A 127,585-nucleotide genomic window follows, 5' to 3' on the forward strand; every position below is an offset into this window, starting at 1 on the left:
TCTAATAGGCTCCTTGAACTGCTCATAGCTACTGTAGGCATCTCTCTTCTTGATAACGCTGAGATAATATCATGGGAGAAGAGACATTCTTTATCTTTGTCTCCTGTACAGATCAATCCTAGTGCCTGACATTTAAGTGGAGCTCAGTATTTGTTGAGACACTCAGCAGAATTAAGAATATATCTTATTTTTAGAACTCTGACTAGTTTATTTCAATTTTGTGGACCTCGTGAAACGTGTATGCTGTATTGTTTCTATTGATGGGAAATGGATTTACTTACTCAAGAGTTTCATCAAAAAATATTCATATAGTATCTATTATGTGCTCAATACCATTCTGGGAGCTAGAAATATAGCAGTGGAGTAATCAGACAGCCTTAGCATGCATTCTCCACAGAAGCACAGCCTGAGACAAGGGCCTGCCTACAGTTACTTTGGGATGTAATCCCATGGAACAGGAGTGGGGGTAAAAAAGAGTGAAACAGGGAAGGAGGGAAAGTCAATGCAAGGGTGCAATATCAAGCAGCTTACACTATGGTCCACTGTTGTCTGGGTCCCTCTGGGCACTTTCTTAGGATCTGTGTAGAACGCATCTTAGAATCTTTCACCTGAGCAACACAAGCTCCTGTTCCCCATTGATCAAAGGTTGCCTGATGAGGTGTTGACTCCCTGTACTTCCAAGTTCACGCATGTGTATGCATGGATGAGTGGAATGAGGCCTCCACCCCCACCTATCCCCCTTCCCTTGCTGAGGGGGTGGAGATGCCCAGGTCAGAAAGTAAGAGATATTTAGGGCAGCTGAGGAGAGGTGCTTTCAGGCTTATATTTGAGCAGCCTGTTGGACCCACGACAGCTGGAATGAAAAGGTGGGTGTGATATTGTGATGTAATAAGAATTATGTATTTGGTCTCTGCCCCCAGTTCCTGGCACACAACCCCTGAAACTCTTGGAGCCTCTTAAGTGATAGATGTCTTTGTGTATGCTAGCAAGATGACTGATGACTGCGGACTCTGGGATAGCCTCAGGATGGGAGGCTGGTTACCAGGGGAACCAACCATGTGATTAGAAGGTTGAAACTTTCAGCCCCACACCCTGACCTCTGAGGAGGGGAGGGGGCCTGAAGGTTGAGTTGATCACCAATGGCCAATAATTTAATCAATCATGCCTATGTAATAAAGCCTCCATGAACACAAAAGGACTGGGCTTGGGGAGCTTCCATATTGCTGAACAGGCGGAGGTGCTGGGAGAGTAGAGCACCTGGAGACAGCGCAGAAGCCCTGCACCCTTCCACATACCTTGCCTTATGCATCTTTTCCATCTGGCTGGTCATCTGCATCCTTTATAACATTATTTACGTGGGTAAACATAAGCGAACTGTTTCCCTGAGTTCTGTGAGCCACCCTAGCAAATTAGTTGAACCTGAGAAGGGGGTCATGGGAACCCTGAATTATAGCCAGTCAATCAGGAGCACAGGTCACAAGCTGGGACTTGTAACTGACATCTGAAGTGAGAGACAGTCTTTTGGGACTAAGCCCTCAATCTGTGAGATCTGACCCTATATCTGGGTAGATATGTGTCAGAATAAAATTATAGGACATCCAGTTGGTGTCGACTAGAAAATTGAAAAACTGCTTGGTGTGTGAGGGAAAACCGCCAGACAGCTGGCGGCAGAAGTGAAGTGCTGAGTGACTTCAAGGGAGTAGGAAAACCACTTTCATCTTTTCCTATCTTTAATGGTGGGTTGCGAGAATGTTTGCTGAGTCAAGAAGTGACTAATACATAAAGCTCCTGTCCTTCCCAGGCAAACGCTCTAGTGGAAAGTGACAATATACCAAAAAAATAAATCAATCAATAAATAAATAAGCAACTTAATGTCTCATGTGAATAAGCCCTGTTAAAAAAAATACAGTTGTTGCTGTGACAGAGACCCATGGCAGGGCTCCTTTAGATAGCCATGAAATTCAGGAAAGGCCTCTTTGAGGTGATGACATCTGAACAACCACAGAATGAGAGAAAACATTCATGTATGTAGCCTGTGGAAGAGTTTTCCAAGCAGGGCAAATGCAAAGGCCCTGGGGTTGGATGGACACAGAGAGCTTGAGGGACAGAAAGGAAAGAGTAGGAGGGTTGTGATAAGTGAAGGAGCATGGGGTGAAGGAGGGAGGAGAGGTAGCCAGGGCCTCGTGGGGCCTTTAGGGCCATTAGCTGTGGTCAAGCATGCATAGGCCCTAGAGACATAAGAAAAGGGGAACTTGGACATTTACAGAGTTGATAATTGAGGTGTGCATCTCTCACAGGTAACTGTCATGGTCCTGACACATTGTTCTTTGATATTTTATTTTACCAAGTGATACATCTGAATTATGTGTGCTGTGAATCACTCTGCAGGAGAGTGAGCCTAGTTAACAGCCAACACCCAAATTTCAACCTCATTTTGTGGACTTTTACTCATGATCATGTAAGTAGTAACACTCATGATCTGATTAATGTTCATTTCTGTATGAAATAAAAGGTCAAGATAAAGCCAACCACTTCAGTATTTTAAATATACATAACTATGACTTCAGGATGCATTTCCCACCGTTGGGCACCAGGGTCTTGATTTATAAAATAGGGGAGTTGATTCTCCTGAGTTTCTATGGGTCTACATGGCTAAAATATGAAACTGATAAAATACTATTAATTCCAAGCAGATTCTAACTTTCTCTGAAGCAATAAGGCATACTATTATTTTAGAAAAAAAGAGCTTTGAGGATCTTCAGCTTGTTTAAAAGAAACCTCCACACAGAGCGTTTTCTATAGTTTATTTGTCTCCATCCTCCTCTAGCACCCCTGGAAATGTGGCCTTCCTCACTATGTGCTGGGTTATTAGAGAAGCTTCCCCATTAAGTTACAGTCATGTATATTGGAGATGGAGGAGAGGCTCAAAAGAGAAATTAGAGTTTGGAGATGGAAATATGAGACCCATAGTATCTTTCCTGAGCAAAACCAAAGGGAATAATAAATGGCTAAAGAACAGTGAAAATAAAGTAAAATTGATGCTGAGTTATATAACACTGGAATGAAGCTAATTCAATACCTTTAATTAAAAAATAGCATGCTTGGTTTCACCCAGAGTCAGTCAGAATTTCTCCAGGAAATTAAATTTAAAAGCACGCAAGAGAACAAACTACACAACAAAAACTTCTCAAAAATACATATATATAATTGTTTGAGATAAAAATCTATTTATTGTGTGTGTGTGTATAGTTGAATATATATAAATCCTTATTTTTTCCTCTGTGACATACAGGTGTAGTTTTGTCAATAGAAATGTCATGGGAATGAAAAAAATGTACGCTTTTTGGATTGCTTCTTATTTGTCAAGATATTAGAGGCAATTTGCATTTTAAATTGAAGAATAATTGGTTTTTATTATTGAATATGTTATGAAGCTCAATGTATTGTTTAATGGTGTAAAAGACTCATCGTAACTAGCACAGGATTTTTTATAAGAGACCCTTTGATCTTGGGCGGGACATTTTACCTCTTCGGGTGTCATTTTCTTCATCTGTAAAATAAAGGGCTCAGTCTATGCTAAATGACCAATGCAGTTTCTTCTAACTCCAACATTCTGTAGGTTTTGGTAGGAAATAGAAAACCTATGTGTGCAAGCATGCTCATGCCTCTGCTTTTAACACTTTCACAAAACAGGCAAATCTTTACAAAGTTAGACTTCTTTTCTGAAGGAGGGAGCATATTTTTATGCACAACTTTCTTCTTGTTTGTTGTGATTACTTTCTGGGGACTGTGGTTCAGAACAAAGTCCCTGGTCTCTGTAAGATCTCCAATCTTGAGATAAAATTATATTCATGATAAGGTTTTCATTGAGCCAGAAATGTGAAACAATGCATTTTTAAAAGATGTTCACCAACAAGGACTAATTTCTACCTACTTACTTCTCCCCGATACTATCCCTCCTCTTCCAAGAAAAGAATTTGGTTTGGCTTTCATTTGCCCAGGAAATGCTATTAATCACAATCTTCTACTCCCTGATAACATACTTAATTGAGGTTGTATTGAGCTATACCATTACTAAAAGCAACAAATACAAAAATGTGTGTCTGTCCTCTCTCTGTCTCTCTCTCTCTCTCTGTCTCCCTCCCTCTCTTACATTTCTGCATGCCCTATTTCTTTCACTCTTGTCCTCAGATGCAGGACTCCATTTAAAAGGAAATTATTGGGGGAAATAACAGAGAACAGAGGGGTGATTCAGTCCTTGGTTGACCTTACCTAGCCTATTGTTTTCACCAAGTACAGAAACACGACAATTTCTATGTGAACTATAGTTGTAAAAATACAATATGATTAAGAATATTATCGTAGCAGTCTATCAAAGAACCACAGTATGTGATTTTGCTCCACACTATCTATTTTTAAGCTATAAAATCAATTGCAACCCTTCTCGTTTTTCAAGGTGTTCTTTCTTTCTTCATTGACTATGAAGAGACATTTTAATAAATTTTAATGTTTTCAGGCCAGGTAGAATGTAGAACTTAAAATATTTCTTCTAATTCTGGCTATGCTAACTTAACCTTGGAAATATTAATGGTTTCTTCAATGTATTTCTGAAAAAAATCAACATTATGATTACTGAGTTATTAAATTGCCAGGGCTTTGGCAATATCAAAATATCTCTGTCTCTGTCTCTGTCTCTGTCTCTTTCTCTCTCTCTCTCTCCTTGTTTCAGTTTGCTACTCAAATATTCAAAGATTACTTATTATAATTATCCAATTGAATTATATAATTTTATTTCTGAAAGTAAAATGCTAGGTGGAAATTTTATATATATCTTACCTAAAATTATTTTTTGTACATCTATAAAATGAATTTTTAACATGCATGTGGTAAAAATTCATTTTCTTTATATGTACATGTTTATGAAGAAATCTAGACAAATACACAACATATAGGTCTTGGTAGTCTTTGGGCAGTTAGAATTCTTTCTTATCCATTTAAATTTTCTTTCTTATCTGTTTAAAATGGTTTCATGTAATGAGCAGATATTGATGTTGTAACTGAAAAAAATGTATTAAACTAAAGTTAGTCTTTCATGGATGGAATTCAGCATGGTGATAATAATGGTGATAAAACAGATTGCTATGCTGAAAGTCTCATGAAATTCTTTTTCATTACATGCTAACTCATAAAACTCATAAAATTTGAGTGAAAACCAAAAGAACTCTACTCTGATGAAGGCAGGACTGCTAGCTGTGCCATAATAGGTTATCTTTCACATCCATCAAAAATCTATTGATCATTTAATAACTGCTCCTTGATTAGGGTGGTTCTCAGCAGGAATCCAACTCTGTTAGTTTTCCCTTTTTCCTAATTCTGAGGCATGAAACTTTATAGGAGATTTTGATTCCATGCCCAATCGTACATCTCACCTTACAGCCTCTTTATTGGTAATGACCTTGCTTTCATCATGCTTCACCATGCCAGTCAGCCCATTCTCATCCTAAAGTGCCCAAAGAAACATAAACTCCTAACAAGACTTCTGTTTCTCTGTTCTCCTTTCTTCCGTTCATTTCACACACGCCCACCCAATTTATCCTTTTAAAATGTTACTTTAAATACATGACTCATATGCTGAAATATCTTTAGGGAGTCTCTCTGACATGAGGAAAAAACCCACACCCTTTAGCCTAGAATTCAAAGCTCTTGGACAGCTTTGTCTGCTCCAAGTCCCCTAGTACAGCCTCTGCTAAACTGGAATAGCCCACTTACTAAATGGCCTTGAACTTCAACACTATCAAGTGTTGGCTCTTCCTGTATCTTCTGCCTGGAATGACTTACCTTGCGGTTTCTACCAGTCTGACGCCTACAAGGCCAAGTTTAGATTCCACACTTCATATGCTCTTGGCCCACTCAACCCCTAAGATAACTCCCCCTTTGCTAAAGTCCTGCCCTACCTTCTCATTTGAGCTGTGCTTTATGCTACTTGACTTTTTTGGTACACATGGATGCTTCCTCCCAGCTAAATGGTAACTGCCTTAAGACTGAGGGTTGTGTTTTATCTTTGGTATTTTAAAATTATCTAGAACTATGCCTCTTCAGTAATCCCTTAAGAATTGACATACAGTAAGTATTTTTTAATTAACTGAAACCTTAACCATCATGTTTTCTAAGTATTTTGGAAAACATGCAAAAGTATAGCACTCCCCATTTTTATTTTTAGTAAGTGTTTAAAGATAAGTAAGTAATATTTGAGTTAACCATTATGAAAACCACGAAAGTAAGTTTACCTTTTGCTCAACTTCCTGTTTCTGAAAATGTCCTTTTCTCATTGAGTGTGTTTAGCTAGAGCATTTAAAAAGTTTGTCCAAAACATACAATCATGGCTTGCCTTTAGCAGAAATAATGTGTGTCCCTGCTTCTCTTTGTAAATAATTGAATTTGCCTCTGCAGTTCAAGAAGATCACGATTTCTTTTTGTGTGTGAAACTGACTTGCTTCTGTTTTCTCCTTATGTGCAGCAGACTATAAGGCAGAAGAAACCCTGTGCAATTGGGATATGGTGGGTAGGGAGGATAATAGAAGAGATTGACATGACTTCCATAGAAGAGTTATTTTTAAGTATAGAGAACGCCTGTCTATCCCCATGCTGAAAGAGCCTTTAGAAAATATTACCAGGATTAAAAGGCGGTGGGGGCAATTCCCATCACCCGGGATAGCCGTGCAGTCTGCGGAGTGTTGCTGCCACCTGCTGCATGCAAACAGCCATGGAGGGGCTGTTGTCTGGGCCTTGCAGCTGCAGGACACCCGAACTGTAAGTGTTCAGTTAATATTCTGTGGCCATGCATTTGAAATTGTTATACTTTCAGAACCTGTATGGATCCCAAAGAAAAATTAATCAAATCTGATGGCTTCAGGCCATAGAAGTTTCTAGATATAAGAATCATTAACTAAGCCCTGAACAATACCCAGAGGACAGACTTGCCGTATAGCCACTAAATGCATGGCTCAGGTAGCCCAACCCCAACGAGAGGCAAGAATTCTACTGAAAGTAAGTCTGTAGCACTGGAAAATAAATGACCATTTCCATGTTTCTGAGTTTACAGACTTTTTTGGAACAATTGTTTCACTTTAATACAATAAAAGATAGGAGAAGTCTAAACACCCCAAAGAGGGTATTGTTCTTAGAGAATTCAATAAATGTAGATTTGAATTGGTTTCTACTTAGGTAAATTCCTCTTAGTATGAAAAATGGAATGAGATCATAGAATCTCTTCTCCAGGCTTGTAATGTGTCCCGATTTAATAGGGACACCAACGTGCAAATCAGGATCTTCATAGTGCATCTCCAGGACTATTTTTGCTGCTATGCTTCATAAAACTTCAATTTACTAGAATTTCCAGGGGCAATGGGAAGAGATGAAGCTACCCAGAGCAGTTATGTCTCTTCCTGCCCTTCTATCAAGGACGTTGAGTTCCCAGGTCTTCCCTGGAAAATCACTGTCAGTACTACCTGACCCAATATCCCCAGTGACCTGAAACTCATGGGAAGTTGGGAAGGGGTGATAATAAAGGTTTGGGGAGCACTGGACTAGGCAAGCAGTAACTACATCTTCTAAATTCTGCAAGAAATCATTAGCTGAGGAATGCTGAATAAGTATGGCAATATCATGGCAAGTATTTGCGGTGGTGTTATAGGGGGTGATCTGGACATCCAGGAAGACAGTCGCCCTTGTTTATTTACATGAAAACCTCTATTCTCCCAACTAAATTTAATCTCCTGAATGGCAAAAGCATTTCCTTCTGTCTTGGCATCGTCCATATTGCCCACAAGTCCTTGCATAGGAGAGATTGGTGTATACATGATGACAACCTGACGAAAATTATCTCCACCTCACCTGAAAAGAATTCCCATCTCAGGATTACAATTGGCCTTTTCATTTGTCTTTGGTCTTGCTAGGTGGTACGTATATTCTAGTAATGAGATTAGGGTCACAGGATATTTTAATCATTCATACAGTTGTATGAAGACACACATGTTTATTCGTAGTTATTCTTTGTCCATCAAACTTACAGTAGTCCTCAGCCTAATGCTGGTTTTCTTAATGTTGGAGGGTGATGACAGCCTATTTTATCTCAGGCTGAAAAACTAACACAATTAAATCAGAGAATCATAGCAGGGAATAGTCATCATGTTCTACGAATAGCCAGACATTTTTACCAAGGGGTCACTTTCCTGAAACCTGTTTGCAGTTCTCTGTAAATAGAAGTAACTAGGCAGATGTAATAAGCCTAATAGCTCACTGAGGTGGGAATTCTCTGCCTTTGGAGTCTGATTGTTACTGCCTTGCTTTGGCTTAGGCATGGATAAGCTCTTCTGTGGTGAGCAAAAATGGCCTCCAGCCAACCTGGTGGGAGACTTCCCTATCTGACCTCCAACCTTCCCTCGTCTTCCCAGACGAGGGGTAGAAAAGTAGCCCTCACTCCTCCACTCCCAGGAAATGTGCATTTCCCTGCAAGAGGAGAGACAATAAAATTTGGTTTGATAGCTGACACTATTCCCTGTTACTTTTCAGATTTTATGAAAATTAAATGTGTTAATTCTTTGTTCTTTCACCCCAGGGCAATTCTGGAAAGAAAACATATCTTAAGATTGAACAGAAAAACTATTATGAAAGATACCAAGCTCACATTTGTTAAATGACTTTGTGCTCTTGAAAAGAAATGTATAAAAAGCACATTGCCAACTGCTCTGCGTGATATCCTTTGTTTGGATTTTAGACGCAGCTTGACTGACACAGAGATCCTGAATAAGAGACTCTTTGGATACTGAAAAGTCTTTTAAAGAAGGTGATATACAGATTTCAGAGAACAATTTCAACATTGTTCTGTTGAACGTTATACTCAGTCCTGAACCACATTACTTTCCTGTCTACGTTTCATTTCCTGGGGGCTTGCCAAGTGATAAACAGACCCAGGCGTGTGTGGTAGATTTCGGGTTTTTTAGCACGAAGTGGGTGGCTGGAGTTTGCTTGAAAACATCAATTGACTTGGTGATCATTACGGAAATGCTGGTGTAAGGTGTTCAGAAGACAATGGAGAAAAAATGGAAATACTGTGCTCTCTATTACATCATCCAGATACATTTTGTCAAGGGTAAGACTTCCAGTTGTCCCTTCTTGTCGGATGGGCCGCTTTAGGGGCGGATGGGGCCTCTTTTCATTTAAAATGCCTTGTGACTGCTGCTGAAATTGATCACCAAAGGACAATCATTACTAAGGGTTTCAGTTATGTATTTAAGTGGCAGGTATAAGAGAGATGCTAGAATCTAGAAATGATTACTAATGAACACTAAAAATAAGAAGGGAATGGGTCATTTGTGCCACTGCTCTGAGGCATTTTCACCCATCTCCTTTCTAACAGGATCTCTGGAGTAATTGGCAAATAGTGTTTCTTGGAAATGAAATGCTCTCCAAATGGTAGTCAAAACAACTGCAGAAAAATTAAAAATCACAAAGCCATCAACGCTCAGGGATCCTTGCTTAACTTTTTTCTCTCTCAAGTACTCTCTTTCTTTTGGATATAACAAGTATTTCTCATCCAAATACTAAGGTCTTTGGGAGTTGAACACATGTTGAATTTTAATGAGGCATGTGTAGGTATGAACCTGGGAGACAAAGTGGAATCCTTATGACAGTGGGAACGAGAGCCTAATGGGCCTATTTAAAAAGAGGAGGAAGCAAGATTAGTTCTGTATTTCACAGTATGAGAGTATTATAGTAAGCCTGAGTGTCTTAAGAATTAACTGTGCTTTTCAGATATAGCTATGAAAATATTAAGGAGAATTTCTAAATCAAAAGAGATTTGGAAGATAATGCTGTAGATTGGATCAGAGCCATATTTTCAGGCAAAGGATAGCTCACAGGAAGTTACATTAAACTGTGCTAACCTCTGCCTACAAAACTTTTGCATCCACAGAAGTATGATAATTCCCATTTGTCAAGTACTTTTACTTTTAAGAGGCTTGTTTCTTCTCAGTTGCTTGTCATCTTTTTATCTTTTCCTTTTGTGAGCTTCAGTGGTACTTGTCACAATAATATATATCATTTCTGTAACAGGATTCCATGTTAATTCTAAAACTGAGGCCAACATTATTGAAGGCATGTCACAGTCTCAATGCTTAACACGTTTTAAGTGTCCTGTATCACTTGGTCAGACTGCTGATGGGAAAGAGACTCTACTTATGTCTAGTATTTCAGACCATCGATTAGAGGTGATACTAAGTGGAACCTCTACCTAAGGTTAGATGAGGTCCTTTCAATCCTTGTATATTGAAAGTGAAATTTCTTACTCTAATCAACTAGACTGAATTTGGGAGACAGTTTGGAAGTTATGTGGAAGGAGAATAAAATAAAATACGTAATAATAAAGTTTAAAATAATAAAGATAACATAGGTAATAGTTAACATTAAGTATAGGTTACTTAGAAGTTATATGTAGGCTAAGAAATTTAAGTAGCCCCTCCCAGCATTGCTAACAAGTTGCAGCTGCGAGCTTATCTCAACCTTCCAAGCTGCTCGCCTGCCACCAGACCCCCGCATATTTCTGTAACTCCTGTTTTACCTTACCCCACCTCTGTCTAGCTTCAAGATTGACTGGTCAAGATAACTAAATTGTAAGTTTTCTCAGAATTGTCACGGGTTAAATAATTTACTGTCTTTGCCTGAAACCTGTATCCTGCCTTGTTTTCCTGCCTCAAACAACATATAAGCAAGCCTGCTTTCTTTGTCAGAGTCAGCAGCCATTTTGGGCATGAGTCTGCTGTGGGCCTGGATGCCCAAATTAAATAAAGTTCTCTTTGGTCTCCAAAGGTCCCTTTGTCTTCCTTGGCTGGAGTTTTACTGTTATAGTTATGAGGGTTATAGAAAGACCACAGACTTTGGGCAACTGAATTCATTCTTTTACTGGAGGTGTGACTTTTTTTGTTTTGTTTCGTTTTTCGTTTTTTTGAGATGGAGTCTCACTCTGTCACCAGGCTGGAGTGCAGTGGAATGATCTCGGCTCACTGTAACCTCCACCTCCCAGGTTCAAGTGATTCTCCTGCCTCAGCCTCCCGAGTAGCTGGGACTACAGGCATGCGCCACCACGCCCAGCTAATTTTTGTATTTTTGGTAGAGACGGGGTTTTGCCGTGTTGGCCAGGATGGTCTGGTTCTCTTGACCTCATGATCTGCCCACCTCGGCCTCCCAAAGTGCTGGGATTACAGGCGTGAGCCACCACGCCAGGCCTGGAGGTGTGACTTTGAGCATACTGTTTCATCTGTCTGTGGCCCAGTTTCTTCCTCATAAAAAAAGGTCAACAACATCACCTATGGCATGTGAAGGGGATTACACAAGATAAGATATGAAAGGCCCTTGTAAACATGTATTTTTCAAAGAAATTGCTATACACATATTTATTTTTGCAGTTTCAGAAAGCATCACGTGTGTATTTTTTTACTATTATACTTTAAGTTTTAGGGTACATGTGCACAATGTGCAGGTTAGTTACATATGTATACATGTGCCATGCTGGTATGCTGCACCCATTAACTCATCATTTAGCATTAGGTATATCTCCTAAAGTTATTCCTCCCCCCTCCCCCCACCCCACAAGAGTCCCCAGAGTGTGATGTTCCCCTTCCTATGTCCATGTGTTCTCATTGTTCAATTCCCACCTATGAGTGAGAACATGCGGTGTTTGGTTTTTTGTTCTTGCAATAGTTTACTGAGAATGATGATTTCCAATTTCATCCATGTCCCTACAAAGGACATGAACTCAGCCTTTCTTATGGCTGCATAGTATTCCATGGTGTATATGTGCCATATTTTCTTAATCCAGTCTATCATTGTTGGACATTTGGGTTGGTTCCAAGTCTTTGCTATTGTGAATAGTGCCGCAATAAACATACGTGCGCATGTGTCTTTATAGCAGCGTGATTTATAGTCCTTTGGGTATATACCCAGTAATGGGATGGCTGGGTCAAATGGTATTTCTGGTTCTAGATCCCTGAGGAATCGCCACACTGACTTCCACAATGGTCGAACTAGTTTACAGTCCCACCAACAGTGTAAAAGTGTTCATATTTCTCCACATCCTCTCCAGCACCTGTTGTTTCCTGACTTTTTAATGATTGCCATTCTAACTGGTGTGAGATGGTATCTCATTATGGTTTTGATTTGCATTTCTCTGATGGCCAGTGATGGTGAGCATTTTTTCATGTGTCTTTTGGCTGCATAAATGTCTTCTTTTGAGAAGTGTCTGTTCATGTTCTTCGCCCACTTTATGATGGGGTTGTTTGTTTTTTTCTAGTAAATTTGTTGGAGTTCATTGTAGATTCTGGATATTAGCTGTTTGTCAGATGAGTAGGTTGTGAAAATTTTCTCCCATTTTGTAGGTTGCCTGTTCACTCTGATGGTAGTTTCTTTTGCTGTGCAGAAGCTCTTTAGTTTCATTAGATCCCATTTGTCAATTTTGGCTTTTGTTGCCATTGCTTTTGGTGTTTTAGACATGAAGTCCTTGCCCATGCTTATGTCCTGAATGGTATTGCCTAGGTTTTCTTCTAGGGTTTTTGTGGTTTTAGGTCTAACATTTAAGTCTTTAATCTATCTTGAATTAATTTTTGTATAAGGTGTAAGGAAGGGATCCAGTTTCAGCTTTCTACGTATGGCTAGCCAGTTTTCCCAGCACCATTTATTAAATAGGGAATCCTTTCCCCATTGCTTGTTTTTGTCAGGTTTGTCAAAGATCAGATAGTTGTAGATATGTGGCATTATTTCTGACGGCTCTGTTCTGTTCCATTGATCTATATCTCTGTTTTGGTACCAGTACCATGCTGTTTTGGTTACTGTAGCCTTGTAGTATAGTTTGAAGTCAGGTAGTGTGATGCCTCCAGCTTTATTCTTTTGGCTTAGGATTGACTTGGCGATGCAGGCTCTTTCTTGGTTCCATATGAACTTTAAAGTAGTTTTTTCCAATTCTGTGAAGAAAGTCATTGGTAGCTTGATGGGGATGGCATTGAATCTATAAATTACCTTGGCAGTATGGCCATTTTCACGATATTGATTCTTCCTACCCATGAGCATGGAATGTTCTTCCATTTGTTTGTATCCTCTTTTATTTCCTTGAGCAGTGGTTTGTAGTTCTCCTTGAAGAGGTCCTTCACATCCCTTGTAAGTTGGATTCCTAGGTATTTTATTCTCTTTGAAGCAATTGTGAATGGGAGTTCATTCATGATTTGGCTCTCTGTTTATCTGTTATCGGTGTATAAGAATGCTTGTGATTTTGGTACATTGATTTTGCATCCTGAGACTTTGCTGAAGTTGCTTATCAGCTTAAGGAGATTTTGGGCTGAGACAATGGGGTTTTCTAGATATACAATCACGTCATCTGCAAACAGGGACAATTTGACTTCCTCTTTTCCTAATTGAATACCCTTGATTTCCTCCTCCTGCCTAATTGCCCTGGCTAGAACTTCCAACACTATGTTGAATAGGAGTGGTGAGAGAGGGCATCTGTGTCTTGTGCCAGTTTTCAAGGGAATGCTCCCAGTTTTTGCCCATTCAGTATGATATTGGCTGTGGGCTTGTCATAGATAGCTCTTACTATTTTGAGATATGTCCCATCAATACCTAATTTATTGAGAGTCTTTAGCATGAAGGGTTGTTGAATTTTCTCAAAGGCCTTTTCTGCATCTATTGAGATAATCATGTGGTTTTTGTCTTTGGTTCTGTTTATATGCTGCATTACATTTATTGATTTGAGTATATTGAACCAGCCTTGCATCCCAGGGATGAAGCCCACTTGATCATAGTGGATAAGCTTTTTGATGTGCTGCTGGATTCGATTTGCCAGTATTTTATTTAGGATTTTTGCACCAATGTTCATCAGGGATATTGGTCTAAAATTCTCTTTTTTGGTTGTGTCTCTGCCTGGCTTTGGTATCAGGATGATGCCGGCCTCATAAAATGAGTTAGGGAGGATTCCCTCTTTTTCTATTGATTGGAATAGTTTCAGAAGGAATGGTACCAGTTTCTCCTTGTACCTCTGGTAGAATTTGGCTGTGAATCCATCTGGTCCTGGACTCTTTTTGGTTGGTAAGCTATTAATTATTGCCACAATTTCAGATCCTGTTATTGGTCTATTCAGAGAGTCAACTTCTTCCTGGTTTAGTCTTGGGAGGGTGTATGTGTCAAGGAATTTATCCATTTCTTCTAGATTTTCTAGTTTATTTGCGTAGAGGTGTTCGTAGTATTCTCTGATGGTAGTTTGTATTTTTGTGGGATTGGTGGTGATATCCCCTTTATCATTTTTTATTGCATCTATTTGATTCTTCTCTCTTTTCTTATTAGTCTTGCTAGCGGTCTATCAATTTTGTTGATCCTTTCAAAAAACCAGCTCCTGAATTCATTAATTTTTGGAAGGGTTTTCGTGTCTCTATTTCCTTCAGTTCTGCTCTGATTTTAGTTATTTCTTGCCTTCTGCTAGCTTTTGAATGTGTTTGCTCTTGCTTGTCTAGTTCTTTTAATTGTGATGTTAGGGTGTCAATTTTGGATCTTTCCTGCTTTCTCTTGTGGGCATTTAGTGCTGTAAATTTCCCTCTACACACTGCTTTGAATGTGTCCCAGAGATTCTGGTATGTTGTGTCTTTGTTCTCACTGGTTTCAAAGAACATCTTTATTTCTGCCTTCATTTCGTTATATACCCAGTTGTCATTCAGGAGCAGGTTGTTCAGTCTCCATGTAGTTGAGCGGTTTTGATGAGTTTCTTAATCCTGAGTTCTAGTTTGATTGCACTGTGGTCTGAGAGACAGTTTGTTATACTTTCTGATCTTTTACATTTGCTGAGGAGAGCTTTACTTCCAACTATGTGGTCAATTTTGGAATAGGTGTGGTGTGGTGCTGAAAAAAATGTATATTCTGTTGATTTGGGGTGGAGAGTTCTGTAGATGTCTATTAGGTCTGCTTGGTGCAGAGCTGAGTTCAATTCCTGGGTATCCTTGTTAACTTTCTGTCTCGTTGATCTGTCTAATGTTGACAGTGGGGTGTTAAAGTCTCCCACTGTTATTGTGTGGGAGTCTAAGTCTCTTTGTAGGTCACTCAGGACTTGCTTTATGAATCTGGGTGCTCCTGTATTGGATGCATATATATTTAGGATAGTTAGCTCTTCTTGTTGAATTGATCCCTTTACCATTATGTAATGGCCTTCTTTGTCTCTTTTGATCTTTGTTGGTTTAAAGTCTGTTTTATCAGAGACTAGGATTGCAACCCCTGCCTTTTTTTGTTTTCCATTTGCTTGGTAGATCTTCCTTCATCCTTTTATTTTGAGCCTATGTGTGTCTCTGCAGGTGAGATGGGTTTCCTGCATACAGCACACTGATGGGTCTTGACTCTTTATCCAATTTGCCAGTCTGTGTCTTTTAATTGGAGCATTTAGTCCATTTACATTTAAAGTTAATATTGTTATGTGTGCATTTGATCCTGTCATTATGATGTTAGCTGGTTATTTTGCTCGTTAGTTGATGCCGTTTCTTCCTAGCCTCGATGGTCTTTACAACTTGGCATGATTTTGCAGTGGCTGGTACCGGTTGTTCCTTTCTATGTTTAGTGCTTCCTTCAGGAGCTCTTTTAGGGCAGGCCTAGTGGTGACAAAATCTCTCAGCATTTGCTTCTCTGTAAAGTATTTTATTTCTCCTTCACTTATGAAGCTTAGTTTGGCTGGATATGAAATTCTGGGCTGAAAATTCTTTTCTTTAAGAATGTTGAATATTGGTCCCCACTCTCTTCTGGCTTGTAGAGTTTCTGCTGAGAGATCCGCTGTTAGTCTGATGGGCTTCCCTTTGTGGGTAACCCGACCTTTCTCTCTGGCTGCCCTTAACATTTTTTCCTTCATTTCAACTTTGGTGAATCTGACAATTATGTGTCTTGGAGTTGCTCTTCTCGAGGAGTATCTTTGTGGCGTTCTCTGTATTTCCTGAATCTGAATGTTGGCCTGCCTTGCTAGACTGGGGAAGTTCTCCTGGATAATATCCTGAAGAGTGTTTTCCAACTTGGTTCCATTCTCCCCGTCACTTTCAGGTACACCAATCAGATGTAGATTTGGTCTTTTCACATAGTCCCATATTTCTTGGAGGCTTTGTTCATTTCTTTTTATTCTTTTTTCTCTAAACTTCCCTTCTCGCTTCATTTCATTCATTTCATCTTCCATCACTGATACCCTTTCTTCCAGTTGATCACATCAGCTCCTGAGGCGTCTGCATTCTTCATGTAGTTCTTGAGCCTTGGCTTTCAGCTTCATCAGCTCCTTTAAGCACTTCTCTGTATTGGTTATTCTAGTTATACATTCATCTAAATTTTTTTCAAAGTTTTCAACTTCTTTGCCTTTGGTTTGAATTTCCTCCTGTAGCTCAGAGTAGTTTGATCATCTGCAGCCTTCTTCTCTCAACTCATCAAAATCATTCTCTGTCTAGCTTTGTTCCGTTGCTGGTGAGGAGCTGCGTTCCTTTGGAGGAGGAGAGGTGCTCTGCTTTTTAGAATTTCCACTTTTTCTGTTCTGTTTTCTCCCCATCTTTGTGGTTTTATCTACTTTTGGTCTTTGATGATGGTGATGTACAGATGGGTTTTTGGTATGGATGTCCTTTCTGTTTGTTAGTTTTCCTTCTAACAGACAGGACCCTCAGCTGCAGGTCTGTTGGAGCTTGCTAGAGGTCCACTCCAGACCCTGTTTGCCTGGGTACCAGCAGTGGTGGCTGCAGAACAGCAGATTTTTGTGAACCGCGAATGCTGCTGTCTGATCGTTCCTCTGGAAGTTTTGTCTCAGAGGAGTACCCGGCCGTGTGAGGTGTCAGTCTGCCCCTACTGGGGGGTGCCCCCCAGTTAGGCTGCTCCGGGGTCAGGGGTCAGGGACCCACTTGAGGAGGCAATCTGTCCATTCTCAGATCTCCAGCTGCGTGCTGGGAGAACCACTGCTCTCTTCAAAGCTGTCAGACAGGGACATTTAAGTCTGCAGAGGTTACTGCTGTCTTTTTGTTTGTCTGTGCCCTGCCCACAGAGGTGGAGCCTACAGAGGCAGGCAGGCCTCCTTGAGCTGTGGTAGGCTCCACCCAGTTCGAGCTTCCTGGCTGCTTTGTTTACCTAAGCAAGCCTGGGCAATGGCAGGCGCCCCTCCCCCAGCCTTGCTGCCGCCTTGCAGTTTGATCTCAGACTGCTGTGCTAGCAATGAGTGAGACTCCGTGGGCGTAGGACCCTCCGAGCCAGGTGCGGGATATAATCTCCTGGTGTGCCGTTTTTTAAGCCGGTCAGAAAAGCGTAGTATTAGGGTGGGAGTGACCCAATTTTCCTGGTGTCGTCTGTCACTCCTTTCTTTGACTAGGAAAGAGAACTCCCTGACCTCTTGCGCTTCCCGAGTGAGGCAATGCCTCACCCTGCTTCGGCTTGCACACTGTGCGCTGCACCCACTGTCCTGTGCCCACTGTCTGGCACTCCCTAGTGAGATGAACCTTGTACCTCAGATGGAAATGCAGAAATCACCCGTCTTCTGGGTCGCTCACGCTGGGAGCTGTAGACCGGAGCTGTTCCTATTCAGCCATCTTGGCTCCAACGTGCGTATTATATTCAGCTGTTGTTTTATAACCCAAAAAGCCAATTATATTAAATGTCAGAAGAATTGTCATACTAAGTTTGCTGGTGTGCTTCAATTTTCAAATAGGCTTAATTTTATTCACAGGTAGTCAGAAACCTTCAATTATATTTTGGTCAGACCAACATATAGATAAATATTTAGAAGTCAGTAATTTCCTCTAGCTTCTCTACATAAATGCCTCCTCATTTATATTGTCTCATGCATCTCTATCTGAGTGAGACAAAAGCTCTACTCTACTCCTAAAGCAGCCAGGGAGAAATTTCCTCAATTGCTCCCCTCACCTTACTGAAGTGACTAGGGTTTTTAATTAAGAGTCATTCTATGTGAATTATTTAAACTCATGGCTCATGTTCTTTCTTTTCAGGAGTTTGGGAAAAAACAGTCAACACAGAAGAAAATGTTTATGCTACACTTGGCTCTGATGTCAACCTGACCTGCCAAACACAGACAATAGGCTTCTTGGTGCAGATGCAATGGTCCAAGGTCACCGATAAGGTAGACCTGATTGCTGTTTATCATCCCCAGTATGGCTTCTACTGTGCCTATGGGAGTCCCTGTGAGTCACTGGTGACTTTCACAGAAACTCCTGAGAATGGGTCAAAATGGACTCTGCACTTAAGGAATATGTCTTCTTCAGTCAGTGGAAGCTATGAGTGTATGTTTACTCTGTATCCAGAGGGCATTCAGATTAAAATCTACAACCTTCTCATTCAGACACACGGTAAGCATAACTGGTAGAGGGATGTGCTTTCATTCAGCTCTCTCTCATTCAACAAATGTACATTGTAAGAAAAGCAAGGTTAGGCATGGTGCTCAGCATACAAAGGTTGAGCAGAAAGAGCTATTGTCTGATAAGAGAGACAGGAAGTGACCACAGCATTTAAGTGAATAAATGTAAACTTGCAACAGTGATAAGTGTCGATAATAAAGACTGTAACAGTCTTGTGAAGGAGCACATCACAGAGGCCATTGAAATTGTCCTTGAGAAATTAACACCGTAGCTTAAGTCTAAAGAATGAGTAGACATTAACACAATTTAGGAGGTGGGGCTGAGGCAGAGTGGGATTGTGAGTAATCCCAGAGAGAAAAGAGCTTGCATGAAGCTCTTTGGAGTGTTTGAAGAAATGGGAAAATGCCAATGGGACAGCAATACAGCAATTAAAGGATAAGGCAGGTAAGGACCAGATCATGTTGGACCTGGTCAGCTTCCCTTTTAAAAGGTTTCTATTTTGATCTCAGAACCATGAGAAGACATGGAAGTATTTCCAACAAAAGGATGGCATGACATTTATAGGCTGATTGTATTTGTGTTGTTTAAAAAAAAAAAAGTCATACTGACTTTCATGTGAAAATGAGGTGAAGATGGACAAGAAGGAGAAGGTAGAGACAACTCAGGAGACAACCTCAGTAGCCCAGAAAAGAGAGAGCAGTAGTTCAGGTAGATATAGAAGGAAAATGGCAAATTTTGTGCATTGGGCATAAAACAGATATGATCACAGTGTGAATATAAGACAAGGGCAGTATGAGAGAAGGAAAGAAAGAAGTTGAAGGTGACATCTGGGTGTCTGGCATGCACACCTGAATGGTGGTGCTATTCACTGTGATGGAAGGTAAAGGAAGGTTTGTGGGTGAATTTATGAAAGTGATTCTGGGTATACAATATTTAGTCTAGGGCAGGTAAAGGGACAAAGGAGGCTGCTAGCTATGAAGCATTCACCCCAAACATACTTTGGAAGCCTGCATTTAGAAGTGGGAATCCTAGATTTAAGTTCTAACTCCTTTCTGAATAGAAATAAAATTTGACTTGGGGCCTATCGTGTAAATTCTCTGAGCGCATTTGGAAAATGATTATAATAATGCCTGCCCTAAATTACCTGGTCCTAAAGTAAATGATTTTCATTTCTGCTAATGGAAAACAATGAAAGTGAAAGCCAACAGATGCAAAATGCACTGGCAGTGGACCGGTTCTAACTCAGGGCAAAGTGGCCTGGTAATATGAGAAAAAAAATAATAACTTGTGAAGGTCATATTAAAGGGGGCATAGAGCTGTCCAGAACAAGCAACAGGTATGGATTTATGGCCTCCTCTCCATGTCTTGTAACTTATTTGCTTTAAAAATATGCTGTTGGAACAGTCCACCTATAGGCCAAAGTCTGATCAACTACTATCTTATAATGCCCAATTCCCTTGCTGTTTTCCAGGGGGAAAACACACCACACACACACACACAGACACATACACACACACACATACACACACACACACACACACACTTCAGTTCAATTAAGGATGGAGTGGAGTGGGATTGAAGTAAAGAGAAATGGAAGACCTATATAGAAAACTGTTTAGCTACACACAGTTTGATTCAGGTAGCCTGTATTTGGACATTGGCTCTATCACTTATCATATGTTTCATTATTCCGAAGTTGTTTCAAGTTTCTTACATAACAAATATGGATAATTATAGTACTTTCTTTATGGGTATCACTAGCTTGGTGATTAAATGAGATAATCTGTGTAATGCACTTAAACATATAGTTCCTGCTAAAGGATAAGAGTTTGGTAAATGGCAGCTTTCAACTAAGAGTAGTAATAATTATATTGAGCAAATTCTATTTCTCAGTTCTAATTAAATATGAGCCCTTCTCCTTCTCTTTATATATTGACCTCATTTGGAAGCCAGTAAGACATTTGCCATGTAATATTAACACAAGTACACGTTGACCTTGGTTTCATACATAGATTTTTTGTACATTCTGTCTGAACCAGTAAATAATACTATTGCCCCACTGAGGCCTTAGTGTTTCCTTCATTGAGACTTGGCAACATGGATTGATGTACCTTATAGGAAATGGAATATGTGATGCCACAAAATGAAGACAGCAGTGGAGAACAGATAGTATATTTTTCCAGAAAGGAGGATGATGTTGCCTTTAAAGAAAATGTATTTCTTAAAATAAAGAGAACCAAGGGAGTTAAGCTTGTAGCTACTAAAAACTGCAGACCACTGGAGAGGCAGAAACCATATCTATACTTTTTGCGGTTGGAAAATTTCCGGTCTTCTGAATGTAACTTTGCTGCTGTCATCTGGATCAGATGAAAAGCAATGGCCTCAGTTTTAGAGAAATGGTTCTGGTATTGTGTTTTTGGGTAAAAAGGGAGTAAAATAGAAAAGAGCAAAACAGAAGGGGGAAACATCCTTCACCACGGAGTGACCAAAAATGTAAGCCTGGTATGGAGCTACAGAGTAGGCAGCTGACTAAAGGGAGGCAGTTGTCATCTGAGAGCTCTGTCAAGTTCACAAACAATAGCATATTTTCTTTTTACCCTTTACTCTTTTGATCTTCTCTTGCTTCTTCTCCTCTCACTTGTACAGTTTTCTTCTTATGCCACTGTGCAATCTTTAAGTTTACAAGCTAGTTGGGTAAGCAAAACACACCTGAAGTGCAAACACTTATGTAGCACATAAACAAATGAAAATTGAAGTGGTGCATAAGAACCTAATTTGAAAATGCTGAGGGACTTGAGGTGTTTGGGTTGATCACCTCTTCTTGTTTCTTTTCTGTTGCTGTTTGAGTCATTCTCTCTTGTCTACTCACAACACAGTGTGTGTCTAAATCCTGTTCCCATGTTCCCCAAGGGCCTAGTTGTGAAAGGATTCTGTTCTCTTTTCACAATATTTTGTCTCTGTGTGTGTCTTAGTGCTCTGAGGTTGTGGACAAGAGTGGAAATATAATAAACAGTGTGGGGTTTGCCTCTTTTTCGCTTTCACTTGACAGGGTTTCCTCCTAGGTTAGGAGCTTTTGAGTTACTCCAAGAAATGCAGTTCTCTGAGTTAAGCCTTGGATTGCCATAATCTAGATTTCATTCATTTTAATGCTACTGGATCCCATAATGCTTCAGATTGTAAGATTTTTGTGCATTTAAAAATTTGTAGTTATTAAGATCAGTTATAAGAGTATAACATGGCTTTAATTTACTAGTTCACAGTAAATGCCTTGGTGGGCTGTTAATGTTATTGGAAGCAGTAATAGCAATGAATGTGGTTAGACAAGTCATGGTCCTGGAAGTAGTAGTAATAGTAGCAATAAAATTTTGATACTACAATGTTGATAAGCTTGGTCTAAAACATGTTATTATCCTGTCTAGTTTGTATTGAGCCTGAATGCTGGCTCTTCTTAAATTCCTGTATTTAGTCTTTATCGAACAAGTGTTTTTGAGTGCTTACAGTGCTAGGCACTGGGCACCAGGCACAGAGTAGGCATATATGCATGACTGTGCCTTCATGAATCACAAAGTTCAATAGGAAGAAGTTGACATTCATCAAATAAGCAAACAAATATCAAATTGCAACAGTGAGAAGTGTTTCAGAAGAGAGGAAGTCGTGTATGAGAGGGTATAATAGGAAAATCAGAAAAGACTTTCTTTACTTTGTCCTTTCCTTTCCTTTCCCCCTTCCTTTCATTTCCCTCTCTTCTCCCCTCCCCTCTCTTTCCCTCCCCTCCCCTCTTCTTTCCTTTCCTTTGGAAGCGCTGCTTCAACTGGAGTTAACCAAGTGAACACAGAGCTTTACAAAGAACAGGACATGCAAAGGTTCTATGGGGGAAGGAAGTTACAACAACTGGGTAGGCAGGAAAGATTTTAAAAGGTATTATGGCTGGAGCAGAGGGATTACAGGTGAGGCAGTTGACGATAAGTTTAGAAAGACTGATTAGTCCATTTAAGGAGTTTTGTCTTTATCCTAAGAGCTGTGGGAACTAATTAAAAGGTGGTTGTTTTGTTTGATTTTTTTTGTTTTGCATTTCAAAAATGCATCTTTGTGGTTCAAGTGTAGAGAATGAATTGGAGAAGGCAGAGAGGATAGTGTGGATCAGTTAGAAGACAACAGCAGAAATCTACATGAGAGATGCTGGTACCATTAAGTACAGTGGCGATGAACTAGAAACAGAGGAATGTTTAGATTAGAAACTTGTGTAGGAGATTCTCCCCACAGGATCAGTGGTGGATTGCCTATGTGAAGGAAGGAATAATAAGCAGCATCAAGGATGATGCTTTAATTTGTAATATGTGACACAGAAAAAATAGGGGAACATTGTATTAGGGAACACTGGAAGATGATCAGATCATACAGAAATTATTTTGCATTTAATTTTGTAGATGTTGAGTTAGGCATGAAGTTGTGACATACGAAAGATGTTAGGTAAACTGGATACAATTTCTGATCTAGGAGAGAGGTTTAAGCTGAAGATACAGAGTCATCTGAGTGTGAGTGCTAACTAAAGTTCTGGGAGAAAGAAATCATCTAGGAAGAGAAAATCAAACAAGAAAAGCCATGTGGCACTTCAGCAGAGTCCATGGTAATGGATGGAGAAACGTGAGTCTTCAGAGGGTAATGAAGAGCAATTAAAGAGGCAAAAGTAGAATCAGGAGTGAATTGGGTCACAAAAACCTGGAAACATATTACACAAAAAGAATAGCCATCAATTATAAAGTTTCTAAGAAGGTAAAATAGTTATTCGAATGTATTTTAAAACATGAAGATTTTTTTATCACCTAACAGGAACTGTTTGGTGGCATTATGGAATGGAAGTCAGGCTGGAGGGAGAAGAGGAATGAGTGGGAGGCAAGGAAATGGGGACAGCACGTTGATATGACTTTCAAGAAATCTGCCAGTAGTAACAGGAAGAATAGATAGAGGTGTTCAAATGCGGGATTCTGTTGATATTGCAGTAGTGATGGTGGTGGTGGTTTCAATTAATAAGAGACACTTGACTGTGCTTCAAAGTTAATGGGCAGGATCTAGTTGAAAAAGAGTAGTTAAATACGCAGTATGGAAGATAAAATAATAAACCAAGATTTCTAAGAAAATGGGGACAATGATACTCACAACACAAGTAGGACTATCCTGATATTGAAAAAAAAAAGAACAGTTTTTTTTTTTATCGTAACTGGAGGGAAAATAAGATGAGTGCATATGATGAGGGAGGTGCTGTCTTCTATTTCTCTAAAATAGGAAACAAAACCATCTTCAGCTAGAGAGAGGAAGGAAGCTTCAGAAAAGAAGATTGAGGAAGGTTTGAAATAGCTGCTATGGATAGAAGGGAAATGGATTCACTAAGTAAACACATTTGGATTTTTGGTCTGTGTTGAACATCCATTTGGGTATGGTATGAAATGGTAGTGAAAACAATTTGCACAAGGCTTTCTCCAGCAGTGATTGGCTGCTTGAGTCTGGGCATTAAAAAGTACTAGTGCCACATTTGGATTCTTTTTTAGGTTGTTGCCAAAAGGAAAACAAAAAGGCAAAGGATTTGGGGTATAAGCAAAAATATTATTGACATAATGCACCATAGAACTTTAGCTTGATAATAAGAGATGCAAAGAAAAAATAAAGCTGGTGATTTGGAAAAAAGTACAGCGATTAAGTCATTAAAAGACCCAATGAGTTGGAGAACAGTTGAAATGGGACTGGTTGCACAAACTGGAAGAAGAGATGTTTGTAGGTTTGAATTTGTGATTTTGTAGATGAGCAATTTTATGTGATAACAAGATCCAAGATGTGATTGTGAGAGTAGATAGCTAAAATGACGTGGAGAAAATTAATGAAGATGACAGTGGGAAGAACTGAGAGTCCAGGTATCGGAGAAGTCATCTGCATGGTCACTGAAAGCACCTAGGTTATGTCAGGTATGGGGCTGCAAAATATTGCAATCTACATAATAACATTTTCAAAGAATAACGGAGTGTGATTGGGAGATTAGAGCAGAAGTTGACAAACTTTTTCTCTGAAAGGTCGTGCTATGCTTTGAACATTTGTCCCCTCCAAAATCATTTTGAAATTTATTGTCATTGTAACAGTATTAAGAGATGGGACCTTATTTTTCTTCAAATTTTATTTTAAGTTCAGGGGTACATGTGCAGGATGTGCAGGTTTGTTACATAGGTAAATGTGTGCCATGGTAGTTTGCTACACAGATCATTCCATCACCCAGGTATTAAGCCCAGCATCCATTAGCTATTCTTCCTGATGCTCTCCTTCACCCCACCATACCCTCCGACAGGCCCCAGTGTGTGTTGTTCCCCCTCATGAGTCAGAATGATTTATAACAGAATGATTCATATTCCTTTGGGTATATACCAGTAATGGGATTGCTGGGTCAAATGGTATTTCTGCCTTTAGGTCTTTGAGGAATGGCCACACTGTCTTCCACAATGGTTGAACTAATTTACACTCCCACCAACAGTGTAAAAGCATTCCTTTTTCTCGGCAACTTCACCAGCATCTGTTCTTTCTTGACTTTTTAATAATAGCCATTCTGAGTGGTGCGAGATGATATCTCCTTGTGGTTTCCATTTGCATTTCTCTAATTATCAGTGATGTTGAGCTTTTTTTCATGTTTGTTGGCTGCATATATGTCTTCTTTTGAGAAGTGTTTATTCATGTCCTGTGCCCGCTTTTTAATGAGGTTGTTTTTTTTCTTGTAAATTTGTTTAAGTTCCTTGGTAGACACTGGATATTAGACCCCAGGCCCTTTAAGAGGTGATTAGGCCATAAGGGCTCCACTCTCCTGGAAAAGATCTGTGGCAATAAAAAATGTGTATTTGGCCCCCTCTTGTCTCTCCATGGCTCTTCTGCTCTTCTGCCATGTGGGGAACAGCATTCCTCCCTCCGAGGATGCAGCATTCAAAGTGCCATCTTGAAACAGAACATTGGGCTCTAACCAGACACCAAACCTGCCAATGTTTTGATCTTGGACTTTCCAGCCTCAAGAACTGAGATAAATAAATATGTTTTTTAATAAGTTACCTAATCTCAGATATTCTTTTGCAGCATCACAAAACAGACTGAAATAGTCCAAATACTAAATATTTTAGGCTTTGTGGTCCACGTAGTCTCTGTCACAACTACTCAACTCTACCACTGTTGTGCCTAAAAAGCATCACAGAGAATATGTAAATGAATGGGCCTGACTGTGTTCTAATTCAACTTTATTTACAAAAACAGGCGACAAGCCAGATTTGGCCCACAGGCCAAGTTTTATGACCTCTGAGTTAGAGAATAATAGCAGTGAATCAAGGAAGAAAGGGATTGTTTGGTTTTTCTTAAAATGTGTTACTCATAATTGACAGTACTGGTACTGGAGATGGTTTTAGGTGATTCATGAAACAACTTTAAAAGCTTTAATTGTGGAAAACTCTAAACAATATACAAAAATTACACAGAATAATTATGAAAATTATATAGAATAATTTCCCACATACTGAACATACAACTTCAACAATTATCAACTCATAGGCAATCTCATTTTATTTTAACCCTTATCAACTGCTGCCTTCCAAGATTACTTTGGAGAAAATGCAAGACATCTTGTTTATTTTAGTATGAATCTTTAAAAGATAAAGATGTTGTTTTACAAAAAAGCCATAATCTACTACCAAAACTAAAAAAAAAAAATTAGTATTTAATATTATTCAATATCCCATCAGCCTGATAATGTTATATTTTGTTTTTTTTTTAATTAGGATGCAGATAAACTAGATATATTGTGATTATCTGGAAATTCCCTTTTAATCTGAAAGCTATATTTCATTTGTTATTTTTCCTTTGCAATATATTTATTGAATAAATTTGATGATTCGTCCAGCCTGGATTTTGCTCTTATAGTCCCATAGTATCTCTATGTTTTCGCCTTACAGTTAGCCATATAGACTCTAAGTTATCTTATATTCTTGACAGAGACTTGATCACATTAAGGTTTTCTTTTTTCTTTTTTGTTTTTTGGCAAGACTATGTGATAGATGATGTATAGTTACATGAGAGGCACATAATTCTGGTTACATGATATTAAGAGCCACTGGTGAGTATTGCCTACATCCATTAAATCATTATGATTTGCCAAATAGAAATATTCTATCATTCCTTAATTTATTAGCTTAAGTATTTCTATAAAGAGAAACTTCCTCTCATCAACTTATTACCGATGTATAGTTTGTGTAAGAAAAGCAGAATAGATACTTGATTCTTTCCCTTTAATCACCAGTTTTAAAAATGAGTTGGTTAACTAGTATTTTTAGAAAGTGACCCATAAGTATTTTATGTTAAGTATCATGAATTCATATGAACTTAAACATACTGATGAATTTCAATTCATTATGGTTATTATCCTTATTTTACTGAAAATGTCCCATATATAAAACCTGTTAATCCTTTGTTATATAAGTTGCAAATATTTTCCCAGTTTTTCATTTATTCTTACTTTCTTATATTGTTTGCAATGCAGCATGTTTCTTACTTTTATGAAATAAAATCTATTACCCTTTTCCCTTATTGGTCCTGATTTTAAGTTTTGGTCAAGAAAAGTTTTCTTCATTTCCAAATTATATAAGAACTCACTCATAATTTCTGATACTTGCCTGCTTTCTTTTATGAGCATTTAAATTTGTAATGTTAGGTTTCTGGTGCAAAATAAAAACACCTAAATTCACATTTTTATATATCTCTAATGCCTTCTTCTATATTTTCTACTTTTTTTCCTTTCTGTGATTCAGTTAGGTATTGACCTGTCTTCCAATCGTGAACTCTATGATGTCCAATAAGTTTTTACCCCATCAAATTAGTTCTTAATTTCTGATATTGTATATTTAAGTTATTTGATCACATTTGATAGATTTTTAATTTTTGATAAATTTGTCCACCTTTTGATCTACTTCCTCCATTTCTTCTCTGTTTTCTTGAGTATATGAAAAAGAGTTATTTTAAATCTTTGTTGGATAACTCCAAAGTCAGAAGCATTTGTTTGACTGTTCCTATGTCTATTTTTCTCTTATTTCCTTTTTTTGCAACTTGCTCCACCATATCTCCTCTAAACCACTTTGTATTATTATTGTTAAATATACTGCATCTATATCAAACTATAAAGTGCACATATATAATAATATATGTATTAAACTCAACAGTTCATTGTTAAATTAAGGATTTAAAGCAGCAGTACCCAACTTTTGACACTAGGGACCAGCATGGAAGACAATTTTCCATAGACTGTGGTGGAGGGGGATGGTTTAGGGATGATTCAAGCATATTACATTTATTGTGCACTTTATTTCTATTATTATTACATTGTAATATATAATGAAATAATTATACAACTCACCATAATGTAGAATCAGTGGGAGCCCTGAGCTTGTCTTCCTGCAACTAGATGGTCCCATCTGGGGGTGATGGGAAACAGCAACAGATCATCAGGCATTAGATTCTCATAAGGAGCACACAACCTAGATCCCTCACATGCGTAATTCACAATAGAGTTCGCACTCCTATGAAAATCTAATGCAGCCACTGATTTGACAGGACACAGATCTCAGATGGTAATGAGAGTGATGGGGAGTAGCTATAAATACAGATGAAGTTTTTCTTACTCACACACTGCTCACCTTCTGCTGTGTGGCCCCATTCCTTAACAGACCATGGACCAATACCAGTCCATGGCCCGGGGGCTAAGAATCCCTGATTTAAAGAATTTCATGTTCTTTAACGAAATTAAGAGAAAAGAAAAGAAAAATAAATTTATGTATTGTTTTTATTTACTCACATATAAAGACTACATATATAATTTTTCATATTTTCTCACGTATTTACCATTTTTTGTGCTCTTTATTTTATTCCATGAATTGGAGTTACCGTTTGTTGTCATTTCTTTTCAGCCTGAAGGACTTTAGTACTTTGTGTAAGACAAATCTACTTGCAATGAATTCTTTCAGATTTTTTCATTTTTAATTTTAAAGGATAATTTCAATGGATGTAGAATTCAGAGTAGATTGTTTCTCTTTCTTTTAGCATTTTGAATATATCTTTCGATCTCCATTATTTCTGATTAAAATGAGCCACTAGTTATATTATTAGTCTGCTGAATGGGATGAGCTTTTGTTTTTGTTTGGTTGGTTGGTTGGTTTTTGCTCCTTTCAATTGCTACTTTTATAATTTATTCTTTCTTTTTGGCTTTCAGAAGTTTGAATATGATGTGTCTACATGGGTGTATCTTTGTGTTTGTCCTATTCAGGTTTTTTTAAAGTTCTTGGATGTGTAGATTAATCTTAAGAAAGTTTTTCAATAATCAAATATGTGAAGTTTTTGGCCATTTTTTCTTAAATATTTGATCCATCCCCTTACTCTTTCACTTCTTTTTCTACTACTCCTGCTTCATGTATGTTACCATACTTGATACTGTCCTATATGGCTCTGAAGCTGTTTTCATTTCTTTCAATCCTTTTTCTCCCTTAAGATTAGATAATTTATATTGAACAATGTTCAAATACACTAATTCTTTCTTCAGCCATCTCAAATTTGCTATTGAGAACATCTAGCAAATTTTTTATTTTTGTTACTGACATTTCAACTCTAAAATATACATTTGCTGCATTTTATGGCTTTCTATTTCTCCACTAACATTTCCTATTTATTGAGTCATTGTCATATTTTGCTTTAATACTTTGAATAGACTAATAATAACTTATTTGAAGTCTCTTAAATTCAACACCTGGGTCCACCCAGATTCAGCTGCAATTACTTTTTTCCTGATTATGGGTCACACATTCCTTTTTCCTCCGTGTCTCATAATTTTTTGTTGAAAACTAGACATTTAAAAAATATATATATATTTATAGACAGGATATAGAATATATATATATGTTGCAATTCTATATTATGTCTTATTTAGGTTCATTTTGTTTCATTTTAGTAACTTATCTGTGCTCAAATTGAATGTCTCCTTTGCAATGCAAGGCCATTGATCTCTCTGCTTAGATTTTTCTACTAATAGTTATTTTTTAATTTGGCTCGCAAGAAGTTGCCCCTGCATTGGCAAACCCACTTTATTGGTCCAGCAATGATTTTGGCAAAAGTTATGCTCAAACGCCTTAAACCCATTAGGCTTCCACTCTTTACACATAGATTTGTGTGTCAATCAGGGAGTGCATTCAAAGTTGCAGCCAGTTGTCCAGACTTCCTGGGCTTTTACATTTTGCTAGGCTCTTTTGGGTCTCCCTGACTCAGTGTGTAATTTCCTATTCAGGATATAATTTGTGAAGTCCTTATCCTAGCCATTCCATGACTCTAGTTTCCAGGAGCTCCATGTTAAAGGTCTTTCTGGTCTAGCATTGTCTTTGTTTTGTGCTGCTCTAACAGAATACCACAGACTGATACTTTACAAAGGATAGACGTTTATCTTCTCACAGTTCTGGAGATTGAGAATGTCCAAGATCAAGCCATTGACATCTGGTGAGGGCCTGCTTGCTAAATCCTCTGGAGGGGAGAAATGCCATGTCCTCACATGGTGGAAGGCAGAAGAGCAAGAGACAAAAGGGGAATCAACTCGCCCTTTTATAATGGCATTAATGCCACTCATGAGAGCTCTGCCCTACCACCTCCCAAAGGTTCCACCTTCTAATACTGCCACGATGGCAACCACATTTCAATATTCATTTCAGAGGGGAGAAGCATTCAAATCATAGCAACCACTCACTCCAAATGGGAATACAAACTCAAACTAACCCAGCTTCAGGTTTTTGGCACCTACCAAGTTTGCCCCTGTTATGGGAAAAGGTGAAAGGTTTCTACCCCTAGACCTAATTTAAGTCTGCCCTTTGTGGAAACAAAGCTGCTGGTTTTTGCAACCAGCTCCATGTGGCTAAAACTACATTTCTTAATGACCAAGTTGCAAAATGGAATGGATGGAGCTGAGGCAAAAAGATTGAAGTCTCCTTCTGTTTTTAGTAAAGCTCTAGTGATTTTTCAATAAGAAATGCTTTGCAATTTAATTACTACCTTTAGTCAATTTCCACAGCCCTAAAATTGTTTTTTTAAACACATTTCCCCAGTTTTGTACTTGTCTGTTTTTACTGACCTCCTCATGTCCCCATAACCAGAAGTCTCTCATTCCTACACCCCATATGTTGATATTTATATTGTATCTTTATTTAAAAACTTATATTCATTACTATTCCCTTTGTTATAACAATTATATATTCTTAGTGCTAAAGGTAAATAGATAATCAACATTTACCACTAACCTTTATGTAAATGCATCTCCAGTCTGAAATGTATTCTATTGGAGAATCCTCAGGAAATGCTCATAGCAGCAATTTCTCTGAGTTCTTGCGTAACTCTAACATTTTTCTGTAGTCTTTATTAAAAAAGAATGTAAAATCTTTGGCTCACATTTTCTTTCCCTGAGTATATTAACTATGTTACTCTATTGTTTTCTGGCAGAGGACTGCTATCAAAAAGCTAATAACAATCAGATTTTCTTTCCCCATGTTTGACTTTGCTTGATACTTTTATACGAACATGCTTAAAGTTGTCCATTCTGGGTCTATTTTCCTATTTTGCAGTATAATCGTTTAATGTGCAGTTTCTAGTCATTTTAAATTTTATTAGATTTTTCTTGAATTATAGTTTTTAATATTTGCTCTGTTCCATTGCTTTCATCTTTTTTCTTTAACGTCTTTTATTGTACATATATTTTTATCTTCTTTGCATATCATTTCCTTTGAATCTCTTTTATCAGCTTTTTTCTTTTTTTATAATTACATATTGCTTTATTTATTTTAAAGTTTCCCTCATTCTATTTTGAAAATGGACTTTAATGAATTAACTTTTGTGTTTCTGTGTTTCTGGTTTTGTTCTAATTTTGTCTTAATTTCTGGAGTGATTTTTAAAAATTTATTATTTCTAACCCTTTCTTGAATTTCATTACCTATGTTTTGTAAGCTTTTTTCTTCCACTGGACTCATTGGGAACTTTCCAAAATTGTGCACAATTTACATCATTTTATTTCTTTTAGCTCATTTTGAATAATTTGGCTATAGTTTTTATTTACTTTGTCGTCATGTCTTGATAATATGCTCTCATTGTTGTAGGAATGTTATTTTGTTCTCTATTCTCTTTTTGCTTCTGGTATCTTTATAGGTTATTCTATCTCATTCCCTTTCTATTACTCATGCTTAAGTTAAATGCATTCTTATCACAGAGGAGTGGGCCAGGCTAGCTTTTCTAGAGTGTTCAGTATCCCTAAAGCCGACTCTTCTGTTATTTTCAAGATAAGTAATTTACCATTGTACTTTCTGAGTATATTTCCTTTGCGTCTATCCCTCACTTTTACCTAAATTGCCTCTTTGATTTCTCTTATTGGACCTGTCCTGTTTTATTGGATTCTATGTCCAGCAGTTTTTTCTCCCCATGGCATGTGTCCTAAGAAGTCCTTTCTGCTCCAGCACTGACAACCTTTTTCTTATTTTTCTTGAAGACACTGGTGATTTGGTGTCTGCAAACTCTCTTCTCCATTTTAGCTACTACTCTTGGATTAATCTACCTGTCTTTCCAGTGATTACCTGTTACTAGGCAGAGGAAGGTGGTATGGGTTCTCTAGTTCTAAGATCCATCAGAATCCCAGTTGATCTTCCTGTTTCTTTCTGCACAGTTGCTGATAACACAGTGGTTTAGTGGATTTTTCCCCACCAATTAAGAGGGATGTGTTGTTATTTAGCGTTCTTGTAGATATGGTCTATGTATTTTTAGTTTTGTTACCCTATTTATCCTCTTTGTTTTTATAGAGGGCTTCAGGTATATTCAAAAAGTAATGCCACTTGTGCTGCCAGCTTCCCAGATTCTGGACAAAGTTTACAAAAATGTAATACTTATGTATTTGACTGATGTTCATTAAAATATAACTAACATATTTGGATTGCATTGACTTCAGAGATATTCAGTACATTTTAAAGAAATATGTAAAAGTAAAACAATTACAATAATTTAAGAATAAAATTAAATAGTAGTAATGGTCATATGCCAATATGGCAAAAAATTATGATAGTAGAGGTGGTATACAAACAACTCCATTTGGAAGTGCTGTGATAGCTAAGTGATTTTTTTACCCTTATGGGATAGGGGTCTTTTTTTTCAATTATGGGCTTGGAGTACTATTTGGAAACAGCAGTGGAGAGCAAAGAAAGCACTGATCCCACCTCCAGAGCTTGAGGAATTAGAGTGCAAGAAAATATATAACCACTATTTGGAAATGCTGTGGGGAAGATGTACCCTAATGCGAAGATCTGGTTTTTATTAGGAAAAGGAGGAAGAAAGAGTTATCAGTAAAGAAGATAGATGATATTGATAGGAGATTGAGATTAAAATATAACAAAGATCTAAAGGCTAGATATAAAATTTATAAACTGAGAAATACACCATTAAAAAATGTATACTGTTATATAGCATATATTTATATGTGTATTTATATATAACATTTTCAGCCCTAAATTGGTGCTTTAATCTTCAGTTTCCATTTTCTTGATCAGATAGACTATAAAACTTCATAACCTAGCCTTTGCCTTTTTATTTTAATGGACTAATACTGTATAACAGTTATACTGTTTTATAACATATATATACACAACGTTAGTACCAATAAGAATGTTCATACTCAATGATCCATTAATTATACTTCTGAGAATTTATCTTAAGTAGCTGAATGGTCAGAAGAAAGCTATTGGCATAAGGATGATCCTTGCTATATAGCATGTAACAGTTTAAAATAAAGTAAAAAATCCAAACTGAAAGAGCATAATGATTCAATAATTGGAAATGACTAAATGAATGATGATTAGTATATATGATAAAATGACATGAAGCCCCCATAAATTTAAATCACCAGTAGTTCGAGAATCACACAAAACATTTTAAAGTAATGACATATATAACATTCATTGGTAAACAGGATTGCAGACTATGAAAAAACATGCATGTATGCAAACAAGATTTGAATATAGAAAAAAGAATATAAGATTTTTAGGATATTTGGATGGTAGAGTTGCCTTTATGTATAAACTTCTTTTGATGTTATAGTTTAGTCACAAATTTATATGTATGTATATAAAACTTTCCCAATAGGAGAGACTACAAAATGGATATTTATCTTCCATCACCTTAAAAATGAAAATAATTAACACTGCTTCCTCAAAGTTTCCTTATATATTTTTGTGTCATTCCTTTGTGGGAGGAATGTTTATAAACTCTGATAAGACTGTTAGATATGAAAACTGTAAAAAGATCAGATTTTTAGGGCAGGAAAACTATTACGTATGATACTATAACGGTGGATATATGTCATTATACATTTGTCCAAACCCATAGAATGTGCAAAATTGAGAGTAAACCCTAATGTAAACTATGAACTTTGGGTGATAATGAAGTGCCAGTGTGGATTCGTTAATTGTAACAAATGTACCGCTGTGGAACAGGATGTCCACAGTGGGGGAGGTTGTGGGTGGGTAGAGGTAGTAGATATACTGGGAACTTTGTACTTTCTGCTCAATTTTGCTGTGAACCTAAAACTACTCTAAAAAATAAAGTCCAACAAAATAAAAAGACAGTTAAGGCTAGGTTATGAAGTTTTGTATTCTATCTGATCAAGGAAATGGAACCTGAAGATTAAAGCACCAATTTGGGGCCAAAGCAGAAGAACATGCCAAATGATGAGTTTGATTCTGTTGGGGTCCTTTCCTTGTAATTTTTCAGTGTTTAGCAACAATTCTGTGCTCCTCAGTGAATCCGTTTAGCCACTTATACAATGAGGGCTATCGTGGGAGTTTGCCTCTCTGCTTCATAGGTGTACCCTGAGGACAGATGAATCCCTGTACTAAAACTGTTTTTGTCTCTTTGATAAAAAGCACTTTACAAACCAATCAGAGATTCATATATTTTCTACCTTATGTTTTGTTACAGTTACACCAGATGAATGGAAAAGCAACCATACAATAGAAATAGAGATAAATCAGACTCTGGAAATACCATGCTTTCAAAATAACTCCTCAGAAATTTCATCTGAGTTCACCTATGCATGGTCAGTGGTAAGTGTTGCCCTTTTCAGTGAATAACCACAACGGTCTTTAAACATTAATGAAGTAAAATGAATAAGCAGTAATAATAGGGAAGGAAGCATACAAATAACAGGCAGGCATTATGCCAGTGGTGAGAGGAGGGGTAGGGAAGGAAGGAGAGGTCACTCAGATTCCTTCTCACAGGCAAGCCTCTGAGTCTATGAATGCAGTGAATTAATTTATAAATTTGCTTCTAAAGATTGATTTTTATTTCTACCTATATACCAAACGATGATTACAGAAAGAACAAAGTGTGATAGTGCCCTAGAAAGGAGCCATATTCAGCAGAAGCCCCTACTCACAGATACTTGTTTCACAAACAACATATGCAGAGCTATAGACTCCTTTCTCCAAAACCCTTATTACTACATCTTGGGAAATATCCAACACTGGCTTAGATTGGGAAGCACAGACTCTAATGCTTGTGAAATATAAGCAGCAAATGTATATGAGAGAAGCAGGCCTTGTATAAGAAACAGTCACTGCCCAGCTCTATTAATGCCACAGGGGGCTGCAGGCCTATAGTTGCCATGCCTTCTCATTAAAAAACAAAAAAACAAACAACAAACCAAAAAAAAGCCAGAAATCTGGATTTTTATGAAAAATTTTCCAATTTTAAAAATGATGTGTAAAGCAAAAATAAATAGTGGTCTATTATTTTGATGTGTAGAGCAAAAATAAGTACTGGTCTATTATTTTGCTAAGACACTGTAAAATATAACCCTAATTATAAATTTTAAAAATTTCACTGAGGATTCACTTTGGCAGTTATGGTGGGCCAGCTATTAAGTTGCTTAACATGCTTAACATGTCCTGTGATGACTAAATTCTCCCACTACTTTTCTCTCCTTGAAATACTGCAGAATTCATCTATACAGATCTTTATCTAATCGGATTTATTTTTTAATTTGGCCTATCCCTTAACATAACTGCATCATTTATCTACTTTGTCTGCCTTTGTTATTTTATCATTAGTCTACATTATTCTGCCTAATGCATCAGTTTATTTTTAAAATCTAAATTGAATCTTAAAAACTAAAATTGAGCTTTTTCTCATAACAGGTAAACAAAATCAACATGAGGATAATAATAAATATGAAAGAATTGTGTCATTATAACTTTAATGTTAGTCAACCAAATGGCAGCCAGCTACTAACCAGTGTATATAGTAAACCCCTAAAACTGTTAAAAACAAATGACAACAAAGAGACAAACAAAATTATAGAGGTGACCATAAACATGATTTCAAGAATCACATAATAGGGCATTCATTTAGATGATACAGAATATGATTACTGTATGTTAATTTTTATATTTTTGTCAAAATGAAAACAGAGGATTTAAAAATTCTTATAAAACTCACAGATCCTCATGAATGCAACAGCTGGCACAATTTGGAAAATACTGTGATTCAGATGGTTGATTATTCACATTACAAGCTACCTAGATTTTTGTGGACAGTCTTGGAAACTAGACCCTATATATAAAAACATTTCCTTGGGTTTGTGCCAAACCCAAAATAATTGACTTGTATGAAGAACTTTAAATAAAACCTACTGATAATTTTTCACTGTCTAGGTATTTTTCAGATAGTAAGTAATAAAAAGAATTATATTTTAAAATAACTTTCCCAAATGGTTGTAAAACCTACAGTGTCTCTTTGTCATCTGCCACAAAACTCGTTTGCCCTTTTATAGGATTTGCTTTCCAAAAAGTAAGGCTTCCTGGATGGTATGCCTATCATTAGGATAAGTATAAGTCCATTGTTCTTGACAAACATGATGCCACATAGTTCTGAGAAAAAGGTTAAGAAGTGAGATAATTTCAGGAGGACAGAAATGTACTATACTAAACCTTTTAGTAATGAAATGCACAGCTTGCTTCAATATTTTCCCCCAACAGAGCAGAAAGTTCCTATCCCAGTTATCACAAATTCATTAACAATGGCAACTGGTTTAATAAAGCTTTACTGTAGATATTTTTACTGTAGTGTTCTTGTCTTGTCTCATGGGTATGTAATTTGTTTTTCTAAGCAAATGTAAAGCCTTCAGTATGTGTCTTTTATGTGACTCTGAGCTTCTCCTGGACAAAAAGTTGTATCGCTCATTTCAAAAAATCTCTAGCATCTAGTATAGAGTCTAGAGCATAGGTACTCATAAATACTTAATAAATACTTGAATTAATTTGTTTCTATTTGTCCCCTTTCCCCACAGTCTTATTCATTGTTCTGATATTAAATTAATGATCACCAAATTCATGCTGTTTGTTCAATGAGTGGCAGCTCATTAAGTATCAAAGACTTGACAACTGATGAGTCACCGTTTATCAAGTAGCTTCCTTTAAAAAAACTAAGAAGGCCATATAGACATCACCTTTGGATTCTGCCAGGACATTTAGAGTAAATGAATGCCAGAGAGTGCACGTAAAGTCACACAGTGAGAGGGTGAATCTTAAACATCCACTAGAACCTCAAGCCATGCTGCCACTTTAAAGAAAGCACCATGATACCAACAACTTGAAGAATCTTCCCAAAGAAACCTTTCTTCAAAGGGAACATGGTGTTGGCAAATGTGCTGATTAAAATCCTATGTATGATGCATTTCCTTTCAAAATGTCAAAATCTATTTGCTCCTCTCATTTACATCTATGCCCCACACCGTTGACGGCTGTAGGATTCAGCCAGTCTATTAAACCATCTAATGTCCTTATAAAGTAGATTACATAGGGTGGTTATAGTCTCCCTTAAATGAGAACAAACTTCCTAAATAAATGGAGGGAACAAACTGCCTGACAGTGCACAAACCACACCCTGGGCTCATGGTTAGAACATCCTACAGCAAGGTGGTAAAGGAACAGAAAGGAAAAATCCTCACATTCATGCAAGTGCAGAAACCCATGATTAGTGTCTTTGGGCTGACCTATGCTCATTATAATAGTAAAAAGCACACCCATGAGTAGAGATTTAAGATGTTAATGAGACATGCCATGTATCTACCAGCATGTACAACAATAGCACATGCACATCTGAGGACCACCCGGAACATGCTTAATAGCAACACACCTTCCCACCCCTTCATGAATAATCATATGAGGCTCTCCTAAAGAGAGTTTCCCTAGTGTCAGTCAGCATCATCTCACCTTTGAGTAGCCCACTGTGATCAGCTGTGAGTGTACTTTTGCTTTGCAGTAAGCTCTCTTACCACCTTTTACTTTGAACTTGCTCTCAAATTCTTTTGTGCGGTAAAGTCAAAAACAAGCTGGTGCCACTGGCAACACTTACATTAGGGAATAAACTACAACTCTTAGTGTCATAATTGTTACACGTCTGCAAAGGACACAAATATTCCAGCCAATCCATATTTTTGGTTTTTAATCTCTTCTTTAACAATAATAATCAGAATGATAAGCCTATTGTTCTTACAAACATTATATAATCTCTTTGGAAACAGATTACAACATAGAAATGATGAAGGTGAGCTCAGGAGAGCAGAAACTTCCTATACTGAACTCTGGGAAGCTTCAAAGGCCTTCTGCCCCAAGTGACTCATGAAACCCTGGAAACAATTTACAAACTAAAATTATCTAAGTCACTGAAAAACAAAAGTGATGTCTTCCTACATGTGGAATTTTATAAAAGCTAATTAATTCAATTATGACCCTCATAGGAAAGGTTATTATTGGGATTCTGTCTCATAAAATAAACTCTTATGCTACATGTGCCTGATCTCATGCTAAGGCTGTGTTAAGTGTGTTAATGGGACAGACTCTGCATTTTGGGAAGTTACATTGCAGGACTGGGAATACACTGAGGTAGACGGGCATCAGGTGCAAATGGACGGTGTATCTAACATTCATCTAGCATGAAGGGTAACTAAGTAAACACAAAGGGTTAACTCTCTAATGGAAACTAATAATCTATCTGAATGGAAGAGTAATATATAAGAAATCCTAGAATATGTGTATTTAGATGGGATGCAGTTGGAAGCTGAAAGATAAGTGATATTTTTTCCCATCTTATGCACTGGGACATAAGCATATAGTCATCAGGGAAATTCTGCAGGCTTATTCTGGAAGCTTCTAAATATACTCTAATATTCTGTTTTCATAGCAAACTATCATCCTTATTTCCCACAGCATAAATTTCAGTTCAGTCCAATAAACATATGTGAATCTGTTTTGAGCTCTAAGTCCTGCAGGGATACAAAACTATATTGGACATATTTCCTACCATGACATACACCTTTAATAAAAATGTTAAAAATGGCAGCATGGGGAAAATAGTTCAATTCCGACTAGATGAACCTGGGAAAGCTTCTTAGAAAAGGTTATATTTGAGCTGGATAATTAAATAGTTGGCTAGCAAAAGACAGACATATACTACACCAAGACCCTGGGACCTTTAAGTACAAATTGGTAGTGCAGATGGGAAAATGCGTAAGAGGGAATATTTGTTCCCAAAGTCAGTGAAAATAAAGAAATTCATGATTTTTCCCTTTAAAATCATGAAGAGGACAAGAATATTTCCAACTCAAACAATTCAATATTAGTGACAAAAGCACATAACTACAGATTCTCATCTATCTTAAAATTTTTATCTATAAATATATCTTCAATATGCTCTTATTTAATATTTGTGCTATTTATGTTAAAAGGTAAGTGGTACTATAGACAACGTTTGTTATGCTTATGGATGCCTCACTATTCAGAAAACAAAACTGTAACCTCTTACCTGATGGCAGCTGATTCTAATTGTCTTTAATAAAAAAATGAAGTGCTAGCCAAACTACAAAGTGTTGATAACCAACAGCAATGGTTAGAAATATATTGTTCTGGTGTTCTAGAAAATGGACGTGGGGAGCTTTGCAAGCAGCTTGCTTTGACAGCACTGACTGGATGGAGAATAAATAGAAGAAATGTGAAGATGGGAAACAGTTTGGAGAAAAAAGGAGTAGCAATCAATACAGTTAACAGCAGTTATCGAATGAGCTCTGTACACTCAGCACCTGCCATGTGCTGTGGTCAGTGCAGCCAGCTCTGACATGGAGCTGGTTTCAAGGAGCTCAAGATAGCTCAGAGATGAAATATCATCACTAAATCAAGGAGGTTGAACATCCCAAGTCTGAAAACCTGAAATTCAAAATGCTCCAAAATCTGAAACTTTTTTAGCGCACACATGATGCTCAAAAGAAATGTTCAATGGATCATTTCAGATTTCAGATTTTCAGATTTAAGATATTCAACTGGCATAATGTAAATAGTCCAAAATCCAAAACAATCTGAAGCCTGAAACATTTCTGATACCAAGCATTTCAGATAAGGGATACTCAGCCTGTAGTAAAAAGATTCCTCTTCTAAATTGAAAATTTTGATTCTAGTTCAAAAACAAAGCCTCAATGACTTATTTTAGGATTTGTCAAGTATTTGAGGGACATATACAGCAGTTTCATGATTCAGTATGATCCCTTTCAGCCGTTATCATGCTAATTATTTTATCAAGCTCCTATATATAATTTAATTATGCATTTGTTTCTTTTCTGTGGCTCCTGATTTTCATATTTGTTTGTGTGTGTGTGTTTGTTCTTCTCCTTAAGTAGATTTTTTTAGTGCAAAAAATCTATTTAAAAATTATGTTTAAAAATCTAATTTTTTTAGATTTTATTTTTTTTTAGGCAGTGTCTCACTTTGTTGTCCAGGCTGGAGTGCAGTGACATAATCTTGGCTCACTGCAGCCTTTACCTCCCCAGGCTCAGGTGATCCTCCCACCTCAGCCTCCCGAGTAACTGGGACCACAGGTATGTGCCACCATACCTGGCTAATTTTTTTTTTTTTTTTTTTTTTTGGTATTTTTAGTAAAGACAGGGTTTCACCATGTTTCCCAGGCTGGTCTTAAACTCCTGGGCTCAAGAAATCCACTAGCCTTGGCTTCCCAAAGTGCTGGAATTACAGGCACTAGCCACCAAACCTAGCCCTTGAGTAGATTATAAGTAGGAAAGGCAAAGACTGTTTCTTCTACTACTTTTGTGAGACTGTATATAGCAAAGTCATTAACAGTGTGACTTTTGGAGGGAAATTGCTGTTTTCAAGACCTGGATCTCCACTACTTACTAGCTATGCAACCTAAGAGCTGGGATTAGAGTGAAGCAAGGAAGGCCCTTAACCTTAGGAGCAAAATCTAAGGGAGCACAAAAAAAGTAGTAATCAAGATAAATATTTTAATACAATATTTTTAAAAATAAGAAGTTAGGGAAAATCCATGATGAACAAAATATCAAATTTGTAAATAAAGGCAGACTGTTGCTTGTGTGTTTTTGAGACCTTGATACATTTATATTGTTTAAGGAACAGTATTTTCCAATCAACTTGTTGTTCCTGGGTTTCATGGCCATTGTGTCCCCCAAGGGCCAACCCTTATGGGTTGACATTGGCAAGATAGCAGATTGAGCTATTCATGGCTTTATAACTGTCTTAATCTATTTTGTGCTGCTACATCTAACAGAATATATGAAACTGAGAAATTTATAAACAGAAAATTTATTCTCTCAAGTTCTGGAGGCTGGGAAGTCCAAAATCAAGGTGCCAGCAGGTTAGAGCCTGGTCTCTGTGCTTCCAAGATGGCACCTTGAATGCTGTATTCTCCAGAGAGGACAAAAAAACTGTGTCCTCACATGGCAGAAGAGCAGAAGAGAGAGAACTCACTACTACAAGCACTTTGTATAGTGGCATTAATCTGTTCATAAGGGCAGAGCCCTTTGGATCTCCCATTAGGCTTCACCTCCCAACACTATGCCATTGGGGATTAAGTTTCAATATGAGTTTTGGAAGGGACAAAAACATTCAGACCACAGCAATGAATCTCCGTAATTTCTCAGTTTAGCCAGGCACATAGTGAATACTCTTGAGATAGCAGGTTGATCATAGGCTGGACTAGATAATAATAAGCTTGTATTATTGAACATCTATTAAGTGTCAGGACTAGAGTAAGTATATCATATATGTTAGCTCATTAAATCTATATTTCCCATTAAAATGTGGGAGTCTACTTATTAATATTTTTCAAAGTTGGCAATTTTATTCTTTGAATAACAGGAAAAGAAAAAACTGGTAGAAATAAGGCTGTCACATGCAGGTTCTTGCCTCTATCAGTCTGTTTCCTGAAGACTAGGTTAGCTAAGAGCATTATTGTCAAGTAGGAGTTGAGGTGTGCTCTAAACACCTATCACCAAAAGTGGGTCAATATGTCGTACAAAGGCCCCTTTCAATCAGCAAATTGCCCACACCCCTGTAATCTAAAACTTACATGAAAGGTTCTAGCTTTCTAAAATTTCTATTAAATTTCTCACTCTAGATACTTCAGAAAGGTTTTTTATTTATTATTATTTTATAGTTTGGTTCTTATTAGTACAAATTGTATCTGAGACTTATTTGTCCCCGGTTCTGGGCCTCCTTGCTTTTTGAAATACCTCTTACTTTGTGTGATCTTTGATCAAATTTTTAACCTCAATTTATTCTACATAGTTGTAAGGAGTAAATAAGACTTGAAAGGACTTTGCAGAATTCTTAGAATCTAGTAGGTGCTAAATAAATTTAAACTACGACTAATAAGAATATGAAATTTTAATAGTGGTCATTACATAGTATTATTTCTCCCTCTCCCAGCCCTAGGCATTTTGTTGTTTGCCTGTGCTAATTTTTTCACCTCTCCTCCCATTTGCTCTGTGAAGGCAGCCACTCATATGTAAGTTCTTGCTACTGCCTCTTTTATAACTGAAGACTCTAGAATGTCTCAGGATCTCCTTATCTTGTAGGTTACAGGGCATTCTTTGCAACTGAATCCCATCTTTCCCAATGAAGGAACAAACCCTTCTTTCTGCAAAAGTCAACTGCCCAGGGGAAAAAAGCAACCTTTGGATAAGTTGGAAGGTTTTGTATTTTTTCTCTATCAACTAAACCACCTAGTCACAATCTGCTATATAATAAAGAAAAAAGCGGTTTTTCTCACCAGTCTCCAACTTCAGCATGTAACTGCTCTTTTTCCCACAACAAAGTGACAGTTGATGGAACTGTTCCAAATGGCAGTCATATACTAAACGACCAAGGAGCATTTTCAACTCTAAAATCCTGACACAAAAAGAAGCAAGAGGCTGCCAAACATACCTGTGCCAAAAGATCTGCAGGGGGTACCTGCCTTCTTAATTATTGACTTCCAGATTTGCCATTGCTGAGTGACATGCTCTCCACTTTCTTCTCCTGTCCTCACCCAATACTTAGAGCTCCTCTGCGGGATCCTGTCTCTGTAATACAGTCTTTCTCCCTTTTTCTTTTGCTCTTCTTCTTTAGGAAAACAGCAGCACAGATTTTTGGGTCCTTCTTTCTAAGGGTATAAAGGTATGTAAATTGTTTCAGGAAGAAGAATTCAGCAGAGTGTGATTATTTGCAGGCAATAACACAATACTATCTGTATGTAAGACTGACACAAATCCTAGCCAGATTCAGCTAAAGAACTGTGTCTCACATAAGAGTTTCTACTAAGTATATTCTGGAATTATCTATTTAAACTATTTAAGAAGTCTGCCTTAGTCCATCTTCTGTTTCTGCCCATATTTGAATATGGTTTCCATTTCTTGTAGCCTGATCTGCCTCATTTTCAAAACTAGAGATTCCAATTCATAGATCTTATCATTATTTTGTAACATTTCCCCCCACTGAATGCACTCCTGTTTACCCTTCTCCATTTTACTTCCCTCCATTTCCCCTGATGACTGTGCACAAGGATTCATCTGTTGTTTAGAGTTAGGCCAGCAGATGTCAGCCCTGGATCTCCTGAGTACCTTAAAAACAATTGTCCTAACCATGGCCTTATCCCAGACAGACTGAATTAGAATCTCTAGAAGACAAGCTTGTGCCTCAGAGTGTTTTAAAAGCAGCTCAATTGAGAATGTTGAGTCATACTAACAGGGTATGAAGACCTAACCCATCCTCTACCCTTGTGCCCGTCAAGAATCCCCTCCTCCCTGGGCCTCTAGTGAGCACTTTTATTGACGTCAACCAACACTGTAACACCCCAGGGAGTTTGTCCAAAAAAATTCCAGGCACAGAGAGAATAATAGGGCTTTTCATCACAGACCGAAGAAAGGATATGAGATAGAAGAACCAAGTACCTCAAATATATTCTGATCTCTAAAATTCAGGTTAACATTTTCAGCCTACTCTTCATGCATCCTCTTTGACGCTAACACAAACACAGAAGAAAGGGAATAGGGTTAGGACCATAACAAGGCTGTGAAAGGAGGCAAGGAGCTGCCCAGGGCACAAAATTTAAGGAGGTACTCACTGTTGGGTGTCAACATTTCACTTGCAAGACTTTGAGAACGCCACTTTACCTGATCCTAGTCCAGGCTCGGGGAGGAGCTTAAAAGAGTCATTTTCTAAAGGAATTTAGGGATAGCTGTAATCATCCAGTTTAAATGAAGATTTTATGAAATCTTCACACTGATACAGTCTTCTCATCTTAGCAGTAAGATGTCAGAACTTCTTAAATGAAAATTAAAATCTGCCGTTAGTCCCACCCATTCCAAACCCCAAATCCTGCTCCAGATATACAGTTCATAGAAGATCATGAAGGAGAAGGTCTAGTCAGAAGAACAGAATGTTTCCATTTGTTAGGAGAGGGTAACAATAGTTTTTAACTGAAAGTCAAGTGTATCATACTTTCTCTAGTAATATACTAAATGTCTCCTAATTTCAATCCTTCATTCTTCCTCTCTACTTTACAAAAAATAAATGAATCAATGCTTGTCGAATGCCTAGTTCAGAGCTGGCACAGTTGAGGACTCAATAACTGGTAACAATTTTTCTCACCAGGAGGATAATGGAACTCAGGAAACACTTATCTCCCAAAATCACCTCATCAGCAATTCCACATTACTTAAAGATAGAGTCAAGCTTGGTACAGACTACAGACTCCACCTCTCTCCAGTCCAAATCTTCGATGACGGGCGGAAGTTCTCTTGCCACATTAGAGTCGGTCCCGACAAAATCTTGAGGAGCTCCACCACAGTCAAGGTTTTTGGTAAGGGCTTTTGTTCTACAGACTCCCTGGCATCCTCCTGTCTCCTGCCCTGCTCTTCCTTGAAGAGGAAGCACCCTATTATGCTGCAGAGCAGCCACTGTGGGTAACAATGCTGGAGTCTGTTTCTCTGTATACTCGTCATTCTTGCTGGGCATGGGGATGAGGGTAGGACGCTAAAGAATGATGATTCCATTAACAGAATAAAATCATACAGAAAGCAATAATTTTCTGTATTGGTCAGTTTTCTGTTGCTTACAATGAAATACCTGAAACTGAGTAATTTGTAAAGAAAAGGAATTTATTACTTACAGTTATGGAGGCTAAGTCCAAAGTCGAGGGGACGCATCTGGTAAGAGCCTTCTTGCTGATGGGGACTCTCTGAAGAATCCCAAGGTGGCACACGGTATCACATGGCGAGGGGACAGAGTTTGCTAATGTGCTAACTCAGGTCTGTCCTCCTCTTCTTATAAGGCCACCAGTTTCCCTCCCATTATAACTCATGACTCCAGTAACCCATTAATCCATGAATGGATTAATCTTATTCATAAAGGCAGAGATCTCATAATTCAATCACCTCTGAAAGGCCCCAGCTCTCAATACTGCCACACTGGAGATTAAGTTTCAATATGAATTTTGGAGTGGACATTCAAACCATAACAGACAGATCAATTTCCTGGTGACCACTATCTTATTTACAATGTTAATATTTCTCAGAATACTGGAAATCTCTTTAATTGTAACTGCCAAAGTCTAATTGCTTAGTTGTCTAATTGTCTTAGTTGCTTGCTTGAGCAAGGTGGATGGAGTAAGGTCAGTGAGAAAAGGAAGGTGATAAATATAGCCCCAGGGAAACTGCAGAAGTTCCTTCTCCCCTGCTATCCTGCCAAGGCCCAGCTGGGGTGAGACCATCCAGGTCCAGCCCTTCCAGCAAAGGAGCCTTTAGGAAAGGCCCTCTGAACCTGCACTCTCAGGAGTGTGGAGCTGAGCTGTGAATGCCACTGTGGCTTCACTCAAAATGCAGAATATCTGCAGCGTGCCAATTTAAGAAGGAAAGGTTAAAATTCTATTTTCCCCAGTGGTACAAGGAAGTACCACTAATTAATAAACATCATTAATAAAGGGAAGCCCCTGCCTTTGGATGTTTTTTTCATTTTTTGTGACAAAGATCTGTGTTTTTTAGAAAGTCAATTTTAAAGAAGGCAAAGAGAAAAGCAGTGAGGTGGATAGACAATTAATTATTTTTGAAAATGAGATAAACAAAGAGAAAATAACTTCACAAACCTATGGACACAGGCTGCTAGATTGTTCCTCAATTCTCTAAAGGGCAGAGCAAGCAAAAAAAAATTATTGGGAATTGTATTGCCTTATTATTGGCAGTCATACAATTTAGTATTTTGAAGAAAACACAAAATTGCCTCCCCCTTCCCTCCTCTGTCCTCCCCTTCCCTCTGCATCCTCCCTCTTCCCTTTCTCTTCATCTCTCCTCAGGGATGGACTAGGCAATAATCATCCCTGATGATCAGGTTCCTTACGGAGCCTAAACAGTGTCCTGTGAAGAGTTGGAAACAAGCTGTTCATCTCTTTTGTTATCACCATTTGTTTATTTACCAGGGTGTGACTGTCTTAGTGCAAACATGAAACTGCCTCATCTGGTCTATTGGCAAACCAATGAAGGCAGCCATCCTCAATGTGGAAAGAAATATCAATTTTAATCTAGGCAAGCTGTGTCTCCTATTGATCAAGATTTTTTGCACCATAACTTGATCTAATTGCTTTGTCAACATTTATGCTATGTCCTGTGTCTCTTTGCTGCATTAAAATACCTCTATCTTGATCTTAAATGTTTTTCACCCTTTTATATCTCACTTTTATCACCCTATTGGATTCCACATTTCTTTGTCTCTACATTTCTCTTGTTTCTTCTTTGAAGTCCTTTCGGTGGATGCTTAAAAATATGAAACCCTGCCTGCTTGTTCAGAAAATTAGATTTTTCCTGCTTCCTGGCTTTTGCATTTAGTAAATTGGCTGGGTGGGTTGTGTTTGGGTGGAGTCTCATCCAGTCCTTAACCTATTTTGAGGTGTTACCCAAGTATATATTGTGGCCCTGACCGCATATCTTATAAGAATCTACTTTACATCCCTTGGTGATTTCTCATACAGAATAAGTCTCCCCAAAACACCCATGAAAACCTTGAAATCAATACCCAAATATACATCAGACCTATTCCACATGCCCTAAACCCAGCATATTTCTTCTTCCCAAACAATGCTCATTGCTCAACTCTTCATTCTCTAACAGACCAGGGACAAGAGGGGCTGCTGCAACAATTTTGCCACTTCCTGCATCTCCTTCACTGGTCTTCTTTGGTTTTCCTTTCCTTGGCAGGGAGTCACCTGCCCATCACAGGGTTCTGTTCCACTCCTAAATTCCAAATCTGATTGTCCTCAGCCTCAAAGAAAATCTGTCTCACCCTGTCACCTCTGCAATTTTTAGTAGTTGTTCTTTCCTTCAGGGCTTTTATTCTGCTGGTATTTGTCAACAGGAGGTAAGAGACACCTCTCCACCCATTAGTGTTTCAGGTTGTATCTTGGTTTTGGGTTCCCCTGAAATAAAACATCGAGATAAGGATTGGGGTTAATTTATTTGAAAGGTCATCCTAGGAAACATCAGAAAAGGAGTGAGAAAGTGAGTCAGGGAAGGGAAGGAAGACAATAAAATGTACAAGATTATATCAGTTACCACCATAGGTTTAGAGCTCATCTCACTGGGAGACAGCATAGAACACACATCAGAGTTATCCCACATAAAGGGCAAGAAAGCTGGGGTATTCAACTACCATCTCTCAATCTGTTATCCCTATTAACCCTCTGGGACTCCCAGTTTTTACTACCTGTGGACTAGGTGTACTCCCATAATCTCAATAAATCATTATGCAAAGAGTCATCTAGTCATCAAAGAGTTATCCCAGTAAGAGGTCTTCAGTATGCCAAGGTAAATGGCAAGTGGCTGTAGCAGGCACTGACAGCATCTGTGACTGGAGGTTTAGCATTCTTTCCACTGAGTCCTAGAAGGCTGTGTTCTCTGTGCTCAAGAATTTACTTGAAGCCACTTCTGTTCAACATGATGTACTTAATGTCTAGTTTGTGCTGGGCACTGTTAAGTGCCGGAGATGAAGAAATTGATAAAATACTGGCTTGGAGGCACTTAAAATCTAGTAAAACAACAAAATCACTGAAATATTCCCTGATATTTCCTAGTGCCAAGCAACCAAACAAGAATCAAATGTTTCTCTGCTCCACTTCAGGGACATTTATAATGAGACTTTATATCTAAGCTGCATTAGTCCATTTTCATGCTGCTGATAATGACATACCCAAAACTGGGAAGAAAAAGAGGTTCAGTTGGACTTACAGTTCCACATGGCTGGGGAGGCCTCAGAATCATGGTAGGAGGTGAAAGGCACTTCTTACATGGCAGCAGCAACAGAAAAATGAGGAAAATCAAAAGCATAAATGCCTGATAGACCCATTAGATCTCATGAGACTTATTCACTATCATGAGAATAGCATGGTAAAGACCAGCCCTCATGATTCAATTGCCTCTCACCAGGTGCCTTCTGGGAGACAAAATTCAAGTTGAGATTTGGGTGGGGACACAGCCAAACCATATAATTTCACCCATGGCCCATACCAAATCTCATGTCCTCACATTTCAAAATCAGTCATGCCTTCCCAACAGTCCCCCAAAATCTCATCCCATTTCAGCATTAACCAAAAGTCCAAGTCCAAAGTCCCATCTGAGACAAGGCAAGTCCCTTCCACCTATGAGCCTGTAAAATCAAAAGCAAGTTAGTTACTTTCTAGATATAATGGGGGTACAAGCATTCAGTAAATACAACTATTCTAAATGGGAGAAATTGGCCAAAACAAAGGGGCTACAGGCCCCATGCAAGTCCAAAATCCAGCAGGGCAGTCAAATCTTAAAGTTCCAAAATGATCTCCTTTGACTCTATGTCTTGCATCTGGGTCACACAGATGCAAGAGGTAGGTTCCGATGATCTTAGGCAGTTCCACCCCTGTGGCTTTACAGGGTACAGCCTCCCTCCTGGCTGCTTTCACAGGATAGTGTTGAGTGTCTGCAGCTTTTTCAGGAGCACAGTGCAATCTGTTGGTGGATCTACCATTCTGGGATCTGGAGGATGGTGGCCCTCTTCACACAGCTCCACTAGTCAGTGCCCCATTAGGGACTCTGTGTGGGGACTCCAACCCCACATTTCCCTTCTGCACTGCCCTAGCAGAGGTTCTTCATGAGGACCCTGCCCTTGCAGCAAACTTTTGCTGGGTATTCTGACATTTCCATAAATCTTCTGAAATCTAGGCAGAGGTTCCCAAACCTCAATTCTTGACTTCTCTGCACCCACAGGCTCAACACCATGTGGAAGCTGCCAGGGCTTGGGGCTTCCACACCTTTTGAAGCAACGGCCAGGCTGCACATTGGCCCCTTTCAGCCATAGCTGGAGTGGCTGGGACACAGGGCACCAAGTCCCAAGGCTGCACACAGCAAGGGGACCCTGGGCCCAGCCCAGGAAACCACGTTTTCCTCCTGGGCCTCTGGGCCTGTGATGTGAGGGGCTGCCATGAAGGTCTCTGACATGGCCTGGAGACATTTTCCCCATGGTCTTGGAGATTAACATTAGGCTCCTTCCTACTTATGCAAATTTCTGCAGCCAGCTTGAATTTCTCCCTAGGAAATGGGTTTCTCTTTTCTATTGCATAGTCAGGCTGCAAATTTTCCAAACTTTTATGCTCCGCTTCCCTTATAAAACTGAATGCCTTTAACAGCACCCAAGACAATTCTTGAATGCTTTGCTGCTTAGAAATTTCTCCTGCCAGACACCCTAAATCATCTCTCTTAAGTTCAAAATTCCACAAATCTCTAGGGCATAGGCAAAATGCTGCCAGTCTCTTTGCTAAAACACAACAAGAGTCACCTTTGTTCCAGTTCCCAACAAGTTCCTCATCTCTATCTGAGACCACTTCAGCCTCAACCTTATTTTTCATATCACCATCAGCATTTTTGTCAAAGTGATTCAACAAATCTCTAGGAGGTTCCAAACTTTACAACATTTTCTCATCTTCTTCTGCGCCCTCCAAACTGTTTCATCCTCTGCCTGTTACCCAGTTCCAAAGTTGCATCCACATTTTTGGGTATCTTTTCAGCAACACTCCACTGTACTGGTACTAATTTACTGTATTAGTCTGTTTTCACACTGCTGATAAAGACATACCCAAGACTGGGAAGAAAAAGAAGTTTAATTGGACTTACAGTTCCACATGGCTGAGGAGGCCTCAGAATCGTGGTGGGTGGTGAAAGGCACTTCTTACACAGCAATGGGAAGAGAAAAATGAGGAGAAGCAAAGGCGGGAACCCCTGATAGACCCATCAGATCTCATGAAATTTATTCACTATCACGAGAATAGCATGGGAAAGACCAGCCCCCATGATTCTATTACTTCTCGCCAGGTCTCTTTCACAACACATGGGAATTCTGGGAGATACAATTCAAGTTGAGATTTGAGTGAGGACACAGCCAAACCATATCATAAGCCTTTGGACATGTAGAACATTGCTCTTTTCTCTCCCTCCCCACCACCCATCCTCCACTTGCACTACCAGTCTTCCACATTCCCAATTTTACTTGACTCATCACTGATAACCACATCACATCTTCCAAAAGCCTCCTCCTATCCTCCAAGGTTAGGTTAGAAAATTTATTTAAAAGCTGTCTTCAAATCCTACATGTCCTTAATCATTGTACTTATCTCAGTGTATTATAACTTCCAGTTTGTTTATCTGTATTCCCATGAAACTGTAGATTTCTTAAGAACAGTGAATATTATTTGTCCACATTTGTTTCCTAAGCATCTAGCATACTGCCAGGTACACAGTGGGCCTGGCAGTATTATATTAATAAATATTAATTTATAAATATTAATAAATATTACTATTTGATGAATGAAGATTCTCATAGACACACACACACACACACACACTAGTGGCCAGGTAGGATGACATTTGGTGCCACTAACTATGTTTTATTTGCCTTTAAGCTAAACCGGAAATCCCCGTGATTGTGGAAAATAACTCCACGGATGTGTTGGTAGAGGTGAGTCACATAAAAGCCTTTGAAAATCTACAGTATTACATGTAAGGTGTGTCAGGTTGCATAGTTGCCAGGAATGTTCTCTCAAAGAAATTTACTCCTTGGCCCTTGACCAATTAACTGCTAATAGGGATGAAGGGAAGCTGGGTTGTTTCTAGAAAGTGAATGGGAATTTTTACTTTTAGACTTAGGGCTCTCAGAATGTTTGATCTGCACTTTTAGTCCTTAAATTTCTCAGAAAAAAAAAACAGTCACAATTGTTTAAACTTCTCTTTAATAAAAATTCAGGTGGATAGTGAGGACAAAGTAGGGCAGAAAGCTGTGTGAGCCCTGGTGTAAGAAGGAGGCTTTTGCTCAGCTGACGTTTAATTTGTTCTAATCCATTTCCTTTACCCACTTTCCCATTGTTTTTATTTCAAAGTGACAGGAGGAGATATGCCCTCCTGTACTCCTGCAGAACCCTGGCGATGTCTTTGGTAGTAACGAGGAAGGGCAGGAGAAAAAAGAAAATTGAATAGGGACCTCTGACTTAACTTCTTCTGGGTGGTAGTTACCAGCCTCTAGTCACTAGGATCTGGACTCAATTTCTCACTCTTTCTCTTGCGAGTTGTGACCTTGGGCAAATTACTTCATGTCTTTGCAGTCAGTTTCCCCATCTATATGAAGTGAATAATAATAGTATCTTCATATTGTTGCTGTTTTTAAAAATTAAATAACTTATGAAAAAATCTAAGTACAGTGTGTGGCATATATTAAGTGTTTAATAAACATTATTGTTCTTGTTTTTGTTATCATTATTATCTGTGTTAATCAACTGTCTTGTGGCCTTATGACTTTAGCCAAGCTTTTAAAAACCCTAAGTAAAAAATATTCTCATTAATTCTCTAACATTTTCTATTACATGGGGTGAGAGAAAATTATTCTCATTCTAGTTTCTTCTCACACCAATAACATTAAATAACTTACAATCTCTGGTCTCACTGAATATCAGTCATTTAATTTGATAGTTGCATACAAATCATAGCTTAGATTCTTTGAGATGGTTTTGCATGACCACATATACATATATTTTTTTCCAAGTATTTGTGTCTTTTGCCAGTTTCACATATTAGTCTCTTAGATAACTGCTTGTATTAGTCCGTTTTCATGCTGCCAATAAAGACATACCCAAGACTGGGTAATTTATACAGGGAAAAGAGTTTAATTGGACTTACAGTTGCACATAGCTGGGGAAGCCTCACAATCATGCCAGAAGGCAAGAAGGAGCACATCATGTCTTACATGAATGGCAGTGGGCAAAAAGACAATGTGCAGGAAAACTCCCCTTTATAATAACCATCAGATCTCGTGAGACTTACTCACTATCAGGAGAACAGCACAGGAAAGTCCCCATGCTTCAATTACCTCCCACTAGGTCCCTCCCACAACACATGGGAATTCGAGATTAGATTTGGGTGGTGACACAGCCAAACCATATCATTCCACCTCTGACCTCTCCCAAATCTCATGTCCTCACATTCCAAAACCAATCATTCCTTTCCAACAGCCCCCAAAGTCTTAATTCAATTCAGCATTAACTCTAAAGTCCAGAGTCCAAAGTCACATCTGAGACAAGGCAAGCCCCTTCTGCCTATGAACCTGTAAAATCAAAAGCATGTTAGTTACATCCTAGATACAATGGGGTACAGGTATTGGATAAATACAGCCATTCCAAATGGAAGACACTGGCCACAACAAGTCTGAAATCCAGCAGGGCAGTCAAATCTTAAGGCTCCAAAATGATCTCCTTTGACTCCAAGACTCATATCCAGGTCATGCAGATGCAAGAGGTGGGTTCCCATAGTCTTAGGCAGCTCCACCCCTGTGGTTTTGCAGGGTATAGCTCCCCTCCTGGCTGTTTTCACAGGCTGGCATTGAGTGTCTGCAGCTTTTCCAGGCACACGGTGCAAGCTGTTGGTGGATCTACCATTCTGTGGTCTGAAGGATGGTGGTCCTCTTCTCACATCTCTACTAGGTGGTGTCCCATTAGGGACACAAGCTCTGCCACTGTGGCTTTGCAGGATACAGCCTCCCTCCTGGCTGCTTTCACGGGCTGATGATGAGTTTCTGCAGCTTTTCCAGGCACACAGTGCAAGCTGTCATTGGACCTACCATTCTGGGATCTGAAGAATGGTGGCCCTCTTCTCACAGCTCCACTAGGCAGTAGCATAGTGGGGACTACATGTGGGGGCTCCAACCCCACATCTTCCTTTTGTACTGCCCTAGCTGGGGTTCTCCATGAGGGCCCTGCCCCTGCAGCAAACTTTTGCCTGGGCATCCAGGCATTTCCATACATCTTCTGAAATCTAGGCAGAGGTTCCCAAACCTCAATTCTTGATTTCTGTGCACCTACAGGCTGAACACCACATGGAAGCTTCCAAGGCTTGGGACTTCCGCCCTCTGAAGCAACAGCCCAAGCTGTACCCTTGGCCCCTTTCAGTTATGGCTGGAGTGGCTAGGACACAGGGCACCAAGTCCCAAGACTGCAGACAGCATGGGGACCTGGGGCATCACCCACAAAACCATTTTTTCCTCCTAAACTTCCGGGCCTGTGATGGAGGGGCTGCTGCAAAAGTCTCCAACATGCCCTGGAAACATTTTCCCCATTGTCTTGATGATTAACATTCAGCTCCTTGTTACTTATGCAAATTTCTGCAGCCAGCTTGATTTTCTCTGCAGAAAATTGGATTTTCTTTTCTATCACATTGTCAGGCTGCAAATTTTCCAAACATTTATTCTCCGTTTATCTTTTGAAACTGAATGCCTTTAACAGCACCCAAGTTACCTCTTGCATGCTTTGCTGCTTAGAAATTTTTTCTGCCAGATATCCTAAATCATCTATCTTAAGTTCAAAGTTCCACAGATCTCTAGGGTAGGGGCAAAATGCCACCAGTCTCTTTACTAAAACATAACAAGAGTCATCTTTGCTCCAGTTCCCAACAAGTTCCTCATCTCCATCTGAGACAACCTCAGCCTGGACCTTATTGTTCATATTACTATCAGCATTTTTGTTAAATCCATTCAACAAGTCTCTAGGAAGTTGCAAACTTTCCCATATTTTCCTGTCTTCTTCTGAACCCACCAAACTCTTCCAACCTCTGCCTGTTACCCAGTTCCAAAGTTGCATCCACATTTTTGGATATTTTTTCAGCAGTACCCCACTCTCCTGACACCAATTTACTGTACTAGTCCATTTTTACACTGCTAATAAAGACATACCCAAGACTGGGTAATTTATACAGGAAAAAGGGTTTAATTGGACTTATAGTTCCATGTGGCTGGGGAAGCCTCACAATCATGGCCAAAGGCAAGGTGGAGCACATCACATCTCACATGGGTGACAGCAGTCAAAAAGAGAATGTGCAGGAAAACTCCCGCTTATAATAACCATCAGATCTCATGAGACTTACTCACTGTCACAAAAACAGCATGGGAAAGACCTGCCCCCATGATTCAGTTACCTCTCACTGGGAATTCAAGATGAGATTTGGGTGAGGACACAGCCAAACCACATCACTGCTATTATAACCTGATTATACAGCAGAAGATTTAATCATTTTTGTTGTGTCTTAACTTAATTTCTAAGTTTATTAGTGAACTTCATTTCAATAGTTTACATTTCAAAAATAAACTAATCATACAGCTTTTGGTAGGCGTTTTTGTTTCTTTCTTTTTTTTTTTTTTTTTTTTTGAGACAAGTCTCGCTCTGTCACCCAGGCTGGAGTCCAGTGTGCAATCTCGGCTCACTGCAAGCTCTGCCTCCTGGGTTCACACCATTCTCCTGCCTCAGCCTCCCGAGTAGCTGGGATTACAGGCACCCGCCACCACGCCTGGCTAATTTTTTGTATTTTTAGTAGAGATGGGGTTTCACCATGTTAGCCAGGGTGGTCTCGATGTCCTGACCTCGTGATCCACCTGCCTCAGCCTCCCAGAGTGCTGGGATTACAGGCATGAGCCACCATGCCCAGCCTGTTTTTGTTTCTTATAAGGATCTTTAATAGATTCTTGGTGCCAGTGTTTACAGGTAATATGGGCTCAATCCAGTTGTAGGACCATAAATTGGATCCAAGAATCCCAGTTTAAAAAAAAAAAAAGAACTTTGCCTAATGTGCCATAAAATTTCCTCTTCTCTACCCTTGCTTCAGTGCTAACTAAGAAAACCAGAGAATTTTCCTTCCTAGAGAATTAGTGAGTAATCTCTTTCTCCAATCACACATAACCAGCTACAGGACATGGCTTGTCTATGGATCTTTTCAGATCTTGCCAAACATTAGTAACTCCTCACTCTAATATTCTTACAATCTGTGCTGTATTTTTAATAATTTATTAACTCTTCAAAGTCCTTTCATGTACTTTTATCTTGTGCTGCTCCCAGTGAGCCTCTGAAATAGATAGGGCATCTGTCATTTTACAGATGAGAAATTGGGGCCTGGAAAGTCTTAACAACTGGCTGAGTCACTAATAAGGGGCAGAGCTGGGATGCACATTTAGTGTGCCTGTATTCAGGCAGAATAGTATTATGATGGAAGGATATCAAGCTTCAGGGTCAGATAGCACAAGTGTCAAATCCTAATTCAACTTCTTAGCTGCTTACATACCCTCATCAACTAGTTAACCTCCACGAGCCTCAGCTAACTCATATCTAAAACTGGGATAATAACAAATACTTCAGAGGGTTCTTAGGAATATTAAATTTATGCTCTAATGGAGTTCATGGCACATAGTAGACATTTCAGGAATATTTCTTCCCTACCCACTATTTATCATTTACCCACTCTCTTATGTTCATAAATCAGCTATGTGACTGATTCTAGCAGATACTGTGGAATAATTTTTTTTAACCTGGAATACAGACTGTGGGATCTGATAGAACAAGGTTTGAATTCTCTTCCAGCACTTATTAACTCTGGCCCCTAAGAGCTCAGTTCCTTAACTTCCTCAACAGTAAATGAGGGCAATGGCTCCATTCTCACAAGGGTGATGTTAAGGATCAAGTAAGAGAATGTATGCAAAATACCTACCATCCAGCAACCACAAGTTTTTGGTCTTGGCAATTTCCTGCCCTTCCTTCATTCCTTAGAAATTCTTGAAGTCAACATGCACGCACTGGCTCTGCTACGTGTTCACTACTCTAGCAGCCCGCAGTGTGGAAATACTCTGGGGACTTGGTCAGTTGTGAGCTGTGTCTTCCTGTGTTATTAGTTAAACTTACAAAGTTTATGGCTAATTTTAGTATTTCTGTAAAATACAAAAGACCCAAAAGCCTGATGCCCCTCAGGCATGGACATGCCGTAGATGTCTAAGGAGAGTGTCACACCTGTGAATGTTGTATCTTGTGCATTCCCAAAGTCAATATTTTGCCAGGGCTCCAACATGGCACACAGCTTCACTCCTGCACTACAATGAGAAAACAGTCTTTAACCTAAATTTCAGGGCCCCTCCATGTGGCAGGTTTTTGTATTAGAGCAAAAGACATCATGCCAAAGAGCCCCTCAACTCACAGCTAATGATGTAGCATAAGAAGGCACAAGAGGGATGCATAAAAGCACTAGCGTGTACTCAACAGTTCACACTTTCCACAAGCCTCATACGTCTCTCACTCTTACGCTTGTGCTTTATACTTTAGCCCCATCATCTCCATGGGTCTTGTTCATCTCACTCGCTACCTTTGTTATGTTTGAAATAAATTAGGAAAAAAAATCTAAAGAAAATTATCTGTCATGAAACATAGGAAACAAAAGCAGTTTGGGGTTAAGATGCCTACAAAGGAAGAGAGGCTACAATATTAATAACCATGTAAAACAGATACCAGAGGCCAGGCTCAGTGGCTCACGCCTGTACTCCCAACACTTTGGGAGGCCAAGGTGGGCAGATCATGAGGTCGAGAGATCCAGACCATCCTGGCCAACGTGGTGAAACCTTGTCTCTGCTAAAAATACAAAAATTAGCTGGGTGTGGTGGCATGCACCTGTAGTCCCAGCTACTCAGGAGGGTTAGGCAGAAGAATAGCTTGAACCCAGGAGGTGGAGGTTGCAGTGAGCCAAGTTCATGCCACTGCACTCCAGCCTGGCAAGAGAGTGAGACTCCGTCTTAAAAAAAAAAAAAAAAAAAAAAAGACACCAGAACCTAAATACCACACTGGTTGGCATCAGCAGAGCTCCAGCATCTTTGTGCAGAATTTGATTATTTGTGTTTATTTGGTTTGGGTTTTGCAAAGCTTGAACCCTGTGGTTTCCTCAAGCTTCCTAAGCCCCACTCCAAAAATATGTGTTTTGGTTTTGGTTTTTTAAATAATTAGGTATTACAGCCTCTTTTTTTTTCCTAGCATCTTTTGCAACACAATAAGGTTCTGAGTCCAAATGTCCAGCCGTTGTCACTTGCACTGGTGGGCACCTGAGCTTGAGCCACAGTAGAGAAGGTTCTAAAAGGGCATCATACCTCTGTGGGGAGACCACATGACAAATGAAATCTTTAATATCAGGCAGATCTCTAGATAAAAAAAGAACATAACGGGACTTCAGTGTGGCCTGGTTATTTCACAAGCCTGGTGCTCGGACTTTTGTCTGTTCTACAAACAGCTGTTAGGGAAGACAGGTCTGGAAGTGAGGGCTGCCTAGCAAGTCTAGGAAGAATATGACTGAACTACATAGGTCAGTACCAAAGGAGGCAAGACACCATTGTTACACAAGGACATCCTCTACTTCCAGAGAGGTTGGTGCCCAGAAAGTACTTGGGCTGTCTCTGAGATAATGGGATGCTGTCTTTATCTATTCCTGTCTTCCCTAGCTCTTTCCCCACTCCATCCCCATTCCCAACCCACGTTTTGTTTTGTTTTGTTTTTTAATGTAGGTGTTTGGTTGGGGGTGGGGGTGTGGTTATAGAGGAATCTATCTTCCATAACAAATGTCAGCTCCAGTGCAGAGGCCAGAGTAGTTTCCAGTTTGATTTTATTCTATTTCTAAATTAATATTTTAGGCATACTCTCAGCAGCCCAGGAAATTATTGTCTCCCTATAGACTGTTAGGATCTCTTTTTTCAAAGCATCTGTGAACATTTAAAGATAAACAGTTTTAAAAAATCAGAGAACAGTGGATTGGCATGCAGTTAGCATTTCACAGGTACGAGTAAAATCTAAAACCTACTGTTCAAATAAATAACTGGTCTGTAGGCACAAAACAAAACCAAGTTAACTCATTAAAATTAACTTCTGCATCTAAGAAAATGTACTCTGTCCTTCCCTCATTCAAACAGTCATGTTCTCTTCCATTTTCATGATAAATTTTCCCTAGAGCATTTTCATGATAAATTTTCCCTAGAGCATTTTCTCTTTTCCCCATCTTTGCATTTCTTCTCTATCCCATTTCTTTCTAACTTTCCTTCCTCTGTTTTTTATTTCTCCTTACTTCCTTTATATCTCTGTCTTCTTTTTCATTCTGAATTTCTTTCAGCTCTTCCTCACTAACTCCTTTTCCTTTGACAAACCTTAATATGAAATTAGATTATATTTTAAGTATTTATGAATAAATTTTATATAATCTATACTGAATGTTTAAACTAAGTGAGTTGAGAGGTTTTTCATTTCTCTGTGCTAATTACACATTAATTAGTTTAAGCATTAGATTGTTAAAAAGACCCACAGGACTCAGATTATACTGATGAAACAACTTTAATATAACCAAGAAAATACATCACAGCAATAACAGGAGAAAGATATGCATTGGAAGGGTCCAAAGATCTGAGGCTCACAATTCTTTGTCCTTCTGCTTGCTGGGTCACACAGAACAAGCTTTTATTCATATTGGTGGTCTGGAAGCTCTACCAGCACATGTGCTAAGACCTCAGTCCTAGGAAGATTAAGCTCTGCTTCCGGCAGGGTGTCTGCAAGTGAGCTGGTCACATAGGCACATTCCAGCTACCTAACCAGCCTCAGCCCTCAAAATCGTCAGCTCCACCAAAACCGAGTGCTAGGCAAAAATCTGATTATTTTGTTAAACAATGCTGACTGGCTGGTACATTCTGCCCTGAAACAACTCACTGATGCTTCGGTAAAAGCATTTATCTTTAATAGGTACATTTTAGAGTTTCAGCCAAGGGTCAGCAGAGCTCTAGGAAACTCGTAGATAAGCATTTGGTCAATTCAGACCTGCTCAGATTAACTCATACTGTGCACTATTTCACATAAAAGCAAAATGTCACTAAACTACTTTGCTTTACATTTGAGTTGAAACTAAAATGGCTCTTTTCTACAAGTCTAGAGTCAATGTTTTCAAAATAGATTCTCCAAGCCCAATTTAAACAAAATGGAAGGGATGTACTGCTACAGGCAGCTCTTTCTCCCGCTGGCATGCCTCCTTCTCAGCCCTCACCTTCCACTTCATCTCCAGGATGGCCCTTTCCACCTCCTCCAGGGCTCGCTCCCTTTTTTCCACAGCCCTCTCCCGCCATTCCACTGCCCTTTCCCTCCTAAGCACCTCCTTTTCCCTTTGGCTGGCCCACAAAGCCATGGTGCCCACCTGCTCCAGGAGCCTACCCCAGTCACCCTCAATGCCCATGGGGAGCTGGGGCCCATGGGGCTTTGGATCCTGGCGCTGCCCAGCCTGACCATGGCCACTCTTCTCCAGCTCTTCTCTGTGCATGCTTTTCAGATGCTTCCACAGTGCAGTGGTGCCCACATTGACCCCAGGGCCACGGCTCACCTGCCTACCACACAGGCGGCAGGTGGCATACTGGTTGGGATGGTGCCCAGCACGAGCAGGGGCTAGGTGGAAATACTCCCATGCCTCAGAGAACCGGGTGCCCTTGTTGTGGGGCGTTGGAGTGGGCATAGCACTCACAAAAGGGCCAACCAGTTCTCCTGTCTCACTAATCTCTTCCTCTTCCTTCATCTCTAAGTCCCCTTTTGCCTTCATCATGGTTCCCTCCTCTTCCTCCTCTTCCCGCCTCATCATGTCACCTCTTCTACAGCGTTCTTTATGGTGTGCGTAGATGTGAGCCAAAAGCTTATTTGAACCACAAGATTAAATATGTATTTGGGAAGGGCTTGTGGTAACTCTTGGGGATTCACAATAATGGCCAAAGTCTGGCCACACCTGGGTGGTGTGAGGTTTCTTCCTTTCTGCTTCACTGGAGAGTCAGGGGTGAGTCAGATACAAGCCAAACGACCCAAGAGTGCATTCCTTTCATGCCCCAGATACTTACTTATCCTCCCTTGACTAGGCCAGAAAGAAAAAACATATCAGTTCCTGTAGCAGAGGTGTTCTCTGGTCCAACAATGACAAAGCTCTTTGATGAACTCAGTGTTCTCTGCATCAACTACCACGACAGGTATTTTTGAATATTGAAAATTTTAGGTTTTCTTGTTTCTCCTCCTGGTTGTTTCCACTGTTTCTGTGCTTCTTATTTCCTATAAATGCACTTTGGAGGCAGGAGAAACAGCCTCAGGGTTCAGGCTTTTCAGGACCAACAGAACTGGGGCCTCAATGGGTCTTGCTCAGAGTAGGTAAAAGCAAACACAGGCAGATGCTGGTGCAGGAGACAATCTTGCTTCCTAAGAACTGTTGCAACAAGCAATCCAGAGTAGACAAAGCCTATGAGGATCTGGATAATAAAGTTCCCAATGCAAGGTCAGTTTGTCCTTAGAGGCATCTCTTGGAGGCCAGGAGTCTAAGAAATCCAAAAAGCAAGCTCAGCTGTTTCAGCAGGAGGAGCTGGGATGCACAGAGGAGAAGGTGGAGCACATCGTCACAAACATGATGTTGCCTGGCTGTCCTTAGCAAGCAGCTCACCATACTCCACCTTCTCCACCAGGATCACCTGCAAAGCCAACAGCCAATAAGACCTTTCTGAGGCACCTTACTCCGGATGTTTTGCTCTTTACCTCATTTTAAAGATAAATAAGTAAATGGAAAATCATATTACATTTAAAAACAGCCCGACTTCTCTCTCCTTTCTTGGGTCATTTCTTAAATTAACGAGAGCATTATTTAATCAAGCTTTGCAACCCTGAACAGTTAGGAAATTCCCCCCAGCCACAAGTGGGTACTTACAAGCAGGCAAGGCTCTGGACTTCTCTCTGATCTTTCCTGCGCAGAGTGAAAGCACTCTTGCATACCTTGGATGGCTATTAGCTGACTCCTACCCCCAGAAGGAGGGCACCTCCTGTTCTGGTTTCCTCCCACTTCTAGGGAAACATTGTTTCCAGGTAGGTGTGTCTGTGCCTGTCGGGTTTTTCTGCAACACTTAGACACAGATGCAAACCTTTTCTCCACCCACTCCACCACCAAGAAAAGGATGTTCCTGGCATATGTCATGCAGCAAAACAGTAAGTCAAGCACCTACAAGTCTTAGTTCTCTTTTTTGATGACTAGATTACCTAGCCTCTCAAGTAAAGCAAGCGATTTGAAGGGAGAAGAGTGGGAAAGGCTGAAATATTAAATGTATACACACATATATATTATATATACATACATTACATGTAATATGCATAATATATATATATGTGTGTGTGTATACATATTTAGAATGAGAAGGAAAACCTACCAAGAGGAGATAGGAAGACTCCAAAGAAGGTGTCAATAGAAGAAAAAAAAGCTTTGTGTTATAAAAGGAAAGATAGAAATGGCATAGCAGGCCAGGCGCCATGGATCATGCCTGTAGTCCCAGCACTTTGGGAGGCCGAGGCAGGTGAATCACTTGAGGTCAGGAGTTCGTGGCCAGCTTGGCCAACACTGTGAAACCCTGTCTCTACTAAAAGTGCAAAAATTAACCAGGTGTGGTTGTGCACGCCTGTAATCCCAGCTACTCGGGAGGCTGAAGCAAGAGAATCGCTTGAACCCAGGAGGTGGAAGTTGCAGTAAGCTGAGATCATGCCACTGCACTCCAGCCTGGGTGACAGCGGGAGACTCTGTCTCAAAAAAATAAATAAATAAAATAAATAAATAAAAATAAAAAAAAGAAAGAAAAGAAAAAGAAATGGCATAGCAGAAAATATGTAGAGGTTGACAGTTAAATTAAAATAGAAAAAAAAGATGGGGAAAAAGATTCAAAATAGGAATGAGACTGGGAGGAGTTTTAGAACATGAACCACATTTCTAAACCAAATCTTGGAACACAAAGTCTAGAGAGAGTATAGAATATTTGAAATTTGAATCATTTCAGAAAATCTGCACCTAGAGAATTCATGAAAGTCAAATCTTTTCAAAATTTTTAGAAGTTAACAAAAGAGTTCTTCAGTGAGCCAGTTGCCTTCGTAAAATAATAACACCCCCACTTACTCCTGATATTACCATATTGTCATCTTTGGTGGGTTAACTAAAGATAAAGGAAATGAATCATAAAAATGGTTAGGGTCACTGGATTAATGCAAACCTTTGTATCTTTTTCTTTTTTATTATTATTATTATTATACTTTAAGTTTTAGGGTACATGTGCACAACGTGCAGGTTTGTTACATATGTATACATGTGCCATGTTGGTGTGCTGCACCCATTAACTCGTCATTTAGCATATCTCCTTTACCTTTTTATCTCTTCCTGGACCAACTGGAGATAAAAATCAATCTTTGGCATCTATTGAATTAAACTGAACACTCTCCTTTACTTAATAAAAATGTATTTTAGAGGATCTGGTTTTGCTTTTAATTTTTTAGTGGAGAGAATAGCATCCCTGGCCCATATTGGTATCCCCATTATCTGGAAAGGCAAGTGTTGAATGGATGGGAATACTGGGAGCTACGGTGTTTGCCACCCATCATCTTGGATATGCTAGACAACCCCCTCTGAAATTCTCTTGTTTCATTGGGATTTCTGTGGCAACGTACTGAGAAATGGTAAACTTCTGTAGGATTTCACCAGGAAAATGTTATTTAGCATTCTCGAATTTGGTTTCTCAGCTCTATAGGCCCAGACTTCTTGGGAGTAACTAGTCTGAGGATTGGCACACAAATCATCACATACATTTAATTGTTCTTTACATGTTAACTAGTATATTCATTAATTGTGGAAAATATCTGGGAACTTAGAACTAGGGCTGGTCATATGTAAAATATATACATCTCTTGATGAGAAAACAAGTAATTATAAATGGAATTATAATTTTGAAGAGTCTCAGATAAAACAATGGGAATCCAATAATTCTCACTGGATATTTTCACCAGACTGTTAAAGAAAGTATCATCCCCCAAAGAACAAATATAGCATTGAAAATAAAACATAACTAGCCCTGCATCTAAGTTCTCTGCTTTCATAATATAGTTACTTCTTTCATTTTTTTATTTCAATACACTTTTTATTAAAAAATATGTTGGACTGAGATTAAGGAGACATCATTTCTAATTGTGCCATTCACTATTTTCCACTTCCTCAAACCACTGTGTGCCTTCATTTTTCCATCTGTCAAATGGCAAAAATAAGGCATGCCCTACCTATCCTTAAGATTAAGCCAATAATTGTTTTTAAAAATTAGGAAAATGCTTCACAAGTAAAAAGCGGGATATTTATATAAATTGGTTTCTGTGGCAGTTACAAATAGTGTCGTACATTATTTGGGGCACAGAAACAACATGTAGATCCCCTTGAGCTTTTAATTTAACAGACTATTCTTCTCTGGCCTCTGTTTGCTATAGCTTTTTCCTTCTATTCTTTGGTTTCCATTTAGTATTATCTTATTCTGCTTACATAGAGTTAAGGTTTCTCTTTTACAGAACCCAGAATCCAGACTTGGGACATTAGTATAGTCCTAGATCCTTAAGTTGACCTAGGAGTATAGTCGGAAGTTTATAACATCTCTATAGGAGATAGCCCATTTATAGTGCACATTCTAACACAACCTATATTAAAAGTAGACACTGCCGTCTGTTTATTCAGTTAGAAGTGGAGAAACTCTTTTTTACCAACTTATGTTATATGAATGTTAGTAAGTTGTAAGGAGTACCAGTTTCTTAGGAATTTGCAAATAATCCTTTTTCTGTCTTTACCCCAGAGAAGATTTACCTGCTTACTAAAGAATGTATTTCCCAAAGCAAATATCACATGGTTTATAGATGGAAGTTTTCTTCATGATGAAAAAGAAGGTAAGGAAATTAATCAATGGAAATAAGTTCGGTACAAAAAGAAAACAAAGAACATTAGAAATTGTCATTGCCCAAGTTGATCTTGGCATTTAAGAATGATTCTCTTTCCAAGAAAAACATCATTCTGCCTACCAAATGTCATTTTCTGATGCTTCATCTGGCTCTTCCAAGGGGGTGAAGTGTAACATTTTCCAGAATAAAAGAAATACAATTGATTTAGACAAACAACATCCAAACATTTTATTCAACTATTAGTAAAAGGAATATCTTAGATGAGGACAAAAAGTTTAAGTCTACATATATTTATTAAAACGTTTTCTGCCTTTATAACATAGCTACCTGTTTTTCCGTGTCTTTCTTATTTCAATACAATATGTTCAATTAACTTAGCACCACTGCTTTAAATCAGCCAATAAATAATTTCTACCTTTTTATGTGAGAATCTGAGGCAGGTGTTGTTGGAACACTAGAGAAAGCCTATGTAAAAGAGTTGGCTCCAAAGTTCCTGGAGGAGGAACACACATCAAGACAAGCTCAGGTGAAAATTCACAAAGCCACATTTTTATAGATAGTAACCATGACAGCCTCTACCAGAATAATCTCAGCTGTCCCTGCCTGAACAACAGCTATTCTCCTTTCTCCTGAGTCATTTTTCCTCAAAGTTCAATCTGTCTTCAATAATAACTGAGTCACACAACTCTTTCTGAATTATTTTTATTTTATTTTATTTTATTTTATTTTGAGACGGAGTCTGGCTCTGTTGCCCAAGCTGGAGTGCAGAGGCGCCATCTCAGCTCACTGCAAGCTCCGCCTCCCGGGTTCACGTCATTCTCCTGCCTCAGCCTCCCCAGTAGCTGGGACTACAGGCGCCCGCCACTACGCTCAGCTAATTTTTTGTATTTTTAGATGAGATGGGGTTTCACCATGTTAGACAGGATGGTCTCGATCTCCTGACCTCGTGATCCGCCCGCCTCAGCCTCCCAAACTGCTGGGATTACAGGCTTGAGCCACCGCGCCCAGCCCTTTCTGAATTATTTTTAAATGATAAAATTGAAAGCTTACGTTAATGAGTGTATTGATCACTTGATGCATTTTGAGATTATTATTGGTTTTATTAGTTATTTAAAAAAAAAATTCACCCACAACAGTGACAGAATGCAATTCTAAAAATATAGGTTAAAAGTTATTATAGGCCAGGCACAGTGGCACACACTTGTAATCTCAGCACTTTGGAAGGCCAAAGCGGGTGGATCACCTGAGGTTAGGAGTTCGAGACCAGCCTGACTAACATGGTAAAACCCCGTCTGTACTAAAAATACAAAAAAATAGCTGGGTGTGATGGTGGGCATGTGTAATACCAGCTACTTGGGAGGCTGAGGCAGGAGAATCTCTTGAACCTGGGAAGCAAAGGTTGCAGTGAACCAAGATCGCACCATTGCACTCCAGCCTGGGCAACAAGAGTGAAACCCTGTCTCAAAAAAAAAAAAAAGTTATTATAAATATATTCACCTGTTAAATAAGGCCTGCATAGGCAAAGCACCCAGATTTCACCAAACTAGAGGCTAGATTTTGTGGTTAGAATTGCACTGGCACACAACTGCATTTAGCTATTACTTTGGTAAGTAATTACATCAGAATTGGTGTTAAGAACCTGTAATGTGAAAAAACTGTAAGAATCCAGAAAATTCTGACATATAGTGATAGTTGGTTTTACATTAATTTTCTGCTGCCAAGTATGCTATTTGGAGGTTGTACTAACCTAACAGTTTAAAACAGAGTTTAATTTCTAAAGAAGACTCACAGGACCCAAAATGCAATGCTTACAAATCTGTAGCTTATTTCAAGAAGAGGAGACAACATAGCAAAAAGATTACAATATGCAGCATATCCTGTCCTACACTTATAGCCAGGAGTCCAGAGAAGTCAGATATGAGCTCCTTCGTCCTCCCTCTCTAAGAGCCACAGCCAGACACACTTTCTCTCTCAGATCAGAGACTACTGATACATACACAGAAGATCTCAGAAGTGGGTAGTCCAAAACGGAGTCCCAACTGAGATTGCTTTATATTTTACTGGTCACTTAGGTATATTCCTGCGACATAACCAGACCCCACAGCAGAGCTCTCCCAAGGTCCGACCTAGGCTAGGTATAAATTATCAGTCTCACAGTTGTCAACACACAATGCTGATGAGCTGGGATAATCTGCCCCAAAACATTTTGGACACATGGTCACAAACAAAGCAACACTATTAGTCAATATATTTTATACCCTGACCATGGATCAATGACATGCAGGAGCTTGAGCAAACAGCTCAAGTTAATTCCAGATCTGCTGAAATTGACTCTCACTGCAGAGAAGCTGCCATTTGACCACTTTAGACTCCACATTACCATAAATTGATCATGCCATGCCTTGGCATTATTGTATGGCTCATACATAAAATGTTAGTGTTGAACCATGTTCTTATCTGTCTGGCAGGAATATATATTACTAATGAAGAGAGAAAAGGCAAAGATGGATTTTTGGAACTGAAGTCTGTTTTAACAAGGGTACATAGTAATAAACCAGCCCAATCAGACAACTTGACCATTTGGTGTATGGCTCTGTCTCCAGTCCCAGGAAATAAAGTGTGGAACATCTCATCAGAAAAGATCACTTTTCTCTTAGGTGAGTTGTCTATTTAATAAGATCAACAAGAGTTTGCCAAGACTGCCATAAATTCAGAACATCTTTAATGGGAACATTATCACTTCCATAACGTTTTAATCTCAGAAAACTTTTTATGTAACTCAAAACTATTTCAAGTTATCAAACATTTTTGACAAGTAGGACTCCAGTGAAAAGAATTCTTCAACTAAAAAGAAAATAGTCGATTCATGTTTTCACAAAGAATTTCTGCTGCATACAGCAAATTTTTTGTTCAAATTTAATTCATCATAACTCTTAATTAGCTAGCATTTTTGTTAATCCATCACATAATGAAAATTAATACTAATACTGATTATCAAGAAAGATTTAAAAAACCCTAAAATTCTTTCTGCATCATTAGAAACACTCTATTATGTACAACATATATACTTTTAATATTTAGGAATGGATAAGATGTGTAAAATAAAAATACCATAAAAATAGGGATTGTATCTTAATAATTGTAGTATCCCTAGGTTCAAGAACTGTATTTAGCTAATAGAAGACTTTTATGATTGAAAATTGATATATAGGATTACTCTAGTTATTATATCATTTGACTAACCAGAGTATTTACTACCCTGAAACAGATGAAATAATGGTGATTTTACTACATAAAAGATGAACTTATACCTCAGTAAATACAGTGACAACAGATATGCCTGAAGAAAAATAGAAGTAATGGCAACTGTCAGATATTCATATTTAACAGTAATCTTATAAAACGTAAATAGATTTGCAAATCATTATTACAACTCTATAGGAGCATTGACCTCTTAAACTACATCCTATTTTCAGAGATATCATAATCTATAACATACTCATAAAAACACAGAATAATTTAAGAAGGAAACAGTTTTTCTTTGTTACAAGGGCACAATCCGCATCTTGGGTTCTGTCCAGCTCCTTCACAGGTGCAGTGGTTGGTTATGAAGAAGAGTGTATGCCCAGCACAAATCTATCCCCACTACTCAGAAGCAGTTGTGATTCTGTTGCCAGGGCATTGGCATCGCTCCCGTAGCCCTGCCTGTGTGTCTGTGTATATGTATATGTATGAACATATCATCCTGTGTACTTTGAGTTAATCATTCAGAAATTGTGATGTATTTACACTAAAATAGCCTTACTCAACTTCATCTAATTCCCTCAGGAATAAGTCAGCTCCTTCCTGGAAAGCTAGACATAATAGGGTTGCAGTCTTGGAACAATGTGGAGGTGGCTGATTCTCACATAGATTTGTCAGTAGCTTTGGCAGAATCTAAGGATGTGAGCTAAAGGACCCCAAAAGCTCAAATTCCTAAAAAGAACCCTATTCCCATTATAGGCAGAACCATGTCTGTAAAACTAATATTTTCTGATGTTAAAACAGTGCTTGATTTCAGTATCAGAAAATAATGAATACCTTTTTAGGTAATAGGAAGAACACTGATTCTGATACTGAAAACATACCGTAATTCCAATTGTATAGGGCAGACCTTGATCTAGCATAATTTGGGGCTCTGAACAGGTGGTTAATTTTAAATTGCCAAATGAGTCTTTATCCTTTATGATCAAATATTAAAGACAATTAATCTTTAGGAGTTCAATGTCTCAAAATTGTAGCTTACATTCTCATCCCATTCTGGCATATATCTATGTGACTGACTTAGAAGATGCAGTCAAGGCTCTATAAAGCAATGTCATCACTGTATTATGTCTCCCTATCGTTGCAAGCTCTTAAACACTTACTTCCACACATGCTGTCTGTCTGTGATGGTACTGCCGGATGCTTTATGAACTCTGGAGTAAACTTCTGATGTGTGGTGCAAGAGTCATTGCCTTATCAAGCTATTTATTGTTGACAAGATACTGAGATGAAGACACAGAAGAAAAATCTGCCATCCCTGAGTGCTAGATTAGAGAAATGCTAAGAATATTACACAGCAGGAAAGAGTTTTAGTGAGAGAAGGGGAGAAGTTTTGCTCTCTTTCATCCCTTTTGTTTCCAGAAAACGGTATTAATGTTGGAGAGTGTGAGGTAACAGCCCTTTGAGGTGATTCCTTCTCCACCTACGCCCAGTCTCCCAAGTGCTCAGTGATCTCTATTCTAGAAAACTCAGGCAGGGCATGGGATTAGGGTTAGGGTGATCAGTGACTCTTCAGGCAGCTATTTGTGCACTAGGACCTGCAGAACTCCCATGATCCACAGTAACTACCACTAAGAAAAAAAGCCTTTCAGAAATATCATGGACCAGGCACAGTGGCTCATGCCTGTAATCCCAGAACTTTGGGAAGCTGAAGCAGAAGGATTGCTTAAGTGCAGAAGTTCAAGATCAGCCTGGACAATATAGTGACACTTTGTCTCTACCAAAAAATTCAAAAAATCAGCCAGGCATGGTGGCGCACATCATTAGTCTCTGTTACTCGGGAGGCTGAGGTGGGAGGATTGCATGAGCCCAGGAGGCTGAAGCTCCAGTGAGCCATGATCATGCCACTACACTCCAGCCTGGGCAACAGAGCAAGGCTTTGTCTCAAAAAAAAAAAAAATCCCACCCTGCTAGCATGTCAAAATGTCTAAAATCATGGCACTGCTGAGTCTATTTTGGGCAGATTTAAAGAGCTGGGTTTTGTGGGTTTTGTTTTGGGGAGTGGATAGGAGATATTTTGTCTTGTTTTAATGCAAAAGTTGAGTGCAGTACCTCCTTGTGTATAATATTTTGGTTGTCATCACCCTTGACAGAGATTTGTTTATTAAATGGATTTCTGACTGTAACTGTTGAGATCAAGACCTTTGGGATAGAAAGAGAGTTAAGCATTGACAGTTGTGTAGGTGTATGTGTGTGTAAGTATGCATGTGTATCTTCGCATGTGGAAAGAGGAGTAATAAAAAGATATGTTAATAGTGGAACAGGAGGACCACTGCATATTGGTGTGGAAGATGCCAGACAAATACTTCCTGTTTCATGACTTCCCTCAGTGCAGCTGGCCTCATACCCTTGACTGATCCTTCCTGAGAGTATCAGTTGAGAACTTTAATATGCATATAAATCACCCAGGGATCTTGCTAAAATACAAAAATTCTGATTAAGTAAGTCTAGGTGGGACCTGAAATTCTGCATTTGTAACAAGACCCTCAAAGAAACATATTTTGCTTGTCTATGGACAACATTTTGAGAAGAAAGGACCTAGCAAGCCCTGGGATTTAGCTTACTTCTAGGTGAAAAAGATAAGGGCTTATACAAGCTCTGAGGAAACCCCAGAATTAAGCCAGTTGCCCTGTGGGACAGACCCATGGCTGCTGCTGCCCATGAGGATGGTTCTGAGAGCCCTGCCAAGCCTACTCAAGTGGACACACCCAGGAACAGATGAAGTGGCTTTAGGCGGCAGCCTACCCTCTTATGACATTACGGTAAATGCAATGATCTGGAAACTGGCAGAGGTGTTTCTGCTAAATTCTGCATTTGGGTTTTGGGAAACTGTTTCTCCTCTTTAGGTTTTAACCACTCTTTTCATACCCCCTGAGTTTTGTTTTGACCAAGGCAGAGTTTCCACTTTACAGTCTAATCTAAAACTAGACAGACATTTTTAGGCCCCATATTTTATGTTGAAATATAAATATGGTCACCTCTGTCACAGGGCAAAGTGTTCATCTCAAAATGCACATCTTACAATAATATCTTCTTAATTCACTATTAGGCTGAACACCTCAGCTTACAAAATCACTTGGTGATAAAATATGGCAGAAAAGTATCCTAAAACTGAAATGTTCAATCAATGAAAAACAAACATTTCCCATTGTGGAAACTGAGCATAACGCATCAATATCTTCTGTTCCAGGAACTGGCAACCTTCTTCTGTAAAGGGCTAGATAGTAAATATATTTTAGGCTTTGTAGACTTTTTAATCTCTACCACAGTTACTCAACTCTGTCACCTTAGCACAAAAGCAACCACGGATAATATGTAAAAAAAAAAAAAAGGGAAAAACTGTGTTCCAATAAAATTTTTATAAACATGATTTCACTGTAGGCCATAGTTTGCCAACCTCTATTTTAATCAATATACAGAGAAAAACATCTAGGCATTTATTTTCCAAGCCAATGCCCTGTCTTATTAAGGTACCACTTTGGAAGATAATGCTTATGATCCACCAGCTGTCAGACACACACTTAATGCTGGTCTTCTTTCTTTCAGTGTTAAGAATAAATTTGCATGCATTCATTCATCTGCTTCCATTTGCCAGAATCCATAAATATGGTGAAGAGCAAAATAGTGACTTCCCTTGAGGGGCATACACGATGTCACAGAGTGATAAGGCATTTGCTAGGGTAAACGCTGAAGGGTGAGCACATCACGAAGATTCCCAGGCTTCCTCAGCTTGAGAAGGTACATTCAGGGAAGTTTGGGGTCAGGAAACCACATAAATTAAGATCAAGAAGTCCCAGAAGTCACAGAGAGAATATTGTGTTTCAGAAATTGGGTTGAAATATTGCTTATTGGATAGAGGGCATTATTTGAGAGAGATGGAAAAAATGATAGGCAACATCAGGAAATTGGGAGTATAATGACAGCCCAAATCATAATTAAACTTGTGTGTCATGCTGAAGAGTTCAAACTTATTTTGGATGTATGAAGAAAAAGGATGGTCATTTTGTTAACCTATTCATATACTTCCCATATAACTGTCCTCCACCTCCTCAGAGATTATTTGCACAAAAGCATTCATATAGTAGTGGATCAGAGCTAGCTATGAGTGCCACCCACAGCCACTGGCAATAGCAGTGCTACTAACAATGAGAATAGAACATACATGCATCTAGCTTAGAAAAACAAATTCCTCCCACTGGGCTATGTGCTATCAAGTGACATAATGTAAGTAAAATATACTTGTCCCTTAAAGTACATTACAGAATAGAACCAATAGTTTAATTAGTAATTAAACATCCAAATAATTGATATATATCAGCAGATGTGTAACACTGTAACTGGTAACATTATATCTACAAAAATCATAAAATCTTCTAACTTCGAAATCATCTAAGCACATTTAACTCACATGTTCCTAAAGTCAATAGAGCCTTCTGGCATTTGTAAATTGTCCTTCCAATAGGGCTATTTTTAAATACAGTAATGGAGATTTAAGGAATTGACATAAATGTAAAATATAAGTAAAACCACATTCTAGCCTCTATTCCAGATCCCCCCAACACAGACACACACACACACACACACACACACACACACAAAAGAAAAAGTTGTAGCCAAACAAAAATATTATGACAAAAGTTGACATGTTAGAAAGCAGAATAACATCACAAGTTTACTAATGTTACATCAAATTGGGTAGTTGTATCATTGTTTCTACTCTTGCTGATATAAAAATTTTTGTGAGTTTATGGATTTTGTAAACTGCATGATTACTTTTCAAACACTTGAAAATATTAAATGCTATAATAGTTTTACCAGGTCTTGGTAAAGTGTAACTTTTTCCAGGGAGCCTTCTCAGACCTCCCAATCTTTATCGGTGCCCCTTCATTGCGTTCCTGCGTCCACCTATGCTTTCCACTGTCATGGTACTCAACACAATGTTTGGCTGCCTAGTTTCCAGGCCATAGGCCCTTTAAGGACAATCCCATGTCTTTGTCATTCATCATTATATCCCACTGCCTTGACCTTAATAGGCCCCCAATATTGATTTGTTACATGATGAATAAATAAAGGAAAATGTATTTAGGAACAAAGTCAATACTTTATCTTTTGATTACAATCTTTTGTTCATTATAAATATCTTTCTAATCCTTTCAGGTTCTGAAATTTCCACAACAGACCCTCCACTGAGTGTTACAGAATCTACCCTTGACACCCAACCTTCTCCAGCCAGCAGTGTATCTCCTACAAGTAAGAATGTTTTCACACTGAGCTATTGATTTAACCAAGCAGATTGATAACGATAAAATTTCAGCAAACTTGCATGATTCATGCCTGTTTCTTAGCTATGACTTTTTTGGGGCTGAAATTGGGTTTTATTTTTTAACAGCTTTATTGAGATATAATTCACGTCACATTAACTCACCCATTTAAAATGTATGATCTAATGGTTTTTAGTATGTTCACGGACTTGTACAACCATCACCACAGCCAATTTCAGAACATTTTCATCATCTAATAAGGAAACTCCTAAACATATTAAAGTATCATTCTCATGGCTTCAAAGAGTTAACATAGCTTCCAAAATCCTTTACTTAAAGCCCTGGGAAAATCAAGGTCAATAAATATTCAGTGAGGAATTTAAATTCTGTATTTATTATTAAATACGTTAATAAATTGACAGTCGTTCTCCAAAACAATGTTCTCAGTGGGGAGTTTAAGAGATTGGTTGTAAATGGGGATAGGCCAAAGGAGGTTAAATCCTTTTAAATTTAAATTTGTTCTGGTTCAAATTAATGTTGACAAAGTTGACTGGTGAGGACTATGAATTCAGCCCTCCCATCTGAGGCATCATTAATAATGGAGGTCAGTCTGGGTCAGCAGTACTATGGCAAAGGAGTGGCAGTGACTCTCAAAAGTTGTCATTGATGCAACAAATCATAAATTCCCATGTCTGCGGCTTTTGTGTCTAACAAAGAACCATGGTGACTCTCTAATACAAAAAAGCTTATATTCTATGTAAAGTGGAAGTATGGCTCTCATTTCTCATTTAATTAAAACTATCAATTTTAGCTCAAAATGAGAACTGAAAATGGAATAAAACAAAAGCAGTCAGTAGGAATGAACAATTCCTTTGGCTGGTAACCTTTGGCATGTAGCCTGCAGTTGCTGTCACAGGTTAATACTTCTCAGAAAATGAAACAAGTGGCAGAAAAGCTTGCAAACCACCCATCAAAAGTTTGACATCCATCTGATTTTCTCATGTGCTTAATGTTTTCTAATTTTTCTTTTCTTCTTTTTTTGGAGCCTCTTTTTCTTCTACTTTTAACTCACCACCGGTTAATTATGGCATTTTTCATTCAACAAGTATTAGCATATTCAAAAATAATAAAACCTTAAATCTCTCTAGTATCCTGTGTATTAGTTATCCATTGCTGCATTAAAAATGCCCCAAATTTTAGCAATTTACAAAACATATATTGTCACATATGGTTTCTGGGGGTCAGAAATTCAGGAGCAGCCTAGCTGGAAGGTGCTAACCTGGGTTCTTTCATGAGGTGCAGTCACACTGTTGGCTGAGGCTTCAGTCATCTGAAGGCCTAACTGGAACTAAAGAATCTGATTCTAAGCTCTAGCATATAGATGATCTCAGTTCCTCAGCACGTGGTCTTCTCTATAGCTCTGCATACAATATGGCAGTTGGCTTCCTCTGGACCAAGTAATTCAAGAAACAGAGTGACTAAGTCAAAAGCCATATTGCCTTTTTATGGCCTAGTCTCCAAAATTGCATGTCATTACTTCTGCTTTATTTTATCTGCTAGAAGTAAGTCACTAGGTCCATCTTATACTCAAGGGGATGAGAATTAGGCTCCAGGTCTCAAAGAATCTATGAACAAATTAAAGCCACCATATCCTGTCATTTAGAAGTGTCTGTAAATAAAAGGCAATGTGGTTTGATCTTCTTTATTATGAGTGGTAGACAGAGCAAGCATTATTGTTCCCACTTGCCAGATGGGGACTTTAAGACACTGAGAGCTTAAGTGATCACATACCTAGTAAGTGACAGTGTTTTGCATTCACACCACAGTCTTATAACTAAATTTAGTTCTCATCACATTAGATACCATTTTTTCTCCAGTTGGTCTAAACATATTATGAGAACAGGAACCGTATTTGTTTTTCCTCCTAGCACAGAGTAAGCAGTCAAAAACTATTAGTTGAATAACTAACTGAATGAATGAAAGAATTAATAAGAATAAGGTTCCTTCACTATGTAGATGTTATTTAATAGACTATTTAATGCTAAAGAAAAAAGATAAAAATATATTTCTGCCTTCAGAAAGGTTGCAGTCTACTTGGAAAAGAAGGTATACACACATAAAAATAATAATTCAAAATAGTAAGATGAAAGGTGATGTACCTTAGAATTAAAATGCCCAGGGAGAGATACAAACCAGTAAGTATTAGGCTTTGAAAGTTCTTTATGAGTTCATGGGCTCAGAAAATGTTACCTGGGAGAGATGAAATAACTTGACCTTTGAAGTGTGTATTGTATATATTTGACTCAGTGGAGAGCTTTCTCTGTTCTAAACAGAGAAAACAAAGTGAGCAGTTGTGCAGTGACAAAGATGTTTATGGGCATTTGAGAAAGCATCAGTAGATAAGCTTGGATCAAAGAGGTGGTGTTGTGTACCAAAAAAGCAGGGATGAAAATTGGAAAATGCAAACTAAACTAAGCCTTAAGCCCCAGTTTAAGGACTCCAAATGCTATCCTTTATGAAATGGGGGAAGGACCTCATTCCACTTTATTTTAGAAAGAAAGTGATATTATTCATTCATCAAATATTTATTGAGCACTTACTATATATCAGGTACCTTTGTAGGTGCTGTGAATACAGCAATGAACAAAACTGAAAAAAAATGTCCTTATGGCATTTATATTCTGCTAGTTAAAAGCAGACATGAATTTCTTCTAGTTGAATCTTGATGAGGTTAGTCTACATACACTAAGTCCTTATATCAGCGCTTACAAACACAATTCTTACTTCTGTGACAAAATTCAAAGCAAAAGAAAGCAGTTGTTACACTTAAGAAGCCTACAATTTAATATAGTTTTAGTATTAATGAAGGAAAGAAAGCACAGTCAAGTACCATATTTGTTTAAAAGTGGGGGGAGAATGCTACCTGATCTACCATCACACTAAGACGATGTAGTTGGGAAGTCTGTGCAGAATCAAAAGACCTCCGTAAAATAAGGTTCCACCACATTGGACCTGAGGATTGTGTTAGATAAGTGGTTGTCAACCAGCGTAATTTTGCCACTCCAGAGGACCTTTGGCAGTGCCTGGAGACATTTTTGGTTGTCACAATGAGGGTGGGAGGGTGCTACTGGCATCTAGTGTATAGAGGCCTGGGATGCTGCTGCTAAACATTGTACAACACAGCCCAGAACAGCCCTCACAACAAAGAATTATTTGGTTCAAAATGTCAATAGCGCCAAGGCCGAGAAGCCTTGTTTTAGATCAAGGCTTAGGTGTAATTACAGTAGGTATCTCTTACTTTACAAAATCAAATCTGGATTTCTGTCAAGATGGCAACAATAGTTTATGTTTGGAATAATTTTCTATTTGATTTTGTATGTCAATAAAACTCATGTTAAACCAGTGACAGATTATGTCTAAATAAACTTATCTTTTTGGAATAATCACTGAATTACTCTTGAAAAATCCAAATTTTGTCTTGGCAAACTGGAGGGTAATTGTGAAATCACACGATGACTTCCTGACTCAGAAGCTGGTAGGATTCACCTTTGCATGTTCTTTGAAGAAAGGAAGCGAGCTGAAAGTATGTCACGGAAACCAACTTCAAAGGCTGTGGTTTCATTCCAAATTCTAAGATGTAATGAGCTTTATAATCCAGTCATCATTACGAAGCTGCATGTCTGGCTGCAAGCATCCAATTCTTATTTTTTCCTCGATGAAAGGATATTTTTTAAACAAATGTTGAAGGTCATGAAAGCAAAATTCTTTAACAAGGGGAGGAGAACTTAATAACTCATAACAAACTGCAGGAGCTATCCAGGGAAGCCCAGCTCAATTCAACCTGAACCAATTAGTGTTTGCTGAGTCCCAACTGCATTCTCAGCGCAGTTCAACGAAGACAGGCTGACAAGCTAAGTGGAGAGATGAGACAAGTCCATGTGGAACAATCAGAGACACATGATGAATCCAGGGTGGGGCTGTACAGACACAGTTCAGGAACTTCCATTGCCTTGAGGAGAGAGCCCTGTGCCTTTAAATTCACTGGCTATGACTTGGCTAAGAGTTACATAGCCTAAGAGATGCCAACCCGGTGTGGCAATCATCCAAGACACTTATTCATGAAACTAATAAGTATGGAGTGCCTACAACGTGTCAGGGACTTTTGAGGTGCTAGGATACAGTGATGAACAAGACAGACAGGGCTCCTGTTGCTTACAGAGCTTACAATCCTGTGTGACCCACTTGCCTTGCCTCCTATTTTACTGCCCACCAGTCCCTTTGGCTCTGCCTCCTATTGTTATGTCTGCACATGATCCTTAGACCCGATAATGTTGATTTTAATATTAAGCCCTTTCTAATGACTTAGCTGGTCCTCACTATCTGGGTCTTTCCATTCCTGGATACTTAGAGTAAAACACTAGGTCCAGTCTGCCTCTAACCCTCAGCCAGCACCCCAGGTAGACATAACTGATCCTAGGCAAGTGGATGATCAGACATTGAGGGGCACAGAGTAAAGGAAGCAACTGAGCAGGGGATGCAACAAAACTACTGATTTATGAGTAAGTATGTCAGAAATGGTGGAGGATCAACCCGGAAGACATGTCATTTGATGAGATTAGAAGAAAGTAAATCAGAAATTCGGCAGTTGATAGGGGTATTGGATTCTAGTGTTAACAGGGGAATGCCAGAGAAAGTCTGCAAGGCAGTGAGAAGGCTCCAGTCATTTGTTTGTGACAGCAACTTCTGACCCCTTTGCTAGTCATGCCATACCTGTATTCAGGTGCCTCAATTGCTATCCAGTAGTTTCTGCCTTTATCAACATGTATCTGCTGCTGAAAAGTAAGAAAAGTCAGTGAGTGCTGGGGGAAACGAAGGGGGATCAGGGAAGTCTGCATGCAGGGTCTGGAAGAAAATACTGACTCAGGTGGAAGAAAGATGAGAAATGGATCTTCACATTTGCATCATAAGCAAAGGCGTAAAACAAAATGAGTGCAGGACATGAGAAGACAAGCAGGAGTTCTGACATTGCTTGTTGGGAGAGGGCTAAGGGTTGATTAGGTGGGGTGGAACAAGGTAAAGATGAGCTTCAACTCATTGAGCCCCAATTCATAGCCCACGGCCCAACATGTCTCCTTTATGCTGGACTGAAGGTCAGTGCCCACGTTATCCTGACCACGCAGATTGATGAGGCCGATTCAAATGTGTTTAGATGTAGTTGAAGGCCTGTATTGTCCAGTTAATGTCACTACTGTGTTTAAATGTCAACTAATGGGCTGTGAATTGGGGCTGTGATCTGAACAACAGATAGCTACTATGGCTTTTTTAGTATGTGGGAAAATGTCAGGAAAACAGAAGCTATGTATATGGTAGGTGATAGTTGCAAGAGCAGGGAGCAAGAAGACTAAGTGATATAGATTTAAAGTGGTTTAAGTTTATTTTCCATGATCACGAAGGTGGTTAAAAAAATGATATGGTCTGAACTAGAATGAGCATTTGTAGAAATGGAGAGTGCTGCAACAGAGGCTCACCAGGATTGTCTGCCTAAATACAAGGACTAAATAAAAGGTTTTCAGAGAACAATCATACAAGGACCTTTCCATTTTTTTCCTAGCAATTACATAAAAATGTTTACCAACTGCCATGATTGTATAATAATACTAAGCAATAATATTAATATTTATTGGTTGCCTCTAATGTGCATGGACTGTTCTAAACTAGTAAATGTATTTTCTCACTGAATCCTCCCAACAACACAATTACTTAGGTACTATTACTATCCCACTTTACAGATGAAGATACTGAGGCACAAAGAAGTTAAATAACTCACCCAAAGTCATGCAGAAAGTAGATGAGCCAGTATTGAGCCCAGATAGACGTCAGACCTTGAGTCTTACTGCCTCAAAGAGTACATAGTTGGTGCTGAATAAATGCCTTTAGACACTGAATAAATCCCTTCTAGTGTGAAGCTGTTATAGGTCTTAGGAAAAAGTCAAACATGACACCTATGCTTATATTAATCTCTCCCTTTTTTAGACCAGTGTTTTCCTGAGACATGCAGCATCTGAGAGTGAAGCTAACATTTTCTCAGTTGGAAATAAATTAGAGAAACCCCTCCTGCATTTGTAGCCCACCCCCGCCATCAACACTATTATCATATAATTCTCACTGTAGATATGAATCTACAGAATCCATACAAAACTCCAATGCTTTTCCTTGAATCCTGGGAAATTCTGTTTATTGTATCTTTTTCACCACCTTCCACCTGGGGTACACAACATTCTGCAGACTGGTAAAAGGATTTTTCTTTTTTCTGTATTTGTCACCTGTAAGTCAAGGTTAGCCTTCTTGATGACTAGTTTATTTTGGGTATTCATCTATTCAGTTACTCCCCTTTGGGGTGAGATTCCTCAGGGTAAAAGCTATCAGTTGACCTATTTTTCAGTTTATTTCATAATTATTGAGTATCTACAAGCTCACCACATGATGCGTGACAAGCTCTGTCCTGCTTACTGTCATCTTCCCCAAGGGAGTTCTGAAACCCTTTCTGGACCAGTAATCCAGCAATACACATTATTATTCCCCATTTAGTCAGCACATGCCCCAAACAATCCGCCTCCCACATGAGAACAATTTTATGCAGGGTTTAGGTTTAGGTTTAGGTTTCACACCACATGTCTCCTTTATGCTGGGCTGAAGGTCAGTGCCCACGTTATCCTGACCACGCAGATTGATGAAGCTGATTCAAATGTGTTTAGATGTAGTTGAAGGCCTATATTGTCCAGTTAATGTCACTACTGTGTTTAAAGGCTCTTTGTGCTGCAGGTAAATTAATGGAGGGCAATTACACATTTGTCCAGAAACTAGATAGATAAGTCTAAGTCTGTGCTATGCCAATAGGTGCTATAGTGATAGAATGAAAGGCCCAATGGAAATATTTCTATTTGAGACAATAAGTTAAGTTTTTAGGTTCAGTTTTACATTGGAATAAGGCAAAATCTTAGATAACAGAGTCTGACTAACCAGATAAGTTAACCAGCAGCTTGAAACTTACAAATAATTTTTACCTTTGTACTTGGTTGATTAAATAAGCTAAACAGGGTAGGTTAGCAAAGAATAATTTTTACTTTTTCCATTCTTCTCTGTTCAAATGAGATATATTGAATATTTTTTTCTTGGCCTCTAAAAGAAATTTCAGACAGATTATTTGGCTTTTTTGGTGATTTCCATAGAATAAATGCCATCTGGTCCCTTTCAGCCACAAGAACAGACTTGTGTCAATAATTAAAAACTCTTGTCAAATGTAATGTCAAAACTCAAAAAAGTTAATTTAGCCCAGAACTTCTTTCCTCTTCCTTCCCCCAAGTGTGGGTCTAACTCAACTTGGAAAGGCTGGGATATGTGAGGTGGGGGTAGGGAAGAAACAGGGAATGTCTCTGATTCCCTGGCTTGGCTCCATCCTCTCCTCCACTCCTAGCTGCTGGCTTGGGTCCCTCTTTATGGGGAATGGCGTAAGAAGAAGAGAGAGGTAGGTAAGTAAGGAACTTCCTTAATAGGCTGGATGTAATCTGACTTAGGTGTCCTCTGGATAAGGAGAATAAAAATTGCCATATTGACTTCATGGGGCACTCTGGCAGATTTTTCAGAAATCCCTGACTGTCCTTTGGCTGTTGTCCCTTGGTGCAGGCCATGCCTCTCTTCTGGTCTTCTGCTTCCTTCTCCCTGCAGCCTCTAAACTTCTGAAGGTCAGCTCCTCTTGGAGGCTTCTTTGTTCCTGTAGGTGTTCTTCCTGAGTGAGATTCTTTTCACGGCACCCTATTATGTCTGGAAAAATATGCACCTTTGCCTACTCTATGGGGGAAGTGCTCCTCTTCACCAGTGTGGCCCTGTCTGTCTTCTCCATGCCCACTCAGAGCCGCTAACCAACCATGGACTCCTAATGCAACCTCTCCAGCCTGCCCCTTTGTCCTAAATTCCAGGACACACAGGTCAAGAGATCTGAGTATTTCTCTCAGAGCCACACTTCACTTGGTCTAAAGTGAAGGAGCGGATTCTTCTTCATCTTCTCCATGAGGGAGGGCCTGATGCACAGAACCCTTCAAAGGAACTCTTAGCCAGGCTGCTCCCACCCCATCACACAGCTTTGAGGTTGATGATGGACCAGCACTGACAGGTCCCACTCCACACTGCCTCGAATGTCCTGCATAGGTGGGCTAGAACCCTGCTTTCAATGTGAGGTGGCTTGTGCCCTGTACTATGGTTCTTAACCTTTGGAACCTCATCTGAAATGAAGGTACAGGGATTCCATTTAAAAATTTTGTTCTGCATTAACCATTGAAGAGTTAAAGGAAATAAAGTGAAAATGAAGCAAACATGATGAGGTGATGGTTAACCCACTGAGAGGATCCACAGAAAGCTGTAGTTCTCAGCAATAGTGCGATGGATGGAAAATAAACACCGAGTTCTAAAAGCATTGGCCAAAGGTGAGGATGCTTGAGGAACATGAAGGGAGACAGGAGAATGCAGAAAAGGGAAAGCTTTCATGTGGGTGGTTCCTTCTTCTCAGGGTGATTAAAAGCAACAGAAGAGACTAAGCAAACAAAATACCTACTATAGCACTTGGTTCACAGTAAGTGTCAACATGTTGTATTCTATTATTAGACCCTCTAAATCCATTTGGAAATACAGTAAGAACCCAAGGTAGGAAATAGAGTGGCTGATTGACCAGTCTGTCTTTGTCTAAGGGGTGTGTGTGTATGTGTGTCTGCGTGTGTGTGTGTTTTAATAAAAATAATCTAGGTTTAGAATGAAAGCAAATAATCTAGGTTTAGAATTATGTATCTACTTGAGATAGATACTGATGTAAACAAAACCAGGCTCACAAGGACCAACATCTAGTGAGGGGAGGAGGGAAGTGGGCAGTAAAGAGGAGCAGAAGTCTGCAGTTAGCATGAAAAGCCACATTATACCCTACTTGATATATCTATCCCCCATGACTGTCCTCTCCCTTTCTCTTGCTTTGCTCAGCCAAGCTAGCCTCGTAGCTGTTTCTTCAACATGCCAGGACTTCTCTCATCTCAGGGCCTTTTAACCTCACTTCCTATGCCTGAAAAATTCTGCCCCCAAATATCTACATGGATCACACCCTCATCTTCTGAAAATTTTTGTTCAAATGTCACCTTCTCGATGAGGTACTCCATGACCATCATATTTTAAATTGCAGCTGCCTCCCACCCCATTTCCTGTTCCCCTTTTTTGGCTGTATTTTCTCCATAACACATTTTAACACCGTCTATAAGTTACCTGTTTGGCTCCTCTCCACACACAAAAAAAGTAAATCTGATGAGGGCAGTGTTTTTTATCTTATTTGTCTACTGATATAGCTGTATCACCTAGAACAATGATAACACATGGTTACCAATAAGTATTGATAATTCAGTAAATATTTTTTAAATGGAGAATTTTTTCAAGTACAAAAAAGAAGAGATTAACAAAGGAAGGCTTTAGGGAATGCAGAGGATGTCTCCCTAAAGAAAAGCCATCTGGCTAGGGCTGATGTCTGGGTAGTCTTATGACAGGAAGCTGAAAGGTGATGGTGGGACAGGAAGAGAAGCTATCAAAGGCCTGCTATTCTGGGCGGTTGTGTGCTAGACATCATGAGTGAGCTCTTCTGTGGCTAGGCCCTGGTTCTGATGATGCATGCTGCAGCAAGGCTAACTACACTTATAAGGCTACCAGAATGGAATAAATATAGTCTTTAGTGTCAGACAGCCTTGGGTTCAGTTGTTGTCTCTGCCACCTACTGGCTCTGTAGCCTAGAGCAAGTCATTCTGATGGCAGCAGCTGCCCAACTGGACTAGCTGCTGTGGGGATGCCAGTTGCAGTGAGGGAGGCCTGGCTGGGACTGTTGAGCCTGTAGAGGCTGGGAACAGGAGGGAGTCTGCCCCCTACTGACTTGGCAAGGCAGGAGCCCTGGGCTCTCAGGGCAGCTGCAGCCACCCAGCTGTGGCTCCAGACCCTGACACCCCTGCGCTCTCGAAGTCCTGGTAACACCCCCGCTTCTGCAGGCTCAGAAGAGCCTGCTTCCACCCCTGGACTCTTCCCACTCCTAGCACCTGCTCCAATTTCGGAGCAAAGTTGAGCCTCAGCCCAGGCACTGTCACAACCTGGCCAGATGTGTGCATGCTTGGGGCAGCACTGACACACCAATCCCCCACCTTGGCCCCCTCCAGACTTTGGGTGCCAAGGAGCACAGGAAGGAGGCAGCAGGTGGAGATGGGCTGAGGTCAGCTGGGTGCAGGCCTGCAGGTGCCATTTGGTGCAGACAGCCTGGGCTATGGAAGGCATGATGACAATGGGAGGCTGACTAGGTTCCTGGATGGAAAGGTGTAGGTCCCCAGTGAAACCCCACCTTCAGGCCAGGCATGGCCTGAAGCCTGGGAGCCAGGCTGCCAGTTCCAGGTGAAGTCCATGGATATGAGTGATAACTTCATCAATGACCATTGGGCCAATTGGATAGTGCTTTTTCCAGGCCCGCCTATGACCATCTGTGAACCAATCACCATGCGCTTTCTCCCTTCTGAGCCCATGAAAAACCGGGGATTCAGCCAGACTCAGAAACAAGTCAAGACTATGCTGTGGGAGGGAGCTACTCACTATGGGTCTCCTCATCCAGACGACTTGCCTGCAGAAACGAGCTACCCACTACAGGTCTCCTCTCCACTGAGAGCTGGAAACTCATTGGGACAGCCTGCATATGGAAAGGAACTACCCACTTCAGGTCTCCTGAGAGCTGTTTTGTAGCTCAGTGAAGCTCCTGTCCACCTTGCTCACCCTCCAGTTGTTTGCATACCTCATTCTTCTTGGTGGCGAGACAAGAACTCGGGACCCACTGAATGGAGGGACTGAAAGAGTTGTAACATAAACCCAGCTGAAACATACCTCCCACCTGCTCACCACATTGCAAGCAATGAGAAGGAGAGAAGAGCTGTGGCCCTTCGGGGAGCCCAGACCTAAGGTCTCCTGGGCCAGGGCTGTAAAACCATCTTTGGAGCTCTACAGTTCCTGGCATCTCCAAGCTTTCAGGTGCCACAGTGTTCCCCTTGTCCCGACACCAGTGCCTGCAGCAGAAACTGCTTGCAATACATCTGGTCCAGCAGCAGCCTCACACAGAGTCGGCACCCATGCTGGAGCCTGGAGATTCCCACCCTGCCTCAGCAGCCAGTGTGCCTGGCTGTGTGCAGTGGCCAGACCCCATGCTCACTCGTTCACACACCTCTTGTTGCTCTGCACCTGGCTCACCCTTGGCAGGTGTGGGATCCAGGCTGGTAGCACAGACCAAGCACAGCCTGCCGAACCAAGTGGATGGAATGAGCCCAGAAGTGTGAGCAATACTCAGGCAGAAGGAGCCACTGGCCACAGAATTTCTGGCTGGCAAAGCAACACCCCAAGGATCCCGTGACAATTTCACCTCTATAGTAGTTTCCTTGTCTTAAAAAAATGAGAGTAATGTTATCTAGTTCATACAATTATTATGAGAATCAAATGTGAAAGTGCATAAAAAAAAATGAAGCTACAACTCATACTGTCCAGTCTGAGAAGAAATGTCATGATTAAGAGTCTAGTAAGCAAAAACCATCTCAAAATAAATCAAGACCTTTATATGTAATTTTTAATTCCTTGAAGGAGGAAACAATGACCAAATTTATAATTTATTTCTCTTTTTTTTTTTTTCTTTTTTTGAGACAGAGTCTCTCTCTGTTGCCCAGGCTGGAGTACAGTGGCGTGATCTCGGCTCACTGCAAGCTCCGCCTCCTGGATTCACGCCATTCTCCTGCCTCAGCCTCCCGAGTAGCTGGGACTACATGTCTGGCTAATTTTTTGTATTTTTAGTAAAGACAGGGTTTCACCGTGTTAGCCAGGATGGTCTAGATCTCCTGACCTCGTGATCCACCCGCCTCGGCCTCCCAAAGTGCTGGGATTACAGGCGTGAGCCACTGCGCCCGGCCTCACTTTTTTTTTAAGTTACCAGCTTATCCTTTATGCTCTCCTTATGCTACTTTGCAACTGCTCACTTGCTTCTTTTATTTGGCATACAGTAGGTCCATATTAAATTATTTTTAAAATCTATGTTGTTTGGAAAATATTTCAGTATTTCTCAAAAGTTAACCAACCACAGATCTTCTAGCCTTCCTCTACCTTTCCTTTCTCTAGCAGTTAGGTCACTAGGAAGACTGCCAAGAGTATAAGTTAAGAGATTCAGTTCTGCTTAATGATGTCAGATGGAGATGACCAGAATTAGCTCTTTTGGAACATGTTTCTGTCTGCCCACTCAATTCAGCACTGACTGGAGCTGTCTTCTAACTTAATTGAATTTCCAGTGATAGCATAAAAGGGTGGATTTTTTTTATTTTAGTGAGAAAATTTTTAAAGAGTTAAAATAGAAATGAGCCAGGAAGGCTTCAAACCTCTTCATGTAACCTCATGGCCATTTCTGAGCTAGTATAAACAAAACATTTTGTGTGAAGTAGTGTTTACCTCTAAATTTCATCTTACTTCCTGGAGACGTGGGTCATTATAGTGTAACTCTGGATACTTGCAAGATTTGATAATAATAAACATTCACATTGAAGAAGGAATAAACAATCGGCAAACAAAGCCATCAACTCCCTATCACAGAGTTTGTCATCTTACTTGACTACATAGTATCTCATGATTTAGAACACACTATTGAATATCGAAGAGATTTTGCTATGTTGTGAAATACGAACTTAGTCTTAAAACAAAAGGTACAAAGCAAGCTTTCTCACATCTGGAAATATATGATCAATATGAATCTTTCAAAAACATGGTTATGAGGAATGCAAATAAAATTTTTTAATTCTCTGCATGATATCAAGGGACAGTCAGACATGTTCTTATATAGTTACAGAATCTCCAGGTCAGGTTCTAAGAAGGGACTTTTTAAAACAAAACAAAACAAAACTCCTAAGAAATAAGCAGTGTTGCTGCACACTGTGCCACAGTTTGGTCACTGTTCTCTGGCTGCTTTTGTCTTGGATATGCACTTTCGCAGGTAACGCCCCACCTAGCTCTCACAAATCTGTTCAACTCAGCACATGGAAAAAACACCCCTGAGGGCTTGTAAAAGCCCAGCCCTGGAATGGACAGGTGCCAGACATGGCTATTACTAATCCATGACATGTGAGACCACCCACTGGGCCTTTGCACAGCTATGCCCTCTGCCTGAAAGCTCCCACCCTCCCTCCACTGGCCACAATCTCCCACTAAATTCTTTGGGAAAGCTTTCCTGGGACTCTGACTGGGCTATCCCTGCTTTAATATGTTCTAGCATTTGAATTGGCTTATGTGATCGTCTGGTTGATGTCCATCTCCTTCATGAACTTAAATTCCGGGAGAGCAATATTCCCAGTGCCAAGCACAATGCCTGAAATTTAGAGACTCTCAAATGTTGGTTGAACAAATAAAAAAATGTATGCACAGAGTAGCAAGAGAGGACTATGTGAAGATTGTTAGCGATCAGGTCATGGAATGTGAAGGGGCCTTAACCTTGAACCATAGTGTAAAGTGAGAGAGAGAGGGGTAGATTTAATTTATCTAGGAACTACATAGTTCTCTAAAAGACTTTAACTCTGACTTCTACATAATGAGTGAGGTCCCATAGTAAAGGGATCATTTTCCCAATAACCTGTCAAGTTGGTTCAGACCCTCAAGTGAAAGTCTAAAGAAAATTCAGCTGGAGACCAATAGGAGTGAAATAACTTTGTGCTCCCTGGAAAAAGAGACTAGGAGACTAGGTATCATTGATCCTTTTGTTCCCCACACTTGGCATGTATTCAGCCCTCAGTGTACTCCACAGCACTGCGTGTGAGAAGGGTAAAGCAACGTAGATGTCTAAGTTGGGGCAGAGACATAGTCACACAAGGATTAAGGCAGCATGCATTCCTGAGGCATGTTTCTCCCCCAACAAGGTCCCTAAATAACATAATAGGTAGAATCAAATGAGTGAGTTCTCCTTCTCCTGCAGTAAACCCTGAGAAATGATTTATGTCACATTATTTTCTGAGCTCCAGAAGAGAACATTTAATCAGTCATTTTAATATAAATGAAATTCCCAATCAAGTTATACTTCATCAGGATGCCTGTGATTCCTGCCAGAATTAAATCACATGTCCTGGTCAGTGCCAGCACCCAGCGTAGGCAACCAGGCTGGCATAGGAAAGTGTCTGTTGCTTGCAGGTAAGATACATTTTTAAAGGCTGCTGGCAGTTGCTTATTAGACTGAGATTTCTACGTAGTGGTCATGTAGTTTACAAATAAATATTAAGTTCTTTGATATTTATTTCCTAGATCTTTTTCATCATCCTCATTATGACTATTGTTATCATAGCACCACTGTTAAAAACAATTCCTTTGAATTTACTTACCAAGTCTCTCAGCAAATACTTTTGGAGGTTAATTCTCAGCATGAGAGAGAGAAGGGAGGGGAGGAAGGAGGAAAGAACCATCTTTATTCATTAGGAAGAGTCTGTCATATCTCTCAGTATCTCACAGTGTTCAAATTACTTATACCTAATTTATTTATTTTCTTCTATGTAATTTTTACCTTGTCTTGTCCCAAAAGGAATATGTAGTAACTTTAAAAATACATAACAATACAGAATTTTGAAAAGAGGTAACTGAAGGAATTGCTGCAGAGAGAACAAAAGCAAAGTCTTCTCAACGAGAGAAATAAAATTATAAATCACTTGGTGGTCCATAGGTTTGTAAAATGGTGTAACAAGGCAGTTGTCCAGAAGCACAGCCGCTCTTAATGCAGAGACTGCCTGGGCCCTCCTCTAGAGGGCGTGGTGGAGCACAGTCCCAGGAACTTTCTCACTGCAAGTGAACAATGGCGACCCCTCCCCGCATCGTATTAGACTGTCATCTAGTGTCAGCCAATGGGAAAATCCTCAGTACTATATAAGAGCAATTCCACAGTGACTAGGATGTAGTTCCAATACTCAGTTCAAAGCAATCTACAAAAGCATCATATATGCTTTAGGTAGTCAATCTTGTGCAATTTTTCTATTAATACAGCCTTTGATGAATGGTGGGAGGCAGTGAGCTAGAAGTTACAATTACCGCACAAGAATCTGGTACTGATGGCTCAGTGGGATGGCAGAGGAGAAGAATTGTAGGTCATTCTGCCAGTGAGAAGTTACTACCCTACGGCAAAGCTTATGCCCCAGCCTACTATCACATTCTTTATTTCTGACTATTAGCCCTTTTCTAGTACACCACTTTGGAATGTAGTTCTTGACTTGGGCCAGGCCTGGGGAAGAAGGAATTAGTTACCTTAGATCAACTTTCTTCCAGAAAAACCAAGGTAAATGGGACAATTCTGGAACTCCTCAGGAGATTCTAGTGGCCTATAGTTAGAATATGCTTGTATTATCAACATCTGATAAACTGCAAGTGACCTGTTTTACAGATTCTAAGACATACCTTTTAGCATTTACTACATGTCAGGCACTCTTCTAAGTATTTTATATGTATGCCTCTTTTAATCATGAAGCCACGGTGTGTAAGTATCTTTTTGTAGTTCATTGATAGGCTGCATTGCAAAAAAAGGTTATCATTGATGACCTATGGATGTGAACTACTTATAAATGCATGAACCACAATGCCAACTTATTCATTTGATTTGATTGCCTATGTTCTCTATTTAAGGCATGCCCTTTCACATAATTGAGGTACCAGGAAAGCTGGCTGCCATTCACTACTAACTAAAGCTTGAGGATGAATGAACATACTGGCTATCATACTGTAAGGATATTTTATAGGATACTTTACACATTATATAGTATTCTTTTTATGAAGAGCTGGGGAAAAGTTTCTTTTTAATCACAACAAGAAGAATAACTATTTCTCTAGCTATTCATAATAATACTGTTTTTATCTTATTATATTCATCAATCGCATAACCTATACTATTTATTTCTTAGCATTTCCTACCAGAAAGGTCAGACCAAATGTGGGGCCCACATCTACTAAGAGCATAGGACATCAGGAAATGCACTTTGTCCACTATCCCTGTTTAGGTTTCAACAGGACTCAACATAATTTTTCTACTGTATTTTCCTTGTTCCTATTTTGCCTTTCTGCTTTTATCTTCTTGTACTGCACATTGATATAAACCACCTTAAATACATTTTGGAACAAAAGAGAAATACACACAAAATGTATTTAAAATTTTTCTCTCCAAGAGATATAAACATGATTTCAATGGACTGTTGTTGGATATTTTTCTTCTTCTTTAATCTACCTTGCTTTATATAATAGTTCTAAAATATAGAGCTATTTTCAAACGAATATGAATCAGTCTTTCATTTTGGGGGAGTGAGGGGGAAGGAAGAGAATGTAACAATTATGGAGCATAAAGATGGAGAAATGACTTTGCAGACGAACAATTGAAGTAAATATGAAACCATATTTAGCATGTGAAGACACTATTTTCACAGTAGTATTTGTGAAAATTCACTATAAGGTAAGTTTCATGAGAGCAGGCACCCTGTCTTCATTGTTTATTGCTATATCCCCAGCGTGCAGAATAGAGTCTGGCATACAGTAGACACTGAAATAATATATTTTGAAAGTATGAATATAATACATTTAGAATTAGGAGAACCGGGTTAATAGCAAAGAAATGATATTGGATATTGATTATTTAACCACAAGCATATTCCTTTTGGATTCGGTTTCATCATTTATAAAATGAGGCTGTTCATTAAGATTCTTTCCAACTCTAATATTCCAGGCTCTTGTTAAATGTAGTGGCACAGTTAAACATACGAATGTAAATACGTATAATAATTTGGGAATTTTATTTTCAAAATAGGATATCCAGCCACATCTTCAGTGACCCTTGTAGATGTGAGTGCCTTGAGGCCAAACACCACTCCTCAACGTGAGTTCAGCAAAGTTTTCCTACATGATTGGAAAGAGACAACACACTCACAAGTTTTACTACTGCTTCTATAATGTTGACGTTTCAGCAAACATCAGTATTTTTCATTTGATGTTTGTTAATATCTTGGTTTTGGGTTACTCTGCAGTGACTATATATTGATATGACAATTTCTATAATCTTAAAAAATAAGGGCTGGTGATTTATTATATTGTACCTTTTATTTGTCAAGGGATTTTAAGGTAATATTAAAGTAGTCTTCACAATACTCTCAGTGATCTGAGTTTGTGACAAGAACAGAAAAAGAACACAAATCAGTGACAAGCTGGCATTAAACATAAACTACAGAGCTTTTGATTAATGTGCCAGCTAGTGTTCCTGCATAGGGAAGCACATTTTCAATTTCAGATTTCCCCAGAGTCACATAGATTAAAAATTCTGTGCATCAAAGCAAAGTTAAATTACAGCTTTTGAAAAAAGCTGCATTCTGAAAATAATTTTGTCTTTCAGCCAGCAATTCCAGTATGACTACCCGAGGCTTCAACTATCCCTGGACCTCCAGTGGGACAGATGCCAAAAAATGTTAAGTATAATCGTGGGTCCCTTGAGTCCCCTGGACTTCAGTCACTCATCCGACAGATATATTGAACAACATCTATGTGCTTTGTTTGTAATAATATTCACAAATGTTCACAAAGCATCTATCATGTTTAAAGTATTGTTGTAGATGCTGAGACTACACCCATGGACAAAAGAGATCTAAGCTCCAAATTCTGATTAAGGGGAGACAGACAAGTGGTGATAAGTTATATGAAAAAAAGGCACAGGAGGGAGACAGTGGGAATAGAGAGTGAAGGGTTGCCATTTTAAATGGGCAGTCTTGAAAGGTCTTACTGAGGAAGGTGACATCTGAGCAATGCTATAACCAGTCAACCCGAAAGAGCAAGCTGTGAGTATATTTGGGGAAAGAGCAAACTAGCTAGAAAATGCATATCAGTAATAAAAATGGAAAGAGAGGGACCAACGTGAGGCCAGAAATTGTTTCATTGTTCCTTTTAATCTGGCCAACTAGCAGTAGAGTCTGTAGGTGCTGCTTTAGCAGATACAGACAGGATCTGAAGAAGAAATATATTGCCTCTTAGTGGTATTAGACAACGATCAGTGTGGTGGGGAAGTGGTAAGGAAGGAGGCTGGAGCAAAAGGAGAGAGGACAATGGATGCCACAGGGCCAGAACTCTGAATTTAAATGCTAGACTCTTTGTCACAAAGGGTAATGTGTATGTCCCTTTGGAAAGCATTTAAGTTTTACAGTTAAAATCTTTAAAAGTATTTTGTATACACTTGCTCCCTCATTCTTGGGAACTTGTCCTTAGGCAAGAAAGAGAGAAAAAGAACATGAATAGGACTGCTCTTTGTAGCATTATTTATTTATTTTATCTTTTCGATGGCCCTCAGGCTCACAGATTTGAATTAATCATAATATTTAATTCATGAGACACTTTCATCATTGGTTGATGCATGACCCTCTGTAATTTAACATATTTCTTTTAATAAATATGTTAATAATGTAGTAGACACCTGTGAACCCAGTACCCAAATACAAGAATTGAAAAGACAGTATTCAGAAGGGGGAGCATAGAAAGAAATCTAAAAATAAATGGAAATTAAGTGTCTATCAAAGATGGTATGGCAGATTACTGTGAAAAGAGGAGACTGTTCAGCAAAAGGACCTAGAAATAGTGATTATTGATAAGAAAAAAAATTAAAATGTACCGCTGCCATGCACATTACACAAAAATAACTCTATATAGTTTAAGATCTTTATGTCAAAAGCAAAACATTAAAACATGTAATAAAATAAATGTGGATTTCTTCCTGCTTTGGAGTAGGGAAGGGCTTAACAAAGAGACATAACCATAAAAAATATGTAAAAATTAGAATAAAATTAAGAAACTTGGGTTCATCAAAAGACATCTTTAAAAAGTAAAACAAAAAGCAAGGTATCATCTGGGAAACATATTTGCCACACATATAATTGAAAATGAATCAGGAATATATAATTGACTAAGGATCAAAATTTTACATCAAGAGATTACAAAGAATGCCTACAAATTAATAACAAATATGACAAAATGAACAAAAGTTACACCACAAAACATGAAACACACGTGGCTAGAAACATCTAAAGAAATGCTCAGTCTCGGCTGGGCACAGTGGCTCATGTGTGTAATCCCAGCACTTTGGGAGGCTGAGGCAGGCGGATCACGAGGTCAGGAGATTGAGACCATCCTGGCTAACACAGTGAAACCCCGTCTCTACTGAAAATACAAAAAATTAGCCAGGTGTGGTGGTGGGCACCTGTAGTCCCAGCTACTTGGGAGGCTGAGGCAGGAGAATGATGTGAACCGGGGAGGCGGAGCTTGCAGTGAGCCAAGATCGAGATTGCGCCACTGCACTCCAGCCTGAGTGACAGAGTAAGACTCCATCTCAATAAAAAAAAAAAAAAAAGAAAGAAATGCTCAGTCTCTCTGGTAATCAGGAAATATAAATGAAGACTAGAATTAGAAAATCATTTTACATGTAATCAATTTACAAAAATTAAGAAATCTGATATTGCCAACTATTGAATAGGATTTATCCAACATCCTTTCAACATAATTTCTTATATGTTACTGGTGGTACCATCACATTCCACCATCCTTTGGCATTGTATTTCAAAGCTGAGCATGTGCATACCTATAATCCAACAATTCTATTCCTAGATATAAAAATCTCTCCAAAATTAGTACATGTATGCATGAGATATGCACACAAATATTTGAAGGAAACACTGTTCATATAGCAAAAACTTTAAGTAATCTAAATGGCCATAGTCAGGAGGACAGATAAATAAATTGTAGTATAATAATAAAATATAGTATTAGACAGCAATGAAAAATAAGTGAATGGCAACCATATACAACAGCACGAATGAATCTTAATAACATTATGTTGAATTAAAAAGTAAATACCAAATAACAACATATGGCATATTTTCTAATGAAAATTTAAAGCAAGTATAATCAAACACCATATGCCTTAGACGTAATATGTGATATAAAATTTTAAGCTTTATAAGTGAATAATAATTATAAACATTCAGGACAGCATTTGCTTTTGATGGAGATATAAGGGATGAGACAGGGAGAAAACATTTATGATGTTATTGATAGTAATCCAAAATCTGTATATATGAGTAGGAGTGTGAGGGTATTAAAAGGGTGAAAAATATGTTCAGTTATAAGAAACGGCAAATAGGATAACTCAATGAAATACTATGAAGCCAGCCAAAACAATAGCTATAACCCTGATCCATTCTTCACTGGGCAGGACCTCACAGCTGGGGCCTCCAGCCACCCCCACCAGCTGTATTCTATGGACAGAACTCTGATGTCTCCCCGGGACAGAGTGCCTTGTGGGAGGGGTGTACCATCACCTTAGTTGTTTGGATGACTCAGCCCTTCCAGCCTGTAGGCATTGGAAAGTCCAAATGAAACAGAGCAGAGGCAGTTCCACAGCACAGTTCCCCAGCACAGCTGTTTTCTTGAGGAATAACCAGACTGCTTCTTTGAACAGACCCAGATCTATTCCTCCTCACTGGGTGGGTCCTCCCAGCCAGGGCCTCCGGCCAGCCCCACCCATGTTCTATGGCCAACAGAGTTCTAATTTCTTCCTGGGACAGAGTGCCCAGTGGGTGAGGCAGACATTTGCTGTTTAGGCATCTCAGCCAGTTCAGGCTGTGGGCCTTGAAGAGCCCAAATCAATTGGGGGCTGAAGAGATCTCCAACACAGCACAGCTGCTCTACCAAAAAGCAGCCAGACTGCATCTTTAAGCAGGTCCCTGATTCCATTCCTCTTGACTGGGTGAGATCTTCCAACTGGAATCTCCAACCACCTCCTACAGGCACGGTCAGGCCAGCAACAGGTCAGTACCCCCCTGGGACAGAGCTTTCAGAGGAATGGGCAGGTGGCCGTATTTGCTGTTTCACAACCTTCACTGATGATACCTCCAGGTACTGGAAAAACCAACGTGACTAGGGTCTGGAGCAGACCCATAGCAAACCACAGCAGCCCTACAGAAGAGTGCCCAGACTATTCAAAGAAAACAATTAAAACACAACAGCAACAACAAAACACAAAAAAAATCCAAAGGTCAGCAAACTCAAAGATCAAAGGCAGATAAGCCCACAAAGATGAGAAAGAATTAGCACAAAAACACTGAAAACTTAAAGAAAAAGAAAAAAAACAACAACCAGAATGCTCCCTTTCCTCCGAATAATCTCAACACCTACCCAGCAATGGTTCAGATCTGGTCTAAGGCTGAGATTACTGAAATGACAGAAGTAGCCTTCAGAATATGAATAAAAATGAAGTTCACTGAGCTAAAGGAGCACATTGTAACCCAATGCAAAGAAGCTAAGAATCATGATAAAACAATGCAGGAGCTGACAGCCTAAATAGCCAGTATAGAGAGGAACATAACCAACCTGATAGAGCTGAAAAACACACTACAAGAACTTCACAATGCAATCCCAAGCTTTAATAGCAGAATAGACCAAGTGGAGGCAAGAATCTCAGAGCTTGAAGATTGTCTTTCTGAAATAAGACAGGCCGACAAAAACAGAAAACAGAGTGAAAAGAAATGAGCAAAACATTTGAGAAACAGGGGATTATGTAATGAGACTGAACCTATGACTGATTGGGGTACCTGAAAGAGACAAGAATGGAACCAACTTGGAAAACATACTTCAGGATATCATCCAGGAGAACTTCACCAACCTAGCAATACAAGCCAACATTAATTTCAGGAAATACAGAGAATCCCAGTAAGATACTCCATGAGAAGATCATTCCCAAGATACATAATCATCAGATTCTCCACGGTCAAAATGAAAGAAAAAAATGGTAAGGGCAGCCAGAGAAAAAGGCCAGGTCACCTACAAAGGGGAAGCCCATGAGACTAACAGTGAACGTCTCAGCAGAAATCCTACAATCCAAAAAAGACTGGGAGCCTATATTCAACCTTCATAAAAAATAATTTTCAACCCAGAATTTCATATCTGGCCAAACTAAGCTTCATACATAAAGAAGAAATAAGATCCTTTTCAGACAAGCAAATGCTAAGAGAATGCATTACCACCAGATCTGCTTTACAAGAGGTCCTGAAGGAAGCACTAAAAATGAAAGGAAAGACCATTACCAGCCACTACAAAAAAACAATGAGGTATACAGGCCAGTGACATTATGAAGCAACCACATAAACAAGTCTGAAAAATAACCAGCTAGCATCATGATTATCATGATTACAGAATCAAATCCACACATAGCAATACTAATCTTAAATGTAAATGGGTAAATGCCCCAATTAAAAGACACAGGATGGCAAGCTGGATAAAGATCCAAGACCCATCAATATGCTGTCTTCAAGAGACCCATCTCACATGCAAAGACACACATAGGCTCAAAATAAAGGATAGAGGGAAATTTGCCAAACAAATGGAAAACAGGAAAGAGAAGAGGTTGCAGTTTTAGTCTCTGACAAAACATACTTTAAACCAACAAAGATAAAAAAAAAAAAAAAGACAAAGAAGAGCATTACATAATGGTAAAGGTTCAATTCAGAAGGAGACCTAATTGTCCTAAATATATATGCACACATACAGGAGCACTCAGATTCATAAAGCAAGTTCTTAGAGACCCTCAAAGAGACTTAGACTCTCATGCAATAATAGGGGGAGACTTTAACACCCCAGTGAAAATATTAGACAGATCATCAAGACAAAAATCAACAGAGACATTCAGGACTTGAACTCAGCTCTGGATCAAGTTGACCTGATAGATATCTACAGAACTCTTTACCCAAAAACAACAGAATATATACATTCTTCTCATCACCTCATGGCACTTCCTCTAAAATTGATCACATAATCAGAAACAAAACACTCCTCAGTAAATGCAAAAGAATGGAAATCATAACAAAGTCTCTCAGACCACAGCACAATCAAATGAGAACTCAAGATTAAGAAATTCACTCAAAACCATACAACTACATAAAAATTGAACAACCTGCTCCTGAATGACTTTCAGGTTAATAATGAAATTAAGGCAGAAATCAAGAAGTTATTTGAAACCAAGAACAACAATACAATGTACCAGAATCTCTGGGACACAGCTAAAGCAGTGCTAGGAAGGAAACTGATAGCACTAAATGCTCACATCAAAAAGCTAGAAAAATCTCAAGTTAACAACTAACATCACAACTAAAAGAACTAGAGAACAAGGAGCAAACAAACCCCAAAGCTAGCAGAAGACAAGAAATAACCAAGATTGGAACTGAAATGAAGGAGATAGAAACACAAAAATCCTTTTAATAAATCAGCCAATCTAGGAGCTGGTTTTTTTAAAAAAGATTAATATGATAGATATACCACTAGCTAGACTAATAAAGAAGAAAAGTGAGAAGAATCAAACACAATCAGAAATTGTAAGAGGGATATTACCACTGACCCCACAGAAATACAAACAATCATTAGAGAATGGTATAAACACCTCTCTGCAAATAAACTAAAAAATCTAGAAGAAATGGATAAATTCCTGGGCACATACACCCTCCAAAGACTGAACCGGGAAGAAACTGAATCCCTGAATAGACCAATAACAAGTTCTGAAATTGAGACAGTAATTAATAGCCTACCAACCACAAAAATCTCAGGATTATATGGACTCACAGCTGGATTCTACCATAGGAACAAAGAAGAACTGGTACCATTCCTACTGAAACCATTCTAAAAAATTTAAAAGAAGGAAATTCTTCCTAACTCATTCCATGAGGCCAGCATCATCCTGATACCAAAACCTGGCAGAGATACAACAAAAAAAGAAAACTTCAGACTAATATCCTTGATGAACATCGATGCAAAAATCCTCAACAAAATACTAGCAAACCAAACTCAGCAGCACATCAAAAAGCTTATCCACCATGATCAAGTTGGCTTCATTCCCAGGATTCAAGGCTGGTTCTACATACACTAATTAATAAATGTGATTCATCACATAAACAGAACTAAAGACAGAAACCACATGATTATCTCAAAAGATGCAGAAAAGACCTTCAGTAAAATTTAACATCTTAAAAACTCTCAATAAACTAAGCATTGAAAGAACATACCTCAAAATAATAAGAACCATATATGACAAACCCACAGCCAATATCTTGCTGAATGGGCAAAATCTGGTAGCATTCCCCTTGAAAACTGGTACAGTGTTGCCCTCTCTCAGCATTTCTATTCAACATAGTATTGGAAGTTCTGGCCAGGGCAGCCAGGCAAGAGAAAGAAATAAAGCACATTTAAATAGGAATAAAGGAAGTTGAACTATCTTTGTTTGCAGATGACATGATTCTATATCTAGAAAATCACATTTTCTCAGCCCAAAAGCTTCTTAAGCTGATAAGCAACTTCAGCAAAATCTCAGGATACAAAATGAATGTGCAAAAATTGCTAGCAATCTTATACACCAACAACGGGCAAGCTGACAGCCAAATCATGAATGAATTCCCATTTACAATTACCACAAAAAAGAATAAAATACCTAGGAATACAGCTAACAAAGGAAGTGAAGAGCCTCTTCAAGGAGAACTACAAGCCACTGCTCAAAGAAATCAGAGATGACACAAATGGAAAAACATTCCATGCACATAGGTAGGAAGAATCAGTATCATGAAAATGCCCATACTGTCCAGAGCAATTTATAGATTCAATACTATTTCCATTAAACTACCATTGACATTCTTCACAGAACTGGAAAAAAAAAACTATTTTAAAAGATCTCAAATAGCCAAGGCAACCCTAAGCAAAAAGAACAAAGCTGGAGGCATCATGCTACCCAACTTCAAACTGTACTTCAGGGCTATAGTAACCAAAACAGCATAGTACTGGTACAAGAACAGACACATAGATGAATAGAACAGAATAGAGAACCCAGAAATAAGACCACACACCTACAACTATCTGATCTTTGGCAAACCTGACAAAAACAAGCAATGAGAAAAGGATTCCCTATTTAATAAATTGTGCTGGGAGAAATGGCTAGCCATATGCAGAAAATTTAAACTGAACCCCTTCCTTACACCATATACAAAAATCAATTCAAGATGGATTAAAGACTTAAACCCAAAATTATAAAAACCCTAGAAGAAAAGCTAGGCTGTACCATTCAGGATATAGGATGGGCAAAGATTTCATGATGAAGATGCCAAAAGCAATTGCACAAAAACAAAAATTGACAAATGGGATTTAATTAAACTAAGAAGCTTATGCACAACAAAAGAAACTATCAACAGAGTAAACAGACAACCTACAGAATGGGATAAAATTTTTGCCATCTATCCATCTGAAAAAGGTATAATAGCCAGCATCTATAAATACCTTAAACTAATTTACAAGCAAAAAACAAACAACCCCATTAAAAAGTGGGCAAAGGACATGAACAGACGGTTCTCAAAAGAAGACATACTTGTGGCCAGAAACATGAAAAAAAAGCTCAACATCACTGATCATTAGAGAAATGCAAATCAAAACCACAATGAGATACCATCTCACACCAGTCAGAATGTCTATTACTAAATAGTCAAAAAACAACAGATGCTGATGAGGGTGTGCAGAAAAAGGAATGCTTTTACACTGTTGGTGGAAGTGTAAATTAGTTCAACATTGTGGAAGACATTGTGGCGATTCCTCAAAGACCTAGACACAGAAATATCATTCGACCCAGCAATCCCATTACTGAGTGTATACCCAAAGGAATATAAATCATCCTATTATTCAAGACACATGCAAGGGTATGTTCATTGCAGCACTATTCACAATAGCAAAGACATGGAATCAACCTAAATGCCCACCAATAATATACTGAATAAAGAAAATGTAATACATATACACCATGGAATACTGTACAGACATAAAAAGGAATGACATCATGTCCTTTGCAAGGACATGGATGGAGTGGGAATCTGCTATTTTCAGCAAACTAATGCAGGAATAGAAAACCAAACACCGCATGTTCTCAAATTTTCTCCATGTCAGCAGTGTTATCATTCATGTGTTCACTGAGGTGGCACTTTTAGTTGCCTTCAATAACTTTTTCTTTGCATTCACAACTTGGCTAACAATTTGGCACAAAAGGCCTAGCTTTGAGCCCATCTCAGCTTTTGATGTACCTTTCTCACTAAGCTTAATAATTTCTAGCATTTGATTTAAAGTGAGAAAAGTGCTTCTCTTCCTTTCCTTTGAACACTTAGAGGCTGTTTTAGGATTATTAATTGGCCTAATTTCAATACTGTTTTGTCTCAGATTTAAACAAAAAAAAGGCCCAAGAAGAGGAAGACAGATGGGGGAACCACTAGCAAGTGAAGCAGTCAGAACACACACAACATTTATCAATTAAGTTCTCCATCTTCTATGGGTGCAGTTTGTGGTGCCTCAAAATAATTTCAATGGTAACATTTAAGATCCCTGATCACAGATTACCATAGTAGATACAACAATAATATGAAAGTTTAAAATATTGCAAGAATTACCAAAATGTGGCACAAAGACATGAATTTAGCACATGCTGTTGGAAAAATGGCACCCATAGACTTGCTTGACACAGGGTTGCCACAAACCTACAATTTGTAAAAAAAAAAAAAAAAAAAAAAAAATGCAGTATCTGTGTCTGTGATACAGATACATGGTCAAGCATGCCTGCACCAATTTCTGAGGGCTTCATGGGTTTCCCCATGGTTAAGGCACAAGCCCCATACTTCCAAAGCTTGTGAATGTCATCTTTGTCAGCAAGAGTATGAGGGCCACATTTGTGGACCAGGTGGACATGGCAAAACTGGGCACAGAAGCTAGCATCAGTGTGTGCATCCTGGTGGCAGAGGTGGTGCTGGCCCAGTACATATTCACCTTGAAAAGGAAGATGAGATGAAAAATCAAGATCATCGAAATTCCTGTGTCCAGGCCTTGCATCTCTGGATATTGTTTGCCACCTATACTGTTGTTCAAGGACAAAATCGAAAACAGAAGAACTCAGAATGCCTTAAGGAATATTGACTAGCTAAGAAGTGACTCATCAAAAGTCTGCTGTGCATGTAAAAATGATGCAAGAATTCCAGAAAAGTTCAGTTTGCATCAAGAACCCTGCAAAAATAACAAATTATCTGTGGTTTTATTAAAGGAAGATGCCAAGCTTTAGTAATAATGGACTTTGATATGACACTAAGTAGATTTTCCTACCAAGGGAAAAGATGCCTAATGTGTCATAATATGATTGACAACTATAAACTTGTCACAGGTGAATGTCAAAGAGGTTATTGCAACTAAAGGAAAAATATTTTATTATTGAAGTTGAACCTGTTAACTTCAAGAGAAGTACCCATTTATGGTAGAATAGTATGCTGCCCGTCAATAGTGTCTTTGTTGAACAAACTTTACCAAAAAATGAAATTTAAAGAAATCGTGGAAGAATCTGATGTTGTGCTCAAGGAAGGATATAATAATTTACTTGAGAAGCTCCAATAACAGTATCCATGTTCATATTTTCAGCAGATAGTGGTGCTGTAGAGAAGTTTATCAGTCAAGCTGGTGTTTATCATCCAAATGTCGAAGTAGTGTTTGTTTGTGGATTTGTGAAAATGTGTACTCAAAGGATTCAAAGGAGAATTACCTCATGCAGTTAACGAACATAATGTTGCCTTGAAGTACACAGAACATTTCAGTCAATTAAAAGACAATAGCGACAGGGCACGGTGGCTCACGCCTGTAATTCCAGCACTTTGGGAGGCTGAGGCAGGTGGATCACCTGAGGTCAGAAGTTTGAGACCAGCCTGACCAACGTGGAGAAACCCCATCTCTACTAAAAATACAAAATTAGCCAGGCATGGTGGCACATACCTGTAATCCCAGCTTCTCGGGAGGCTGAGACGGGAGAATCACTTGAACCCGGGAGGCAGAGGTTGCAGTGAGTGAGATTGCGCCATTGCACTCCAAGCTGGGTAACAAGAGCGAAACTCTGCCTCAAAAAAAAAAAGAGACAATAGTAACATAATTCTGCTGAGACTCCCAAGAAGACTTTAAAAGGGCATACAAATTAGCCAAATTTTCACATTCTGAAAATTAGATCTCTAAATTATAGAGTGGATAAGCATTCAGGAAAGTATTGTTTCATCAAAAGATGAATCACTAGAAGTAGCCAACTCTGTCTTACAGAGGATTCTATAAACAAGCATTCTTCAGGATGTTCTCTCCTGCAGGAGCAAGAGATACCAGAATTGTTCATCTCTCCATCTTGCTGAAAGACTATTTTTTATAATATCTTTCTGGTCTTGAAAGTTTACGTTTATATATTCAAGTATTTTAGACATGTGGAATCCATCAATGGGAAACTCCATTTTCTTCACCTCTCTCACCATACTTCCCACTACATGTTGTTAACAGATTAAAAACAAAAACAAAAAACCTCAAAGTCAAAATTAGAAAAATAACTCCCTACTTTTCCAAAGTGGCTTATGTTTTTTAATTTTTTAATTATTTTGAGGGGTCTTTTAAAATTGGGAGAGTTAGTAGAAGTCCAAAAAGAAGTTTTATGAAATTACAAAAAGAAAATGGCATACTTTTAAGTGTTGTAATGTTTGTAATTTGTAATTGTGCTGATGGTATCACCATCTCCTGAAATAGTGTTGTGTTAGGTTATTTCGCTTGGGGAAAATCAATATTGACCAGAAAAGCCTGGCACTGTATACTTGCTGAAAACTATTAGTGTTCACACGTCACTAACCATTACAAAATGTTCTATATTGACTCACTGATAATAAACATGAAATGGAAAATATTTTTAAATACCCATTTTCCTTAAATGGATAGTGCTTATTCAGCCATTTAGACTTTAGCGTAAATTAATTTATCCCATTCTTTCTTGCAAACATACTTTGATGAGATACAAAATAAAGACATCAAGGTCAGAAAGTAAGAAATTAAAGAAGTCGCCATACCATATTGAGCAAAAAACTACAAGGTTATTCAGAACAAACTTCCTTCTTCATAATTTTACCTAAATCTAGGCCTAGTCCCAATTGTTTTTCAGTTAGTTATTGCTCTTTGGAAATCAAATTCCAGCTAATGGCATAATCATTAAAAAATGCTTAGTCCATCATCATCAATAGGCCTTGATATTCTGTCTAGAACAAAAAATTAATATGCAGTATGAGAGAGTTATACTGAAAATAAGAACAGCTCCCTGAACTCAGACTGAAAAAAAGCTGTGTATGAAACCACTCTTACTTCTCAGGTGACCCCAAATGGAAATAGCTATGACAAATTGTCCTGTAATCAAGCCCTAAAGAATGGACTCTTACCTCTTCTGGAGGGCCTGATCACACACCTTTGTCAGCAACTGCAGCTGCTGTTGACATCTAAGAAGAAACAAGGAAAGGGGAGAGCTGAGGGTATTGTTTGTTTTATTTTTGTTTTGCTCATTTGATTTGGTCTTGACGCACAAGAAAGCTTTTAACTATGAACATCATGTATGCTAATATTTTAAATGAATGGATGTAATATATTTGTACTGATTACAACCATGTATTACTATAGTTATTTTACTTTACATTGCACTGCAGGCCTTTTATCAAATACAGATATGTGGTGTCTGCCAAGGAGTGAATCTTTCTTGCCAGAGATGGGGCAATAAACAAAATGAGTTGTTAGATCTATTTCAAAAGCCATATGTGCTGTCTGAGTTTGCTGCCATCCACTCAAGGAGAAGGTTTGCCTCTAAATGCTTCAAAAGGACTCACTCAGCAGCTGACAAGGCCTGTGACCACAGGGGTCTGATAATTCACTGCTGACATGTTTTGTTTTCACAGTTCAGCAAGACTGTCAGCTGACCCACAAGTACAAAGTGTTTTCTTCCCCTATGCATGTTCTAGCAAGGTCTTCAAAGTCCTATTGGCAGCTTTTCTTGACTAAAGGCCGCCATAACACACCTGGACCTTCATTCTCTTCCATTTTTTTTTTTTTGGCTCATTTATGGAATGAGCATGACACACTCTGGCTAGAGGAACCCCTTCTAGTGTTTTCTTTCCATATCTTTTCCTGCTTCTAAGTGGCCATAATTAAAACCTTCCCTATTATAGACATCGGAACCACAAGAATCCCTTCAACTCCCACTTTGTTTGAGGATATTCTTGTGTATGCTATGGAACAGTTTAATGATTTTGCTTTAAGTATTCATTAATATCCTTTTTTATAATTATTAGATTAAATTAGCAGTCAAGAAGTGGTAATAGAATAACTAGTCTCATATAGGTTAACTCTTCTGATATCTTCTTCCTTTAGCAGTTTCACGGATACCTAGTGAAACATACAGTTCATCCCCCTCAGGTGCAGGCTTAACACTTCATGGTGAGTACTTGGGAAGATTTAGGGACACTGAAGGTAGTGGTCAGCTTTATTTGGACACAAGTGTAAAAACAAGAACTGATAAGAAGCCAGCCTCAGATAGATATATAAAAGTACATCTTGATGATGAAAATTACAATGAATGGAAACAAAATTCTTCTCAGCCATTCAAAGAAGATAGAGACCAAGCCTTAGATTTTTATACATTTTATTTCAAAAAAAATCTACACAATAGCATTTTTTACTGGTTGTATCTATGAAAAATGCATTTCAATTTTTTTATTGGAAAATAGAATAATGAGTAAACATGGATTTGTCTAGTCTAATGTTGCAAATGAATTTTTATTAACCTTATCAAACACATCGGTGCAGAGAGAAATCAGTATTTTGATCAGCTGAACCTCTCATACCAAGAGAACAGGAATAGTGCCTCACTTATCCATGACCCCCAACTCTGGCCTTTTTCTGTACCACTTACATTTCTCATGGAGATTCTTTAGCAGACATCATTTTGTTGTTTGGAAGTATGGAGTTCTCTTTCTTTTTTCAACCAATAGGAAATTTTCCTATTTTCAACCAATAGGAAATTTTTTTCAACCAAGAGGAAATTTTTTTTCAACCAATAGGAAATTTTATTCCTTTGGCAATTGTTAGACAAATCTCAGGATCCCAGCCTTGCTATAAATTGGTTCTTAATAAACTTTACACATAATATTTAAGGGATACTTAGACGATTTAAGTTGAGTTCTTTCAAATAGCATATGAAAGCCAATCATGATTTAATACCACTTGATCAAGTTGAGATGTCTTGTCCAGATATCCCCTTTATATCCCTAGACAATGTCTTTACCAGCACAGCCAGAGCATTTTCAGAAGTCCCCACAACTGCCAATGGATCTACGAAAACTAATCATGTCCATATCACTGGTAAGTCATTTGTCCTATTTTGGGGGATTTTATGCTTTATTCACTCAATAAATATTTATCAAGTACCTGCCATTTGCCAGGCATTATGCCAGTTGTTGGATATACAGTGAAAACACTGACTTTTTGAAGATTATAATCTATTAGCGATCATGTGTATAGTAAATAAATAATCACAACTAAATTTATTTTTGACAAGTACTATGATAAGGTGTTGTCAGAGTCAAACAGGAAGTTCTGATTTTAACTGGAGGATAGGAGAGGATTCTGTGAGGGTATGATACTTAAATTAAAATCTGAGAAATATAAATAAGAATTTATTCTTATTGAATAAATTGAAAAGTAGCAAAAAACATTTCAGGCCTATGAAAACATAGTCTGAGAAAGAAATCATTGGAACAAAAAGTACTCCTATAATTCAACTAATATAATATTGTCATGCAAAATGTAATCCCTCTTTTATATCATGAGAGAACAAAAGGTTCAATAAAGTTAGGACCCTCCTAATGAAGGTCATGATTGTAAGTTCACAGGCATAATCAACTTCAGCGGTGTTCACTTGACTAGTGAATGCCACACCTAGGTACTCAGCTCATTTTGTATCAAAGGTCATACAGTCTTCTGATCATTGGAGCATCATCTTGCACACGTCGTGGCAATAAATCTGCAAACTGAGGTACTACAAAGATTTTAAGATATTGGTGCCTTAAAGAGCTGTCTAGTTTAGAGATGGGTCAAAAATGGAGTTCTGCTTTTCCACTTCCATTGTGAAGGCAGTGGTCTCATTTTCTACATTTGGTTGGAAAAAAAAATATATAGGCATTGATGTAAGACCTCTTTAAAATCTTTTGTTTGGCAAAAATGAGGGATCATGGCAGACAGGAAGCAGGACTAGATTGCAACTCTGCAGCATGCAGAGTCTTCATTGTGAATTTTAGCTCCAGATCAACTGTAAGAACAAACCAGCAATCCTGAGAAAACCCACAGACCCTCTGAAGGAAGCGGACTGCATCTGTAGCACCCAGGAGACACCCCAAATACTCTGGGAGGTGGATAGCCTCACACAAATTTTCAAGCCCATCTCGCCCTCCACCTGGAAACAGACTCGGGGCTGTTGGCAGGGTGGGGGACACGGTGGGAGTGAGAATGGCCCATCAGTTTGCGTAGGAGTTCAGTGAGGCCTGTGACTGCCGGCTTTCCCCCGTCTTTCCTGACAACCTGCATGAATCAGCAAAGGCAGCCATAATTCTCCTAGGTACACAACTCCAGTGACCTGGGAATCTCACCCCCATCCCCAACAGCAGTGGCAGCAAGACCTGCCCAAGAAGAGTCTGAGCTCAGACATGCCTAGCCCTGCCCCGACCTGATGGTCCTTCCCTATCCAACCTGGTAGTGGAAGACAAAGGGCATATAATCTTGGGAGTTCTAAGGCCCCGCCAACCACCAGTCCCTCTCCAGACTACTACAGCTGATGCTTTCTGGAGAGCTCTACCTCCTGGCAGGAGGCCAACCAGCACAAAAACAAAGCATTAAACCACCAAAGGAAAGGACCCTCAGGGAGTCCATTGCACCCTCTGCCACCTCCACCAAAACAGGCACTGGTATCCATGGCTGAGAGACCCATAGATAGTTCATATCACAGGACTCTATGCAGACAACCTCCAGTACCAGCCTGGAGCCAGGCAGACTCACTGGGTGGCTAGACCCAGAGGAGCGACAACAGTCACTGCAGTTCAGCTCACAGGAAGCCACATACATAGGAAAAGGGGGAGCGTCTACATCAAGGGAACACCTAGTGGGACAAAATAATTTGAACAACAGCCTTCAGCCCTAGACCTTCCCTCTGACAGAGCCTGCCCAAATGAAAAGGAACCAGAAAACCAATCCTGGTAATATGACAAAACAAGGCTCTTCAACACCCCCCAAAACAATCATACTAGTTCACCAGCAATGGATCCAAACCAAGAAGAAATCCCTGATTTACCTGAAAAAGAATTCAGGAGATAGTTATTTAAGCTAATCAGAGAGGGACCAGAGAAAGGTGAAGCCCAATCCAAAGAAATCCAAAAAAATGACACAAGAAGTGAAGGGAGAAATATTCATGGAAATAGATAGTTTAAAGAAAAAAACAATCAAAAGTTCAGGAAACTTTAGACACACTTTTAGAAATGTGAAATGCTCTCAAAAGTCTCAGTGATAGAATTGAACAAGTAGAAGAAATTCAGAGCTCAAAAGCAAGATCTTCAAATTAACTCTGTCCAACAAAGACAAAGAAAAAAGAATAAGAAAATATGAACAAAGCACCCAAAAGTCTGAGATTATGTTAAACAACCAAACCTATGAATAATCGGTGTACCAGAGGAAGAAAAGAATTCTAAAAGCCTGGAAAACATATTTGGGGGATAATCAAGGAAAACTTCCCCAGCCTTGTGACAGCCCTAGACATGCAAATACAAGAAACACAAAGAACATCTGGGAAATTCATTGCAAAAATATCTTTGCCGAGGCACATTGTCATCAGGTTATCCAAAGTTAAGACAAAGGAAAGAATCTTAAGAGCTGTGAGACAGAAGCACCAGGTAACCTATAGAGGAAAATCTATCAGATTAACAACAGATTTCTCAGCAGAAATCCTACAAGCTAGAAGGGATTGGGGACCTATCTTCAACCTCCTCAAATGAAAGAATTTTTAGCCAATAATTTTGTGTCCAATGAAGCTAAGCATCATATATGAAGGAAAGACACAGTTGTTTTCACACAAACAAATCCTGGGAGAATTTTACCAAACCACCACTACAGGAACTGCTAAAAGGAGCTCTAAATCTTGAAACAAGTCCTGAAACACATCAAAAAGAACCTGTTTACACATAAATCACACAGGACCTATAAAACAAAAATACAAGTTAAAAAGCAAAAACAAAAATCCAAAGTACACAGATAACAAAGAGCAAGATGAAAGCAAAGTTACCTCATTCTAATTTTGAATTCTCAATACTAATATTGAATGTAAATGGCCTAAATGTTCCACTTAAATATACAGAACCACAGAATGGATAAGAACTTACCCATCAACTATTTGCTGCCTTCAGGAGACTCACCTAACACGTAAGGACTCATATAAACTTAAAGTAAAGGGGTAGAAAAAGGCATTTTATGCCAATGGACACCAAAAGCAAGCAGGGGTAGCTATTCTCATATCAGACAAAACAAACTTTAAAGCAACAGTGGTTAAAAAAGACAAAGAAGGACACTATATAATGGTAAAAGGCCTTGTCTAACAGGAAAATATCACAATTCTAAACATACATCCACCTAACATTGGAGCCCCCAAATTTATAAAACAATTACTAATAGACCTAAGAAATGAGATAGACAGCAACAGAATAATAGTAGGGGACTTCAATACTCCACTGACAACACCAGACAGGTCATCAAGACCAAAAATCAACAAAGAAACAATGGATTTAAAATATACCTTGGAACAAATGAACTTAACAGATATATACAGAACATTTCATCCAACAAATGCTGAATACACATTCTATTCAACAGTGCATGGAACTTTCTCCAAGATAGACCATATGATAGGCCATAAAACGAGCTTCAATAAATTTAAGAAAGCTGAAATTATATCAGCACTCTCTCAGACCACAGTGAAATAAAACTAGAAATCAACTCCAAAAGGAAGCTTCAAAACCACGCAAATACATGGAAATTAAATAACCTGCTCCTGAATGAGCATTGGGTCAAAAACGAAATCAAGATGGAAATTTAAAAATTCTTCAAACTGAATGACAGTAATGACACAACCTATCAAACCTCTGGGATACAGCAAAGGTGGTGCTAAGAGGAAAGTTCACAGCCCTAAACACCTACAACAAAAATCTGAAAGAGTGCAAACAGACAATCTAAGGTCACACCTCAAGGAACTAGAGAATCAAGAACAAACTGAACCCGAATCCAGCAGTAGAAAGGAAACAGCCAAGATCAGAGCACAATACAATTGAAACAACAACAACAACAAAAATGCAAAAGATAAATGAAACAAAAACTGTTTCTTTGAAAAGGTAAATAAAATTGAAAGACCATTAGCAAGATTAACCAAGAAAAGAAGAGAGAAAATCCAAATAATCTTATTAATAAATGAAATGGGAGATATTACAACTAACACCACAGAAATACGGAAGATCATTCAAGGCTATTATGAACACCTTTATGCACATAAACTAGAAAACCTAGAAGAGATGGATAAATTTCTGGAAAAAATACAACCCATCTAGCTTAAATCAGGAAAAATTAGATACCCTGAACAGACCAATAAGAAGCAGCAAGATTGAAATGGCAATTTAAAAATTACCAACAAGGGCTGAGCTCAGTGGCTCAGTGGCTCATGCCTGTAATCCCAGCACTTTGGGAGGCCGAAGCCAGTGGATCCCAAGGTCAAGAGTTCACGATCAGCCTGGCCAAGACGGTGAAAACCCGTCTCTACTAAAAATACAAAAATCAGCCAGGTGTGGTGGTAGGCGCCTGTAATCCCAGCTACTTGGGAGACTGAGGAAGGAGATTTGCTTGAGCCTGGGTGGCAGAAGTTGCAGTGAGCCGAGATTGTGCCATTGCACTCCAGCCTGGGTGACAAACTGAGACTCTGTCTCAAAAAAAAAAAAAAAAAAAAATTACCGACAAAAGAAAGTCCAGGCCCAGATGGATTAACAGCAGAATTCTACCAGACATTCAAAAAAGAATTGGTACCAATCCTATTGACACTATTCCACAAGACAGAGAAAGAAGGAATCCTCCCTAATTCATTCTATGAAGCCAGCATCACCCTAACACCAAAACCAGGAAAGGACATAACCAAAAAAGAAAACTACAGACCTATATCCTTGCTGAACTTAGATGCTAAAATCCTTTTAAAAAAAAACTAGCTAACCAAATTCAACAACATATCAAAAAGATAATCCACCATGACCAGGTGAGTTTCATACCAGGGATGCAGGGATGGTTTAACATACACAAGCCAATAAATGTGATACACCACATAAACAGAATTAAAAACAAAAATCACATGATCATCTCAATTGATACAAAAAAAAATTCAACAAAATCCAACATCCTTTTATGATTAAAACTCAGCAAAATTGGCATACAAGGGGCATATCTTAATGTAATAAAAGCCGTCTATGACAAACCCACAGCCAACATAATACTGAATGGGGAAAAGATGAAAGCATTCCCTCTGAGAACTAGAGCAAAACAAGAATGCCCACTCTCACCACTCCTCTTCAATGTAGTACTGGAAGTCCTAGCCAAAGCAGTCAGACAAGAGAAAGAGATAAAGGGCATCTAAATTAGTAAAGAGGAAGTCAAACTGTCACTGTTTGCTGATGATGACTGTTTACCTTGAAAACCCTAAGGACTCCTCTAGAAAGCTCCTAGAACTGATAAAAGAATTCAGCAAAGTTTCCAAATACAAGATTAATGTACACAAATCAGTAGCTCGTCTATACACCAACAGCAACTAAGCAGAGAATCAAATTAACAACTCAACCCCTTTTACAATAGCTGCAAAAAAATAAAATAAAATGGAATGCTTAGGAATATCCTAACAAAGGAGTCAAAAGACCTCTAAAAGAAAAACTACAAAACACTGCTGAGATAAATCATAGATGACACAAACAAATGGAAACACATCCCACGCTCATGGATGGGTATAATCAATACTGTGAAAATGACCATACTGCCAAAAGCAATTTACAAATTCAATGCAATACCCATCAGAATACCACCATCATTCTTTACAGAATTAGAAAAAACAATTCTAAAATTCATGTGGAACCAAAAAAGAGCCCACATCGCCAAAGCAAGACTAAGCAAAAAGAACAAATCTGGAGGCATCACACACCTGATTTCCAACCATACTATAAAGCCATAGTTATCAAAACAGCATGGTACTGGTATAAAATAGACACATAGACCAATGGAACAGAATAAGCCCCAATACTTACAGCCAACTGATCTTCAACAAAGCAAACAAAAACATAAAGTGGGGAAAGGACAACCTTTTCAATAAATGGTGCTGGGATAATTGGCTAGCCACATGTAGGAGAATTAAACTGGATCCTCATCTTTCACCTTATACAAAAATCAACTCAAGATGGATTAAGGATTTAAACCTAAGACCTGAAACTATAAAAATTCTAAAAGATAACATTGGAAAATTTCTTCTAGACATGGGCTCAGGCAAGGATTTCATGACCAAGAACCCAAGAAGAAATGCAATAAAAACAAAGATAAATAGCAAGAACCCAAAAGCAAATGCAATAAAAACAAAGATAAAAAGCAAATGCAATAAAAAACAAGATAATTAAACTAAAGAGCTTTTTCACAGCAAAAGGAACAGTCAGCAGAGTAAACAGATGACCCAGAGAGTGAGAGAAAACCTTCACAATCTATACATCTGACAAAGAACTACTATCCAGAATCTACAACTAACTCAAACAAATTAGTAAGAAAAAAACAAACAACCCTATCAAAAAGTGGGCTAAGGACATGAATAGACAATTCTCAAAAGAAGATATACAAATGGCTAACAAACATATGAAAAATGCTCAGCATCACTAATAATCAGGGAAATGCAAATCAAAACGACAATGCGATACCACCTTAGTCCTGTAAGAATGGCCATAATAAAAAAAATCAGAAAACAATAGATGTTGGCATGGGTGTGGTGAACAGGGAACACTTCTACCCTGCTAGTGGGAATGTAAACTAGTACAGCCACTATAGAAAACAGCGTGGAGATTCCTTAAAGAACTGAAAGTAGAGCCATCATTTGATCCCAGCAATCCCACTACTGGATATCTGCCCAGAGGAAAAGAAGTCATTATTCGAAAAAGATACTTGCACATGTATGTTTATAGCAGCACAATTTACAATTGCAAAATCATGGAACCAACCCAAATGCACATCAATCAATGAGTGGATAAAGAAACCGTGATATACATATATATACCATATATATATATATATATATATACACACACACTATATATATGTATATATATACACACACTATATATATATATACACACACCATATATATATATATATACACATACATATATATGTATATATATACACACACTATATATATATATACACACACCATATATATATACCATACATATATATACACACACCATATATATATATACCATATATATATATATATACCATATATATACACCATATATATATGGTATATATATATATACACACACTGTGGAATATATATATACACACACTATGGAATACTACACAGCCGTAAAAAGGAATGAATTAACAGCATTTGCAGTGACCTGGATGAGATTGGAGACTATTATTCTAAGTAACGTAACTCAGGATTGAAAAACCAAACATCGTATGTTCTCACTGATATGTGGGAAGCTAAACTATGAGGACGCAAAGACATAAGAATGACACAATGGACTTTGGGGACTTGGAGGGAAGAATGGGAGGAGAGAGGGATAAAAGACTACAAATATGATGCAGTGTTTACTGCTTGGGTGATGACTGCACCATAATCTCACAAGCCACCACTAAAGAACTTACTCATGTAATCAAATACTACCTGTACCCCAATAACTTATGGAAAAATAAAATAAAATAAAACCTTTTGTTCTTTCCTTTATCTAAAACTTTGGAGGTAAAATATTATATCCCACCATATTACCATGGTAGAGCTTAGTAAATTTTGACTTGTGTGAAACAGAACTTTGTCTAGTCCTGAGTTAACCAATTGTCTCTTTCATGATCATGCTAATCTAGTGGTTTGAACTATGTAAACTTTCTAGTCATCTGTATATACAACGTGTCACATGATTATGTATTATTGGACTACATGGGTCTCCAGGGAACCCTCAGTTTCTACTTTGACAGGGGTGAGAATCAGAAAGACCTTGAATCCCTGAATGTATGTTGTATGAAAGAGAAAAGTCAACACTTCTAACCAATGCTAACATGATAACATAACACGGTTTCAGTCCAGGCTATGTAAAAACACTGAAAAGATGTGATAACTAATATTAAATCTAGTTCTTTGACCTGTATTTTTTGAGATTTTGCTATGTGAAAAGCAGTGTAATAAAAACGGGGCAATGAAAGAAATTTAAATCCTTGTCTTCACTCACAAGCAGTTACTACCTAGTTGAGACAAGGAAAGAAAACCAATCCAGATAGCTTTTTGCCCAAATGATCCATGTAATCGAAATACCTAAAGATCTATCTGTCGTGTATAAGAAATTTCACTGGAATATCATTAGCAATAACAAAGTCTGGAAACAATTTAACCATCTAACATTGTGAGATAAATTAAATAAACTGGTATATCCATTGAACTATCCAGTCATCTAATAGAATGAGGTAAATCTCTGTGCGGTGCTATGAAAAGTATTCCAAGGATGTTTTTTAAGAAAAAGAGGCCAGGTGTATGTCTTTTGGCCTCTTATTCTTAAAAAGACAGGTAAAATGTAAAATGTTAAAAATGTAAAATGATTTTTACATTCTTAGGATACTTTAAAAGCTCAAAATCACTAATCACTAGAGAAATGCAAATTAAAACCACAATGAGATACCATCTCACATAAGTTAGAATGGCTGTTACTAAAAAGTGAAAAAAAAAAAAGAAACTGATGCAGGTGAGGTTGTGGAGAAAAGGGAATGCTTACACACTGCCGGTGGGAATGTAAATTAGTTCAGCCATTGTGAAAAGCAATTTGGCTATTGCTCAAAGAACTTACAAAAAAATTACTATTTGAACCAGCAATCTCATTATATTGGATATATACCCAAAGGAATATAAATTGTTCTACCATAAAGACACATGGACACATATGTTTATCACAGCGCTATTCACAAAAGCAAAAACATGGAACTAACCTAAATGCCCATCCACAGTGACTGGATAAAGAAAACGTGGTACATATACACCATGGAATACTATGAAGCCATAAAAAGGAATGAGATAATTTTCTTTGCAGCAACATGGATGGAACTGGAGACCATTATCCTAAGCAAACTCACACAGGAATAGAAAACCAACTACAGCATGTTCTCACTAGTAAGTGGGAACTAAACATCGAGTACATATGGACACAAAGAAGAGAACAAACAATGAGGCCTACTGAAGGTTGAGAGGAGGCTAAAGATTAAAAAAAAAAACAAAAAAACCCTACCTGTCAGGCACTATGTTGATTACCTGGGTGACAAAATAATCTGCACACCAAATCCCCACAGCACGTAATTTACCTATATAACAAACTTGCACATGTACCCCTGAACCTAAAATCGTGAAAAAAAAGAAAAAGAAATCATGGACAGAATAGTGTGTATAATATGCCCCCAATTGTAATAAAAGGGGTATATATTCATGGTACATATGTATGCTTATATATATCCACAGAAAATTTCTGGTAGGATACATAATTAACTCTTAAAAGTTATCACCTCGTGTAGGTAACAAGACATAGACATGCCCACCTCCAGAGTATGATTACAGCCAATGTTGAAGAAAATATGTTTCACGTAGGAAAAATAGTTTAATTCTGTTTTCCAAATCCCAAAGTTTGGGATTAAAGTTCATCTTTCTTTATGCCCTTTTCAGGTATTGTGGTCAATAAGCCCAAAGATGGAATGTCCTGGCCGGTGATTGTAGCAGCTTTACTCTTTTGCTGCATGATATTGTTTGGTCTTGGAGTGAGAAAATGGTGTCAGTACCAAAAAGAAATGTGAGTATAATACTAATATATGTAGGAACAGATTAATTTTTCATTGTAAAATATTCATCAGTACAACATATTATTACTCTATGAAGTTCCTCCCATATTTTAATGAGGAAATAAGGCTCACAGAAGCTCAGAGAGATTATATAGCTTTCCCAGCATCACACAATTGGGATTAAATACACAACTCCTGACTCAGTATCCCTCTCTGCATTGGCCTAGTCAGGCTGTAACATTCATCAGATAGAGCAAGTCCGTGGACATGAAATGAGAACTGAGCCTCACCTCTCCTCAAAACTAAAACGATTTTTCTTTTAATCTTCATTATTTTTTCATGTTCATGCATCTTTGAACTGCCTAGGCTCCACTGGTCCTAGATGCTCAAGTGTGAAATTGAGTGAGAAAGGTAATTTTAAGAGATTTCCAGCTGCTTTTTTACTAGAGTGGGCTTTTACTGCCCTTTTCTTTTTTTCCCAAGCAGAAAAGAAAGTAAGCATTGGGTTACCCCATTTTTGTCTTATTGAAATATTTTCCAAAAGCCTTCTCCAATCAGCAGCCTGAAATGGTACAATAGGTTAAGCCTCATTTTTCTGACTTGCTATTTTGAGTCAGTCTGGATTGGGCCGTAATTGGAAGAGACCCCAGTACCCAGAGCTGATCATCCACTTGTCTTACTACTGCTCTAAGATAACATTAACCATCGTGCCATCTGCTTTCCTACCTTTTGCAGAGTATCCCTGAAGACTCTGTAACCACATACAGGGAGTGGTGAATAAAACACTAAACCAGTAGTTAGAAATTCTGGATTCTTTTCCAAGGACTACGATTTGGCCACCACATGACCTTGGGAAACTCATAATTCCCCAAAAAACAAAAGTGCATGTTTCGTAGAATTGTACCTACCTATTAATACATATGACGTCTCCATTAAAGCATCTGAAAATTGGGTAATAGGGATTAGAGAGCTTTATATTAAATGAACAAATGAAATCTGAAAATCTGAATTGATTTTTTCAATTGTTCTGTATTCAAATGTTTGTTTTATATGGAGATGAGAATCAATCTCTCCATCCTCCTTTCCCCACTACCCACTCTTTATCTCTCCTAAGATGCTATGGATTGCCAGGGCATAGAGGTGTTTGAGTGATGAACGTAAAGATGTTCACAGATATATTTCTGTTTCCTGATATCAAGATAGCTAGAGCATTTGTATAGCTAAATTCCACACTAAGTTGGCTCTTTAATGCATTTCAGAAAAAGAGATTACTTGTACTAACATAAAATAGTTCTTTGTACAAAGATGACTTTAAGAATGTTCACTGATTCAAACAAAAGGGATTTAGGCATTATCTAGCCAGTATTCAGGGATTGAGAAGAGATTTACTTCCCATCTCTACCCTATCCCCGCAGTACATAGTGAGTGTTTGGGCAAAGGCTGGGGCTAGGGTTAGCAAAGAGGCTATATGAAAAGCTTCAGTCTTAAATCCTAGGATTTTAAGATTTAGTCTCTGGAGGAATATTTTAATCCACATAAGAGAAACATTTCTTCTATTAGGAGGCAGTTGTCATGGAGAGTATCAGTTCTGGTGAAAAGACTTGAATTGTTGGTCTGGTTCTCTTGAGCAAGTTGTTTAAAACCTCTGAGCCTCAGTTTTATCTGTAGAATGGTGATGCATTTCCTGCACACAAAGTAAATAATGTTATGATAAAAATGGTCAGTTTTGTCTGTAGATGGTGATGCAATTTCTACGTACAAAGTAAATAATGTTATGATAAAAATGCTTTGCAAACTACAAAATACCATATAAATATTAATTAACGGTAAGATCATGAGGTTCAAATGTAACTAACAGGCACAGGGTTATGCCAGCAAAATGCTGAAAGAACTGGGAGAGTATGTCTCTTTCTCATCAATCTGTGTTCTCCTTTAAAGAAACAACACATGTCTGCGTGTGTGTGTGCATAAGACTCCCTCACATTCTTAGCATTGAAAGACCAATATTTTGTTCCTAGAATGGAAAGACCTCCACCTTTCAAGCCACCACCACCTCCCATCAAGTACACTTGCATTCAAGAGCCCAACGAAAGTGATCTGCCTTATCATGAGATGGAGACCCTCTAGTCTCGTGAGACTTTGCCCCATGGCAGAACTCTGCTAGAATCCTATTGAGAAGGTAGACATTGTGCTTTATTAATATAGTCGCTCTTCAGCCATGCCTTTGCTGCAGCTGAAATGGAAGTCAGAAGTGCTGTTTTCCCAGCAACTCACCCTCTTTCATCTCCAAATGCCTGAAGCTTAACCAAGAGTGAGAGGATATGTCATGTTCACACTCAATGCAATTCGTAGTGGTTTTCTTGCTTATGTAACAAGTACACATTAGTCTGCCATCATTAAAAAAAAAAATACAGTATTTTCATTTAAATTCTCTGATGGAGGGACAACAATGGTTTCAAGTGTATGCCCATGCCTGATCCTCTTATTTGAACATCTATCAACATTGTAAACTCTTTGCCAAAATCCTGGGGTTTTGCTGCATTCCCTACGATAATTATAGGAAAAAGAAAATGTAAAAGTGCTAACAAGGCTGCCAAGTAACGGAGAAGTATGGTTAGTCTTCATATTGAAATTCTGTTGTTTATTTTCATGGAAGGAAAACAGAATACTTTGCACAGGAACCATATTTTCAATCCTCCTTCACTGTCTTCCTACCGTGTTCAGCCCAGACTCCTGCCACGTGGACCAGGATGAAGAGGGATCAAAGAGAAAACTAGCCAACAACCCAGTAGCCTAGAAGATATAAAACTCCACTGGCTTCTAAAATTATATTAGCCAAGAGTGGTTTCATTTGAGTGCCTTCGTGTGTATGTCCATCAAACTGGTACCAAACTGTTTTGTAAGTAAACAGGTAGTCTAAGCCCAACCCTACTCATCTAATTCCTGTTATTCTCTTTTTCATCTGGGGACTTTCTTGTTCATTTAACCTGCCTGTTTTGCTCTGTTTTGAAAAAAGATAAAGAGCCTCAAATCAGACCAGCACTGATTAATTAACCCTGCTCCTACCAATCTTTTATAAAGCAGTTGAAGCAGAATGTATAGGTGTCAGAGAAGAAACCTAGTCAGCCAGACGTGCTCTGTATTCAGCAACAGTTTGTGAGTGAATAAATTACTAATCCTCCTTGTCTCTTGAAACCTTCCCACACTCCCTTCTCCAGGAGGGAAAAACAGATGTTGTTGACAGATACAGTGATAGGCAAATTCTGTGTGGACTTTAGTCCCAAAAGGAAACTTTAGTTCACTTGCAGTATGCTTATCCCTGACTGCACATGAGAGTGCCTTGTGCAGAGTTATTTGTAGATTATGTCTTTTTCTTAAACACCATGGCTGTCACACTTCAATTAAATCAGAATGTCTGAGGAGTGAGACACAGGCATCAACACTCTCAGATGATTCACATGTTCAGCCAAAGTTGAGAACCATGGAGTCTGTGGAAGTTCTTTCTCATGGCTCAGAATCTTAGGTAGGTGCTTAACTCTTGTGGTGGCCAGCCTTCAAGATGAGCCCCTGTGTTCTTGCCTCCTACTGTTCACATCTTTATATGGTCCTCTCCAATGCTGAATACAGATGATTTGTGTAACCTGAGGCCAGGACTAAGGTGAGGCAATCAATGTACTTAGGGAAAAAGATTTAAGGAGATATTCACACTCAGCGTCATACACTTGCACAATGTTGAGAGTGAGTACCACTCTCATCGTTGGTATAGCCAAAAAAGCTTGGAAATGACCAAGGCTAGGTGACAAAATACACTGTGGCTTCTTCTTTGATCTGTCTTTGACCATACTGAAACTGGGAAAAGCCCATTCCCATGCCATGAAGACACCAAGGCAGCCCTATTGAGAAATCTACCTGTCGTGGCCGGGCGCGGTGGCTCACGCCTGTAATCCCAGCGCTTTGGGTGGCCGAGGTGGGCGGATCACGAGGTCAGGAGATTGAGACCATCCTGGCTAACACGGTGAAACCCCATCTCTACTAAAAATACAAAAAATTAGCAGGGCGTGGTGTCGGGCGCCTGTAGTCCCAGCTATTCAGGAGGCTGAGGCAGGAGAAAGGCGTGAACCCGGGAGGCAGAGCTTGCAGTGAGCCGAGATTGCGCAACTGCACAGTCCGACCTGGGCGAAAGACCGAGACTCTGCCTCAAAAAAAAAAAAAAGAAATCTACCTGTCAAGGAACTGAGGTATTTTGCTAACAAGCACCAACTTGCCAGCCATGTAAGGGAGCCATCTTGGAAGCAGATCCTCCAGCCTCCAGTCAAGTCTTCAGATAATTGCGTCTTCAGATAATTGCAACTTCAGTTGATCTTTTGACCAAGACCTCAAGAAAGCCAGAACTACCCAGCTAAGCCTTTTTCTAAATTTCTGAACTTCTAACACTATTAGATAATAAGTGCTTATTGTTTAACACCATTAATTTTGAGTATAATTTGTTACATAGCAACAGATAACTATACAGCTCAACAACTAGAAAAATAAACTGTTTACCTGCCTTAATTATTTATCTTTAGTTCCTTGTTAGTTCTCAAGAAACAAACGCTAGCTTCATATGTATGGCTGTTGCTTTGCTTCATGTGTATAGCTATTTGTATTTAACGAGACTTAATCATCAGTAATTTGTATACAAAGCATTGTGGTTTTATTTTACTGTTTTACTATAATATATGAATACAAGCAGAAAGTGGGGGTAGAGAGTGGCAGAGTTGGGAGTAGAGAGTGGCAGAGTTGGAGGTATTTGGATAGTTTCACTAAAGGGAGAGACAGTTTTACAGTATAACATAAATTCATGTAATTTATCAATCTATCAGATGACAGGTGTCTCACTGTGTTTTTATATTAGCTCTTCTTTGAAGTACACTCTTTTAGTATTGTAATTAAGTTCTGGTCAGCATTTGCACATTCATTACCACTTGAATAGAGTGAGTAGTTGCTTATCAATGGAGGGATCTTCAGTGAGTAGTTCAGAGGAACTTTTCACAAACCTGCAAATTAGAGGGGCTCCAGTTGCCTTGTAGGTAGTACTGTGAGCTTGACCACCCTTATTTGACTAAAACGACAGTTTCATTTGAGCCTTAAATTGTGTGCAAGTAAATTCATAGAGTCTGTCTCAACCAGCAACTCCTGTCTCTATTAGTGAATTTAGCTCTGTCTCATAGGAGAAATAGCAATACTAGATTCTAATCCCTAAAGTTTCAATTTCACTGAGAAAAAGCCATATGTAAGCATGTTTGTCGCTCATTTCCAAAGCACTTCGTGTTAGTTAACATTGTTATTCATATGTTCGTTTCCTTACCCACCTGCACCAGGAGCACTCCTCAACTTGACAATGTGATTTGTTTTGCAATGGAATATCATGGGCACTACTAACCCAAGGCTTGAAAAGTACTTCCATGATTGGATTCACTCTCTTGTTTTCTACCATCACCATGAGAAGATGGTTTTCAGACTAGCCTACTGTGCCAAGAAGAAAAAGAAAGGCTCATGGAGCAGTACCACCCAAGGCTGGTCCAGTCTAGATCAGCAAAACTCACAGCCTACCTCAACAGGCACATAAGTTAGATATTATTGCATGCCACTGAAATTGTGTGGTTATTACACAGCATTGTAGCAATAGTTAACCTACACATATAGATCCAGAGGTAGGCATATTTTAGCTCATATGTAAGTGCCTAATGCATGCTTTATTTTTTTTTTAAATAGTATTTTCTATTTTCTTTGGTTCAGCATGAGTTTTGTTTTAACAAGAAGATATGGTTGACTTCCCCAAAATAACTTTGCATTTATAGATCTTTAAAAATCATAGAACATTTGACCAGGATGGGTTTTAGAGGTCATTTTACAAAATGAGTTAAGGGTTCTGTGAAATTGACTTGTCCAAGGTCACACAATTAGGAATGGTAAAACCAACGTGATGACCCAGCTCTCTGATTTCTAGCCTAGAGTGTAATCAATATTTAATTGCTTTAGTATCTCCTTTTACTATAGACAAGAGCTGCTGCTTTGTGTGCTTTTAAGTAAATATTTTTTTTATGCCTTGGTAGTATATGCTAAAAATTGTAACAGAAAACAAAGAAAAGTAGAAATAATTAACCCTGGGGGATGGGATGCTCTAGAAAATGTCAAAGAAAATGAGGAAATGAAAGAGAAAAGAGAGTAATCAAGATCAGAAGTTGAAAAGAAAGTTTAGAGAAACTTACTAAGGCCAGAGATAATGAAAAATGTCTCAGAGGCTTTGAACAGGGGAAGAGGTCCTTAAAGGTAGCCCTCTTGGCACCCAGACTTAAGAGGGTGGCTTTGAACCTGAAGGTTGAATCTTCAGAAATATAGAAACTTTGTTCTCTCTGAGACGAGGGCTGAAATGCATAGCCTAACCGACTTTTTGACAACAGCAGTCATGGCTGTGTCAACCAGCTAAAGGGTGGGTGTCCACATTAACTGGCAGAAACACATAGTGAGAATTGGGGAATCAAGGCAGTTATTTCCCAGCTCCTGCAAAGGTACCTTTTTCCTGAATTGCCTGGATTACTAACAAAGGCACCATGCTCCAGCCAGGAAGGCATGACCAGAAAGCAGGACACTATGACTTTAAGCTAGGTCAGGGCCAGGGAACACTTTTGGAATTATTGTTAAAGCTTGAATGGTGCATCTGTGATGGGTCTTGATATTTTGTGGGTGCAAATAACATTGAAATGGGAACAATAGAATCTAAATTTTTCTCCTCAGACAGCATCTTTGTATCCTCCAATCTCTGTTATCCAAATCTCCAAACTCTTTCCTGTTCTGCACACTCAGATTCCTCATATTTGTTCAAAAACTGTGGCATTGTGATTGTGGGGAGGGACACTGGGGGGAATAATAGGGAAGAGCAACAAACCCAATATCACAACATAAAGAATAGAGCATGGCTGGGGCCATATCCAGCTACCCTGGGTAAATGCCAGAAACTTATGCACATTTGTCCCGAGTTTTCTCAGACTATGCCCCATTTACTGTCCAAAGAAGATATATCACCAAATAAAATTGGCTACAGCATTATGCCATTCAACTATCACCAGAAAATATTTAAAAGTGCCAAGAAGGTAGGCTGGAGGGGATAGAACAACAGTTACATGAATCCTGCAGAGAAGTTTGGTAGTGGACCTGATATCCTGAGAGCCATGTGTAAGAGTTAACCTCTCTATTCTGCATTTTCTCTCTTCAAAGCTTAAATATCTGTTAAGGCTGAATGGGAGGATGATCAGGGGTCTGAGAATTCCATCTATGGTAGAATCATTTTTGCATCACTGGTTTGAGATAAGCCTAATTCCACTCTTACAGATAATTGGGTTGCATTGGATTTTTCTTATACATAAAGCCATTGCACTGATTCAAAGGGACAGGGTTTGGTGACTAACAGACCTGAAATCTAACACGGTAATAAATAAGAATTGATTTTAATTTTGTGGCTAGTTACTAGAAAAGTCTGACAAGCACTTTTCCTGAATACCTCTTTTGGATGGCCAGTTTAGGGTTTGTAGATTCCACACTCATGAAATTGATATTAAAAAAATCTAAGAGCTACTTATTGCCTTCAGTGAATGTAAAATTTAATGGAAGAGATAGACATTTAAACAAATACATACAGTACAGTGTGATACATATAAAAATTAAATTATGCACAAAGAAGAGAAAATGAAAAAGGTATGATTTCAGGGACAAAATGTGAGAAATACTTTTAAAGGCTTCAGAAAGGAGGCTGTCAATAGAGGCAAGGCCAGTGCAGTAGAGACCCTGATATCTGAGACATAGTGATGGGACTTGAAAACATTACCTAAGGGTTATACCAAGAGTGCAAGAAGCATTTGATGATAGAAAATTGTTTAATATAGTTTACCATATAAATAGAACTAAGGAGAAAAAGGATAGGAATAATCTCCACAGCTGTTTAAAAAATCTTTGGCAAAACTCAACACCCATTCCTACTAAAAACTCTTTTAGTTTTTAGTAGGGATATTTTCTTAACTACATATATACATAATACATGCATGCAAATCTATCTATAGCTATATTTGTAGATACATATATATGTACAGTTATAGTATATAAATACTATATATAGTTTTATATATAGGTATGCATATATACATATACTGTACTCTATGGTATACATATATATAACTACAATTGTACGAATATATATGCAATGAGAGAAAAGATGGATAAATTTAGCTACTTAAAAATAAAAACAATATTCATGAGAGAGAAAGCAAAGTCAAGAGACAAATAATAAAGTAAGTGAAAATATTTACAACATATATCACAGATGATATATCAATATACATACCTTTATCAATATACTTAGTTGATAAAGAACTGACAAATATTGAGGATAAAAAACTGAAAAATCCTATGGAAAAATGGGCTGAAGCCATGAACAAATAATTCACACACAAAAATTAAAATGACTCTTAATCATTTGAAAAACATGAAATTTATTCATAATAAAAGAAATCCCAAATTTAAAAATGTACTGAGACATCAGTTCTTCTCCATTTAGTTGTCACAAATTTCAAGTTTGACAATATTCTCTGTTATCAAGGCTTTGGGGAAAACATACACACTCATATACTGCTGAAGGGAGTGCAAAATGGTGCCACCAATATTGAGAAGAATATGATGATAGCTAACAAAACTACATATTAATTTATTCATTGACATTGTAATTCATCTTCAGGAATTCACCATGAAACTCAGCCTCCAACAATATCAAAATATATATGCACAAGGTTATTTTGGCATCATTATGTGTATTTGCAAAGTATCTGAAATTATCTAAATGTCCAATATAGGAGATTGGTTGAATAAAATGTGGTAAATACACAAAATAGAGTTAATGTGCAATTGTAAAAACAAGAAAGAAGAAAATCTCTATCAACTGATATTGAGTGATTTCCAGAGATATTATTAAGTGAAAAAGGTGAAGTACAAAGAGCATGTAATATGCTACCTTTGTGTAAGAAAGAAGGAAAAATAAAAAAAAATTGAAGTATGTATATGCCTATTTTTACAAAAAGAAACAGGAGAGAGAAATCAAGAAATGGTGGAGTTGAGGGGTAAAGAGGAACAGAGTGTGATAGATATATGGAGAAGTGACCTTTCCTGTATATACCTACTGTATAATTTTGTCTGAAAAAAAGAATATTAGTATTGTACATATTAAAATAATAAAATTAAATAAGAACAGGAAAAAAACTAAAACTGAAAGCAAACGATTTGTATTTTAAATAAATACCATAAGCACACTGAAAGAGAAAAAAGAAAGAAAAAACTAATCCAGGCCAGGTTTCCTAAAAACTAATCCAATCCAAGCTCACACCTGTAATCCCAGCATTTTGGGAGGCCAAGGTGGGCGGATCACGAAGTCAGGAGTTTGAGACCAGCCTGGCCAACGTAGTGAAACCCCATCTCTACTAAAAATACAAAAATTAGCCAGGCATGGTGGCACGTGCCTGTAGTCCCAGCTACTCAGGAGGCTGAGGCAGGAGAATCACTTGAACCCGGGAGGTGGAGGTTGTGGTGAGCTATCACACTACTGCACTCCAGACTGGGCAACAGAGTAAGACTCCATTTCAAAAAAAAAAAAAAAACCTAATCCAAGTAGCTAGGAACACAAAATTTGACGATATATTTGACTATATACCCCAGTCTCGTGTAGGGTGGGATGGGGGTGGTGGGAACAAGGTGAGAATTGTAAGCAAATCTGGAAGGCTTGGTAGTAAGTTTTTTTTATTGTAATGATATAAGCAAAGCAATTTTGAAACATTGTTATGTATTATAAGATTATGTAAATGTGTTGTCATTGGGTGCCCAGGTTCTCATTGAGGGAAAAGGAACATATAAATATGGAATAAGGAAAGACTGGAAAGAACCCTGTGTAGATGCAGGGTTGGAGTGAAATTGGCAGTATCATTGCAAATTCATTATTTCCACAATATGTGTGTGTATATGTGTGTGTGTGTGTGCATGTGTATATGTGTATGTGCATGAAGTTTAGTGTCCTTCCCAAGCATCACATCTGGAGACCCATGATGTCCACCTGTCCTTCATTGGTAATCTTAATCTTAATCATGTCTCTGTGTAAATGTGCTTGAGCATGCATATGTGTTTTGCATTGCAAATATGTATATGTGCCTATATTTTCCAGATGTGCCTTTTGAAAGGACTAAGAAGCAAAGATATCCCGGTAGCAAAGAGCATACCTAGCATCCGCATCTTGGTTTTCAATATAATTTGCTGATGAAAGGAACTGAATCAGAGAAATGTCTAAGGACAAAGTAGACATAAGTGAACTTGAAATACTTTGTTAGGTCAGAAAATAAGAACATAGTCCAAAAACTGCCAGGGTATGTCAGAAGGATATAGGAGTCAGTTTGAAAGGACTCCCACTGTACACATCTAGGAAAATTTGACCATCAATATAGTTAAGTATATTAATGAGTTAGAAACTATTGAGAAAAGCAGGAATTCATGAGTTCTTACCAGTAATAAGTGATAGCTATATAGATAGGTAGATAGGTAATCAGAGAGAGACAGAGATAGAAAGGAGGGCTCTCACCTATAGCAAAACTTCAAGAGCAGATTGAGAAATATGAAGGGAGTGCTGAAATTCAGAAGTTATCATTTTGTAATCAGCATAATAAAGATTGCATCAGGCTAGAATCATCAATGGGTACTAAATTGAGGAAATTTTGATGAAGATCAGGATATATGCATGGTCTCTAAGTGCCTTCCTGTAAAATCTTATTGGTTACACAGGAGAAAAAGAAACAGTAACTATGCAGTGGAGAAATTAGACAAGAATTTGACCAAGTGATCAAAATTAATATCATCAGTGAGAGAGACAGGGATGTTGTGCTCCTCCAAATGTAATACTCTGGGAAGGATACAATACCACCTATGCAGTATTAGGGCAGAGAATAACCAAACTAAATCCAATCACAAAGTAGTATCAAATAAATACAAAATAAGATATATTCTATTGTGTCTGTGTTCATCAGGGATATTGGCCTGAAGTTCTCTTTTTTCGTTGTGTCTCTGCCAGATTTTGGTATCAGTCTGATGCTGGCTTCAAAGAACGAGTTAGGGAAAAGCCCCTCCTCCTCAATTTTCTGGAATAGTTTAAGTAGGATTGTGTCAGTTCTTCTTTGTACATCTGGTAGAATTTGGCTGTGAATCTATTGGGTTCAGGGCTTCTTTTGCTTCATAGGTTCTTTGTTACTAATTCAATTTCAGAAGTTGATATTAATCTATTCAAGGTTTCAGTTGCTTCCTGATTTAATCTTGGGAGATTGTGTGTTTCCAGAAATTTTTCCGTTTCCTCTAGATTTTCTAACTTCTGTGCAGAGAGTTGATCATAGCAGTCCCTGAGGATCTTTTGTATTTATGTGGGATCAGTTGTAATATTGTTTCTGATTGTTCTTATTTGGATCTTCTCTTTCCTTTTCTGTTAATTTTGCTAGCGGTCTATCAATCTCTTATTTTATTTTTTTGAAGAACCTACTTTTTGTTTCATTGATCTTTTGCATCTCAATTTCATTAAGCTCTTCTTTAATTTTAATTATTTCTTTACTTCTGTTAGCTTTGGAGTTGGTTTTCTGTTCTTTTAGATGCAGAGTTAGACTGCTAATTTTTAGATGTTTCTAACTTCTTAATGAAAGCATTTAGGACTTTAAACTTTCCTCTTAACACTGCTTTGGCTGCATCCTAGAGATTTTGGTAACTTGTATACCTATTTTCATTAGTTTCAAGGAATTTTTTTATTTCACCCAGTGGTTATTCAGGAGGAAGTTCTTTAATTTCCAAAAATATTATCAAACCAAATCTAGCAGCACATCAAAAATTTAACATACCATGATCAAATAGGCTTTATTTCTGGGATGCGAGGCTGGTTTAACATATTCATACCAATACGTGGGATTCACCACATAAACAGAATTAAAAGCAAGAGCCATATGATCATCTCAATAGATACAGAAAAAGCTTAAGATAAAATCCAACATTCCTTCATAATGAAAATCCTCAACAGATTAGGCATCAAAGGAACATACATCAAAATAATAGGAATTATATATGCCCAACCCACAGCCAACATCATACTGAATAGGCAAAAGTTCAAGCCATTCCCCTTGAGAACTGAAACAAGACAAGTATGTCCACTCTCACCACTCCTGTTATACATAATGCTGGAAGTCCTAGCCAGAGCAATCAACAAGAGAAAGAAACAAAAGGCATCCCAAGAGTAGAAGAAGTCAAACTATCTCTTTTCACTTATGGCATGATTCTGTATAGAAAATCCTAAAGACTCTGCCAGAAGGCTCCTACAACTCACAAACTAGTATAATTTCAGGTCACAGAATCAATGTATAAATCAGTAGCATTTCTATGCACCAAAAACATCCAGGCTGCGAGTGAAATCAAGAACACAAACCCACTTACAATAGCTATGAAGAAAATGAAATACCTAGGAATACTGCTAACCAAGGAAGTGAACAATCGCTACAAGAAAAACTACAAAACACTGTTGAAAGAAATCAGAAATGACACATATAAATGGAAAAACATGCCATGCTCATAGATAGGAATAATTGATATTTTTTAAATGGCCATACTAGCCAGAGAAATGTGCAAATTCAATGCTATTTCTATCAAGCCACCAAAGTTATTGTACACAGAATTAGAAAAAAAACTATTCTAACATCTATATGGAAGCAAAAACAAGGCTGAATAGCCAAAGCAATCCAAAACAAAAAGAACAAAGCTGGAGGCATCACACTCCCCAACTTCAAATTATACTATAAAGCTACAGTAACCAAAGCAGTTTGGTTGTGGTACAAAAACAGACATATAAACCAGTGCAACAGAATAGAAAATTCAGAAATAAGGCCACACATGCACAACTATCTGATCTTCAACAAGGCGGATACAAACAAGCAACAGGGAAAGAACTCCTAATTCAATAAATTGTGCTGGGATAACTGGCTAGCCATATGCAGAAGACTGAAGATGGACTCCTATCTTTCACCATATAAAAAATTTAACTCAAAATGGATCAAAGATTTAAATGTACCTTAAACTATAAAATCCTAGAAGAAAATCTAGGAAATTCTATTGACAACATTGGCCTTTCTACTAGTCTGTTCTCACATTGCTATAGAGACATACCTGAGACTGGATAATTTATGGAGAAAAGAGGTTTAATTGACTCAGAGTTCCACAGACTGTATGGAGGAATGGCTGGGGAAGCCTCGGGTAACTTAACAATCATGGCAGAAGGGTGAAGGGGAACCAAGCATGTCTTCACACGGCGGCAGGAGAGAGAAAGTGAAGGGGAAAGTGCTACACACTTTTAAAAAACAACAAGATCTTGTGAGAACTCACTCACTGTCCTGGGAACAGCAAGAGGGACATCACTCACTGTCCTGGGAACAGCAAGAGGGACATCCACTTCCATGATCCAGTCACCTCCCACCAAGCCCCTCTCCGAACACTGGAAATTACAATTCCACATGAGACTTAGATGGGGACACATATCCAAACCATATCATTCCACTCGGGCCCTTCCCAAATATCATGTCCTTCTCACATTTCAAAATACAATCATGCCTTCCCAACAGTCCCCAAAAGTCTTAACTCATTCCAACATTAACTCAAAAGTCCAAGTCCAAAATCTCATCTGAGACAAGGCAAGTCCCTTCTGCCTATGAGCCTGTAAAATAAAAAACAAGTTAGTTACTTCTAAGATACAATGAGGGTACAGATGTTAGGTAGATGCCCTCATTCCAAAAGGGAGAAATTGGCCAAAACAAAGGGGCTACAGGCCCCATGCAAGTC

General features: G+C 38.5%; 2 protein-coding genes across 4 annotated transcripts; one reads left to right on the plus strand and one right to left on the minus strand.

The window, feature by feature from the left end:
* Positions 1-9,014: 9,014 nt before the first annotated feature.
* Positions 9,015-118,344, plus strand: CD96 (CD96 molecule). 3 transcript variants are annotated; one of them, XR_008501691.1, is made up of 15 exons: positions 9,015-9,151; positions 18,039-18,395; positions 34,449-34,573; positions 44,465-44,672; positions 50,784-50,839; positions 63,854-63,944; positions 66,425-66,613; positions 72,417-72,509; positions 89,418-89,486; positions 89,997-90,068; positions 102,902-102,967; positions 103,802-103,891; positions 113,550-113,673; positions 115,681-115,841; positions 116,387-118,203. XR_008501691.1 is itself a non-coding variant. In XM_054482973.1 (14 exons), the coding sequence occupies exons 1-14, from the start codon at positions 9,091-9,093 to the stop codon at positions 115,787-115,789; spliced, it is 1,710 nt and encodes a 569-aa protein (XP_054338948.1). In that variant the 5' UTR covers positions 9,015-9,090; the 3' UTR covers positions 115,790-118,344. The 3 variants fall into 3 exon arrangements, 2 of the variants coding, with proteins under 2 accessions (XP_054338948.1, XP_054338949.1); XM_054482973.1 differs by having other exon boundaries at positions 115,681-118,344; XM_054482974.1 differs by having other exon boundaries at positions 102,905-102,967; positions 115,681-118,344.
* ZBED2 (zinc finger BED-type containing 2) lies at positions 58,526-61,035 on the minus strand. Its single transcript, XM_054482975.2, has 2 exons — positions 60,922-61,035; positions 58,526-60,688 (listed from the first exon to the last, which is right to left on the minus strand). The coding sequence occupies exon 2, from the start codon at positions 59,821-59,823 to the stop codon at positions 59,167-59,169; it is 657 nt and encodes a 218-aa protein (XP_054338950.1). The 5' UTR covers positions 59,824-60,688; positions 60,922-61,035; the 3' UTR covers positions 58,526-59,166.
* Positions 118,345-127,585: the final 9,241 nt, after the last annotated feature.

This window comes from Pongo pygmaeus, chromosome 2, assembly GCF_028885625.2.
Source record: "Pongo pygmaeus isolate AG05252 chromosome 2, NHGRI_mPonPyg2-v2.0_pri, whole genome shotgun sequence".
NCBI lineage: Eukaryota > Metazoa > Chordata > Mammalia > Primates > Hominidae > Pongo > Pongo pygmaeus.

Coding starts and splice junctions, on each gene's coding strand:
- CD96 (XM_054482973.1), top strand. CDS start 9,091: ATGGAGAAAAAATGGAAATACTGTGCTCTCTATTACATCATCCAGATA. Junction 34,574..44,464: donor TCACCTATGCATGGTCAGTG/GTAAGTGTTGCC, acceptor TTTTCTCACCAG/GAGGATAATGGAACTCAGGA. Junction 90,069..102,901: donor TGGGACAGATGCCAAAAAAT/GTTAAGTATAAT, acceptor TTCTTCCTTTAG/CAGTTTCACGGATACCTAGT.
- ZBED2 (XM_054482975.2), bottom strand. CDS start 59,823: ATGATGAGGCGGGAAGAGGAGGAAGAGGAGGGAACCATGATGAAGGCA.